This window comes from Lynx rufus, unplaced genomic scaffold (assembly GCF_022079265.1).
Source record: "Lynx rufus isolate CCGP_SWC_20201006 ecotype Redwood Valley unplaced genomic scaffold, mLynRuf1.p SCAF_1, whole genome shotgun sequence".
NCBI lineage: Eukaryota > Metazoa > Chordata > Mammalia > Carnivora > Felidae > Lynx > Lynx rufus.
The window spans coordinates 93,725,342-93,869,520 of NW_025814823.1; the positions used below are offsets into that span (position 1 = coordinate 93,725,342).

The 144,179-nt window shown below is 41.6% G+C and overlaps 2 protein-coding genes across 3 annotated transcripts; both read right to left on the reverse strand.

Annotated features, from left to right (window-relative positions):
- Nucleotides 1–15,856: 15,856 nt before the first annotated feature.
- Nucleotides 15,857–78,504, reverse strand: PGGT1B (protein geranylgeranyltransferase type I subunit beta). Of its 2 annotated transcripts, XM_047083497.1 has the most exons (10): nt 78,346–78,504; nt 69,576–69,694; nt 51,746–51,813; nt 50,271–50,540; nt 47,386–47,537; nt 45,406–45,538; nt 39,056–39,101; nt 29,829–30,013; nt 23,390–23,498; nt 15,857–17,292 (listed from the first exon to the last, which is right to left on the reverse strand). In XM_047083497.1, the coding sequence occupies exons 1-10, from the start codon at nt 78,483–78,485 to the stop codon at nt 17,111–17,113; spliced, it is 1,404 nt and encodes a 467-aa protein (XP_046939453.1). In that variant the 5' UTR covers nt 78,486–78,504; the 3' UTR covers nt 15,857–17,110. The 2 variants fall into 2 exon arrangements, with proteins under 2 accessions (XP_046939453.1, XP_046939460.1); XM_047083504.1 differs by lacking the exon at nt 50,271–50,540.
- Nucleotides 78,505–82,263: 3,759 nt separating this feature from the next.
- On the reverse strand, nt 82,264–112,762 carry CCDC112 (coiled-coil domain containing 112). The gene is made up of 10 exons (XM_047083516.1): nt 112,546–112,762; nt 101,878–101,999; nt 97,434–97,555; nt 93,735–93,824; nt 91,247–91,322; nt 90,438–90,828; nt 85,459–85,872; nt 84,639–84,734; nt 83,050–83,168; nt 82,264–82,837 (listed from the first exon to the last, which is right to left on the reverse strand). Exons 1-10 carry the CDS (start codon nt 112,660–112,662, stop codon nt 82,795–82,797), a joined length of 1,590 nt encoding a protein of 529 aa, XP_046939472.1. The 5' UTR covers nt 112,663–112,762; the 3' UTR covers nt 82,264–82,794.
- Between the last annotated feature and the right edge of the window lie 31,417 nt (nt 112,763–144,179).

Here is a 144,179-nt window from a genome sequence, read left to right on the forward strand (position 1 = left end):
GTATGCAGGGCAAGATTTATTTATTTATTTATTTTTATTTTTTTAACATTTATTTATTTTTGAGACAGAGAGAGACAGAGCATGAACAGGGGAGGGGCAGAGAGAGAGGGAAACACAGAATCCGAAACAGGCTCCAGGCTCTGAGCTGTCAGCACAGAGCCCGACACGGGGCTCGAACTCATGGACCGTGAGATCATGACCTGAGCCGAAGTCGGCCGCTTAACCGACCAAGCCACCCAGGCGCCCCGATTTATTTATTTTTTAATGTTTGTTTATCTTTGAGAGAGAGAGAGAGTGGGGGAGGGACACAGAGAGACAAGGAGACACAGAATTCGAAGCAGGCTCTAGGCTCTGAGCTGTCAGGACAGAACTTGACATGGAGCTTGAACCCATGAACCGCGAGATCATGACCTGAGCTGAAATCAGATGCTTAACCGACTGAGCCACTCAGGCACCCCCATATGAAAATTTAAAAACTACTGTGTGGAGATGGTCAGCTGAGTATGTGTGTGGAGGTAAGTTTATAATTATTGAGGAAGAAAAAGGACATACTATGAGTACATGATTTTTTTTTTTTTTTGAGAATGTGACTTGTAAAATGGATACAGATCAGCTAGAATAAGGATGTCTTAGTACCTTGAAGAAAGGAGAAACAGTGATCAATATTTAGGCTTACATTTTTAAAAAATAAGCCCTGAACAGTGATTTAGACAGCGGTCATGTCCAAAGATGTTTTTCTCCTATAATTTATTTACATGTGATTTCTTTCTGCAATAATTTAATTACAGTCAAAATGTATTACATCTTGCAAAGATAGACCATAATTTTACATCCAGCTTGAGGGGTAAGAAATGAGTTGACATGTTATTTTGCACCTTATGATAAACTGGCTACAAATCAGAGGAATACACACAGAATTATTTTTAAATGATTTGTACATATCATACACACCATTGCTTTTAGAGGAAATAGGTTTGTGGAAGAAATGGCCCACAAGATTCTCTGATTGATGTATCTAATAAGCATGACTTTCATACCTACCGTGTGCTGCATTGCCACTTAGGGATTCAAAGACGAGTGAATCCGAGCTGCTGACACCAAGAGCTCACAGTCTGCTCAACAAAACATATAGTAAACATTAGAGAGCACAGAGTGCATTCAGGAGTTATGGACACTTAGCTGTGGCTGGGTTGGGGAGGAGGAAGGACCAAAGATGAAGCCGGGAAGGCCGGTAGGGCCTAGCTCTCCCAGGGCCTTAAATAGCACGCAAGGCAGGCAGACATTCGACATTACCCTGTAGACCAACACTTCTCAAACTTCAATATCCACAAGACACCCTTGGGGAGCTCGCTTAAAATGACACTCAAGGGGTCTGGGCATCTGGGTAGCTCAGTGGGTTGAGCGTCCGACTCTTGATTTCTGCTCAGGTCATGATCTCAGCCTTCTCTCCTCAAGCATTAAGGCTTTGGAGATTGAAATCTCAACACCAGTTCGCCTCTGCCGGGGGGACTGAGTTCATCCCAGCCCGTGGTGGCTTCTGTCGCAGCCCTGCTCTGGGTCTCAAAGTGACAAGACTCTGTTATGTGGTGGCAGGAAAGGAATGGTGGACTGAAAACACAGAATGAGTTGTTTGTTCTTTGTGTTTCATTATTATTTTTGTGGGGTTTTTTTAGTTATTTTAAGTCATTTCTTAGTCCATCCTTCAAAACTGAACCAAGGTGATTAAGCTGGCCATTTCTCCTGCCAGTGATAGACATCCAGCATAGGAAAATGCCAGCCTACAGCAATGAACACCGATGTGAATTTCCTCTGAGGCCGTCAGTCTTTGGGTCACTGTTGTATGAAAGTGTATGAATATAAACATATTCAGGGGCACCTGGATGTCTCAGTCGGTTAAGCGTCTGACTCCGGCTCAGGTCATGATCTCTTGGTTTGTGAGTTCGAGCCCCGTGTTGGGCTCTCTGTTATCAGCACGGAGCCTGCTTTGGATTCTCTGTCCTCCTCTCTCTGCCCCTACTCCACTCATCTGTGCACACATTCTCTCTCTCTCTCTGAAAAATAAACATTAAAAAATTATGGGTCGCCTGAGTGGCCCAGTTGAGCATCCGACTTCAGCTCAGGTCATGATCTCGCATTCATTAGTTCGAGCCCCACACCGGGCTCTGCACTGACAGCTTAGAGCCTGGAGCCTGCTTCAGACTCTGTGTCTCCCTCTCTCTCTCTGCCTCTCCCCCACTCCCACTCTGTCTCTCTCTCTCTCTCTCAGAAATAATCATTAAAAAAAAAATTGAAAACACTTACGAACAGTGCTTCCTGAAATTCCTTTGTCTATTTACATAGCAAATAGACTTTACATTTGGACGTTTTTCCTAGTTTTGCATGTTTCATCAATGAGGTATGTAGAAATAGAATACACATGTTTTCTGTCCACAAGTAACATCAAGCCAACACCCATGTTGAAATGTGTTCAATAAAAGCATCTTCCTTTCCCAGGGTTGGACATAACCTAGACCAGCAAGGCCTGAAGTGGAAAATCGAAAGCTGCTGGGCTTCTGACTTTTTTTTTTAAATCTTTAGCCTTTTTACTACCGAGTCCACTTCCAGGAAAGGGATACTTTTGCTAGAAACTTAACAGCCTCCTACGGGCACTGGGGCGGCTCAGTGGGTTGAGCATCTGACTTGGTTTCAGCTCAGGTCATGATCTCACGGTTCATGAATTCAAGCCCTGTATCAGGCTCTGCACTGGCAGTGTGGAGCCTGCTTGGGATTCTCTCTCTCCTTCTCTCTCTCTCTGCCCCTCCCCTACTCATTCTGTCTCTGTCTCTCTCAAGTAAATGAAAGAAAGAAAGAAAGAAAGAAAGAAAGAAAGAAAGAAAAACTTAACAGCTTCCTAAAGCCACTGTTCCCAAACACTATGCAAGAGACGGTGCATTTATCAGCTTGAAGTTACCTTAAGATAATATATACTCCCTGTTAGAAGGGACCTTTTGAATTATTTAACACAGTGATTCCTAAACCTGGCTTCTAATCAAAATGGCCCACACAGCTTTAAAAAAAAAAAATTCTTGTCTTTACCATAGTCTTCTGAACTGAGTAAAAAGCTTTGGAAGTGAGTCCCACTATAGCCTTTTACTTTTTTTTAATTATTTTATTTTTAAGTAATTTCCTTACCCACTGGGGGGATTTAAACTCACACAACCCAGAGATTGAGAGTGGCAGGCTCAACTGAGCCAGCCAGGTGCCCCCCAACTGTGGTCTTTTTAAAGCTTTTTAAAGTTCTGAATTTGTCAATCCAAATTCAATATATATCTCTAAAATGAGAGAGATTATAAAACACAAGCCATTGTCATAGCTAATGAAATTAAAAATAATTCTTTTAGGGCCATGTGGGTGGCTCAGTCGCTTGGGCATCCGACTTTGGCTTAGGTCATAATCTCATGGTTCATGAGTTCGAGCCCCGCATCGGGCTCTGTACTGACAGCTCAGAGCCTGGAGCCTGCTTTAGATTCTGTGTCGCCCTCTCTCTCTGCTTCTTCCCTGCTAATGTTCTGTCACTCAAAAATGAATAAATGTTAAAAAAAAATTTTTTTAAATAATTCTTTTAATATCCTCTAATATCTAGTTCACAACCAAATTTCCCTAACCATCATTTGTTAGTTTTACAAGTTAGATCTAGCACACTAATTAGATTCAACCTCAGCTATTTTGGGCAGTGGTACTTTAGAGATAATACTCTGTATCTCACAGAGCATTTTATCGGGAGGCACGTGATGTCTGCTTGTTCTGTGGAATTGATGGTGGAATTGATTAGTGGATTCAGGGGATGGCACCTGGCCTTCCACTGTCAAGTTCTCCACCAACTTTTTTTTCCTAATGGTTTCGGTATCCACTGATGATCGCTGCCTAGAATTCATTAGTGTTTGCAAAATAGTTTTTATCCCCATCATTCTTCCTACATTTTTTTTTTAATTTTTAAAATGTTTATTTATTTTGAGATAGGCAGAGAGAGCACAAGCAGGGGAGGGGCAGAGAGAGAGGGAGAGTAGGGGGCAGGGGAGCAGGCTGAGATAGGGAGAGAGAGAATCTTAATTCCAAACAGGATCTGCACCACCAGCACAGAGCCTGACCCGGGGCTTGAACTCATGAACCGTGAGATCATGACCTAAGCCAAAATCAAGAGTCGGATGCTTAACCAACAGAGCCACCCAGGCGCCCCTCACTCTTCCTACATGTACGCGCTGAGCATTTTTCTGCAAAAGGGAACTTAACCTCACCAAGCAGGATGGTCGGTTTACTGTGAAAATGCAGTTTGTTCAGAGCAGCTGATCAAAATGCTTACTTTTTAAGAGAAACGGGTTAAATCAAGCAGCGTGTGTTTGTTTCCGCGTTCAACACCGCCCTGGCCAAACCGAATGCCATCTGCGAGCGGGTCTGGCTGTGCGCGGGCAGCCTGCAGGACTGTCTGTGCTCCGCTCCTGCTTTCCAGCTGAGCCTCCCCTTCTCCGGCACCGGGGAACTGACCTGGGCTACCTGGTCCAGCTTCACACAGCCCTGATGTCCCAAAGTTCTCCAGGTGTCTCTCACAGCGATTCGTGTATTAGTGCCATCACTCAACCAGCGTTATTTGTCGTGCGTGCGTGCTTCAAGCTTACAGCAGCCAGTTACTGGTGGAGCCACAGTGCGGCTAAGGAGGGGTATGCGGTTAAGCCGGACCTAAATCTTCACCTGCTCCCTCTACAGCTACCTGACACAAAGGCTCGGCAAACACAAAAAGTGCAAGCGATTCACAAAGCACCTTCCAGGCAAGTCCTCCAGGCCTCACCTGCTTACTGATGCCCCCCCATCCCCCAGGAGAAATTCTGGAGTCGCCACTCAATCTACTCACCTCTTTCCACAGAACAGCCCTTTAGAGATCCGAACATGACAACTAGCCATTTTTTCCCTTGCCTCTTTTCCCGCCCTTCCCACCTCTGACCTTCTGCACGTGTGGCACCTTGAATGCACTCTGGTGTCCTGACAGTACAGATCACACTCGGGTCACCACCTCCCCCTCGATCTAGCGACTCGGCCCTCAGCAGCGGGGGAACCGACTTTGGAAAATTTTAATGCGTTGGCCTTGGCGTTTCCTGCTCCTCCGGGGGCACTCATTTGCCTGGAAGGGTTTAGACTGTTTCAGCACGGAGAAAGGGAAAAAAAGAGGAAGCTTTTGAGTGTGCAGCAAAACGAGAAGCAGAAAGTCAGCTTTTGTCACGTGGGACAGGGTTTTACAGATTTCTTAAAAGTGCAATGGAAATGTCAGGTCAGTGGTGGAGAGAACTTGGAAGTGAAGAAAGGAAAGGACCCGCCACCAATGAAGGGGGGGTAATTCTGTGGCCCCCAGCCCTGGGGGAGTATGGAAAGGATGAAAGGCACAGGCAGAGGAAGGGAGGTGTGTGGACACCCAGTAGCATGGTCCAGACAGGCATGAACACGGGCTGACCGCCTGCCAGTATTGCCCTTAGATCAAACCCCTGCACTTTAGGGGACCCCAGTCCAAGACACCCCATAAAATGAGGAATTGGTGGGGGCCCCTTCTAGACAATGCTCCTGGTACCAGAGATCCAGGCCCTGCGTGGGCTTCTTCCCTGGGTCCTTTTTGGACTGTGCTGTTCGGGTGTGAACCCCCCAGGTCCAAGATGTGATGGAAGGAAGCTTCTCAAGGTGTGGGAAGGGCCCTAGAAGGGGGAGATGAGGGCTGGTCATGGCCCAGGAACCCGGAGGAGGCCAAGATTTCTGAATCTGAGCCTGGAAGGCCAGGCTCATGTTCCACCGAGGCAGGTGAGAGGGTGAGGGGGGTGAGGTAGGAGGCTGGGGGCACGTTGTGAGCAAAGAATGCCTGACTCGGACCATGTGCCATATCAGATGGAGAGGGTACAGGTGGGCAGAGAGCCGTCCCCACACTCCCTGTTAGAAGAGGAGAAAGCTGGGACACCTGGCTGGCTTAGTCTGTAGAGATGCGACTCTTGAACTTGAGACTGTGAGTTCAAGCCTCATGTTAGTCATAAAACCCACTTAAAATGAATGGAGGGATGGATAAATAAGGAGAAAGCTATGCTTATTCTGTGAATCAATGATTCACAATCATTCCCAATGATTGTAGGAAGCCACGGCTGGCCAACCAGCACACCAGGGAGAAAGCTTTGGATTTCTGTTCTCAAGACCAGCACTGCCACTGCCCAATCATGGCCCAGGGGTGGAAAATGAAGTTAACTATTGATGTGTGTTATTCACAGTTACTTGGTATGACCTGCTATTTTTCCAAATCTGGCATTATATATGTGTGTCAACCAGGAAGATCATATTTCTCTAGTTTGATTTGTAACTCTTTAATATTTAGACGTGGTAATGGGGTGACCTTGTGCCCTGCTTCTTTGGGCACAGCCTAGACTAAGAGGCTGTAGTCCTAGGAGTAACACACCTAGTTTACCTCCACATCTGGCACCAAAATGGGAGGGGAGGGAGTTGGATAATACAAAATGGAGACAGAGATTTGGGCATAAAGATCTAGGACCAGCCTGACAGCCAAGAGGCCGCGTGGTGGGACTCTGCCATCAGAAAGGCCACCCTAGACCGGCAGGCACCTCAGGAGACGCCAGCAGAGGGACCCGATCAGAGCAGCAACCTGCAAAAAAGGCCCCATCAACCACCAGGAGGCACATATATCCAAGATGACAAGGAGCCAGGAGCCAGAGAGAACAACCACCGACCTGAGCAAAGACTGAAACTAGTTGTTGCCAAATTTAAATGGCCCCACCCCAGGGCCTGCCCTACCCAAAGCGATTGGCAAATGAAGAGTGGGTCCATTTGAGAAACTGAAGGTTTTCTTTGCATATCTGAGCATTAACATTGGCAACCCTGTTACCGGAGACAGAGACAGTATTACCTTGTTTTGGGGTGGGCAGGAAGATCACATTGTTGAAACAGACTGCGCTTATTATGGACTAAAACCCCTACGTTTTTAATATTTAAATCTGCAAATACTTGTGGGGTTCTCATTTGCGTCTCCTGCCCAAGCTGTTTTTTCTACATCCGTGACTGGCTCTCAAATTTGACCTTGCATCACAGCCACTGAGAGGGCTTGTTGAAACACAGGTGGCTGGTCCTCCCCACACCCTCACCTCCATTTCTGACTCAGTAGGTAGGTCTCAAGTGGGGCCAGAGAATTTGCATTTCTAAAAGTTCCCAGATGATGTCAATGCTCCAGTCTGCAGACCACACATTTTGAAAAAGACTGTCGTAAGCCTAGTAAGCCTACGTTAATGGAGAGACATTATTCTGATTTCACCCTTTGAGACATGAACTGATTAGCATTGACTCATACAGCACCAATCAACAGCCCCACCCTACCCCCAAACCTAGCAAATCTTGTTTTCTACACATGTTGTTTATCAACAAGGAAACACCAAAATTTTTTTGTATGCAGAATGGAAAAACTTAAAGGTTGAAAATATCCAGTGCTGCAGAAGAGAAAGAGGTGCTCCAATACTCTGTTAGCAAGTTTATGAATGGCTACCCTGTTTCTGGATGGCAATTTAACAGTAACTACCAATACTTTTTCCTTTTTTTTTTTTTTTTTTTTTTGGTTGTGATACCAATACTTTTTAAGTATACATCCTTTAATCCAGAAATATCTTGCTAGGAACCCCACAGACATACATATGATGTACAAAGAAGTGCTTGTAAGTTGGAAGTAACCAAATGTCCCTTAATGAGAAATAGTAAAATCAGTACCAAGAGTCATAAAAGCAAAAGGTATTACCTGAACGATTCTTCTTCTCTGCCCATTTCTAGAATTTAACCACTGAATGTTTTTCTACATCATGTTCTGTAGCAGAAAAGAAGGTACTCTGTAGCAGAATATCGCTTGTGGATATTCTAGTGTGAAAGTTGCTGAAATCCAAACGCAAGATGAAAACCCATTAGCATTTGAGTAAGCTACTTCTGTGCTTTATCAAATTGATTCTTTCAGCGATTATTTTCTTCCAGTCCTCAGGGACTTCACAAAGCTCTACCCAACTCCCTGACTTCCTCATCTAGGATTACATCAGAGGAAAAGTGGCTTGGACTTCCTCCAGTGAATTTTACATGCCTTTCATGTTCCCACAGACACTTTGTAAAAACTTTTTGAAATGTTTAGAGACTCCTAATAGGTTGTGGGCTAAGTATGATGAGGCCCTGTGCACCCATAATGCACGGTCTATGTCAATGACATAGACCTGTGGGGCATTATCGGTTAACTCAAGAAATCCCACATACACTTTTAGTGGCGACCCTTAATTTAGTCAAAGCCTTCAGAGCCTCAGTGAAAAATTATTAGAACTGAAGATCCAGGGGGGCGCTTGGGTGGCTCAATTGGTTAAGTGTCCAACTTCAGCTCAGATCATGATCTCATGGTTTGTGGGTTCGAGCCCCGTGTCGGGCTCTGTGCTAACAGCTTGGAGCCTGGAGCCTGCTTCAGATTCTGTGCCTCCCTCTCTCTCTCTCTCTTCCCCTCTCTGGCTCACTCTCTGTCTCCCTCGCTCTCAAAAATAAAATAAATGTTAAAAAAAAATGCAAGAAAAAAAAAAACAGAACTGAAGATCTAGAAAAAAGTGAAAAGGGGCAAAAAGATGAATACGTTAAAGAAGTGCTATGATCAAAGAAAAGCCCTATCCTGGGGACAGAAAGTGTGCACTGTATTCTGGATACAGAAAGACCACAGACTTTTATATTAGAAAACACATTACATCTATCTCTGTCTTGCGTATCTGTATTAATATATACACATGCACGATGTGTTCTAGAGATATGTTCTTATCTAAGAATATAGTACGGGGGGCGGGCACTGGGTGGCTCAGTCGGTTGGGCATCTGACTCTTGGTTTTGGCTTAAGTCACAATCTCACGGATCGTGAGTTTGAGCCTCGTTATCAGGCTCCTCGCGGATATCACGGAGCCTGCCTGGGATTCTCTCTCACTCTCTGCCCCTCCTCTGCACTCTCAAAATAAATAAAACTTAAAAAAAAAAAAAAAGAATACGGCACATACATGACCTTGCGTGAGTTCCTCTGTCTTTGGGCCTCAGATTTGTAATTTGTAAAATGAGGGTGAGGGACTAAGCTTCTATGATCTTTTCTAATGCCGCAATTCTGAGTTACAAGATGGTTATTTTATTGTCAGAAGATAATTTTCTGATACTTAAAATCTCAGCTTCGGGGCGCCTGGGTGGCGCAGTCGGTTAAGCGTCCGACTTCAGCCAGGTCACGATCTCGCGGTCCGTGAGTTCGAGCCCCGAGTCGGGCTCTGGGCTGATGGCTCGGAGCCCGGAGCCTGTTTCCGATTCTGTGTCTCCCTCTCTCTCTGCCCCTCCCCCGTTCATGCTCTGTCTCTCTCTGTCCCAAAAATAAACGTTGAAAAAAAAAAAAAAAATCTCAGCTTCAAGGTACGAGTGTGCACCAATATGGTCTTCGAAGACGATGTCTTTTTTACAAAAGCCATCAGAATTTAAAATGTGCAGGGGCGCCTGGGTGGCGCAGTCGGTTAAGCGTCCGACTTCAGCCAGGTCACGATCTCGCGGTCCGCGAGTTCGAGCCCCGCGTCGGGCTCTGGGCTGATGGCTCAGAGCCTGGAGCCTGTTTCCGATTCTGTGTCTCCCTCTCTCTCTGCCCCTCCCCCGTTCATGCTCTGTCTCTCTCTGTCCCAAAAATAAATAAACGTTGAAAAAAAAAAATTAAAAAAAAAAGAATTTAAAATGTGCATAGTCTTTGCCCCAGCCATTCCACATCTTTAAGCTTAAAGAGTCACCCCAGGAGAGGGCACCTGGGTGGTCAGTCAGTTAAGGGTCCCACTCTGGATTTTGGCTCAGGTGATGATCTTGTGGTTCGTGGGTTTGAGCCCCATGTTGGGCTCTGAGCCTGGAGCCTGCTTTGGATTCCACGCCGCCCTCTCTCCTGGCCCCTCTCCCACTCGCACTCTCTCTCTCAAAAATAAACATTAAAAAAAATTCAAAAATTAAAATTAAAATTAATCTTCTCTCTGGGGGGCCTGTCTGGCTCAGTCTGTAGAGGGTGCAACCTCTTGACCCTGGGGTTGTGAGTTCAAGCCCCACATTAGGTGTGAAGATTAAACATAAAATTTTTAAAAAATAAAAATTAAAAAAAATTAAAATTCATCTTCTCACGGATTTCAGATGCTGCTTTTATTGTATTGCTACCATTGGGTCTATTCTTGGAATTTCTCTTCTGTCCCACTGGACCTCCAATTCCTGGGCTGATACCAAACTTTTAATAAGGGAGGATTTAAAAGTGTGTTTTAATGTCTGGTAGGGCTAGTTCCCTCTCGTTCTTCTTTGTAGTTTCCATAGCTTTTCTTGTATGCTCTCTCAAATAGAAGCAAACATAATTTTCCTTGGGAGAAAAGCATGTTTTTATGTTGAGTCTTCCTATCTAAGGATAGGATACATCTTTTCAACTGTTAAAGTCTAATTTTCTATCAAGAGTTTATTTTTTAAAAGTTTCCCTTAATGCGGCACCTGGTTGGCTTGGTCGGGAGAGCATGCGATCTCAGGGTCGTGAGTTTGAGCCCCATGTTGGGCTTAGAGAGTCCAAAAAAATAAAAAAATAAAAATAAAGTTTACACGGTTTTCTTTTTGTAATTACAAAAGAGATCTTCAAGTACACCTCCTAACTAGTTCAGGTTTGTATATATATGAAATCTTTTATCCTTTTTAGTAAACATTTTTATTGAACTGTAATTATACATACAGAAAAGTGCACAAACCATAAGTGTACGTATCATAAAGCAAATGCACTTATGTAACTAGCACCTGAACGAAACAGAACGTTACCAGCACCATAGAAGCGGCCTCATACTCTTCTAGGCCTCGTTGAGCTGAAGAAGCCAGGTGAAAAATAATGTATACGATTCCACTTCCATAAAGCTTAAAAACAGACAAAACTAATTGATGGTGATTTAAGTCATGATAGTGCTTACCTTTGGAGGGGGAGGTGGTGACTGAAAGGGGGTGCTGATTTTTGACACCCATAAGTTTTGCCTGTTTTGAACTTCATTTAAATGGATCCAGAGTGGAGAGTGTGATGCTAAGTGAAATAAGCCATACAGAGAAAGACAGATACCATATGGTTTCACTCTTATGTGGATCCTGAGAAACTTAACAGGAACCCATGGGGGAGGGGAAGGAAAAAAAAAAAAAAAAGAGAGGTTAGAGTGGGAGAGAGCCAAAGCATAAGAGACTGTTAAAAACTGAGAACAAACTGAGGGTTGATGGGGGGTGGGAGGGAGGGGCGGGTGGGTGATGGGTATTGAGGAGGGCACGTTTTGGGATGAGCACTGGGTGTTGTATGGAAACCAATTTGTCAATAAATTTCATATATATATAAAAAAAAAAGAAACTGTGGTTTATATACACAATGGAGTACTACGTGGCAATGAGAAAGAATGAAATATGGCCCTTTGTAGCAACATGGATGGAACTGGAGAGTGTAATGCTAAGTGAAATAAGCCATACAGAGAAAGACAGATACCATATGTTTTCACTCTTATGTGGATCCTGAGAAACTTAACAGGAACCCATGGGGGAGGGGAAGGAAAAAAAAAAAAAAAAAGAGAGTTTAGAGTGGGAGAGAGCCAAAGCATAAGAGACTGTTAAAAACTGAGAACAAACTGAGGGTTGATGGGGGGTGGGAGGGAGGGGCGGGTGGGTGATGGGTATTGAGGAGGGCACGTTTTGGGATGAGCACTGGGTGTTGTATGGAAACCAATTTGTCAATAAATTTCATATATATATAAAAAAAAAAAGAAACTGTGGTTTATATACACAATGGAGTACTACGTGGCAATGAGAAAGAATGAAATATGGCCCTTTGTAGCAACATGGATGGAACTGGAGAGTGTAATGCTAAGTGAAATAAGCCATACAGAGAAAGACAGATACCATATGTTTTCACTCTTATGTGGATCCTGAGAAACTTAACAGGAACCCATGGGGGAGGGGAAGGAAAAAAAAAAAAAAGAGGTTAGAGTGGGAAGAGCCAAAACATAAGAGACTGTTAAAAACTGAGAACTGAGGGTTGATGGGGGGTGGGAGGGAGGGGAGGGTGGGTGATGGGTATTGAGGAGGGCACGTTTTGGGATGAGCACTGGGTGTTGTATGGAAACCAATTTGTCAATAAATTTCATATATATAAAAAATAATAATAATAAAACCAGGAAAAAAAAATAAATGGATCCAGAGTTAGATACTCTTTTGAGTCTGGTGAGCACTTATATACATGCATGAGTTTTGAATGTATATTTGTACGTAATTGCTACTTTACTAGGTTCTCTTAGAGCATTTCAACAAACTTCAGTTTTCCAGATATAAATGTGTATCTGCAATTCTTTTCCATGAAATTCACATGGCTTTGTCAAACTGCACTGGCTAAAATCAACACAATGTTAAGTGGCAGAGAGAGAGAGGGGCACGTCTTGTTCTCGACTTTAAGTGGAAAGCTTCTTTTGTTTTGAGGTTAAGGTGCTGTCTTTTGGGCAGAGGTACAATGTTAATGAATTACTCATCGATTTCTGTTTATTGAGTACATTCAGCATGAATCGAATGCTCAATTCTATCAAATGCCTTTCCTGAAAAATGGAGAAAAAATGATTTTCTTCTTAACTCTTTTAATACAATGAATAGTAACAGTCTACTATTGAATTACCCTTGCATTCCTGTAATAAACCCAACTTTGTTATGATGTATTATTTCTTGAAAGTGCTTTGGGGTTGTTGGCTAATACACTGTTAAAGTTTTTGCATTGATATTTGTGAGTGGTCTATAATTTTCTCTTTGGTCTTTGTCAAGTTTTGGAAACAATGCTATTATATTTGCTTTACAAAATGAATTTACAAGTCTTTAAATTTTTTTTTTTTTGGCACTTTGAGGCTCAAGATTCTTTTTCTAGCTTCTGGAATTGTATAAATGCCAGGATTATTTCATCTTAAGGTTTGGTAGAAATCCCTTGAAATAATCAAGACCCAACACTTTTTTTGGTAAGGAGTCCTCTATTAGTTTCTTCTATGATAATTGATTTAAATTTCTGTATCTACAAGGTAAACCCTGGCAATTTCAATTTGCGTTTTTCTAAGAAAAGTTAGTCTTCTGATTGTATAAAATTATTTAAAGTAGTCTTAGAATTTTGAAATTTCTCCTGTTTTATGGTTATTTCTCCCATGTCATTTCAACCTTTTGTTCTTGAATAGGTTAGGTGGTGGTAATTTTCCTCTCTCCCTTTTACAAATTCCTTTCTTCTGTTTTCTTTTGGTTTGCTTTTCTGCTCCAAGTTTTTAAGATTTAATTTTCAGCTTCTTCCATTTTTAATGCTACAGTTCTAACTAGTATAAATTTCCTGTCCTAACTGCTTTTTAAAAGAAATATATTGAAGTGTTCATCAGCCCTGTGGTCATGTCTTTCTGGTGTGCTTGCCCTGTTTATTCTTATTTTGTCTTTGGAGGAGATTTGATTGTAATCCTTCTCACAGTTTTTGTTGTTTGAAGTTTTCCTGTACTTTTTAGGAGAGAGGAGTGCTCTAGGGTTTTTCTTAGCTCCTGTCCTAAAGCTTCTTGTTCATTCTGAGAAAGTAATCGACAGGACATCACCAGTGACATTCCTTCTCAACGTTGACCTGGACTTTCTCTTTTCCTTGTCCTCTCTTACCTGTCCTGTCCAGCTGAAATCCTACTTTCAGCAGTTTCTCCCTGTGCCAGGCTTTGTGTCATCAGTTCTGAGACATATACAGCCCCGGGGCCCAGCTCACTACGTTGCTGGCACACCCACCGGCGGAGGGAACCTGTAGGAGCCTGGCCAGTCTCTGCTTCTGGTGACAGGCCCCCTGCCAGGCTGCCAAGAAACCGTGCTGTCAGCGAATAGCTGCCTGCTTTCCCCTTCCCCACAGGCAGACGCTGAAACTATCTGTCGGTCAGTGGTCTGTCCTTCCTTGCTTGCCTCACTCTTGAGGGTCATGGGGACAACTGTCATCTAGTTTTGTAGAACGGGGTCTGGGGCTATCCTGGTTACCCTGTATTCTTATGCTAAGGCTCAGAAAGTACACTATTGCTGTCATCTTCCTGGAGCTTAACCCTGTGAAAGCTCTATTACAGAAGAGATTTCAGTAACAATCATTTTATGATGGTTGTGACAGAAATTATACTTAGAAATTTACTGGATTTCAGGTGCTATGCCAAATGCTTTATATGCATTATCTCATTTAATCCTTGAATAACCTCAGGAATTAGTCCCCCCCACTCCCAGGTCCAAGATCATACTGCTGAACTGGCAGATCTGGGATTTAAACCCAACTCATCACACTCCAGAGCACCTCCTTACTAAACTGACTCTCAAATATTATCAGGTGCGACCATTTCCAAACTATCTACCACTGTAATCAAAACCTCTATGTGAACTGAAATTAAAGAATAGCTATTTCAAGATCTAATACACACACACACACACACACACAGTATAGGTCAAATCTAAAGACACTGCAGATGATGAATAGGTTGAACTGTGTTGTGTGACCTGATGAATCTTGTTCTCCTGCAGATGCTCTAAACAAAGCTTCTACCAACATCTGAAAAATACCATACTCAGGGTAGGGGCAGAACACAGGGAACAGAGTTCTTGTGGACTTCCTCTTTCCCTGCTCATTGTAATAGCACTGCTAAAGAACAAAGCATATACGTGAAATATTACTTATCGCTTAGTTTATACTCTTCTTGTAAATAACTATTTAGAAACAGGAGTAGTTTCTCTGTAGGTTCACTGGGTTGTTTCGGTCGGCACGCTGCTATGGAAGGTAAACACCTACTGGGCCACAAGGTTTCATAAAAAGGCCCCATTCAGAATCATAATGTAATTTATAATCTCATGCTATTAAATTATACAAGGAGCTAGGAGATACTCCTTAATAGTTTTATGAAATACTTTTAAACTTGGACTTCCCTCGCATTTACAAATACAGTTACCATTATTACTAACTTTCTTACCTTCTAACCACTGATGGCAATTCAGAAAAAGCAATCAGGGCTTTTTGTAACAGATCTAAAGCTGTATCATATATGCTATTTTAACTTCTAATGTTTAGGAAGTGACTTAGTTTGGGGATGTTTTAATTTGCCAGGATTTAAATAGTAGCAACTGAAATAACTCATCGAAAGATAACATCTCTTGTTAAGCTTATATTTTCCCCACAATCAGAAAATGGACTTTATTTCTAATTAAAAACACAATAAAGTTGACTTTGGCAAGGTGAGGTTTAAGACTAAACATGCCAACTACAAATGAATCATTTCTCCAAGCATATACCAGATTTCCCTTTGGAAGGACCATTATTTAAGAGTATTTCTCGGGGCGCCTGGGTGGCGCAGTCGGTTGGGCGTCCGACTTCAGCCAGGTCACGATCTCGTGGTCCATGAGTTCGAGCCCCGCGTCGGGCTCTGGGCTGATGGCTCAGAGCCTGGAGCCTGTTTCCGATTCTGTGTCTCCCTCTCTCTCTGCCCCTCGCCCGTTCATGCTCTGTCTCCCTCTGTCCCAAATAAATAAACGTTGAAAAAAAAAAAAAATTTTTTTTAAATAAAAAAAAAGAGTATTTCTCCCTCCAATTTAGGAAATAAATTAAAATTTAAATATTTTAATTCCTAAACAGTAATGCTAGTAATTTAGTTTTTGTACTGATAGTTGCAGAATAACTCAAGATTTATAATCCCCAAGACTTTAACTTAAACCCAGCTTCTTTAGTGAAGAGATCTTCTCCATTTCGGTACTCGTCTCACATCTTTGAACGTCATTCAACAACAGTGATGGAAGTGATTTATTGATAAACTGGTCACGAATGAAGATGAGTTATTATGCCATTTCCTTTACAATTAGGTAGTTCAAAGAATTAAGAAAATAAAACTGAAAGAACAAAAGCGAAATCCCAGTCCTTAACCCCTAAAGAGAACGTTTCCCTTCCACTTACCTGAAAATATAAAAATATAAATGACCATGTATGGAGCTGCACCATTAAATCTACTTTAGTGGTTCTGTTTTTTTACTGAGATTTTTACTTATTTGCTTTGAAAAAATTAGAAAATTGTCAGTGTGAAATCAGAACCACTAACACACTAGAGGCAACAAACTAAAAAAAAAAAAAATCTAAATGGCTAAAAATAACTCTGTTATAAAAGTACAAGTATAATTTACAATATCACATATTTCAGAAACATAAACAAAACCACTAGATGTCTTTCCTTCTAGATGACTGTTTTCTCCCCAGAAAGGAAAAGCAACTAATAATGAACTTAAAATCAAACCTGTTATTCACTCCAGCAACATCTAAATAAGTGACCCACATAGCACAAAACCTTCTCATTCACAATCACATACAGTTAAATTATTTTTTCCTTAGTTACATAATAGTCTTCTTAAATCAATGTCCACTTAGAAAATTACTATATTAGTTAAGCCTATTCATCCTTGCTATGAAGTTAATTTCATTTATATAGGCCACGTACGTTTACTGGCACACTTTACTTAATAAGACAAAATAAGTCATTCTTCTTTTTAAAAATTATGGAATCATCTGTTTTCAAAGAATCCTAAATACTTCATTCATTAAAGCAATTTTTTACCATCAGCTGGCAAGCTTTTCAAATGATCACTAAGTGTTCACCCACAGATTATCAACGCTCTGTGAACTGTAAACTTGTTCTGAAGATTTGTGTCCATTTTACAGTATGATACAATTCGCACTGAAGAGTTTTTTTAAAAAGATAACCTACATACATACAGTTAATTTGCCCAAAGAACTTCTTAGAAATACAGTATAAACATTTAAGAACCACAACAGAGTCCGCTGTGGTTCAAACTTCAACAAAGATTTTCTTGAAACCCAGTCCAAAGGTTACTGGCTCAAGACCATATTCCAAAGTGACATCAGCACGCAATCTGACTGTGAGACTCTACCTCTTAAGAAAAGAGCACACTTGGTTATACATGGCTTTGAACCTTGAGCTACAGTTATGCTACAAACTCCCCCCCACCCCCCAAAGGAAGTCAGTCACGTGGAGATGTGCACATTCTCGGAACACTGTTTAGAGTCCTTGGTTTTCCAGCTCTGATGGAGATCTCGAAGGCGTTCAGAAGTCCGTGTGCTTACATTCAGGGCAGGATGAACTTTGCAAATTCCGCTTTCTTCCATTAGTGACAGGCCACAGATCCCAAAGTATGCATGTAAAGCATCTGAAAACAAAGCATTTTTTTTTTGTTTTAATCACAACAGGCATTCTTATTTGTATATGTTGCAAAGTATTACAGCGACACATCTATGAGCCCATAACAATTAAATTTAGAAAAATGTTAAATGCAGTTCTTGAAACATTTGCTTTCTCAATCTCTGAAAACACCAATTAAAAAAAAGGTGACCAAAATCAGATATTTTATTCAAGAAAATACCACTAACAAAGGTAAAGAGTTCTCAAATGAGGAGGTGACACTCCCAACATCCTCTGTGATGAAAACACCAAGGAGAGGAGCCGTGCTACAAGACTTCTCACTTAGTGGGTTTTCCCTTTCACTTACTACAGAAAACAGAAACAAGGGGCTTTAACTGTGTATCATAAAAGGAAAAAAATTCCTTAAAAATGAAAATAACCCTGTGACTGTAAGTAGCAATACTCCTCCCTACTACGTTGTACCTCTGACATTTCCTAAACCAGTAAGTACTATCCCAATACTGTGTTCAGTGAAAGAAGCCTAAACAAAATAATCCGTTCTGGAATGCTGTACCATATTTAGTTTTCCTATTTAGGGGAATGTCAGTCATTCAAAAAATGTCTGACCTGACAGTAAAAACAAACTCACATTCTATGTGGTTATAAATACCATAACCTTTCTTTTATACTGGCCTCACTACTGGTGCCCATCTTTCAGGGGGCACTGGCCCTCTTCCATTCACGTGGCCACTGAAATCACATGGCTGTTGCCTGCTGGACAGCCTTATATGGACCCTGAAGAGCTCAGAGCTCTGCAGTTATGGGAATACTACAAAAAACAGACTTTGTAGCTGTCAAGCCATCATTTATGGCCTCAAGAGCTACGGATGTTCAAAAACACCTTCCCGACTCAAACTTTTGTCAAAAGAATTAAAGAGAATGTTTTACTAACATATCATTTACTTTTCAAAACAGGAATGACAGCTGTGCTCACTCAAAGTTATCAGTGAAAAAGTTATTCTACTAACAGAGGCCCATATCAATCCTCTTTAATGTCTTTTCACAGACTGCTTAGGTTTCTTCTGGCTCGCTTTTCTCTAGTTTTCAGACCACAAAAAAATAAATCTGATTTCCCCGGTTCTATTTAATTTTCCTTATAGTTACTCTAAAAACTTGTCTAGAAAGGAGGAAACTTTTATGGTCTAAAAATGAGGGAACTTTTCTAGGGAAAAATGCAACTGAAAGAGAAACAAAATCCATCCAGAGTAACATAAAATAGGATCTTCTACTTTCCACGTAATATAAAAATAAAACATTTTTTTCTCAAAAAGATTTTTGTAAAAGCCAATGAATCAGCCCTTAATTGTTTCAAACCTCAAAGAGAAAAATTTTTTTAAACTTCCTGATCTGTATGTGTATTAAAGCATGTCAGATGCTGAAGTATATAGTTTCTTCATAATAAAAGTTCATCCTTTTCTTCTGTAAATGTATATAAAATTGTTTCGTGTCAAATCTCCTACTAAATCTACTAGAACCAAGAATAAGCTAATTTTAAAGACTTGTTAAAAAGGATTTTCCTAAAGGCTCTGTGAATAGGTCTTCCAGATAAATTCAATTTATTATACAAAGACTTTCTATGCTTTGCAGTGTACAAGTTCTGGAGACATTTTACCACATCTGTACAAAGTATTAAATTTAAGTATTTACACAAATGTTAAAGTTAGCAACTGATTGCTAGGAAAAAGCTTCAAGAATTTTCTTCTAAAAATTTATTGTAAATACTCAAAATGTATTTCAAATAGGTTTATGTGTGAAATGCTTTCCAGGGGCACCTGGGTGGCTCAGCCAGCTAAGCATCTGATTCTTGATTTCAACTCAGGTCATGATCTCAAGGTTCGTGGGATGGGGTCCCGCACTGGGCTCTGCGCTGACAGTGCAGAGTCTGCTTGGGATTCTCTCTCCCTCGCTCTCTGCCCCTCTCCTGCATGCGCGTGCTCTCTCAAAATAAACAAACATTTAATAGGAAAAAAAAAAAAGAAATGCTTTCTAAGATACTGTCATTTCCCTATTCCTACTTGTTAAAATAGTACATTATTTGTCAAAATAGTTCAAGTCCTGATGAAAAATAATGGCATCAATTCTGTTTTCTTAAGGTAATACTGTAACATATTTATAGCTATAGTTAGATACTAAATTATTTAAAGCTTGTTTATTTTGAGAGAGTGAGCATGCACAAACAAGCAGGGGAGGGGCAGGGAGAGAGAGAATCCCAAGAAGGATCCACTCAGTGCAGAGCCCACAACCATGAGATCTTGACCTGAGCCAATATCAAGAGTTGGACACTTAACCAAATAAGCCACACAGGTGCCCCTACAGATACCAAATTTAAAAATATTATTTCCCTTTATAAAAACAAATAAAGAACTCATACAACCCAGCAGAAAAAAAGCCCCAAGCAACTCAACTGAAAAATGGGCAAAGGATTTGAATAGTTATTTCTCCAAAGAAGAAACACAAAAGGCCAACCAATGCTCGACATCAGTGGACACAGTGACCGTTAGGGAAATACAAATTAAAACCACAGTGCCATGTGACTCCCGTTAGAACAGCCATCATCAAAGAGAGAAAAGATAACAAATGCTGGTGTGCATGTGGAGAAAGGGGAGCCCTCCTGCGCTGCTGGTGGGAGTGTAAATCAGTGCAGCCACGAAACAGTGTATGGAGGATGCTCAAAGGATTAAAAACAGAACTACCACACCACCCAGTAAGTCCACTCATGAGGGTGTACACACAGGAAATGAAAACAATAACTTAATGTTGACACCCTGATGTACACGGCTGAATTATTTATAGGAGCCAAGATATGGAAACAGCCTAACACTCCATTGACAGATGGACAAAGAACTTGCAGTATATACACAATGAAACCTGATTCAGCCATAAAGAACCAGGGGGAATCCTACTACTTGCGACAACATTAGTGGACCCTGAAGGTGTAATGCTAAGTGAAATAAGTCAGAAAAAGACAAATACTGTATGACCTCACTTCTATGTGGACTCTAAGAAAAAAAAAGACACCAAACTCTTAGAAAAAAAAAAGACATCAGACCCGTGCTTACCAGAGGTGGGGGCTGGGGCGGGGCATTGGAGGAAGGTGGTCAAAAGGCACAAACATCCAGTAATAAGTAAGTACTGGGGATGTAACGTACAACATGAGGACTACAGCCAAGGCTGCTGTACGATGTACAGGAAATGTGTTAGGGTAGTTAATCCTAACAGTTCTCATCACAAAATAAACTGTTTGCCCTTTATTATTTTCTTCTTTTTTTCTGGCATCTACATGAGAAGCTGGGTGCTACCCGAACCTATTCTGGTAATCATTTCACATAAATGTAAATCAAACCATAATGCTGTATGCCTTAAACTCACAAAGTGATGCATGTCAATTATTTCTCAATAAAACTGGAAAAAAATATTCTTTTGCTTTAGAAATTAAAAGCACTGTACATTTTTAAAAAAGAAAGCATATTTTGGGGGTGCCTGGGTGGCTCAGTCAGTTGAATGTCTGACTCTTGATTATGGCTCAGGTCACGATCGCAGAGTTCATGAGTTTGGGTCCTGCATCAGTGGGCTCTGCTTAGGATTTCTTTCTCTCTCTGCCCCTCCCCAGTTCTCTCTCACTCTCTCAAAAACAAACTTAAAAAAAAACATATTTTGCATGAAAATACAGGTAAGTGAGAATGTGAGGAAATATTTCTGCTTGCTTCAGGTACAAAAGTCTGATTTGATGAGCCCCATATTTATTATTTTCATTCAAGTACATATTCCGACTATAGCAGTTTTATTAATGGAGATGACCTGAAGAGATTCTAAACTAATAATAAAAACCATGGTTCTACTGCAATGCTATAAAAACAATCATTCCTTGTATCTAGTTTCATATATTTATAGCTAATATTTTATTAACTTGCTCATCCATAATGCTCTGAATTATTTATAGCAAACTTTCAAACTGACTTTTGGGAAGGCTGTCAATAGAGTAATTTTGCTACAGGTGAAAACATAATGGGGAGGGGCAGGCAGGCCTGGAGAATAACACTAGAGGTGGGAGAGGAGCCAGATCTCAGGAGGGCCCTTGTGGGCCATGCGGAAGAACCCACTCAGGGAGTTAAGAGTCTCTGGATGATTTTAATGGCTTTAAGAGTTCAGATTAGACGTTCTCAACCTTTTTTTAAAAAATATATTTACTGATGTCTACATTTTTTTTAATGTTTATTTTTGAGCGAGAGAGACAGAGCATGGGTGGGGGAGGGGCAGAGAGAGAGAGAGAGAGAGAGAGAGAAAGAGAGGGAGGGAGGGAGGGAGGGAGGGAGAGAAAGAGAGAAAGAGAGAGAGACGGAGAGAGACACAGGATCCAAGCTGTCAGCAGAGTCTGGTGCGGGGTGAGATCATGACCTGAGCCGGAAGTTGGACGCTTAACTGACTGAGCCACTGAGCCACCCAGGCACCCTGTTCTTAACCTTTTTTGCATGAGAGATCCTTTGAGAGTCTGAGGAAAGCTGTGGCCTTTCCCCTGTCATTTAAGCACGTGCACACGCACACACGCATGCACAGTGTCAACGTGAGGAGGACTAGACCAGAAGCAGGAAGACTATGATACTAAGACTGTTGCAGAACTGTAGGCCTGAACCTGGCCTGGGGCCACTCAAGCTTTGAGGTGGGGTGGGGCACAGAGACCAGGCTCAGTTGGCAGGCTGGGTCTGAGGGGCCTGTAGGTGGCATCTGAGGAGTAACGGAGCAGGCTGTTTTATATCAGAGTATGCAGCTTAGAATGAAATCTGTCTAGGTTTGGGAAATGGCAGAATTATCTACATTTTTTAAAAAATGTCATTATTAATAAAGATTATCCGTTATTTCTAAAGAACCCATTTGAAAGTACAATCGACCCTTGAACAATGTAGCAGTTATGGCCACTGACACCCTGTGCGGTCAAAACTCTACATAGAAGTTGGACTCTCATAAAAGTTAGCTACTGGCAGCCTACTGTTGACAGGAAAGCCTCATAGGTAACACAGTCAGTGAACACATACTCTGTATGTCCTACATATTATGTATTATATTCTTCTAATCAAGGAAGCTCAAGAAAAGGAAATGTTATTAAGAAAATAACAAAAAGGGGAGCACCTAGGTGGCTCAGTTGGTTAAGCATCCAGCTCAGGTCAGGATCTTGCGGTCATGCGATCAAGCCCCGACTTGGGCTTCTCACTGAGTGGAACCCACTTGAGATTCCCTCCCTCCCTCCCTCTTTCTCTCTGTCTCCCCCACCTCCCCTGCTTGCTCTCGCACATGCACACTCTCTCAAAATAAACAAGAGTAAAAAAAAGAAAATACGTTTACAATACTGTGCAATATTTATTGAAAAATTCCATTTATAAGTGGACAGGTGCACTTCAAACCCGTGTGGTTCAAGGATCAACTGTACTTACTAAATACAAGAATCTTTTTGTTTGTTACTTCGTCATTCCTGAGTTTGGAAAACGATAAATATCACATCGTCTGAATCTATGTGGCTCTTGAGTTTTAGACAATGAATGGTAAGAGTTTGAATAGCAAAATATTCTTCTAAAAACAATAACCTGAATCTGCTAAAATTCAGAAAATAGTTTGGACAGTGAGGGACACCTAACTTCAGGATTAGAAATTTTTGATTTAGTGCCTTCTGAACAGAAATAAGAACCGGTTCCCTTATGGATTTAGGCATTTATTCTACTTAGCTCTAGTGACAGCTAGATTCTGGACGGACCAAATGATCCTCTATTACGGACAGGGCCAATTCAGACCATCTGCCTTACTGCCTCAAACGAAAGAAAAGTTTGGTAAATGAAATGGAAAAAAAGACAAACGATACCAACACATCTTGATAACCCAAACTTTCCTTTATGCCCCTCAACATGATACATTTTCACCCAAACTTAAACAATTTACCTTTTTAAAAACTATTATTTAAGTTTACAACTGTGGCTAAATTTTCTATCTTATGCCCTTTCTGACAAAGATGCCTGAAGATCTATCTACTCAAGAAACAAACAAAAGTAAAATTGTTCTAGAGCCCTATACACAATTACCTGGATGACTATCTGGCCACTTGGCAAATCCTCCCACGAGCCGATCTTGAGTGGACAAGATGTAATTTCTATTTTTCTCAAAGTTAGTGTACTGAAAAATTTTCAGAAGCTGAAATGACAGGAAAAACATACATTTACTGCATGCAACTTCCATATTGACCTTTGGCTCAATTTTCAGATACACATCAATTAAATACACTTTTGTTTAACTAAGGCTCTTAAAGCAGGCCTCTGGAGACTTGAGCACTTAGAATCAGTTAACCACATTATCATTTTTATCATCTGATCACTACTCTCCTTTCCTTGACCTACTCACGATTTACATTTTCTGAATCACACCCAACTAATCTCTTTGCATCACATTCAGCTAGGTTCAAATCACAACTTTCCCAATCTGCTCAACTTAATCAGTCATAAAAAAATATTTTTTTCATGTTTGAGAGACGGAGGGAGGGAAACGGAGAGAGAGGAAGGGGCAGAGAGACCGGCAGGGCGGGAGTGGGGGTGGGGGTGCGGTGAGGGTAGAGGATCCCAAGCAGGCTCCAGGCTGAGAGCAGCAAGCTAGATGCGGAGCTTGAACCTATGAACCACGAGATTAGGATCCCCACCAAAGGTAGATGCTCAACTGACTGAGCCACCCAGGTGCCCCTTAATCAGTCATCTTAAAAGTGCAATTTTATGTACCCATATTTTAATTCTTATGATAGGCTTTTACAATTCTTATGGTAGGCTCTTTGTTATATGCTGGTAGTAACTTAAACCAAAAATATTTCAAAAAAGAGCAACAGAAATTATTAACCCGGTGCTATGGACAATTTTGAGAGTAGTAAAAAATTAAAGCTCTATAATCAGGAAGTGTAATTTTAGCATCAAAAAAACTATGTCGCTTGGGGCACCTGGGTGGCTCAGTCGGTTAAGTGTCCGACTTCGGCTCGGGTCATGATCTCGCGGTTCGCAGGTTTGAGTCCCATGTCGGGCTCTGCTGACAGCTCAGAGCCTGGAGCCTGCTTCAGATTCTGTGTCTCCGTCTCTCTCTGCCCCTCGCTTCCTCACACCATCTGTCTGTCTCTCTCTCTCTCAAAAATAAGTAAACGTTAAAAAAAACAAAACAAAACTATGTAGCTTTAAGTTTTAGGACATGTATTTGTGATCTCTCTCAAGATCCCATTAAATAGAAAAAAAAGAATAAATCAAACCATGAATAGGGGTGGGGGTGGAGTAGTAGCAAGGGAGTTCAAAAAACTTCTGTAAGACACAAAGCAGCTGAAAGTATGTTAATAAATCAGAGAGCCATACAAGATATTAGTGATTAAAGAAGCATTTCTCAAAAAAAGAAAAACAAAGCCTAGAACAATTATGATACAAATAAGAAACATACTTATTCACTCTTTTAACTTAGTTAATACAATGTAAGGAAAGAGACTCTATACAATCCACCAACTAGGGCTGGGTGGTTCAGCTGGCTGAGCGTCACACTTCAATTCAGCTTATGATCTCATGGTTCTTGAGTTCAAGCTCCACATTGGGCTTGGCTCACTGCTTGCTGTCAGCACAGAGCCACTTCGGATCCTCTGTCCTCCCCCCGCCACGTTTTCCCCACTTGCGCTTGTATGCGCTCATGCACACGCTCTCTCTCAAAAGTAAACATTAAAAAAGAAATCCACCAGCTAGAAAGATTTTCCATCAAGTGGCATATAGGTCATTACATAAAAAGAAGAAACTATATAATCTTAACATTGTACTTGGTTCAGCAATAAACAATATTTACATGGTCACAGTAAGTGATGATTCTTGGTATTCTAATTTTATTTTATTTAAGTTTATTTATTTTGAGAGAGAGAGAGAGAGAGAGAGAGAGAGGGAGGGAGGGAGGGTCGGTCAGAGAGAGAGAATCCCAAGCAGGCTCCATGCTGTCAAGTGCAAGAGCCCCACATGGGGGCTTGAACCCATGAACCATGAGATCATGAACTGAGCTGAAATCAAAAGTTGGGGACACTGAACAGACTGGGCCATCCCTTTAGTTTTCAAATTTTGTAATCAACCTACAGGCAAAACATAAAATATGTGATTATTGTTGCTGAAAAAAATATGTAACTTGACATTATAAAAATAAAGGTACTATGACAGAATTAAAAGGTGTAAAGAGGAAAAGGTTCAGAACTAAAAAATAAATAACCAGTAACAATTTGTTTTAAAAAAGGAAGGCTAAATCTTCATTTTTCATGTGAGGAATCAAAGATAATGTCTAAAGACAAGTCAAGAAATCAGTTAAAGTCAAAGCTGGGGCACCTGGGTGGCTCAGTCGGTTAAGTGTCTGACTTCGGCTCAGGTCATGATCTCTCAGTTTGGGGGTTCAAGCCCCGCGTCGGGCTCTGTGCTGACAGCTTGGAGCCTGGAGCCTGCTTCAGATTCTGTGTCTCCCTCTCTCTGACCCTCCCCTATCCATGTTCTGTCTCTGTCTCAAAAATAAACAATAAAAAAATTAAAAAAAAAAATCAGTTAAAGCTATGGTGATATCCGTAAGAATTAAAAAATTTAAAGATGCTTAAAAATGGTTGTTTTCAGAAAGTTGTCATAGACGGTACCAAGGTCATATCCAAAAGAGTCAAGAGCCAACATGAAGGAGCTTCAACTGGCTAAAAATGGTACAATCTGAGCGTCAAAAAGAACAATGTATTAGATTAAAACATAAAATATGTTGGGGGGCATGGGTGGCTCAGTTGGTTGAGCATCCTATTCTTGATTTCGGCTCAGGTCATCATCCCAGGGTTGTGGGATCGAGCACCGCATCAGGAATTGTGCTGAGCGTTGAGCCTACTTGGGATTCATATTCATTCTCTCTCTCTCTCTCTCTCTCTCTCTCTCTCTCTCTCTCTCTCTCTCCCCCTCCATCTTTTCCTCTCTCTCCCCCTCCCTCCCTCTCTTTGCCCCTCTCCCCCACTTGCGCTCTTGTTAAACATTAACAACATAAAATATGTTAACCCCAATGGCTGTTAAAATGATTCTGTAAAAAAAAAAAAAAAAAAACTAGGGGCGCCTGGGTGGCTCAGTCGGTTAAGTGTCCAACTTCAGTTCAGTCGTGATCTCACGGCTCGTGGGTTCGAGCCCTACATCAGGATCTGTGCTGACAGCTTGGAGCCTGGAGCCCGCTTCATGTTCTATGTCTCCCTCTCTCTCTGCCCCTCCCCTGCTCATGCTGTCTATGTCTCTCAAAAATAAATAAACATTAAAAAAAGAAAATTAAAAAAAAATGGTGAGGTTTTTTTATACACCAGCAACAAACAATCCAAAAAGAAATTATGAAATCAATTCTATTTACAATGACATATAAAGTAATTCAATATTTGGGAATAAACTGATCAAGGACTACAAAATACTGCTGAAAGAAATGAAAGATCTAAGTAAATGGATGCTCATTAAAGGAGGATTTAACACTGTTAAAAGTCAATACTACCAAAAATGATCTTCAGATTCAATGCAATATTTATCAAAATGTCAATAGCCTTTTTGGTAAGAAACGGAAAAGCCAGTTCTCAAATTCATTACGAGATTGCAAGGTGCCCTGTATTCAGGGCCCAAACAATACTGAAAAAGAATAAAGTTGAAGGACTCATACTTTCTGGCTCTGAATTTTACTACAAAGCTGCAATAATTAAAACAGGAGGAGACTGGAGTAGGGACACACAGACCAAAGGAACAGAGAACCCACAAAAAAACCAAAAACAAAGCAAAACCAAAAAAACCACATGCATATGCTCAGCTTATTTTCAACAAGGGTCCTAAGGCCATTTAATGGGACAAAGAACAGTCTTTTCAACAAATAGTCCTGGAAAAGCTGGATATCCACCTGTAAAATAATGAAGTTGAGCTCTCATTTTTATACCATATACAAAAATTAACTCAAAATGCATCAGACCTAAAACTCAAGGCTAAAACTATAAAACTCTTGGAAGAAAATACTGGGGAAAATCTTTATGACATTGGCTTTGGCAGTGACTTCATAGATAGGACAACCAAAACCACAGGCAACACAAGAAAAAAACAGATAAACTGGACTTCATCAAAATTAGAAACTTTTATACATCAAAGAACATCAACAAAGTTACAAGCAACCACAGAATGGGAAAAAAATAGGTGTATATCACAGAACTTGATAAGGCATTAATATCCAGAATGCCTGAAGAACCCCTACAACCCATCAACAAAAAACCTAACAACATGATTAAAAAATGGACAAAGTCCCTGAATAAAAATTTTGCCAAAGACACACAAATGGCCCATAAGCACATCAAAAGAGGCTCAGTATCACTAATCATTAGGGAAATGCAAATCAAAACCGCAATGAGATGCCACTTCACACCCACTGGCGTGGCCATTAAAAAACCAAAACCAAACAGAAAAATCAAGCGTTATTGATCATATAGAGAAACTGGAACCCTCATATACCGCTAGCAGGAATGTAACATGGTGCACACCCTCACTGTGGGAAACAGTATGGCAGTTTCTCAAAAAGTTAAACATAGAACTATCATAAGATCCAGCAATTCCATTCCTAATATCCAAAAGAAATGAAAGAAGTCAGTTATTTGTACACCAATGTCCAGAGCTGCCTTATTCACAAGAGCTAAAATGTGGAAATAAACCATGTCCATCAACAGATGAATAAACTGTGGTATAAACGTACAACAGCATATTAATCAGCCGTAAAAAGAATTAAATTTTGATATATGCTACAACATGGATGGATCCTGAGAGCATTATGCTAAGTGAAATAAGCCAGACACAGAAGGACACATATTGTGTGATGCCACTTATACAATGTCCCAAGAATAGGCAAATTCATAGAAAGTAGAACAGAGGTCACCAGGGGCTAGGGGAAGGAGCGAGTACAGAGTTTATACTGAGGATAACCAAAGTTTTGGGTATAGACAGTGGTGAGGGTTCCATAACACTGTGAATGTATACCTAATACCACCAGATTGTATTCTTACAAATAGTTAAACTGATAAATACTATATTATGTATAGTACGCCACCATAAAAGAAAAAAAAAACGCTGATGGGGAACTTTACGGTAGATAAATCAGGTTTGACGATTCTGGAGCACTTTGATCACAGGGAGATAAACAGAAATTATGTGCCTCTTGACGTGATGCAATAGGAAATATACATAATCACTGACTAGATAGTTAATGATTTCATGGAATTGTGGTTGATTTTTCAGATGTGATAATGACACCATAGTTTTGTTTCTTAGAAAGTTATTTCTAGTCAGGAATTACACTGAAAATTTTCCAGATAATATGAAAAATGGTATCTGGAATCTGCCCTAAAATAATACAGTGATGGGGAGGGAAGGGAGCTGGAATATGGATAAGACTGGCTGGCTTTGTGACAAAAGCTGATGAGTCTAGCTGTGGACACACAGGGGTTCATTACACTGTTCTACTTTTGAATATGTTTGAGATTTTCCCTAATTAAAATCAAAGGGGTACACTTGAGGAATGGCAATAGAAGTGAGGAGAGGGAGATATACTCAGTTTTATATCATTCTGTTTTCAGAATTTCAGAATTTTAGAAAATGGGATATTACATAAAAGATGAATGGACTTTTGTTAGATTTCAGAGTATCAGAATTAAACTATGTATTTTAAAAGCGAAAAGGCAACTTCAAGATAGAGAAAACTTGTGGGTACTTAGTGGCTCATAACCTTATGGCATTAGGTATGACAAAAGGTAAGAGATGGAGAAAAATGTCAATCCGTTGGGGTTAGGCAAATAAACTGATAAACTAAAAATCACAAATAGTTTTTAAAGAAATGACCCATGGTTTATCCTTTCAGATTAATAACTTCCCATAAAGCCTTTTTTGGGATCACGTTCAGACAGAGCCCTACTCTAGAGAGACCACTGGTCATTTATGGTAACCAGTTTCTTACGACCTTATACCTTGTACCTTACGCTTTTTTACTACGTTCTAGGCCACTTAAGTTTTATAAGAATGGAAATTTTCAAGAAGCACAACAGGTAATGAACTCTATGGAAAAAGCCATACATAGAGTAGCTTTGCCTGAGCAGCAGAAAAAATGAAGCGGCCTGAATGTAGCAGTATGTAAAATTTTTTTTTTTTTTAACATTTATTTATTTTTGAGACAGAGCGAGACAGAGCGTGAACGGGGGAGGGTCACAGAGAGAGGGAGACACAGAATCTGGAACAGGCTCCAGGCTCTGAGCTGTCAGCACAGAGCCTGACACGACTCTCGAACTCACGGACCGCGAGATCATGACCTCAGTCAAAGTCGGACACTTAACCGACTGAGCCACCCAGGCGTCCCAGAATGTAGCAGTATTTAATGAACATGACAAAGACCAAACCTTCTAGAGCGCAGTTTACATCAACACATAGCACAGGTTTCTCAATTTGACTTTTTTTCTCTTACCTTTAGAGTTGCTCCTACCCAAAAAGAGTAACAGGTGTCTACGGGCTTATTAGGTCTTCCATGATAACCATTTTGTTGCCTCATTATACACCACCTCTTTATCCGGTTCAATTCTTTTTCTGAAAAAACTTCTTCTAGTTTACCCATCAGACACAGTGATGCAATGCCACAAAAAGTCGATCCTCCTGTTAATTGAAACCAGACAATACTTCAAACTTCAAACTAGATACCCAGGAAAACAGTATAAAATGGCCGGAGGAAAAAAAAAATAGTGGTTACAGAATTCTAGAAGACAGTCAGATACTAGTAAATTCAGAAGACAATTAATTACACCTTTAAAATAACCACAAAGCACTGAAGTCTTCAATATTAATTTGAAGAAACAGAAAATGACTGAAAATAATAAGTAGCTGTAAGAAATACTCTACTTATGAAAAACAAAAGACTTGGGAGGAACATGTTCAAAATTACACGGTTTAATGGAAGGGCTGAAACTCAAACCTAGGACAACTCCTCCCTGTCCAGGTCTCTGTCACCCAAGTCTGATTTAATTCCTCTGAAGATGGCCCAATGCTCATGAACCGTGGTGCCACTTGCCTGAGACTACAGACTAATTATGACATGTAGCACAGACAAGCTAGAAGCGGATATGCAGAAAGACCTACTCAGCTTAAAAAATTTAAGGAAGGAAAGTCTGAGCGAGGGTGCTGGGGGCGGGGTGAGGAGAAAAGCCTATCAGGAAAGACATGCACAGTGAGTCCCATTCACTGTGGTAGATTGAAGGACGCACCCCAAAGAGAGACACGTCCAGGCCCTAATGCCTGGACCACGTCAATGTTACCTCCTATGGCAAGAAGGACTTTGCAAATGTGATCACAGATCTCTCGTTGGAGGGATTGTCTTGGACTATCTAGGAGGGCCCTAAATGCAACCACAGTGTCCTTATGAAGTGGGGCAGAGGGAGATTAAACTACAGAGGAGGTTCAGACTTGTCTTCCAGAACTGCAAGAGAATACATTTGTGTTGTTTTATACCCCTAAGTTTGAAGCAAAAATGTTACAGCAGCAAGAGGAAACCAATACACTTGGAAAGGTGATTGCTTTCCTTTGGAATTGAAAAGTCAGTCTTTTTCCACAAAGGAAAAGAAACAACTTTGCACCGGCACTATCTGCTGTCAAGTCCAAACAATATGAAAATACTTATATTTCCAATTTATCACGACTTCAGCTAGTGATGAATTTCAGCAATGTAGATGGATGGTTTCTAATATGCTTCATCCTTTCCTTTCCTTTCCTTTCCTCCTTCAACTTCCTTTTGCTGTTACAATGCTTGCATGCATTTTCTGGCAAAGGAAAGTGCGCATTCCGTCTAGAAAACTCAGGGCAGCCATCACATTAAAAAAAGTCACTGTCAGGGTGCCTGGGTGGCTCAGTCGTTAAGCATCTGACTTCAGCTCAGGTCATGATCTCACGGTTTGTAAGATCAAGCCCCGCTTTGGGTGAACTCGAGCCCCACTTCGGGTGAAGCCCATTTCTCTCTCTCTCTCTCTCTCTCTCTCACTCTTTCTCTCTCAACACCGCCCCCCCCCCACCTCGGCCCCTCGCTCACCTGTGCGCTCTCTCTCAATAAAATAAAACAATAATACTATTTAATCTTCAGAATTTTTTCCAGTGACTTGAGAGATCTATGTTAGTCATGAATGAATTAGAAAAATAAAACAAATTTATAATAACCTTTTAGAATAATTCCTATTAAGCAACTAATTTTATTGCCTCTTTAGTAACCCACCAATTTCACTTTCTCTTTCATGACAACCTGGCCACGGCTTCAGGTGTCATTACATCATTAAAAATAAAGTCTCCAAAAGATAACAAATATTCATTAACTACAAAAAAGTAAGGGGGCCTGGCTGGCTCAGTCAGAGGAGCATGTGACTCTTCATCTCAGGGTCCTGAGTTCAAGCCCCACAGTGGGTGGAGAGATTACTTAAATAAAATTTTAAAAACAAAGTCAAAAGAAAACAAAACAAAAAACTACCAAAAGTAAAAAGAGGCACTTAACTGTTACTCTCCAAATTACTTGTTAGGATTCTTTAAAAGCAAACTGGCACAATTCAAAGTAAAAATACTCTTTACTTGTTGCCCAATCACCAGTTTTGCACAATGATAGTTTCTTAAGTAAGTCTGAGCTCTGAGTAGCCAAAAACACTTACTGCAAAGTCTATGCTTTAAGCTAAAATTCATTTACCAACATTTACCCCTGAGAGGTTCTTGTTTTACACAAAATTCTAAAAAAGTATTTCTAAAACCCGGATTAAAAGTATTATGTTAGAAGAGTATTAGAGGCAGATATAAACACAGCAAGAAAAGCCAGATAACATCTCAGTAAGTCAATTAAGAAACACCATAAAAAAGTAGGCACAGGAACTCCTATTTTTTTTAAGTTTATTTATTTATTTTGGGGGGGACGAGAGAAAGAAGGAGGGAGAGAGACAGAGAGACAGAATCCCACGCAGGCTCTGTGCTGTCAGCACAGAGCCTGACACAGGGCTCGAACCCATAAATTGTGAGATCATGACCTGAGCAGAAACCAAGAGTCAGACACTTAACCAAATGAGCTACCCAGATGCCCCAGAAACTCTTTTTTCTCTCAGGATTCATGATATAAAAGTAATAGGCCAGAAAAGCTAATATGATTCCATGAGTCTTCCAAAATATTTCTACTCCTTAATACAGAAGAGAAATAGTCAACTCTTTGACATAATTTCCTAAATTACTTATATATTTATTTATATATTCTATATATTCATATATTTGTTTATATAATAATTATTATTTATTTAGCCCCTAAAGAGCTAAATAAGGTTATGTCAATGACCCTACAAGCTTCAAAAAATTTCAAGAATATTACATCGTTAAAGTATAACACAAAATTGCTTTTCATAATAATTATCTGAATTCAAGAAAAGGTTAAGTTGTGTTCATTATACCTTGGTAAAATACCCTTCTTTACCAAAGGCTATTATGGCAAGAGATATTAACACACACACAAAGAGAAATCAAAACCGCTGAGTTTGCCACCTGAAGCGCGACACTTCAGCCACATGGATAGTTACCATGTGCAGAATGCCGCAGTCACAAGACATCACAGATGGAAGGGACCACCGAGGTCGGGTCTCTCTAACAATCTACCTCAGTTCTCCCAGGGGCAGGGTGAAGGAGGTATTCCTGACTCTAGTCCTGGATGCTAGGACTTACCTACAGCTTAACAGGTGTAAGTTAACTAAATGCTCCCATAAGGTGTTAAAACCCAATTTTAAGCATTCTCTTAGTATTTATGTGCATGTACCAAATTATCTGAAGGAATCCACGTACTCTGAAATACATAATTTAAGATGGTTAACAATCACACAGCTAGGAATAAAATGGTACATAAATAACAGTAACTATACCATTTTATACTTAAACACCTGGAAAAGGTAAAGTGAGGAAAACTCAAGGGAACTGAATGCTTAGGTGAAATTAGGCCCAAAAGTTGAGTATTTCTCTTTTGGATTAAGGAGTAGAGATGTTCTGGAAGACTCATGGAATCACATTAACTTATCTGACCTATTACTTTTATATTATGAATCCTGAGAGAAAAAACAGCTTTAATCCTAGCAAAGCAGGAAAACCCAATTCTTCCAGACACAAGAGCATTTTACCCTACAACTGTACTAGCGCGTAAGCCACTCACTCACTAGGATAAGAAGGGATCGTCATATCTGATGGTCACAGCCTAGAAGGATATCATGTGCCTGTGTTGTCTGCAGGACGAACGGGCTCTCGCAGCAGCGGGAGAAAAGCAGATGAACCATGGCACAGGTACGCAGCCCAGACTCAGCCTCCCCAGCTTCAGGACGCAGAGAGGGACGAAGCACAACCAATTCAAATACTTACTGGACAACCACAACGTACAAGGGCAAGCGGAGTCAGACACGAATGAGACATCTGGCACAGAAGACAAGGCACATGCGAAAATGGTATGAGCCAGGTGTTACAAGGAACACAGAAAAGGGAGCAGCTGCTCGGGGCTGGGCAATGAGATACCACGGACAGCCTTACACAGGGAATGGAACAAGGCACAGGAAGACAGGCAAAACTCTGGAGGTTTCAGGGGAAGGGAAAAGAGGAGCAGCAGGTGGAGGAAAACACTTCAGGCAAACGACGGACAGTATTCGCCAAGCCCGGAGGTGAAAGGGCATGTGAGGACATTTGGGGAATATGTGTTCTCTGCAGCCTGGAATGCACGGCAGGGGTCACTCACGAGCGGTCTACAAAGCTAGGCTGGAAAGGGGCATGGAGAACTAAAATGAGGGCACAAAGTCACTGCTGAGAAGCACCTGGGTGACTCAGTCGGTTGGGCAGCGAACTCTTGGGACTCCTGATTTCGGCTCAGCTCATGGTCTCCAGATTGATGGGATCAAGCCCCACATCAGGCTCTGCGCTGACAGTGTGGAGCCTGCTTGAGATTCTCTCTCTCCCTGACTCTCTGACCCTCCCGTTTGTGCTCTATCAAAATAAATTAAAAAACAGAAAGAAAGAAAGAAAGAAAGAAAGAAAGAAAGAAAGAAAGAAAGAAAGAAAGAAAGAAAGAAAAGAAAAGAAAGAAAAATGAAAGAAAGAAAGAATAATGAAAGAAAAAAAAGAAAGGAAAGGAAAGGAAAGGAAAAGAGAAAAGAAAAGAAAAGAAAAGAAAAGAAAAGAAAAGAAAAGAAAAGAAAAAAAAAAGAAAGAAAGGGAAAGAAAGAAAAAGAAAAAGAAAAAGAAAAAGAAAAAGAAAAAGAAAAAGAAAAAGACACTGCAGAGCAAGCACAGGGTTTCATCGGGCTGACACGTACCAGATACATGAGCCTACTAGGTTAAGTCACACTGAGTAAAATGACAATGGCTACTGCGGTGGTTTGGTATCATGTCAACTTGGCTAAGCCAGGATTCTGCTTCCCAGAATCCCCTTCCCTATCCAGTCTGGAGTCTGAGAAATCTGGGTAAGATGTGTGAGAAGGAAGAGAAGCAGCAGCCACTATCCTGGCTGGGGGTTCAGGGAGGCGGGGGACAAAGGCAGAGGTGCTGGGAGGTTTCAACTCGGTCCCCCGCCCCTGCCCCCCCCATCCCCCAAATATTCAGAATGTGAGTCCGCTTTACTCCCTGCCCTGGGGACCCAAGGCCCATAGCCAGATGCCGGAGCAGCAGCCCCCACCGGAGTCCACTACCACAGTCCTGTTCGGGCAGCTCCATGTGGCTTTCCAGATTCTCCAGCCAGGTTTCATGGTCCACCTGGGCCAGGGCTTCACGAGGGCTTGTCAGTGACTTTTCTCCGACGAATCAACTTCCCCTTTTAGGCCTTACTTCTCCATCCTCTTCCAAAACTGTGTGTAACCTTATTCCTACAATAAATCCCTATTCTCTACTACTCATGGTGGTTTTGCTTCTCTGATCGCATACAAAGATTCCCACTCTCAGACGGCTGGCTGGTGTGAGGATTAAAGAGACTAAATGGTAGCTGGCACAGAGCAGCTGCTCAATAATAACTTCCTGTCCTTCCACTCTGTAGATCAAGGATTATAAACTATGGGGGAAAACTGGTATAAATGCAAATAAAAAAACAGAACAGCAAAATAAAATAGAACATGAGATCATATGTCCCAAATTCTGGATATCTGGCTCATACGGACAGAAAAACCAGCAGATCTGGTAGTAGCTGTTCTGCATTCCTGAATAGCAAACACACGCTTGGGTGAAAGAAGAAAACGATGGTTTTAAAAGTGTGCTACTTGAGATGAAGTGCTCTGAAGGGAGAGGTGCCCGGCAGGCAGGTGGAAGGGCGCTTTTACGTCTGAAGCAACAGTACAGATCTGGAGAGAGAGTGCTGGGAGCCGTAGCACAGGGATGATTAATAAAGAACCAACCATTAGTTCATCCAAGTGTGTGCCACACTTATACGTGTGGGGGATAAGGAGTGACTAAAAGAGGCAAAGATCTCTGTTCTCAGGTGGGGACAGAGAGACAATGAACAAACCGATAAAATATAATTCACAGAAAAACAGACAAGGGGATAGGGAGCAGAGCATGTGTATGCGATGTGGGTGATTTGCAATCTCAAAAATGATCATTAAAAGCAAGTCATCTGAGCCAAGACTTGAGGGATATGAAACAAAGCCAAATGTAAGCTCGAGGTGAGGGTGGAGAACACAGAACAGCAAGTACAAGAAAGAACAACCTGGAGATTCAGAAAGATGAATGGCTCAAAGGGAAGAAGAAAGGTGGGTCGAGGTACGGGTGAGAGAGGAAGACACAAACACAGTGAAGGAGCCAGAGACAGCCTGTGAGGAAGCCAGGCACTTGGAGTGTATGCTTCCAGAAAGGAGGGGAGAGGCTGACAGCTCCCAGGGCTTCAACAAACAAGGTGAGGAGTGAGAAGGCGACAACGGTTTGAAATGTCAACCAGTCAAGACTTTAAATGAGAAACTTCCAAAGTTGCTGAAGGCTTACACAGAAGGTTGAAGAACAAGCCACTCGTGTAGAAAGGTGAATAGTGTATTTGGACTGCTAGTCTAAAAAGATTAACAGAAAGAAGAAGGGAGAAGATAAAGACGAGAAGGGTGGCCAAACTGGCTGACTTCTGAGGAAGAGTTTTTGCAGCGCAGAGAAGGAACAGAAAGCAGGGAAGGAAAGCCACAGCCACCATCTGACCTCACAGCACACCAAGAACACGGTAATACCTGACCTGTGTAGGCGCGCTGTGTAGGCTCACTATACAGGTTCATTGTATAGGATCACTGTGGTAGACACACTGTGTAGACGCACGGTGGTGGACTATGTAGGCACACTGTGTAGGTTCACTGCATAGACACACTGTGCAGACACATTGTAGACGCATTATGGTAGACTGCAGGTGCACTGCATAGACACGGTGTAGTCTCACTGTTTAGACACACTGTGTAGATGCACTGTGTAAACTCACTGTGGTAGACCGTGTGGGCACACTGTATAGACACATGGTGTAGGCGCACCGCGTAGACACACCGTGTAGACACAATGTGGTAGGCTCACTGCGTAGACATACTGTGTAGGTGCACTATGTAGACACACTGTTGTAGGCTCACTGTGGTGCCCTAAGAGGGGCTCCTGGCCAAAGGCCATCTTGCTGGAGATTCCAGACACACAGCTCTGCTCAGCGGTCCCAAAGGTGGAGGGAGCAGCATCCCGGCATACCTGGAGCCCACTCACAGGACACCAACACACTGTGGCACTCTGAGTGGGACGCCCTCCTCCAGGGCTTTGGGTCTCCAACCCAAAACTTTAGAGAGAAAAGAAAGATGTAAGCTTTCTGGCTGGAACCACGGTCCATGACTGATGATCTTGATGGGTGTAATCCTATTCAAGTCACACAGACTTAAAATCACACCTAGCGTGACTCGGCAAGATTTTTTCCTGACAGGATCTGTCAAAGAGTATCATGTCTGAGCGGCCCTCGGTTTCCTGTCCCGGCGAATGCAATCCCAATTGCCCGGGAACAACAGCGTCTGTTCCACAGTCTCCCCTACTGGTAACGTCTCCCCTCAGCCAGAGTGCCCGTTAACACCCTCTATAACAGCGAGGACGAGACCTTCTCTTCTGGGAAATTCGCAGACAGCAGACTTCCCCTTTGCACAAGTACGGGTACACATCCCTCCTCACCAAGTGGTGGTGACCAGTGACAGAAAGACTATGGCGGCTTGCCGCAGCCCCGATCTCACACAGACTCAGGCACACATGGAATCATGGCGTCCCAACTACAGGATGGCTTCAGAGGAAACGCTGACACAGTCCGCTACATACCCCTTAGCGATACACACTTTACAAATACCTACATCGAAGGAGGGAGTGAAGATGCGTGACAGGGAGGAGAGACCTGAGAGGACAAGGTCACCGGGGAAATCCAAAGATACGGGGCCAGAGAGTGTATGTAAAAAGTGTCCTTTTATAAAACGTGTTTTATAGTTTACAAACCACTTTCCCCCTTATCTCTCAGAATCCTAACAACAATCTTAACGTTAAAGAAAGATCCAATTATTTCCAGTCTGTCAGAGAGACTGAGGAGCCAGGTTCCATTGTGGGTACTGGGGCTGAGACCCATTCTCACTGCTCTGCCATGCTGCAGGCACAGACAGGTTGCTGTAATAAAGAGGAAACCTAAGGAGTTCACTCAGAGAGCCTCCTTGATCTAGGCTCTCTCTCTCTCTCTCTCTCTTTTTTTTTCCCCCATGTTTATTTATTTTTGAGAGAGACAGAGACAGAATGCGAGTGGGTTGGGGCAGAGAGAGAGGGAGGCACAAAATCCGAGGCAGGCTCCAGGCTCAGAGTTGTCAGCACAGAACCTGACGCGGGGCCCGAACCCACGAAGTGCGAGATCATGACCTGAGTTGAAGTCGGATGCTCAACCAACTGAGCCACCCAGGCGCCCCTAGGCTCTCTCTTTTTTTAAAAAAAAAAAAGCATGGCTGGGGCGCCTGGCTGCTCCCATAGTGGAGTGTGCGACTTTGATCTCGGGGTTGTGAGTTCGAGCCCCACACTTGGGGGTAGAGATTACCCAAAAATAAATCTTTTAAAAAAAAAGAAATTTAAAGAGCATGGCAGTTTATTTACTCCTACATGCGAATAGTCAATTTGAAAGACATCAGGCTACTGATGTGCTGACAAATGAAGTGCATTATCTCCCTGTATTCTGGTTCCGCCCAAAGTGGGGAAAATGGGGAAAGGAGAAATTGTATCAATGCACATACTCTATGCAGCAAAACGTTTTCTGACTATGACTAAAGACTATTAGATTAAAAATGTTCCTTTCTTCACAAATTCATGCCTAACAATTCTGCATCGAGCCCTTTAGCGTTATGCCAAACAAGAAAACTTGGTGTTTTCTAGTGCTAGCTTGAGAAATCACCCCAGGATATTTTCATGCAGCTAACACTCAAATAGGTAAATAGAAAACATTACTAGAAAAGTATGAATATCCCGTCTGAATAAGATTACTGACCAAGGAGCGGTTCAAACTGGCACAAGTTGTCAAAAGAAAGGAGTAGGAAAGAAGACAGCCAGGCCGTGCCACAGGCTGACACAAACTTCTGGGGGCCTCCATGTCGAAGACACTATGATGTTATTTAAAGGGACAAAAGAAACTACACGTTCATTTATGTTAAGATGTCTTACCATGAGATTCAAGTCCAGCTCCCTGTGCCAGCCCATTGTCATAGGACTGAAAAAGAAAAACATCGTTCAGTTTAATAGGGAAAGGATAAAAATAAGTCCTCATGCTAATTTTTTGTTTCTTGATCCACTTTTATTTCTCCCTTATATCTTCTAAAATACTCACTCTTTCCTACAAAGGGGTAGTTCGAGCATTTTCAAGTACCTGATCTTATCTTATCCACCAAGTGAAATCACTAAACGCATACAGTTTGCACATTCTGAGATAGATTGTTCAGATAGCATCTATAGATCTGGTTTCTACCAATAAAAAGACCCAAGCCTTACTCTTTTCCTATTGCAAGAATATACAAGTTTAAGGAAAATGGAGACTCTATACTCATAAAATATTATAAACATGAAACAAGTCTATTTTGAGACTTTTGGGCAGCCAAGGATCACAGTGCCTGCCTACCTTTGGATCTCCCCACACATCCTGCAAAATCAAAACAGAACAACAATGCAACTATATAAAACTGAAACCTTAGAGAAGCTGGAAGACACACGAAGCTATAAATTACCTGCCTGTAGAAAAAGAAACGTCAAATCCCAGCAAGCTGCCTCTCACATCCCGCCACCTTTCTGCAGAGAGTGAGGGAAGTGTACGGAAAATCGTGAGGAAGGGAGTGGCAGGGAGCCAATGGGAGGCCTGAGACTCATCTAAAATTACTGCCAAAAGGAGAAGGTCCACCCTAGGCTGGCGAAGGACAGGCAGTCTTTGCTTTGTGCAGATCTGATATTACGAAGTCTGGGTACCATAACTTAAACAACACGATACGGATTCAAATGTCAGTCCCCACGGTGTATTAACTGTGGGCAACTGCGTGGAGTACAAACTTGATGCTAGCACCTCAGCTCACAAATCGCTACGTGAATAACAGATGTGCATCACAATCAGTAACCAATCCAGTCCTCTTTTTCAAAGTCTGTTAGTCACGGGTCACTGCGCTTATTATTCAGTTCATGCACGGACAGCAAAGCGTAGGGGTGCGTTGTCTCTTTGTCTTAGTAATAAACCCACATGACGTTTTCCAAAAACAGAACCAGAAGAATAGACTGGCCACCAAAGATAAAAGTGCAGTAAAGAAACGAAAAGCAGTACCACTAGAAGTGAAAATGAGATCAAACACGGAGTTTAGAAATAGCTGATCATAAGAATATGGACAGCACCACTGTCTGAGACCAGATACGACATCAGAAGAGTAAGTGAAGGCAGAGCATCTAAGTGGGGACAATGGCCATGATGACAAGGATGGAGACATTCTAGAGAAGGGATGCTGGCAAAAAACTTCACAGGAAAGGAATCCTTCAAGTTATTTCACAACAATGACACCACAAAGGATAAAAGGTTGGATGCTGCTACAAACCTAGGAAGGAGTCCAATCATTTACCATGACAGAAAAGATGTTTAACCCGTATCGTAAGTTACACAACAAAACCAAGGCAAACACCGTTCAAACTACTCCCTCTCCCTCCTCTCTCCCTCTATACATATACTTTTTTTTCCCCAAACACTTTAACTCTCACTGTTTCTAATGTTTTAAATTACAATGTACTAAAACTGGTTTCACCACTTAAAAAAATTCTCTGTACATCTGTAACTGCTAGAGAGTTTGACATTGTGGCAACAAGTTGGTACGGGTCACAGAGCAGTGCTGATTCCTTCCTGCCCCCCATGACTCAGATCACTGTCCTCACTTCAGCTGAAGTGACAGTGACAGTCTCTGTCACAGTCTGGCTCCACCATGCAAAGCGAGCGCTGCCTGGACGGCCTAAGTTCTGGCAGAACAGAGCCCTGACTGCTGGAAAGGACCTCAGAGTCTACAGCACTCACAGGGCATGACTTTGGTAAATCAAGTTAACAAGGAAGGGAGACAGGCCCTCTGCAGATCAGGTAATAAAGGATGCTCAAAGGAGCAACATTAAGAGACCCTGAGAAACAAGAGAAACAACCTCTCTCCTACCAGAAAATCATGAACACACAACACTTTCCCCAGCATGAAAAACACAAACACAAAACAACCACAAAATCAAACTCCACAAAAACTCATGAAAGAAGTCACACTTGGTTGATTGAAAAGAGTGCACTCTGGGTTTTTTAAGAATATTTATTTTTTGAGAGAGAGAGAGAGAGAGAGAGCAAGCGAGCGAGAGAGCCAGCAAGGGGTAGAGAGAGAGGGAGAAAGAAATTCCAAGCAGGCTCGGCACTGTCAGCACAGAGCCTGGTGTGGGGCTCAATCTCACCCAACTGTGAGTTCATGACCTGAGCCCAAACCGAGTTGGAAACTTTACCAACTGAACCACTCAGGCACCCCAAGAGTACACGCAAATAGGGGCCTGTGTAAGAAAAAGAATATCCATGAAATGACTAAACAGACAAATCTTTATGAAGTAACTCTGGAAAGAAAACACAGCAAATGAATGAAAACATCTCGGTGTATGCAAATCTGCCCCCATTTCCCCAAAATGGCCATAAAACAGAAGAAAATTGTAATACAGCACCCCAAACTCAGGTGCTTACTATCAAGCAAGCAGCTGGGGGTATGAAAATGAAACTGAAAATTAAGAACAGAAAGGACAAACAGTAGGAAGAAATGAAGTTCAATGACTGCAGGGAAGAAACAGAAGGAAATAAGGAATAATAAGACCAAGGAATAGTAGTCTCAAAAGAAAAGACAATAAGGGACACTGAAGAAAAGGCAGAAAACAGCCAAGAGACTAAAACTGGGATACAGAAGTCAAAAAGGTCAGAGAGAAAATGACTGAAATGAAAGACAAGCAAAGAAGAAAGAACATACACAAAATTGGAGTACCTAGAGAACAAAGCAAAAAACGGACTGGAACTTGGGGTTAGCTAACTATGGGCTACAGGCTAAATGTGGCCTGTGGCCTGCTTCTGTAGATTCCTGGGAGTGCAGAAAATGGTCAAGCTCACTCGAAATGCAAATTAAAATACACCGAGAGAGCATTTCTCACCCACACAAGACGGATAAAAATTAAAGAGGACGACAACTCATTCCACTGAGAGGCAGTGTGGAAAAGGCACTCTCCTACAGTGCTGGGAATATAAACTGGTCCACCCCTTTTTTGGAGAGAAAATGGCAATATCTGATAAAACTAAATATGTATTTTCCTTTAGATCAAAAAACCGCACTATTAGGAATTCATTCTGAAAATCTGTCTCCAACACATAAATGCATATGAAGATGGTTATTAGCTTCAACACTGTTTACATTCGGAAAATATGTACTCCACCTATGGAAGAATTCAAAAAAGTCATTTATGGAATGGAATAGTACAAAACTAAGTATCTTAGTTTTTTTGATAAGAATGAACAATAAAAACGTACACATCTGGGGGTGCCTGCGTGGCTTAGTCAGTTAAGCATTCGACTCTTGATTTTGGCTCAGGTCGTGCTCTCACGGTCCCTGAGTTCAAGCCCCATACTGGACTCTGTGCTGACAGTATGGAGCCTGCTTGGGATTCTCTCTCTCCTCTCTTTCTCTCCCCCTCCCCCCCATGCTCTCCCTCGTTCTCAAAATAAATAAATAAACTTTTAAAAAAATGTACATATCTGCTCATCAAGAAGAAATACAGGAAGGCCAAACCAAACACTAATGAGATTGGTTCCCTACAGAGTGGTGGTAAAAACAAATGTTAGGAAAGGGGGAGTTAGGAAGGGAGCAAAGACAAAAGGGACAGGAGACAGGGAGTTACACATCTTGGAACATCTCTTTTTGTACAGCTCTCACTTTCAGAACCAAGTCAGTATTTCAAATATTAAGTAAGTTTAAAAAAATTTTTTTTAATATTTATTTTAGAGACAGAGCACAAGCAAGGGAGGGGCAGAGAGAGCCAGAGACAGAATCTGAAGCATGCTGCAGGCTCTGAGCAGTCAGCACAGAGCCCGACATGGGGCTTGAACCCACGAACCATGAGATCATGACCTGAGCCAAAGTCGGATACTTAACTGACTGAGCCACCCAGGTGCCCCCAAATATTAAGTTTTTAAAAAAATCAACAAAATTGGGGCAAACTCTAAAATGGAACCCAAACAGAAACAAACTCAACTATATTAAAAAAAAAAAATAACATAACCATAGTAAAGGGGGGAATAAAAGAAGTAACTCAAGTATTTCTTAAACATGGTATTTTGATTTACATACCCTCAGGTTCAAAACAAAGAGACAATGTATTCTGGATAACGGTAACCAGGTTGGTCACCATCAGAGAAGGGAGTTACAAAGAAACAAAAAAAGGAGGATGATTAAAAAGGAACTCTGTGGAGGGCGCCTGGGTGGCTCAGTAGGCTAAGTATCTAACTCTTGGTTTTGGCTCAGGTCATGATCTCATGGGTCAGGACGTCGAGCCCCGCACTGAGCTCTAACTGACAGCACAGAGCCTGCTTGGGATTCTCTCTCTCCCTCTCTCTGCCCCTCCCTTCCTCCCCACCCTCTCAAAAATAAATAAATATTAAACAGAAAGGAACTCTGTGGTGTTGGACTAAAATCCGAGGCATCAACAGGACTCACAGTTTTTAATACATATGTAAAGTAACAGAGAGGTATGTGTAAGGGAGGGTGTGTTTGTGTATAGATGCATGCATGTACACATTTCCTAGCTTGGCTTGCTGAGAGAGGGGCTAGAAGCAATGCTACCCAGGACCATGATCATAGCCAGGGCCCAAATCCTCATTTCTACACACCATCCTCCGATAAGAACCAGGGTTCCTTGAAAAAATGATCGATTCCTGGGCTATGGCTAGGAAAGTAAAAGATGAACCCGGAATATCTTGTGGCAGAAAGCAAAGGGCTGCTCAAAGCATACAGGGGGAGAGACAAAAAAAGGCACAAGCATCTGCTTGAAGGGGTTCTCACCGGCTGAATCTGGGACAATCTGACCATTAAAATATATAATGATAGTAACAGGTAATAGCCCACTGGATTAAATAAGAATCTGGAGTTCAAGGTGATATGGATAGACAGAGGTAAAGAGAAAGCTTTTTCTAAAAGCAGAATTTCAACTGAAAATTACAGAAGAAATGACACAGCTGGAAAATCAATTGCATACCAACACTAGCAGACAAAGAACCTGTTAGCCCAGACAATCTTATTATAGTTGGATAAAGTCTGATGAAGGACAGATTATTTGACAGTCTCCAAAACATCTCGCCACAAGATACTGAATCCTTCTAGGTGGAAAAATTCTAACTCTACAGAGAAAAATATGGCATACACCACCTTAATCGAGTGATCAAAAGTTACTATCACTGGTAACAGGGCAAGTCAGTATGCAACACTCCCAAAGACAACACGCTGAGGAGTGACACAGGGTCATTTCCTCAGTGTTCATGCCAAACCACATCATCACCTATCCTTCTACAGCACATAAATCTCTGTTTCTTTTAAAACTCCTTTCAGGCTCTGTTCTTTTGGACTCCACAGGCTTTTAAAAATGCCTGATCCACATTCTATAAAATCTGATCCACATTCACACATTCAATTAAAAACAATTTCATTCCTCTAAGAAATTAATTTTCATTTTGAAACACTAAGTGAAAGTTGAATTAACAGCCGAAAATAGTCTAATCTTTAAAACTAAAAACTCAGTATTCGGGGAAGTAATAAACTGGGGAAGCAACACTTCTACGTCTCCAGTTTCATATAAGAGACGAAAAAGTAAAGCAAAAGATAATTCTGGCTGAGACTGAGCTTTCCTTACTACTGCCAATGAGAAGATTAAATTGTACTGTGAAAGAATAACATTTCCATTTGATATTCTCCTTAAAAATAAACCTTAGATTGAAAAAAAAAGCACACGTCAAAGTATTAACAAAAATGATCCAAAAATCTATTGCTAGCCCAGTCAATCTTGTTATATTTGGTCTCTGCTAGTCAAATGACTTATGGAACTCCCACCTCACACCAAATATAGAAACAGTCTCCTCAAAGACACCATAAATCTCTACTATGCTTGGCCAGGGCTCTCTACTGACCCCTGCGAGGACAGTTTATCAAACATGTGCCTTTGAGATTTTGCTTCTTTTTTCTTCTAGGGCTGACCAATCTCTTTCTAATAAAGACATTTGTTTCTTCAGACATAAATTACATTTAAATTTTAATGGCCAATGAATCAATCTGCCCTTCACAATTATTTCTATATGGCTGTTCTGATTATATAAAGTATCTAAAAAGCAATGCTACTAACCTGATTTCCAGATTCTTGGTGGAAGAAAGAGGAGACGTGCATTTTACTGCAGCTCCCATATAGCAGCAAGAATGATCTAAAATAGTCGATTTATCAACGTAACTCACCATACTTCTTCTAATGTAATTGATGGCTTTTTTCATATCCATGCCAGACCAGTTGTTGAGCATATAGCAAATGCAGGAAGCACAGTATACAAATCGCATGTCATTTTCACTGCCTTCAGGGACTGCGCAGAAACTGGAAGTAATAACAGTATGACACACGATTACATGGCAGCAGAATTTATTTTTTTTATTTTCTTGCAGGGTGGGTGAGAAACACGGGCTTCATGTCTTTTGTCACAGAAAAACCTATTATTAAATACAGATTTAAAAACCATATACTACTTGTATTAAGTCAACAAATACAACTAGTACTCGAAAAATATAAAATGATCTCTAAATCACCCTCTGCTCCCAAGTTCTGATTTCTGGGTAGCTTTCCACACTACCAGTTACTCCTTACCAGATGCTACCACTCAGAGTAAGTTTATTTGCTCCCTACCACAGTTGTGGCACGCTAGCGTGAGAATGAGGGGGAATGGAGCAGGTAAAACACAGGACCTACTGAATAGTAAGAAATTCCCAAACCCAAGTTTTGATGTGTGAAATTTCTTCCAAATGTATATGTAGATAACCACTAACTGATCATATTGTGCTGTAATTCAATTTTTACCTATTCCATTAGTTTCAAGAGAAGTAACAGTCTGTGCCTGGTATCTATTTATTTATAAACAGGGATACAGTGGCAATAATCAAAGACTACACTGAAACTTGGAGGTATCAGTCACATATGCTGACTGAGGTCAAGATTCAGTTTTGCAGTATTTCCAATTAATGATAAAATATCTTATGTGTCTACATTAGTCTTCCCCTCACCGAGAGGGGTGGTTTTTTTTTTCTTTAATTGTATTTATCATCATTTGCTTTGACAATAACCTTTATCTTTCAGTTAATGACACCAGTGTTTCAAGATTTTAAGTAAACTCTACACCAAATGTGGGGCCTGAACTCACAACTGGGAGGTCAAGAGTCACATGCTCCACTGACTGAGCCAGCCACATGCCTGAGGGAAGGTTTTTTGTTTTTTTTTTTTAAGTCTAGAGAGAGAGAGAGAGAGAGAGAGACAGAGAGAGAGAGAGAGAGAGAGAGAGAGAGAGAGAGAGAGAGAGCGTGCACGAGCAGGGGAAGGGCAGAAAGAGGGAGAGAGAGAATCCCTAGCAAGCTCCTCTGTGCTGCCAGTGCAGAGCCTGATGTGGGGTTCAGCCTCACGAACGTGAGATCACGACCTGAGCTGAAACTAAGAGTCAGACGCTTAACCAACTGAGCCACCCAGGTGCTCCCCGAGAGCAGTGTTTTTAAACCTTGACAGGAAAATAGAGCTATTAATAGATGGAGCACTGACTTAACAATATAGCGGAATTTGTTTACAAAATCTCTTCGCTAAACAGGATCACTACTGCTTTGTCATTTCCTAGATTTGAAAACAATTTTCCCCTTAAAACTCTAGATATACCATACAAACCACCAAATATTAATAAATACACTAAGTTCTTTTTCTATCTTTTATAAATGTCATTGAAACCACTTACACTAGCATCTAATATTCAGCGTTCATCCCTTTCTCCCCCCAATCACTATGTCTTAAGTAATAAAAGTTCAGACTAAATGTATGCTTACTTCAAAATATCCATTTTTTTCACCGAGAAGGTAAATTAAAATCCATCTTACAAATGAAACCATTCAACCACTTATTTATGAATCTATTTACTGTGTCACTTAAAGAGAGAGAGGAAGAAAGGAGTTCTGCTAGTGTGATTTCTCTTTACTCACATAAAAATCTTGGATCTTTTTTTTCTTTTTTTGATTAGGCATTTAACTTTATGTATATACAGTGAACTTCAGGTGGTTCTAATAAGGGTTTATGATAAACCCTAAAGTTCTAGTACAGTACTGTACCCATTTTTTACTTGTATAAAATTTTTCCAAGAAAGAAAGAGAGACAGAAAGAAAAGGGAAAAAAAAAAATCAAAGAGTGACCCATACCTCCCATCTTCCAGCTGAAGAGCTCTCAAGCCCGCTAAGCAAGCTTCCTTATTTACTCGGCTTAGGTCATCTCCAAGAATAACTAAGCACGAAAGGCCAGTGTAGGTCATTGCTATGTGGCCACTATCATAAGGATGAGCTGTTCCAGGATTCTAAATTCAAAATAAACATAATGTTAATGAACTAGTAAACTGAAAACTTACTTCATTAAGCAATCTAATGCAAGGTTTCAGGAACTAGGAAAATGCATGTTTATACTGATTTGTACTGACACCTGATTGAAAAAGCAAACCTCCATTTTACATGACTCAATGTAAGTATAATCACATACTTTGCAGGCTACACAATTCTTAAACTTATCCTGCAAATCTAAAGCTTCAGGGAAGTAGTGCTTTTACACAAATAAACCAAATTATTTGAACTTCAAATGTCATCAACCATATCACTGATAACTTAAGTCTCAAGAAGTTAGAAAAGCATAGAGCTTTTCAAACAGAAACAATTTATGAAAGAAATAAAAATCCTTTTACTGTACAAATCCAAATTAAAAACCATAGTGACCACCATATAAAAATATTACAAAACAACACAGTTGAAAAACCTCATTCTGCTCCCATATACAATTTAATGAGTCTTCAAAACATATTAGCACTTAGAATAACAAAAAGCAAAGAGCTCTGTTACCAAAACTGAAAAAAATCTCTAGAAATAAAACAGTGTAACTTTTAAAATTTAGAGCCCAACGCACCCTGCTGGCAAAAAGTGTTCTGGAAGACTATCAGACCAGCAAATTGCTGAGGCGGAGCAGAGAAGTCTTACCAGGAAGCATTACCACGTTGTGTCGGATTTGTTTTACCACTCTGACTGTTTCAACAAAAGATAACCACAGTTATCAAAGAACTCTTAAGATACAAAATATGTGACTCATATAGGAAATCCTGTAAAGACCCTAGGCACTGGCACTGGCATTGATAAAATCTGGATTTAAAAGAAGTGTTTACTATGCCAAGTAACTTGATGTCCCACAATATACAAAGCATTCAGAGTTTTAGGGGGACCTGGGTGGCACACATGATTAAGTGTCCAACTCTTGAGCTCGGCTCAGGTCACAATCTCACAGTTTGTGAGTTTGAGCCCCACGTCGGGCTCTGCACTGATGGTGCAGAAGCTGCTTGGGATTCTGTCTCTCCCTCTCTCTGCCTCCCTCCAGCTTGTGCTCTCTGTCAAAATAAATAAATAAACTTAAAAAAAAAACAAAAAAAAGCATTCAGAGTTTTGCAATTAATTTCAAATAATCAGCTGATCCTATGAATCAGTCACTAAAAAAAAAAATATTTCACCTGAAAAATGTAAGATTTCACAATGTACTAATTTATATAAGTTTAAGAATGTCTTAAGCGCTTTTTTTTTTAATTGAAGTGTAGTTGACACACAATGAAGAACATTTTAATTTTGAAAGAATAAGAGTGTATTTTAAAATTCATCTCTCTCACTGGTTTCCCTTCTATCTCGGTTTAGGTTCATCAACAATTGCTCCAAATTCTAGGGTAACTGCTCAGCATACTGGAAAGCTAAAGTGAAGCTTGTACCAAGGTTCTGGTTCAAGCAGACTCCTCACCTACTATAATAAACGTTAACTTCGGGGCACCTGGATGGCTCAGTCAGTTAAACCTCTGACTTTGCTCAGGTCATGATCTCATGGTTCATGAGTTCAAGCCCTGAGTCGGACTCTGTGCTGACAGCTCGGAGCCCGGAGCCTGCTTCAGATTCTGTGTCTACCTCTCTCTCTGTCCCTCCCCCACTGATGCTCTATCTCTCTCTCTTTCTCTCAGAAATAAAAACATTAAAAACAAAATTTTAAAAAATTATAATAAATGTTAACTTCTACAACCGGTGAAATGCATCAAATCTTGGCTATACTACTCACTGGCCTGCTTCATTCCTCCTACTAGAATGTGGATATTAGTACCTCCCTCATGGGGTTATTGTGAGGGTTAAATAAAGTTACTGTCATAAAGATGCTGGTTATCTTGGTGACAATGCAAGCACAAGGCAGATACCCAAAGGGCCAGTACTTCTTGGGAGTCATGAACTAGGGTCCCGGAACCACCAGGCAGGAAATCACATTATTTTTCTGCTCACTGACCTTCTGTGGTTCCTCACAGAACAAGTTTGCACAGTGTTCAAGACCTTCTATAATCTGACACCACCCTACCCATCCGGCCTTATGTCTACAATTCCTTATATGGTCTCACAAACAGGCCAAACAAATTTTCATCTTGCTAACACTTAGAATTCATTCTGAGTTCCTCCCTTCAACTGAAACTCTGGTACTCCCAGCTATTCTATTCCACATTTGTAACAGCCTTCTTACAACTCCCACAGCCCATTTCATTTCTTGGTACTTAAACACATTTCATTTCTTGGTACTAGGTTAAAAGTACCAGGGAGAATCCAAACACAAATCAAATGTGGAGCTTAACCTTAAGGGCAGATCAAGTAATTACAATACGAAGTAGGACATAAAAGCGTCATGAGGGAGACAAAGTAACACAAAGCTTTAAATAAAGGATTCTTGTCTGTGCCAGAAGAGGAACTTGGAGGGTGGAGAGGAGAGGAGAGGCGAGGCGAGGAGAGGCGAGGAGAGGAGAGGCGAGAGGAGAGGCGAGGAGAGGAAAGGAGAGGCGGCTTCATAGGTAGAAGAAAAAGTAAAAGCAATGCAGAGAAAGAAAATTCTGGGTATTTAGCATGTACTGGGGACAACACATAATTTAAGAGACAATACAGAATTTGTGAAGGAAAACAGTGAGAAGAGTAGGCGGAAAGGCTCCATCAGTGTTTCTCGAAAAGTTCTCTATGGCCCTGGAAGGTCCTGGGGCATTTACCAGACAGGGTGGTTTGGTGAATTCGGAAGAAAAATTGCTGACACTACTGTATTTATGTACTGTGTCGGGAAATCCCATGTGCCTCTTCAGATTCTCGCCGACTCTGAGCCAACTGCTCCTGGGGGGCCTACATGAGTCCACTGGAGTCTCCTGCTCCTTCCACCACTCAAATTCAGACGAACACAACGTGGCATGGAGTGGGAACCAACCTCCCCCAGAAGATGCCAGGGGTCTAGGTGAATTAGAGCCAAAAAGAGGTTTCGGGAGACTCTGTAAACCAAAGCAAAAATGTTTTTGTGTTTTTAAATTTTATTCTTGTTATTTAAAAAAACGTGTTGGGGGTGGCACCTGGGTGGCTTAGTTGGTTGAGCATCGGACTTCACCTCAGGTCACGATCTCGCAGTCTGTGAGTTCTAGCCCTGCACTGGGCTCTCTGCTGTCAGCGCAGAGCCCACCTCGGATCCTCCTCCCTTCCCCCTCTGCCACTCCCCCACTTGCTTTCTCTTTCTCTCTCAAAAATAAATAAGCATTTAAAAATAAATAAATAAAATTGTCTTCAGAAGGGGGTACAGAAGGGGATTGTCTTTTACAAGTAATGTTATCAAAGTCCAGCTTTATTTCAATGAGGGCAGGTAAGCGTCTGAATAAGGTACGGCACTATAAAGCAGTTGTCATGACCACATGGCACGGCACCCAGAGAGCCTGTCCAATATGAGTAACGGGACAGCCATCTTCCTGAGGACCAGCATCAGCGGGAAAATATTACATGCACAGCAAAAAGGGAACAGATTTTGTGAATTCTTTGTTTTTAGATTCCTTGCTAAAAGCAGCGGGCACACGTGATTAGACACATCTTGGCAAATTCACATGACCTTGACACAGGCAAGGTGATCTACAGCCTAAGGCAGAGGAAGAAAGTTGAACCAGTGCCTCTATGAAAACATGCTGCCTTCTCCCAAATTACTGCTATTTATTCTAAAACTAGGAAGAGAGTATGAAAAAACAGGCAAAAGACAACCTGCCTATTGCCTCAAATTCGTTGCTCTTCACGTGTCTTCAATCACTGCCTTGGCAAGAGCTTTTTGTTTTATTCTTTAGAAACATGAGCCAAATGTAAAGTCCTTCACTAACACAGAAGTTCACTGGCTTCCTCGAGAGCAAGCACCAAGCACAGGAGAGCTGTATTTCCAATTCTCCAGGAAATCACCAGTAATTTTGACACACAAACAATAGGAGGAGAGACATAATACTTGTGACGGTAGCAAATTCTGCGTGCACACATACTGTGCATAGTTCCAGGAAGTAGGGTGGGTATCACTTTCCTTTAAGTAAAGGTCATAATACACATTATTAGCAGACAATATTTAGCTATAATGAAACACAGAAGCCTGGCTTCTGTGTCATTTCTTAGTTTTCTTTCTCACTAAAATCCATCCATCTCCCTCCTCCCTCCTCCCCACCCAGAAAGAACTCACCTTTGATGGGTTGAATGGAATACCCAGGTATGAAGAGCCTCGGAAACCACAGCGATTTAGATTGGATCCTAGAAAATAAAACCATGTACTTATTTAAAGTATATTTTATTTTTGAACAGACTCTAAAGCAGATCAATTATATATTCTTTCAGAAACTGAGTATTTTAGTACCAAAGCTTTGTCACTGTCTCCATTTTCATTCTAGCATGTGCCAGGTGTGTTCTCACTTTATGGGAATCTCACTTAATTTTCCAACCAGTCAGAGACAAAATAATGATTTCCTACCACATACCTTTAGTTTATAGCCTACCTCACTGCAGGTGAAATGCTTTCAAACCTTTTCTATACGATTATTTTTCATGTGATCAACATAATCAACCCCGTGTTAAAGAGCAGAAAACAGAAGCCCAGAGGTTAAGTGACATGTTCAAAGTAACAATCAGTTAATTACACATCTGGATCTAGAATCCTAACTTCCCTTACACTGCCTTTTTAACTTACTGCTTCTTTATATGTGAGCAAACTAAACACCTAAGATGCCCTAGTCACAAAAAAATGTAGGTACTTTGTATTTTAAATTTAAAAAACTTTTTTTTTTTTATTAATTTTTGAGAGAGACAGAGAGAGCGAGCAGGGGAGGGGCAGAGAGAAAGGGAGAGAGAAAATCCCAAGCAGGCTCCACACCGTCATCACGGAGCCTGATGTAGGATTCAAACTCACAAACCACGAGATCATGACCTGCACAGAAACCAAGAGTCGGGTGCTTAACCGAATGAGCCACCCAGGCACCCCCCGCCCCATGCTTTGTATTTTAGTACGGACAAACCTTTGTTCTGAGTCCAATGATCCACTCTACTTTGTTTTTATTTTTTATTTTAGAGAGCGCGCACACATGCAAGCAGGTAAAGGGCGGGGTGGGGGGTAGGGAGAGAGAATGTGAAGCAGGCTCCATGCTCAGCTCAGAGCCCAACGTGGGGCTTGATCCCTGGGATTATGACCTGAGCTGAAATCGGGTCAACTGAACCACCAAGGCACCCCATCCACTCTGCTTTGAAGTACTAGGAACTTGAGAAAGAAAATAAGCTGGGAACGAAGTCACATCCATGAAAAGGGAGCCCTGTGCATTGGTGGTGGGAATATAAATTGGTACAGCCATTATGGAATACAGTATGGAGGTTCTTCAAAAAATTATACACAGAACTACTATATGATTCAGCAATGCCACCACTGGGTAGACAGCCAAAGGAAACAAAATCACCATTTCAAAGACATATGTGCACCCCCATGATCGCTGCAACATAATTTGTAACAGCCAAGACATGGAAACAACCTAAGTGTCTATCAACAGAGGAGTGAAAAAATCTCTCTCTCACACACACGCACGCACGCACACACACACACACACACACACACACACACACACGCATATCCAGAATGTTCATCAGCCATGAAAGAGCAAATTCTGCCTTTTGTGACATTATGGATGCCACATGCAGTAAGTCAGAGAGAAACAAATATTGTATGTTCTCACTTACATGTGGAATTTAAAAAGGCTGAACCATGGAAACAGAGCAGAATGGTAGTTGACAGGAGCTGGGAGAAATGGTGAGATGTTAGTCAAAAGTACAAATGTCTACCTATAAGATGAGTAAGTTCTGGGGAGCTAATGCACAGGATGATGACTATAATTAATAGGACTGTGTTATACACTTGAAAGTTATTAGGAGAGATCTTAAATGTTGTCACCACACACTCACACAGGGTAATTATGTAAGGGGACTGTGGTAATCATTCTGCAATATATTCATGTATCAAACATCATGTTGTATACTTTACACTTACACGTGTTATATGCCAACAATACCTTTATGAAGCTGCAAAAAAAAAAAACTATAAATGAATAATTAGTTATACCCACAACAAGAAAATGGTTATGGGTTTGATTGCCATTAGAAAATCAGCATGATAGACACAGAAGATAGAAATGTAGTATCAGCAGACTGTACTGTATCATTAATAAAAAAAAAACCCGTAGATTTATAAATACGTTCTGACGTGAGAAACCAGTTTCGTATCTCTTAGGACTGGAACATGACTAAATCATAGTAACTGTTTTTCACTCTATTTTTTCAACACAGGTACTCTATTCAGCTTTCTATCTCTCATAAACTTACAACAGTAACTTAAACATTAATTTCTTATACAATTTAGGGAACTTTATCCACTAAATTTAAAATTCTCCACTAACCACCTTACACCATTAACAAAAAAATCTGAAAAAGGGTATTACCAAATGGTGATGATATTAATGAACATAGTTCTCTTATCTCTGCTAAAGACTTTTAAATGACTAAGCCACTTAAGACTCGCCATTATATAATAAGAGTCATAAAAAGGCTCAGACTCTGAATGGATAATGCTACATCTGAGAATTGACTCCAGGAACTTCCCATATGAGAAAGCTCGTATGCACAGAAACACCCAGGGCAGTATTACACTGGTGAAAATTTAGAAGCAACACAGAAGTCCAAGAGGTTAAATATAATACTATATCTCATCAAAGGAACATGATACTGCTAATAATTAGGGAAAACTATGTAGCAACATGGAGAAATGATCAAGTTAAGAGAAAAGGTAGGATGCGAACATTTATGTGATTATGTTTACAATTAACCAAAGGATGCTTCTCAACAAAGCCCAGAAAGGAATAAACAAAATAATATTGTGTGGAATGACAGGAGAGTGAATTCTGTTCTTTGTATCAGTGTTGCCATAACAAATTATCACAGAACTTATTAACTTGAAACCACACCCATTTGTTATCCGGCAGTTCTGTAAGTTCCAAAGTCCAAGATCAGCCTCACCAGGCTGGAATGGAGAGCCACCAGGGGCTGCGCTCCCTACTGGAGGCTCTGGGGGACAGTTGGCCCCAAGTTCCTTCCACTCGTCCAGTGTGTGGGACTGAGTCTCCACATCTTTGATCACCGCCAGCTGGGGCCCTTGCCACTGCTCACACCTGGGCCCCTGGACCCAAGCGTCTGCAATGGGGCTGAAATCTTTCTCCTGTCCTAGGGCCTCCCCTGTACATGGAACACCTACAGATCATCTCCCTATTTTGAGGTCAGCTGACCAGTAACCTTAACTTCATCTTCAAAGTCCATGGTGCTTAGTGTTTGAATAAGTACGGTACAGGAACTTAGGGGAGAGAGAGGGCGAGGGGGAACATCTTAATTCTAACACAGCTTCCAAACTCCAAACTGGGTGTAATGTTATACTTTTCTAAAAATAAATTGTCTTCACCAAGTCACAGATGTCTTTATCCCTTTATCACCACTTGTTTTAATCCCTCCTAATTGGGGGAGCGGCATGTCAAAGGTGTATTTTCCCTAGGCTTAATATTTCATCGGATGCTGAAATTATCTTCCTTAATTCCTGACATTTTTTTTTAATTTTTTTTTTTAACATTTATTTAGTTTTGAGACAGAGAGAGACAGAGCATGAACAGGGGAGGGGCAGAGAGAGAGGGAGACACAGAATCTGAAACAGGCTCCAGGCTCTGAGCTGTCAGCACAGAGCCCGACGCGGGGCTCGAACTCACAGACCGAGAGATCATGACCTGAGCCGAAATCGGATGCTTACTGACATATTTTTTAATGTTTTTTTTCTCTCTTATTTCCCCTTAGGAATGCCCTTTTAAAGATTATCCTTTTTTTTTTTTTTACATGTTTATTTATTGGGGCGCCTGGGTGGCTCAGTCAGTTAAACATCTCTTAGTTTCGGCTCAGGTTACGATTGCATGGTTCCTGAGTTCGAGCCCCACATGGGGGTCCATGCTGTCAGTGCAGAGCCTGCTTGGGATTTTCTCTCTCTCTTCTCCTCTTCCTCTCTCCCTGCCCCTCCCCTGCTTGTGCCCGTGCATGTGCACTCTCTCTCTCAAAATAAAAACTTAAAAAATGTTTTTAAATGTTTATTTACTGGGGGTGGGGCAGAGAGAGAGGGAGAGAATCTCAAGCAGGCTCAGCAGAGTCAGTGCAGAGCTGGAGGCGGGGCTCAATCTCACAAAAAATAAGCCTTAAAAAAAAACGGGGGTTGGGGGAGAAAGTTGTGCATCCCTGTTTCAGGTCTGAGTATATACTTCACTTAGGAAGCCTACCTTGAGCCCCCTTCTAAAAGGGTCCTGCCTCAATGTTGATGGCTGCTGAATGCTGCTGAATGAAGGCTAGGGTGGCTGTGTCAATTTCTTAAAATAAAACAATGTCTCCTGAATGCCTGACTCTTCCTATCAGGCTCTGCAGCATTTTACCCATAGAACTGCTTTCAAAATTCAATCTTCTCTAAGAGACTAGAAATCAATTATATATAAATCTTCAGGTACCTCTGAATTATAAGGCAAAGGTTTACATTCAAACTTAACAAAAAAATTTTTTAAATGTTTATTTATTTTTGAGAGAGAGAAAAAGAGCACACACGCATGGGAAAGGGCGGAGAGAGAGGGGACAGAGGATCCAAAGCAGCGTGGACGCTGATAGCAGCAAGCCCGATGTGGGGCTTGAACTCACCAACCATGACATCATCCATGACCTGAGCCCAAGTCAGAGGCTTAATCAACTGAGGCAACCAGGTGCTCCTACATTCAAACTTGTTAAAAGTTCTGCAGTGAAGTCATAATCAAAAACCAAAACAAAACAAAACAAAAAAAACCCAAAAAACAAAAATTCAATCCTCTCAATTCCTGCCACCACTTTATCACCTAGGTTCATGTAATATTCTAAATCCTGTGTTTTTGAGGTGCCTGGCTGGCTCAGTCAGTAGAGCATGTGACTCTTGATCTTGGGGTTGTGAGTTCAAGCCCCATGTTGGGTGTAGAGACTACTCAAAAATAAAATCTTTAAAAAATAGTAATAGATCCTGTGCTGCCATTTCAACAATCTTCATAGCACTTTCACCAGGGGTAGGTTCCATCTCAAGAAACCACTTTTTTTGCTCATCCATAAGGAGCAACTCCTCATCCGTTCAAGTTTTACCATGAGATTGCAGGAATTCGGTCACATCTTCAGGCTCCACTTCTAGCTCTCCTGATGTTTCCACTACATCTGCAGGGACTTCCTCCACTGAAGTCTAGGACCCCTCCAGGTCATCCATGAGAGTTGGAATTAACTTCTTCCAAACTCCTGTGAATGTATTTTGACCTCTTCCCATGAAACACAGATGTTCTTCGTGGCATCTAGACTGGGGAATCATTTCCAGAAGGTTTTTATTTTATTGTACCTAGATCCATCAGGGAAATCCCTACTTACGGCAGCTACAGCCTTACAATGCATTTCAATAAGACCTGAAAGTCAAAATGACTCCTTGACCCCTGAGCTGCAGAATGGATGCTGTGTTAGCAGGCATGAAAACAACATTCATCTCATTGTACATCTTCATCTGAGCTCTTGGGTGACCAAGTACACTGTCAATGAGCAATAATATTTTGAAGGAAATCTTTTCTGAGCAGGTCTCAACAGCGGGCCTAACATATTCAGTAAGCCATGTTGTAAACAGATGTGCTGTCACCCAGTTTTTGTTGTTCCATTTATAGAGCACAGGCAGAGTAGAGTTAGCAGAACTGAGGGCCCTAGGATTTTCAGAAATGGTAAATGAGGGGCACCTGCATGGCTCAGGGGGGCTAAGTGTCCGACTCGTGCTTTTGGCTCAAGTCATGATCTCACAGTTAGTGAGTTCAAGCTTCACACTGGGCTTTGAGTTGACAGCAGAGATTCTGCTCGGGATTCTCGGTCTCCCTCTCTCTCTCAAACATAAATAAACATTTAAAAAAGAGAGAGAGAAATGGTAAATGAGCACTGGCTTCTACTGAAAGTCACCAACTGCCTTAGCTCCTAGAAAGCTAGGCACTGACTTTTCTCTAGCTGGGAAAGTCATAGATGGTATTTTCTTCCAGAAGAAGGCTGTTTTGTCTACACTGAACGTTTTTTTAGTGTAGCCACCTTCATGAATTATCTTAGTGAGATCTTCTGGATAACTTGCTGCAGTATCTGTATCAGCACCTGCTGCTGCACCTGGTACTTTTATGTTACAAAAATGGCTTCTTTCCTTAAACCTCACGAACCAACGTCTGCTGGCTTCAAACTTCTCTTCTGCAGCTTCCTCACCTCCCAGACTTCATAGAAATGAAGGGAGTCTTGCTCTGGATTAGGTTTTGACTTAAGGAAATGTTGTGGCTGAGAACTTTCACCACCAGCAATAAAGTCGTTGTGCTCTCCATTTATGTGTTCAGTGGAGTAGCACTTTTTAAGTTTTATTTTTACTCAATTAATCTCTAGACCCAACATGAAGCTCAAACTCATGACCCTGATACCAAGAGTGGCATGCTCTTCCGACTGAGCCAGCCAGGTACCCCCGGAGTAGCACTTTTAATTTCCTTCAAGAACTCTTCCTCTGCACTCACAACTTGACTGACTGGCACAAGAGATCTAGCTTTTGGCCCGCTAGGCTTTTGACATGCCTTCCTCACCAAGCTTAATCATTTCTAGCTTATGATTTAAAGTGACAGATGTGCAAGCTCTTTCCTTTCATTTGAAGGCTGAGAGGCCATTGTAGGGTTCCTAACTGGCCTAATTTCAATATTGTTGTGTCTCAGGGACTCAGGAGAGGGATGAGGAGGAACGGCCGGTCAGTGGAGCAGTCACAACACACACATTTAGCAGTTAAGTGCGCCATCTTATATGGGCACAGTTTGTCGCGCCCCAAAACAATCTGAATAGTAATGTCAAAGATCACTGATCACGCACCACCATAATACATGTAACAAAAAAGTCTGAAACACTGCGAAAATTACCCAAATGTGGAACAGAGACACAAAATAAGCAAATGCTGTTGGAAAAATAGAACCAATAGACTTGAATGACACAGGGATGCCACAAACTTTCAATCCGTAAAAAATGCGGTATCTGCAAAACACAGTAAACTGAAGTGCAATAAAATGAGGAACGCCTGTTAGGGTTTAAAAAAATGTTTCTGAATGAAATATCATTTCTTTACCGGTAAATAACTAAATGGCATTTTTATTTCCTCATTTCTTTTTTTTTTTTTTTTCAGCGTTTATTTATTTTTGGGACAGAGAGAGACAGAGCATGAATGGGGGAGGGGCAGAGAGAGAGGGAGACACAGAATCGGAAACAGGCTCCAGGCTCTGAGCCATCAGCCCAGAGCCCGACGCGGGGCTCGAACTCACGGACCGCGAGATCGTGACCTGGCTGAAGTCGGACGCTTAACCGACTGCGCCACCCAGGCGCCCCTATTTCCTCATTTCTATGTTGTTAGCTTATTTACATCAATAACTTTTCTGAAAAGGCAGCAAAAATACTGATGTTCAAAAATATCACCTAAGGTTAGGAGATGATGGCATGGACGCGTGGAATCAAACTCAAGATCCTATTCTGACTAGTCCTGTGTTCCATAGGCAAGTAACAATCTCTCTGAGCTAGTTCTATTTCTGAGAGAGGAACAGTAATGTACTGCAAGCAGTATTTTGCAGGGTTCTTATGAGGGTTAAAGGACACGTTCTGATTATGCATACCACAGTGACCAAGGCACAAGAAACAGTAACCACTTCAAGTCAATTCATTAGATTTAAACAAAAGTGAAGAGGAAAGTAACAGAAGATTTCCTCTGAAACTGATTTTCTTTAAAATAAAAACACCTGCCTCCCCTCCATTTTCAAAAGAGTGCACACTGAAGAGAAGGCATTGGGCAATCCTAATCCTTTCTGGTTCTTGTCAAGATGTGCTTGCTATTGTGCTTTCGTTTATAATTCTAGTAAGCTTACCTATTCATGATAATTATTAAGTATAAACACGCAATTAATTCCAAATTTACAACTGGATGCATATTTAGGATAGTTTAAGCTTCCTTGGAGGTTATTAGACAGCGCCATCTAGTGCTCCTATTCAGTAGTAGCAGAATAAACTGGAAGTGTGGTTCAGGTCCCAGAAGAATCAAATGCATAATTTGAAAAAACACAGTACATGCCTCTTGGTCCTAACTCAGGTCCACATCAGAACCATCTGAGTGGGGCATGGACACTCATGTATATTAAAAGAAAAACAATCCCTGTTTGATATACAATTAGAATTGAGAACCACTGATGTGGTGAATGTATCCTCCACTATCACAGAGCCACAAAGTCAAACTAGTTTACTTTGTTACGTGGAAGCTGGTTTAGACAGCAATACATCATAAAAATCCAGGTTACTGCAGAAAAATGAAATTGGGTACATGGGAAGAAAAAGAGAATCAGCAAAAATGGGAGTATGTACAGGGATATAATATGCATGTGTGTTTATTTGGGAGCATGTAGAGGGATGTGCTTATTAGAGAATGTGTTTAGCTGTCTATGGCAAGGGAAAACAATCCTTTTGTCTTTATTTTTTGTGTCTGCACGTGAAAGACAATCATTAAGCTACAAAGCTGACTTCTTGATGATTGGAGCATCTCTCAGTTTAAAACTTAGGGTTTTAGGGGTGCCTGGGTAGCTCAGGTGGTTAAATGTCCGACTCTTGATTTCAGCCCAGGTCATGATCTCACATAGAGCCTGCTTAAGATCTTAAGATTCTCTCCCTCTGTCCCTCCTCCACTCGCACTCTCCCTTAAAAGAAAATAAAAAAACTTTTTTCATGTTTGTTTATTTTTTTTTTTAATTTTTTTTTCAACGTTTATTTATTTTTTGGGGGACAGAGAGAGACAGAGCATGAACGGGGGAGGGGCAGAGAGAGAGGGAGACACAGAATCGGAAACAGGCTCCAGGCTCTGAGCCATCAGCCCAGAGCCCGACGCGGGGCTCGAACTCACGGACCGCGAGATCGTGACCTGGCTGAAGTCCATTGCTTAACCGACTGCGCCACCCAGGCGCCCCTATGTTTGTTTATTTTTGAGAGAGATAAAGAGCAAGGAGGGGAGGGGCAGAGAGAGAAGAGACAGATCTGAAGCAGGCTCCAGGCTCTGAGCTGTCAGCACAGAGCCCAATGTGGGACTCAAACTCACGAACGGTGAGATCATGACCTGAGCCGACATGGAAAGCTTAACCAACTGAGCTACCCAGGCGCCCCCCCCAAATATTTTAATTACTTTTTTAATGTTTATTTGGGGGGGGATAGAGAGAGAGAGGGAGACGCAGAATCTGAAGCAGGCCCCAGGCTCTAGGCTGTCAGCACAGAACCCACAAGCCTTGAGGTCATGATCTGAGCTGAAATCAGAAGCTTAACCAACTAAGCCACCCAGGCGCCCCCAAAAATAAAATCTTTAAATCTTAGGGTTTTACTATTAAGCTCGTAATAAACACCAACTATATGTCAAACATTATAAAGGCAATATGTTTGGGTATTCTTTAAACAAAACAGTTATAAACCTATAAAATGTAAAACCTCAATGGCAGTTTAAAAAGATTTTAGTCACTGAAGCTGCTTTTCATAAGAAAGCAGCATATTACCCACTCTTCTAAGAGAAAATTTTATTGTGACATAAAAATACATTAAAAATTATATTTAGGTACTTCTAATAAAGAACAGCTCTTGGGTTACAATATCTCCATGCTATTAATAGTGGCCATGCTAGTTAAATATAATTTAAAACCTGATTTGGTCATGTTCTCAGTTTTCTCGTCCCCATTTTTTTTAAATATATTTTTAAAGTTTATTCATTTATTTTTAGAGACAGAGCGAGCGGGGGAGGGACAGAGAGAGGGAGACAGAGAAACCCATGCAGGCTCTGCACCCTGAGCAAAGAGCCTGATGTTGGGCACGAACTCAGGAACCATGAGATCATGATCTGGGCCAAGGGTGGATGCTTAACCGAGCCACCCAGGCACCCCTCTAATTCCCATTTTAACCACTAGGTTTTTGCACTAAGCAAACAACTCAAGTGAGGAACGTGGCAATTTTTTTATGTACAAATGGATGTGTACATTTTATTAGCACAGAAATAATTCCTCAGAGGTCTCAAGAAACACGTGCAAGGTGAACAAAACATTCTAGAGCCTACCAAATTGGTTTGTAGATCTATTCTCTAAATTTCACAGGTAAGTTTCATAGTCAGACCTAGGCCAACTACAGAAAAGGCATCCAACAAATGGATGTTTCATCCAACCAAACAGTAAATGGAGAATTCAGACTTGCAGCTGGATTGTGAACAGATGTGTGGTGTGGCCTACCAGACACACAGTGAGGGACACTGGACATTTGGGCACATCACCACTGCAGGGCTATCTTTGCAAAAAATATACTTTTTTTAAGGTTTATGTATTTTGATAGAGACAGAGAGATAAACAGACAGAGACAGAACACCAGCAGGGAAGTGGCAGAGAGAGAAGGACACAGATAATCCGAAGCAGGCTCTGCACTGGCAGCGTGGAGCCCAATGCAGGGCTCCAACTCGCAAACCATGAGATCATGAGATGAGTTAAAACCAGGTAGACACTTAACTTATTGAGCCACCCAGGTGTCCCAATCTTTGCAAAAAATTCTTGACCTACAATGCTTCCAAAACAGACATTCTATATAATTTTTTCAATGTACAATATGCTCAGTTGAGCCACATGAGAACTATACTTACACTTGTGAGCATGTTATCAAACAAAGGCAGCAATGGATTGAAAAATCTAAACAAAATTCTCAACAGAAAAACACACACACGATACACAGAGCATCTATTGTACGGAATCAGTACTGGAAATATACAGTAATGGGAATATCAAAGGACTGCAAAACAGAAAACTGTGCTCTAAATCTTCCTCTAGCATTAACTAGTTATACATTATTGTGGACAAATTATTAATCCCTTTGGATCTTAACATCCTCATTTGTAAAATGACAGACTATAATATTCTTTGCTTTGTTCTAGCTGTGCCCTTAATGAGAAAAGGGAATACACAACAGCCAGACTAATCCTTTTTTAAATTAAAAAAATAATTTACTTATTTTGGGGAGAGCGCAAGTTGGGGAGGGGCAGACAGAGGGGGACAGAGGATCCAAAGTAAGCTCTGTGTTGACAGGCTGACACCAGTGTGCCCAATGTGGGGCTCAAACTCACAAACCACGAGATCATGACCTGAGCTGAAGTCAGATGCTCAAGCAACTGAGCTACCCAGGTGCCCCTTTAATTTTTTTTTTATTGTTTATTTATTTTAGAGAGAGAATGAGAGAGAGAGAGAGAGAGACAGAGAGAGAGAGAGACAGAAATAGACAGAATCCAAAGCAGGCTACAGGCTCTGAGCTGTAAGCACAGAGCCCGACCCAGGGTTTGAACTTACAAACTGTAAGATCATGACCTGAGCCCAAGTTGGATGCTTAACTGACTGAGCCAGCGAGACACCCCTCCCTTGTGTTTCTTAAACACTTCTGGAGGTTGATGAGAAGGGCTCCAAATCTCCAATGGTGTGACCACACACTTAGACTGACATACCATTAGGGTCTTTACAACCCCAGAGTTAAGTGGAAAACCAGGGTTAATTCTGATTAAATATTCACAATGCACTTAAGGGCCACACATGATGGTCTCCACTAGGGACCTACATACTTCACTAGCAGAGCAGCATGGGGACTTGGGAGTCAGAAGTCTGGGATTTCAGTCTGACTCTATCACTTAATATCTCTGTGTGGCCTCGGGCAGGTCTCCTCATCACTCTGCTTCTCATTTTCCATTATAAAATTTTAATTAACATATAGCATTATTTCTGCAATAGCAAAATATCAATATCCATACATAACCATACAACCTTAAGTTTAGTTTTTTATTTTTGTTGTGTTTTGAAGAGGTTAAAGCTTTTCCTAACTTGAATTTTTAAATATAGAAACATGGTAAACACTTAAACAGTGCAGATATATAGAATAAAATGAAAGTACTACCTAATCCTGCCATCCTCCCACGTCTGTTTCCATCTACCTCCCCCTCTACAAAGATTTTCTATATACCCTTACAGAGTTCTTCCTATACATTTTTAATCAAAGACTTTTATTAAAACATCTGAGTACATGTTGGCATATATAATTTAACCACAGAAGAACATTTTCAAATCAGTATGTATATACCTAGATCTACCTCAATCACTTGGCTACTGTGTACTATTCTTGGTAGACCATAGTTGATTTAACTGTTCCACTTTTTTTTTTTTTTAATGTTTTTGTATTTAGTTTGAAGATCGAGCATGAGTGGGGGAAGGGCAGAGAGAAAGGGAGACAACAGAATGCTAGGCAGGCTTCAGGGTCTGAGCTGTCAGCACAGAGCCCGACACGGGGCTCAAGCTCGTGAACTGCCACCATCAGTGACCTGAGCCAAAGTCGAACACTTAACCAACTAAGCCACCCAGGCACCCCTTAACTGATTCACTTTTGTGAACACTGATTCCCCTTCTAATTTGTCAGTGAGATGAACAAGGCCGAAAAATATTCCACAGAGGTTTTTGCGCACACATATTAGTTTTCTGAGGTTAGTAACAACAAATTGCCACCAATCTAGAGGCTTTCAACAACAAAAAGTATTCTCTCACAGCTCTGGAACCCAGAAGTCCAAAATCAAGGTGTTGGTAGGGCTGGTTCCTTCTGGAGGCTCTGAGGGAAAGTCCATTCTGGCTTCTCTCTTAGCTTCTGGCAGCTCTGGGCAATCCCAGCAGTCCCGCGTACTAACCAGCACTCTAATCTCCGCCTCCACCCTGGCACCACCTTCCCCCTGCGTCTTCAATCTCCCTCTTCCCTTTTCCTATAAGGATACCACTCACCAATCTGGAGATCTTTACCTTAATTACACCTGTGAAGGCCCCTATTCCAACTAAGGTCATATTCTGAGGTTCTGATCGCACATAACTTTTGGGGCCATTAATCAACCCAGGACCACACACACGAGAATATGTCAGTTGTATAAAAAATTATACTGCTAAAATACCTCTCAAAAGGTTACAATGATTTTCGTTTCCACCAAAATGATACTAAAGTGCTCTTTCCCCTGATTCTTGCCAACTTTTAAAACTTCGGGCTAAATCTATGTGTTAGATAAAAAAAATAATGCAATACTGTTTCTACTGCATCTCCCTGACTTTTCTAGTAAGGTTAATCCTGTATTTACTGTCTTCTTTTGAGAACCTCCTATTCTTAAATTTTGTCATTTTCTACGCGCTGATGTGTCATTTTCTTCTCAATCTTTTAAGAATTCTTCACAGCCTGGATATTAATATTTTATAATATATGTTGCCACAATTTCCAAGCCTGTCACTTATTCAACCTTATCTTTTACTGCATAACATTTAAAAGTATTTATTTAATCAAATTTACCAAGTTATTCTTTTATGGTCCTGGGCTTTTAACATTTTTAGATTTTTAAGCAGGACAAATATAGACAGATGAGTAACGGACAGCACATTCTACTCTGTCTGCAAATAAATGCCTTATGAATGAGAAAATATTTGAGGAGCCAGAGGAGGCTTAAATTAGGTGTTCTAAGACGCAATTTCCAACAAGCAATTCTCAGAACGCCAGCCATTCATTCAACGCAACTGAATATAGCTCAATATAATCAACTCTGACACTACTCAGACACAGCATCAGATTCCACAGGCTGAGGGCTCAGTCCTACTGGACTGCAAACCGCCCCAAACCCACCCCCAACTTCAGACATCGTCAGCCCAGTTAGCTGTGCTTCTGACCCACTGGTTATGCACTGGAGGTTCCCACGAGCCCCTCTCCTTAGGTACAATTATTGTGCCAGCTCACAGAACTCAAACGAAACACGTTATTAACAGTAAAAGGATGTAACTCACAAAGAGCCAAATGGAAGAGGTGCAGAGGGCAAGGTATGGGGATGGGCTGCAGAGTTTCCCTGCCTCTGCCCTCTCTAGGAGCGCCACCCTCCCAGCATCTCCACGTGTTCAACAACCAGGAAGCTCTCTGAACCCCGTCCTTTTGAGTTTTTATGTAGGCTACGTTTTTTGGACAAGAACTATTAAATTGAAGCTGGCAATTGCTTCAACCTCCCTGGAGGTCAGGGGTGGGACTGAAAGTGCCAACCCTCTAATCACTGCTTAGAGGCCAGCAGCCCCCATCCTTAGGTGCTTTCCAGAATCTCATTAACATAACAAAAGACAACTTTATCCCCCTCCAAAGGCTTAAGAAATGCTAAGGGTTTTGGAAGCGGTGAGAGGGGGGCTGTGGATGAAGACAAAACATACACGTCTCATAAATCACAATATCACAATGCTGTAGACCCAACGTGAAAATACGGAGAAGAGGAACAGCAAAGTTGGAGGAGGTATGGGTGATTTAATTAATAGTCCAACAACTCCTGATGCACAACAATGCCTTAGGCACTGAAAGAGAAGAAATGTAAGACAGACACATTCTCTGCCCTCCAGAAGTTTACAATTTGGACACAAGCAAAAACCTTTTAAGCAGTGGTTAAGCAACTACAAATGAAAAAAAAAATTAGCAAACCAATGAAATCCGTGTAGTTGACAATACGAAGGGAAATAAGAATTCTGATGGGTCTCAGATGGTGAGTACCAATCAGGATTCAAAAAAAATTTTTTAAACCTTTACCAAACTAAAATAAACATAAGAAAAGTGCACTATCATAATCAAACAACTCAATCAGCTGTGGCAAGTAAAGTCATCCACATAACCAGCACTCATAAGTCCGCTCCTACTTCGCTCCTACTTTCCCTTCGCATTTCCTTCCTTCACTCCCCAAAAGGTCAGACTGGTTTTGTCTAATTTTGTACTTTGTGTAAAGAGAGTAAGACACTAGGTACTTTTTTCCCCCCAAAAAAACCTGTCTGTGACATTCATCAAAAGTTTTGCATATAGTTAGAGACTGTTCTTTTCCGTTACCATACGGTATTCCATTGTGTGAATATTTTAATACACCACTTATCGATTATACCAGTGATGGGTAGTTTCTGTGGTGCCTACATCTGGACTCTTGTGAAACACTACTATGAACATTCTCATGTGCATCCTGTGGTGAACACGTTTTCACTTCTGTGGGCTGTGTACTAGGGAACACAAGCCCCGTGTCAGGGACCACACAGATGTGCAGCGCTATTAAGTACCACCCAACAGTTTCCAAAGGATGGGCACAACCCCTCCAGCACTGTGTGGGAGCTCCAGGTGCGCTGCACTTTCCCGACAACTGCTATTCGCCGCCTCTTCCACGTTAGCCATTCTAGTGAATCTGCAGCAAATGCAATTATTACGAATGATATGAGAGTTCAGATAATAGCAAATCCCTCACAACAGAGCAGACTTTAGAAAGAATGCAGGTTTTAATTAAACTAACTGCACACAAAAAAAGAGTTCACTGACTTGCTTAGTCACATACCCAAGGGATAACAAAATGATACATGTAAAGTCCACGTTTAAGAGTGTAAAAGTGGGGCACCTGGGTCGCTCAGTCGGTTAAGTGTCCGACTTCAGCTGAGTTCATGATCTTGCAGTTTGTGAATTCAAGCCCCATGTCGGGCTCTGTGCCGAGCCTGCTTCAGATTCTGTGTCTGCCTCCCTTCTCTACCCCTCCTTGGCTCACGATCTTTCTCAAAATAAACAGATGTTAAAAAAAAAAAAAAAACATAAAAGCAGCAGTCAATTATTCTATGGCCACTGCTCTTCCACTGGGAGAAGAATTAACCAGTTATTTTAACCACTCTCTAAAGTGCATTAAAAAAAGAAAAGAATATGTGTATTAATGGGTATTAGGCTGTTGTAAAAAAACTTACAACAAAATGGTAGAAGACAGTACACGTATTTTAAGAGAAGACAATCACGGAGCCAGCAAAGAGTGCTCAAGAGTGGGGAGAAATATGAAGACAAGACAGAAAGTAGAAGACAAGGTGAATAAACGTTCTGGTGACTAAAACCTGTCCAAAAGAGTTCTCTCACTAAAATCTTAAGATCCATACTTTTCTATAGTATAGAAGCAATGGCTATTTTATTTCAGGAAAATGAATATCAGTAAATGTTTTATAAAAATAATATAAAATGTTCAGCAAAAATGTACAGAACAGCTTTTCTGTGACTCACTCTGTACAATTTCACATGTGCACTATGTGAGATACATCCCCTTAAGAAACTACAGCATAAAATTTAATCAGGACAGGTATTTTCAGTAAACAATAAAACATCAGAATCTATAATAATACTACATCTAATATTTATTTTTATTAAAACAATTTTTTTAAGTTTATTTACTTTGAGAGAGACTGAACATGAGCAGGGGTGAGGTAGAGAGAGAGAGAGGTGAGAGAGAATCCCAAGCAGGCTCCGTGCTGTCAGTGTGGAGTCTGAAATGGAGCTCGATCCCACAAACCAGGAGATCATGACCCAAGCCGAAATCGAGTCAGATGCTGAACTGAGCCACCCAGACGTCCCTAATACTTAACTTTAAAGGTTTTTTAAAAAAATCCCAGACTCAAACTAGTAAAAAAACCAAAACAAATTACTTCAATTTTTCAGGTGTCTAGCACCGTGCCTCACGTCAGTCCCCAAACTCCTAGAGGGTGAGCAGCACATCCTGTAATTTATCACAGCCTCTGTCCACAGGCTCAGCAAGACATTCAATAAATCCTACTCACCAACATGCTTGAATGTGTAACCACTGACCAGTATAGCATATATGCTGCTTCATGCAGCTGGTGAAAAGTGATCGGGTGTTTCCATAAGACAGACCTAGTTCAAAACGCTTAATCATTTTTAAACAACAATCTGTAAACAGGCACAGATTTTAGAAATTATATAAACACAAGCACTACAAAATTCAAGAACAATAAAGTAGAAAGACATAAACTATGCCTAAGAGCATCTGCTAACAGACCAAACCTCTTTCTAAACAAACTTTCAGTTTATTATTTCCTTCGAGTTTATCTAGGTTGGGACCTTCGTACACATTTACTCCAACCAATGAAACACATGGTTAATTTATAAATGTTGACTCTTAAGAGCCAACTGAGTGATGACCGTGCTAAAAAAAAAAACAACTGTGTCATTTCCTGGGAGTTTATCTGCTTCTCTTTTCAAGGTTCGAATCTCTAACATTTATAACTTATATCAATGTTAGGTATGAACAGAGTAAGCAATAGGGTATATAAAACTTGTGTGCATTTAGTTGATCGGGTAATATATAAATTTTGAAAATTAATGTAACTGGCCAGAATTGATCAAGCTTAAGAAGCATCATAAAAAGGACTGGAGTGCTAGTAAGAGGTCTAAGAAACCGTTAAGGAAAGGCTCATGAAACATGAAACGTTAAGAGGGAAAACCACAGGAAGACTGAAATGAAACTTTGTGACGGAAGAGAGTTCACTGAGAAGAAAAAAAGAAATGGCTGGGAATGAAAAATAGAGCAAACGCTACCAAACTAACCAAACATAAACACCACATACAAAGCATCCACAGGCAGTCATCAACGTGGAGGCGCAGAACACAATATGCAGCTATAACTGCCAATCTCTAATCCCAGACAACCGCCAACTGTTCTCTCGAGAGATTAATGATCAGGCTACTTTTTATTTCATTTTTTTTAAGTAATCTCTACCCCCACCATGGGGCTCAAACTCACGACCCCAAGGATCCAGAGTCGCACGATCCACCTACTGCCAGCCAGGCGCCCCCATGACTAGACCTCTCAAGTTCTGTGCTGGAACAGAATAGGAGGGCAGCACTGCAAGCAAAAACATGGCTGAACAAAACGTGGTAAGAGTTTACGAATAAATACTGCGATTTGCTAGTCCAACACATGTTATGCCGAGTACAACTAGCTAGTCATACTAAAAATAAAATGCTAAAAACTCACTCACTGTCTTCTGTGGGAAGGACCTGCAGGGAGTAAATCCACTCTATTATATCATCTTTGTTCACCACATCTAAGGAGTCCAACATATCCAGCCCGGAGAGAGCAAAAAATGCAATTGTCAACCTAAAAGAAAAAAAAACAAAGAAACAAACGTAAAATTACATCATAACTGTCTAAACACTGAAGTTTTTCCTGTTCAGAAAAATAAAGTCTTTCTAATTTTAAAATTAATTCAAACAGTTCTCTCATTTTGCAAAAGCCAAAAAGTCATATTTATTCTTATAATTTAAAAATATCAATCAAATCTTTGTTTCATTTGTAAAAAGGAGCGTTTGGGGGTAAAAAAAAAAAAAAACAGTCATACACATTTGAAACTCATCAGCAACCTGAAGGCTAATGTAGGTTAAAAAAGGAATTCCCTGCACACAATTAGTACAAGTAAGTCCAAAAGGCTGGAAAACATAGAGAATACCAATTTCCACTTACTTGCCAAGAACAGCTACACTTATAGTGGGTGCTTAATTCTTAAGGAAGGTTAGAATAAACCCATCTGTATTCAAATTTGTTTACAAATAATGTAACTGGACAAAACTTAAACTGAATTTTGGGAAATAAGGAACACTTTAAAAAATACATATGCATTTCAACTTCATTTTCCCAGAGAGGATTCTTCAATGGAATGAAAAACTGTAAGGCAACACATTCCCTTCCAAGATTGCATCCTAAATGAGAAATGTAAACTCTGTGTTTTCATTTAAAACTAGTACTTAAGTGATTACTTTTTACATAAAGAGTTTGTTATATATAATTCTTTTCAGGCTGAGATACATTCTATACTGTTTTCTGAACATGGTTATCTTTTTTTTAAATTTAAGTAATCTCTACACCCCACATGGGGCTTGAACTCACAGCCCTGGGATCAAGAGTTGCATGCTCTATATTGACTGAGCCAGCCAGGCACCCCTGAACATGGTTATCACATTTCTATATTCTAACAGTTCCTATGACTAATACTAAACAATTAATACTTTAAATCATCTGGTCCAAAATCTTACAGCAAAGCCACTTGACACATTCTGCAACCTTTTCAAAAAAGATTCCAAAAGAGAAATAAGCCCTAATGCCCTCATTGTGTATAATAAATTAACTTCTTTCTCATGCATCTAGAAAAATATTACCAACTTAAGAAAAATGAGAAAACAGTCACTCTTTCTTTACATTTTTTTTTAACCATGTAATTCTCTCTCTGACCCCTGGTTGAAAAAGGCTAGCATACATTAGATAACAGGAGGAAACACACCAAAGAGTAATTCCAACCAACGCTTAAGGGCAAAACCTAAAACTGATAAGATATTGTTACACTTAAGAACAAAGATTTGGGGAAAGTTACATTATTGAGAGACTATTACTGTGTATTAGACAGGGAGCTAGAAAATTTCTCATATGCTGTATCTCAATTTAATTCTAACAAACCACCGAGAGCCATCAGAATTACGCAGGTGATTTACCTGAGCAAGATCAGGATTAAATTAAGGACGGTGGAACCCCTTTATGTGGGAGGCTACAGTTCAGAGTTCAGATTCTGCTGTCAAATGAGCTGGTTCAAATCATATGTTGGCTGATTTACAGCCATTCATAACCTGGGCAGGATCTTTTCTGCCTTTTCTAAGTCTGCTTATCTATAAATCCTCATCACACCTCACACAGGTATTCACTACCTGCCCACACGCAAGCACTCACCCAAGGAGGCTATCACTACTGGTATTTTCCCTGATTTGACATGAGTTAGTGACCTCAGAATCTAATCACACTGTTACACTATAGGCCTTATCTCCAGGTCCCTGGTTGGCAACCTTCCTCGCCACAGAGAGCCCTGCCCTTCCCCAAAACAAAATGATACTTTAGATATGGGAAAGACCTCAAGCTAACAGCAGCCAAGTTTGAGAATCACTGTTCATGATAATTATGTCTCATGAGATAAGGTCTGCCTTGTGCAGGATATGTACTCACTTATTGAATTAACAAATGAAAGACCTGTAATATTTCATCTAACCAACCTGGAGCGCTCTCCCAGGGGTTTTCAGTGTTGGTGTAAATGATCACAGTCAGATACAATGAAATTATCTAATAATCTAGTTTATTAAGGTATTATAGAAAAAAAAAGGAGGACAGAGGTGGAAATGGGGGACAACATGAGGTTGTTGATAACACAGCCTACTAAGGCTGGATAAATCAAAAATATTCCTGTTAATGAAAAGTATGTAATGAGAAAACATCTAGGGGCGCCTGCGTGGCTCAATCGGTTAAGCGTCCAACTCTTGATCTCGACTCAGGTCTTGATCTCAGGGTCATGAGTTCAAGTCCCAAGATGGGCTCCACACTAGGCATGAAGGTTGCTTAAAAAAAAAAAATAAAAGAAGAAAACAACTAAAAGTCTATAAAAATAAACTGGTATTCTTTTCTAAGTTAAGTACTCTCTTAAATTTTTTAGCTCAAGATCATGAAGTCCAAAGAAGTCAAGTAATTTGCTTCAGATTTCACTGCTAGATAACCAATTAAACTATTTAGGAACACTGAGTCACACGGTGGTATTCTCCTCAGGGGTGTTTCTCAAACCTGCCTGCACATTCAAATCAGCTTAAAAAACAAAACTAGGGGCACCTGGGTGGCTCAGTTAAGCGTCTGGCTCTAGGTTTCAGCTCAGGTCATGATCCATGGCTTTGTGGGTTTGACCCTGCATAGGGCTCTGCGCTGGCAGTGTGGAGCCTGCTTAGGATATTCTCTATCTGCCCCTCCCCTATTCACACTATCTCCCTCAAGATAAATAAACTTAAAAACAAAACAAAAAACTAAAACACTGATATAACAGAGAGGTCTAGGCCTTATTCCACGACAATGAAACTGAAATTCCGGGTGGAAAGTGGGGTCTGGGTAACTTGAATTTGGGGGCCAGGGGCACAGGTGTGGGGAACTTCCCAGGTGAGTGTAATATGCAGCCAGGATCAGGAGCCCAGCTCTAGAGCAGTAAACCCCACTGGGGCAATAATGCCCCCAGGGGACACTGTAAAGATATTTTGGGTTGTCATAGGAGGAGGGTACCACTGGCATCTAGCTGGTAAACGCCAGGAATGCCGCTAAACATCCCTTCTATGACGCGCAGGACAGTGCCATTCAACAAAATGTCAACAGTGCTGAGGTTAAGAAACCCTGCTCCAAAGTCACACTGTTCCTGTGTTATCTGATCTGCTTTTCATTTTACTTGCTTCTGAAGACGGATGCGAACACTGAAAATTAGTCAGCTGCTGGTAAACTACTTTACTTCAGAGAGTCCAGTATTTGCAACTCCCAGCAGTTGAGACTAAGGTTTATAGGATTAACACAGCCACAGTGAAAAGCTTATGTTGATAGAGAGGCACCCAGCAGCGGCTGGCAGAACCAAGAAGTCCACTGGGAGCAATGTCTGGCCTCCCTCTGAGACAGGCTAGGAAGATACTCCTTTCTGACCACACCTGAGTTCTCAAGCAGTCCTACAACTGTGAGACAAAGAGAATAAGCAGCCATAATAAAAAACGATTTGGGGATGTGGGCCTCTGAGAGAACTAAGGGGGGGGTCTTAAGGTGCCCCAGTGAGTCCTACTTGGGGTATGTATGGACTGTTGGGCAACCTACCTTGGGCACGTGGCTGGGGCGGGGGGCGGGGGGAATCATGCCAAGACATGTGCCTAAAATCAGGCTAGTGTAGGTATTAGAACGTTGTTACTTGGGACAGCATTTGTGTTCTTTCTTTCTTCTTTCCCTAGAATTGAACTCTGAAACTATATGCTGAAAAAGCAAAGTAGGCCAGCTGCACCTTCCTGCCCTTTGTTCCCTCTGAACAATACTTGTGCAAAGGGTATCTTGCATGGATGAAGAAGTAACATTCGTCCCCTCTAAATCAAGCTGCTGCACCAGGGGATCGATTCACAGCTGGGAGGCATCAACTGAATGAGATCTCCAAAAGATGCCAAATTTTTCAGGCTTAACAACAAAATTTTCAGGTCTTAAAAAAACAGCCCAAAAAATGCCCCATGGATTAAACAGGAAAAAATAAATAAAAACAATCTGAGTGTGGGGGAAAAAAAAACAACCACAGTAATACGATTTTCTTGTGCCACTAAATGAGAATGAGGAGTGTACTGTTAGGCTGGAGCACATTACGTGACCATTTGGGAATATACTGGAAACACTGATTCATGGGCATTGACTAGATTCCTAAACTTTGGATCACCTACTCTGCCCCCTTTCTAATACAGTCTCTTTCCTGGCATCTCCAAGTGTCTTTAACAAGTGACTGCATTCCTGCCTAGATCTCAGGTGGGGCTATAACTAAATCATACTGCAAAGAGTTCTAAAATTATAAACAAGCAGCTATATTTAGAAATAGGAACACAGTTGCTTGATAAAATTGCTAACAGTGGAAATGAGAGCCTTAGAGAACACGTGAAAATTAATCATAAAGTTAAATACACAGCACACAGAGGTCCCAATAAATACTCTGGAATGACCTACTGCAACACTGCAGAAATGCCACAATTTTAAGCCTTACTCTTGATCTGTAATATTCTTAAATAGCTGGCCCGACTGGTAAATATTTTTAAGTATAACTGCTCATCTCTGGAATTCTTTTACATGCAAAATAATTTTTCAAGAAGAAATGTTTACTAAACATCTACTACATGCTGGATTTCATGACAAAAACAAATAAAACAAGCCTCCTAACCTGAACCAGGTTAAATTATGAGGGGAAACAACTCAGTACCTATAGGAAAAGTGCTGTCACAGAAATCATCTTCTTCCTCTCTAAACCTGCTCCTTTGGCCTCATGCTCCCGAGACCAGATGGCAGTTCCAGTCCCAGAATCCTGGAACTCCTTTTTCCTCCACCCCTCCTTTCTATCCCTCCTTCCACTGCCCCAGCATCTGGCCTCCGGACTACTGCGACAGCTAACTGGTCTTTCTGGCTCTGATCTTGTCCCACTGACTACAACAACCAATTTCAAACTCAACGACGACTCTAAAACGCATATCTAATCAGGAAGATGCACTGCTTGCAATTTCACATCACTTATGTGACATCAAATTCAGCTTTCCTGACCTGGCACACAAAGCCCTCTGTGATCTGGCCCCTGTCTACCCCCCAGGCTAAATTCCTACCACACCTGCCTTACACTATTAGACAAATGATTGAAGTTTCTCTGCTCGACACTCACTTATCCGCCTTTATTGTCCACTTGCCTATAACCGATCCCAGACTTCCCCCAAACTGAATATTTATTTAGCTCCACGGTTACTTCTTCCAAGAAGCCATCTCTGAGATGTGTGTCTCTTCAGGTTGGGCTAAGGGGCTTCTGTAACACCCTGCACATACCACAATCACTGGCCACGAAACTCAAGCGCGGTGAGGCGATCAGCAAGATCAGCATCATCTGGGATCTTGTCAGAACACAGTAACTTAGACCCTTCCCACACCTCCGCAATCAGAATCTGCATTTTAACAAGATCCCCAGGTGATCTATATGCACAAAAGGGTTGGGAGGCACTGTTACAAGAATCCGTTTGTAGATCTGTTTCTCCCATCAAGTGAACAGTCTCCAACTTTAGCGTGCAGGGGTACCCCCTGGGATGCTTGTCTTAATGCACACTCTCGGGCCCACACAGAGTTCCATGCAGAACTGGGGAGGGACCCAGGTATGTGTATTTTTATAAGCATTTTATTTTATTTAAAAAAAATTTTTTTTTATAATGTTTTTATTTATTTTTGAGACAGAGAGAGACAGAGCATGAGCAGGGGAGGGGCAGAGAGAGAGGGAGACACAGAATCTGAAGCAGGCTCCAGGCTCTGAGCTGTCAGCACAGAGCCTGATGCGGGGCTCGAACCCACAGACTGTGAGATCGTGACCTGAGCTGAAGTCGGACGCTTAACCGACTGAGCCACCCAGGCGCCCCTATGAGCATTTTATGATGTCACTAATGCAGAGCCTCCTGCCACGGTCATCACACTGAGAGATACACTGCTGGACTGTGATGTATTTCAGATAAGGGAGGGAAGGAGAGGGCAGAGTGGTTGCTACATGGTAGTCAGCTACATCACAGGCTACGTAGGGGAATATGGAAGGACCCGTGAACAAAAAGACTAGGTTGACTGTGGGGTCTTCTAAAATAAAAACCAAATGACTAAACCCTTCCTGGAGAGCAGCTGGGTCCATAAAAACAACATACACAAAAAATGGTCAGTATTTAGTCCTTTGATTAAAAAAAAACAAAACAAAACAAACCTACCCTACCCTAACTTCCGTTACCCAAATACAATTGGCAACAGCAACTCCCAACCAAACAACTTTCTAAACCACTTACAAAAAAGAAACCTGTTAATGCACAAAGCTCACCATCCAAGGTTAAATATTCAGCTGAGTTAACTAATAACTACCACCTTTCAGAAATTCGTATGAAAAAAAGCCACAGGTAAAACTACAAGTACTTTATTTTCATAAAGGCACAGCTATTAGAAAAATTAAAATGTAGTCCTATTTCTAAGACTAAAAGAAACAGGGAAATGGAGGAATTTTGCCAAAATGGTGGGTCAGAAAATAAGTGTCTAAATGTCTAGCCTGTTCGGAGCCTTCCAAAGAGTCCCGTTTCATACCTATCAGTAAGAAGGAATACAGGACCACCACAAGCACTGGTTTCGGACTGTATGCTTGTACCCAGACACACAGCAGGCACTCAATAATTGTTTGTACAATAGCAATACTGAGTAAGAATTGTGACCTAGCCAACACATTGTTTTACCTGAAAACTCTGGTATCAGTAGAAATTTTGTGACCAGTCACCTTTGCTTAAGAGGTCAGAGACCCTTCACAAGCATCTTCAAGTCAATCATGAATCACACACACCTACCACAGAAGAACTTAATGCTAAACTAGGAGTGTGAATCAGCAAAGAGAAAAACTGAAAAACTGTTAAAAAATCAACACAAAAACTTCTACGTACAGATGATCTTCAATGTGGCTACTAAGTGTGCTGTAACAAAACAAGAAATGATACTCTACTCAAATGATAAACATTAGACATATTAACTAATGCACCAGGACGTTATACATGATTATCTAATATATGTTGCCTGGCGTAGATTCTAAGATTGTATTAAAGTTGTTAAATCAGTTCAGTTTTTGCAGTTTTACTTATTCTATGAGCACCATTACACAGTTTACCAACATGCACTAGTATATATATATGGTTTTGTCCATGCTGGAATTTTAAATAGAGCAATCAAACACTGGCATTTAGAAAATGCAACCACAGACCTAAAATGATAGCTACAACTTTAACAGTCACAATACAGGTTTTTTATCCAAATGCTTCAAATTCACATAAAAAAATTTTTTTCACTTTTTTAACGTTTGTTTATTTTTGAGAGACAGAGCGGTACTGGGGGAGGGGCAGAGAAAGGAGACACAGAATCAGAAGCAGGCTCCAGGCTCTCGACTGTCAGCATAGAGCCCAACGTGGTGTTTGAACCCATGAATCGTGAGATTATGACCTGAACCGAAGTCGGACACTTAACGGACTGAGCCAGGCAGGCGACCCCCAATTTCACGTAAAATTAATCCCCCTAAAATGTGATTTATTAATATCATTTGTTTCATCCCATATCATTCAGTCAATGGAATCAGTTCTGAAAACCTTAATTTAGGTCCAGGGATGTGCTCTGCTAGCCAATCAACACCTATGTATGGATAAAGGAATATACGTAAGGCTTCACTCTTTCTTTAGCAAGAATGTGTTCGTCCTTCAGGGCTCATCTCACACAACTCAACAAATACTTAGTGCCTCTTATACGAAACTGTATGTCTTGCTCAGCTGTACTCCAGTATCTATCATAATAAATTTGTAGACCACGTAGGCAGAAGGAATCTGTAAACCTTCCAAAACTGACCCAGTCATGCAGAGTTCAAAATACACCAGGGAATCAGAATTCAGAACATATGGAGAGATGAGAGCAGAACCAATCTGCTCTCGTCTTAGCCCGTCCCAGGCAGCTTTGGAGGCTCGCTTCAAAACCCAGCAGTGCAGAGCAAAACCGCCTCCTTCTCCTCGTCCCCAGACTTTTACTCTGAATGACTAATTCACAGCTTCTTAGCCGCAGCCAAATCACACTCCTCAGCCAACTCCAACTCACAAGGCTACAGCAGATACACTTTTCACAGCCTGCTTTACGGAACACTGCACCTCTTCCGCCAACCTTCTCCTATCTTTCTATTTACAATTCCTGGAAAGTTCATTTCTCCTCAAACCTTTACAGGCTTTGCGCCGCTCCTACACCTCAAACACCATACAGATGTTCAGTGCAGAGTTAATAACGTTTTGCAGGAAAGGGGAGCACAGGACAGGCTATCTAAAATACGGAGACAAAATGGTTTGTCTTTTCCCTTTTACACTCGGAAGTAATGAGGCCAAGCGATTCACAGCCTACGAGAGGAAGTAAAAAAGGAAGCTCAGAGTTGACCGGAAAAATGGTTGGGAAGTGAAAAAAGGCGGAAAATGGAGATCCCACAAGGCCTGGCCTTACGGCTCCCCCAGTCCCCCCGCCGTAGCTCGCGGGAGGAGAGCCACGGCACACCCGCCCGAGAGGAGAGGCACCGGGCAGTGCCGGGTGGGCGGCGGCGCAGGCTCCGCGGCGCCTTTCCGCTGCGGCCGGGCTCCGTCCCCACCCCGATGACCACGGCCACCAATCACCTGCTGGTCTCGAGCGAAGAATAACGCTCAGGCAAGACCTGGAGGCAGCGCTGGAAAAACCGCACGTGCCGGTCTCGCAGGAAATCCAGCCGCTCTCCCTCACCGCTCCCCGCCGGACGCTCGTCCTCCGTGGCCGCCATGCTGCTGCGGAAGCGACGTCCGCCGCGACCCGGAAGCAGTTGGCGAGCGCCGTGAAGGAAGCCCGAGGGGCGACTCGCGGCTGGAGCGTGGGGATGGGGCGAGCGCCGGGGGCGGGGAGCTGACCCGGTCTGTGGTTGAACTTCCTCGCTGTTGACGGTCTTTCTCAGCACTTTAATCCCTCAGATTTCTCTCTAGACTCAACCTTTTCTCTTCCGAGCCCTACAGGATTGGGGACCCCTCTTAAGCCTTGTAAAATTCAGCCCACAAATCCTTCCAGAACTTGTATCCTCGATAATTGGGAGGAAGTGCAAGATCCAAAGCTCCTAGTTTGCTTTGAGAAAATCACGGCCCTAAAGGGTGGTATATATGAAAACGGATGGATCAGAATAAATTTGCCAACACACCTTTTTGGAAGGTCACAGTTTTAAGCTGAATGGGTAGGGAAACTAAGCCTTCAAATCCATCTGTGGAGATGAATGTGTTTTAAATAATTATAGACGCTTCAAAGGTTCAGAGACGTTCCTAGTCCTCTCTAGAATACCAGGAATCACTTTAAAATATATATGTGTATATGTATATATATATACACACACACACACACAAATGCAATATACACAGAAGATACATATTCCTAAGTGTGTGCTTCAAGTCTTTTTTTTTTTTTAATGTTTATTTTTGAGAAAGAAAGGGAGAGCACAAGGAAGGGAGGGGCAGAGAGAGAGGGAGACACAGAATCTGAAGCAGGCTCCAGGCTCTGAGCTGTCAGCACTGAGCCCCCAGGCAGAGCTCAAACTCACAAATGGTGAGATCATGACTTGAACCAAAGTCTGAGGCTTAACGGACTGAGCCATCCAGATGCCTCTCTTTTGCAAGTCTTAAAAAGATTTTACTCTTCATGCTTGAGTCAGTGTGTCATCTAGTAGCAATGTTGCGTCCATTTGCCATAGCACAAAATGTTCAACTACCCGTATGTTACAAAATGAAATAAGATGCTATTTTTTTTTTTTAAAGAGGATCTTAATTTGCTTCTATCATATATTATTCCCTTTAAAAGTTCATGAGGCAAGGGGCGCCTGGGTGGCTTAGTCGGTTGAGCTTCCGACTTCGGCTCTGGTCATGATCTCATGCTCTGTGAATTCTAGACCCGCGTCTCGCGGTCGGTGAGTTCCAGCGAGTTCCAGCCCCGTCTCAGGCTCTGTGCTGACAGCTCAGAGCCTGGAGCCTGCTTCAGATTCTGTGTCTCCTTCTCTCTGACCCTCCCCCGTTCATGCTCTCTCTCTCTGTCTCAAAAATAAATATTAAAAAATAAAAATTAAAAAAAAAGTTCATGAGGCAGTCTTTGGGGGAAAAAAAATCCACCGAAAGGACAGGCCTGAACCCAGGTTCTTTACAGTCAACTAAGCAAGAGAAGTTTGAATATAATTTTGATTGTTCACTTTCTTAGAAAATCTACTACTTAAAATAAGTACTGCGTGGGCAGGAATTGTCTTCTACTTACTCAATAACCCAAAGCACCTAATTTTAGGCCCTAGTAATTACTTATTCACTGACAAACTACATTAACAAAGGGCTGGGTATGGGCAGAGGGCTGTTCTGGGTGCCTCCTTACAAATAGGCCCCGTTGCTTGGTTTCCAGGTATGCCCAGCAGAGAGGAGTTTTCATTTGGTGATTACAGTTGAGATCTTTTTCTCACGCTTACAAACATGTCTGAAGATGTTCAAAATGGAGTCATATCACACACATTTAACTAGAACGAACAATGCAGTCTATAAATGCTCTGAAAGATGATCCTACTCAACCGGGCCCTTAATGGGAACCCAAATATTTCATTTGATTCTCAGCTCAAGAACCAGCAATCTCATCCAATGCAGAGAGGGCGGACTCACTGAGAATATCATATGCCTACTAGGTACGGAAAGGGCTTTTGAGGGGGTGATTTTGACCACACAAGTTGCTGATGCATGCATCACAGAATCTAACCCCCATGTAAAATGCCACTCTACATGATTAGGTAAGAAGTATAATTAGCTCAAGTTTTCAAAGTATAGGAATGATACAACATCTATATAATGGAACATTGTTCAGCCATTAAATAATAATGTTGGAAATATATAGAAACAGAAAAGTATGTGTAACATAATGTTAAGTAATTTAGTATAGTAAATAAAATGTACTCTACATAGTTATTTTATTTTAGGGTTTATTTTGAGAGAGAGAGAAAGAGTGCACACAGCAGAAAGGCAGAGAGAGAGGGAGAGAGAGAATCCCAAGCAGGCTCCATGCTGCCAGCGCAGACCCTGATGCGGGGCTCAAGCTCAGAAAGTGTGAGATCACGACCTGAGCCCAAATCAAGAGTCAGACACTTAATTGACTGAACCACCCAGGTGCCCCTCTTTGTAGCTACTTTAAGATATGCAGGTATATTTTTGGAAAAAGTTACCCTGGAGTGGTAGAATTATGGGTGCTTTATTAATATTTTCCCTTTAGGGTTTTTTCTAAATTTCTTATTCCTATCTTTTTTAAACCAGTATAAGAAATGTTTATTTTGCCCTTCTATGAGCCTGTAACTGAGATATTATGTTTATGCTACATCCTTTATATAAAGGAACCATATAATAAATCCCTCACTTATTTTAGACTCAGAAGGACTGGTTTTGTCAAAGAAAATCCCATATTTTTATTAAGAAACCAAAAAACAGACAAAAAGCCATAAGAATCACAGGACCTGGTATGCTTCCCTTAGATGCAGGAAATGGAGAGCTGCCTTTGTGTGCAACAAAAAGCAACATGTTCAAAAACCATACATCAGAAACCTTCCTTTTGGGTATCTTGTAGTAGTTCCATTCTGTTTTTAAAATCTGTTGTCCACGTCTATATTTTATTTCTAAACTGCCTCCAATCATTTAATAAAAAGAGTTCTAGAGAACAAAGACTACAAATAAAACAGGCATTCCTGATTAAGGATATTTTATGTTATTTCTCTCATTTTGCAGCAATAATTGTGTAATCAGAATTCAGTCTCCAAAATTTGGATGTCATCTACTTTGACTATTAACTGTGAGATAAGACAAGGTTTTGGCCACTACTAATAGTAAATTTCTAGGTCAAATGACCTAGATATGTCAAATTACAATTAAAGATATTCTAAGAGGAGTGCCTGGGTGGCTCAGTCGGTTGAGTGGCTGACTCTTGATTTCAGCTCAGGTCATGATCTCTCGGTTTCATGGGTTCGAGCCCAGCATTGGGCTCTGCACAGTACAGTGCAGAGCCTACTTGAGATTCTCTATCCCCCTCTCTCTGCTCCTCCCCTACTCATGCTCTGTCTCCCTCAAAATAAATAAATAAACTTTAAAAAAAAAAAGATATTTGAAGAGAAAAATTAAAAGCAATGAGTTTCCTACATTTACCATGGACATGGTACCATTCCTATATGATAGGAACTGATTAAAAGTAGGAACTAAGATTTTATAATATGAAAAGTTGAGTCAAACTAAGTTGTGTTTTCATGCACATAAATTTGGAAATGTTAAAATTCAATCTTTTCACCAAATATTTTGAGCCAAACAGAAGCAGTAAAAAAAACTGCACCAGCCAGGAAGATGTGAAAGACACAAAGGTTTTATAAATGTGTGAAGTCCAGAAAGGCTTTTTTCCCCTTTAGGCAAATTTGGAATAGCTAAAGGAAACCAAAAAGATATTGAGAATACAAATAACAGGTTATATATGAGGGGAGGCATATTTTTTTTAATAAATATTCTCTATAAAACAAAGCATGCTTCAAACAAATACAAAATGTTTATTACACAGAAATGTAGTAACTGAACAAACGGCCAATTTGTTAAACTTAGAAAAGTACCAACTTATTTCCAAAAAAAAAAAAAAAAAAAAGGAAAACCTTTACATTTTTCTTACTTAAGCTGATTCATCTCCAAGTTATAAATGTTACAAAATTTTTATTTAAAAAAAAATGTTCCCCTATGATTGTCCCAGTTTATTTTGCTATGCCATGATGAAAACAAAGAATCTTTGAAATGTTCCGAGTATTAAAATGAAGCAATGTTTGTAACATCAACTTATTCGGGGAAACTTTTACATCAGTAACAGGCCAGCATACCCATGAAATACCCTCTTAGTATAAACAGGAAATACGACAACGCCGCATGAAAGTCAATACCTATCGGTTCACATACAACACAATTATCACTCTGACTGAGTTTAGGGCTATTGAAAGAACATGGTTAGTGACTCTCTCCTGGTATGACTGAGTATGTTGACATTCTCATCAACTGAGTATCAACTTCATTATCTCATATTCTTTTCTCAATTCCTTGTCTCCAGGTTGGGATGGCCCTAAAAAGAAGAAGGGCAATTATAAATACAAAGGAAATTAAAAAAAAAAAATCCTAACTAATTAAATACTAACTTAAAAAAAGTATAAGGATTTACTTGATCAACTTTTTGCTGTAAAATGTAGCATACATACATACAGAAATTGCATAAAATATAAACATGTAGTTATTAAATTATTATAAAGGGGACAGCCACTCTCACTCCTTTTTTACCTGTGTGGAATCTGCAGAAGCGGCCCAGAGCCTGTGGGTCCTGTCTTTTTGGTCCTTTCCTCCCAACCTTTGGTAGGTCTGTAAAGCCTAGAGGGATCTCTACTAACGTTGTTTTCAACCTATAATCAAATAAAATGAATGCCAGTTGATTTATATAAACTATTTATACAAACTAGTTTGGACTAGTGGGTGAGATCCCTAGTAACAGCAAGCAGTTTTAAGAAGCATCCTCAATATTAGCCAAACAGAAATAAAACTGTTAGTAACCTTTTCACCATAAACTTGTTTTTAAAATTTTATTTATTTATTTTTTTAAAAGCTTATTTATTTATTTGTGAGACAGAAACAGGATGGGGGGTGCAGAGTGAGAGAGAGAGAGACAGAGAGAGAGAAAGAGAATCATAAGCAGGCTCCGAGCTGTCAGCACAAGCCCAATGCGGGACTTGAATTCATGAAACCGTGAGATCATGACCCTGAGCCGAAATCAAGAGTCGGAAGCTTAACAAACCAAGCCACCCAGGCACCCCCTTTTCAGTAAACTTCTCATTGTGCTTCTAGAGCTAACACAAAATCTGGACTACATCAATCTATTAATAAACTTAATTTAGTTTATTTTTTTCTAATTCAATGATTTTATTCTGTTTCCATTGTTGTTCTAGTTTTTCTGTTTGTAACCTGAGGGAAATGTAAGGTAGCCAAGTGTGATAGTGGGATAGGCAGACAATAACTTTAGGACAAATAACCACCAGAAGTTCTTGATTTTACCCATGAGAGTCACCAACATCTGTGGTTCTGAGTCCTACCAGGGAGATTAAGCCATGTGCCTAGCTCACTTGGTCTAAAATAGAGGCATATACAGAAAATAAGAAAAACAGAATGAAGAGTAGGAAGAGAGAACTAATTCAGGGTAAAGAAAATAACATGCTTCTGGGGTGCCTGGGTGGCTCAGTCAGCTGAGCATCCGACTTCAGCTCAGGTCATGATCTCATGGTTCGTGAGTTCGAGCCCCATGTCGGGCTCTGTGCTGACAGCTCAGAGCCTGGAGCCTGCTTTGGATTCTGTGCCCTCTCTCTCTGCTCCTCCCCTGCTCACACTTTGTCTCCCTCTGTCTAAAACATAAATAAAATTTTTTTTTAAAAATTAAAAAAAAATAAAAGAAGGTGCTTATAATGTGAAATGGCAGAATTCAAACAACAGTTGCCTAAGTTGTGCTAAGCTGTGCTTTGTAACATGTAAATACATAAGTATGAAATTTAGAGGAAATGATACAGAAATGGAGCACTGAATATAAAGAAAATGGATTTTAGGGTCACTGGGTGGCTCAGTCGGTTGAGCATCTGACTCTCGATTCGGCTCAGGTCAGAATGTTACAGTTCGTGGGATTGAGCCCCATGTCAGGCTCTGCGCTGACAGCGCAGAACCTGCTTGGGATTCTCTCTCCCCCTGCCCCTCCCCCACTCACACTCTATCTCTTTTTCTCTCAAAATAAATAATTGTTTTTAAAGAAAATAGATTTTATGCTTGTATCCTTACCAATCAAGGAATCAGGACAGTAACGATAAAAATAAAGAAATCTCAGCAGGCAGTACCTTTTCTTTTAATTTTGCCAGTCTTCTTTGTTTTTCTGCCTTTTCCTCTTCCTTTGACTGTCTGTCTAGAATTTTCAGTTCAAGTTTATGTAAATCCTAAAAAATACACACCAACAAAAGAAGGATAACATTAAGAAAACAAAGTTGATCGGAATTTGTTTCAAAGCAGCATAGATGCTGTTCCCTCTGCCAGGAAGGATCCCCCCTTTCTTCTCTTTCAAGACTCCACTGCAGCATCACCTTCGGTCTCACACAGCTACGAATGCTTCCGTTGCTGCCTATCTAATGCCTCAAGTGCCCAGGCCACACCTCCAGCACCGCACTCTGCTCTCTCCTAATAAACCCCACGTATTGGAATTAACCCCCTTCTGCTGCAGCCTCCCACTTGAACGTCTCCCTTTCCCACGAGACTACAATTGGTACAAATTAGGGAGCACGGCTTTCTCATTTGGCTTATGTGAATGCTGGGTACGGGCCTGGCACGTGAGAAGCACTCAATATTCGCTGACCTCAATCTGGAAGTAAACCTCTATGTGCAGCATCAAAGATCCGGGGGGCCACCTGGGTGGCTCAGTCGGTTGATCGTCCGACTCTTGATTTCGGCTCAGGTCGTGATCCCACGGTTTGTGGGATCGAGCCCTGTGTAGAGCTCCGTGCGGGGCATGGAGCCTGCTTAGGATTCTCTCTCCTCCTCTCTCTGCCACTCCCCTGCTCTCACGCATGTGTTCTCTCTCCCTCTCCCTCTGCCCCTCAAAATAAATAAATACACTTAAAAAAAAAAAAAAGAAAGAAACCGGATTCAGGACCCCTATTTACTCACTCTCTCTTGAAACCTGGAAATCTCCTCAGCAGCCATTTTCCTTTTTTCTGCCTTTTCCGTCTTTTCCCTAATCTCCTTTTCCAGTCTCAGAAATTCTTCCTGTTCCTTCTTCTGCTGGGTGTAACTTTCCAGTAGTAATTTTAGTTTAAACTGGCGCTGGTGCTCTTTCTGTCGCTTCTTCTCTTTCTCTTCCTCTTCTTCTTTCACCTGGGAGGCACGTCTCACTGACATTTCTATACTTTTCTGCTTTTTCCAAGCTTCGACTGCCAATTTCTGCTTCTTTCTTTGTTCCTCTTTTCGCTTTTGATTATCTTTTTTATTGTGAAAGAGCAGAGATATGTTCTCTGCCTTTTCCTTTAACTTAAAAATTTCCTCCTTCTTTTGCTGCTTTTTGGTTTTCCAGTTCTGAATAGACTAAGTGATATAAAAAAGATAGCAAGAGAAAAACTTTAATAACCAAGAGCACTCTTTAAAAAAAAATTTTTTTAACATTTATTTATTTTTGAGAGAGCAGGAGCAAAGAGAGAGAGAAAGAGAGAGAGAGAGAGAGAGAGGTAGATTCCAGAGCAGGCTCCAGGATTCGAGCTGTCAGCACAGAGCCTGATGTGGGTCTCAAGCTCACCAACTGCGAGATCATGACCTGAGCCGAAGTCGGATGTTTAACCGACTGAGCCACCCAGGCACCTCTAACCAAGAGCACTTTAAAATGCAACCTCAGAGAGCCTGGGTGGCTCAGTCGGTTAAGCATCCAACTCTTGATTTGAACTCAGGTCATGATCTCACCGTTGTGAGATTGAGCCCCACATCGGGCTCTGTGCTGACACAGCGGAGCCTGCTTGGCATTCTCTCTTTCCCTCTCTCTCTGCCCCTTCCCTGCTCATGCTGGCATGCTCTCTCTCTCAAAATAAATAAACTTTAAAAAAATGCAATGTCAAATCCATCTTTCTAGAAAGAATATTGATTGCAGAATGCCATTTCCTTAGGTTTTAAAGCTTTTTTTTTCCCCTGTGCAAATGCAATTTTCTACTTATGTTTTATAAAAAATGAATGTATATTTTGAACAGTGAATAGTGGTTTATCCTTTTGGCCTTCCTCCTCCTGTCTGAATCCCCAGGTTCACATGGACTGTACCTCATCAGGTATCCTTCTCCCCTTTACCTCCTTTGCTTGTGTGTTCATGGGGAACATCTGTTTCCTCCAATTATCTTGCTCTGTTTCCAAATCCTCTTTCTAGGCTTGGAATACTTTCTGAGTGACCTTTCTCTGGTCAAATATCAGAAGAGGAATTAAAAAAGGGCTGGTTGAGGGGCACCTGGTGGCTCAGTTGGTTGAACATCTGACTTCGGCTTGGGTCATGATTTCATGGTTCATGGGTTCGAACCCTGCATCAGGCTCTGTGCTGACACCTCAGAGCCTGGAGCCTGCTTTGGATTCTGTGTCTCCCTGTCTCTCTCTGTCTCTCACAAGTAATAAATTAATAAACTTTATAAAAAAATAAAAATAAAAATGGGCTGGTTGAGAGCATGAGGTCTGAAGCCAGGCTATTTGGGACCAAACCCTGCTTCTGCCATTTAGTAGGTGTGAACTTGGATGAGTCACTAAACTTCTCTGTCCTCGTGTTGCTCCTGTTGTAAATAGGGTTGTCATGAAGATGAAGTGAGTCAGTGCCTGGCACATAATGATTCAGAGGTGTGAAGAAAAAAAGTAAAATCGCTTCACTGCATTACATATGGGTACATAAATATTATTGAAAATTCTAGCGGCCTTCTGGCAGCCATAAAAGATACATCTACTGAATTTTTTGCCTTCAAATCAGGAAACCATTTCTTCATCTTTTCTCATGGTGTATCACTCATTCATTAAATAAATCTCTGTGGTATATGTACCATACACGAGGCAAAGTGATCGGAGCCATGGACGATTAAAACAATAGCAAATGCCACTTTGTACATAGTTACTCAAAGTGCAGGCCCACAAACGTATCGGGAATTCATGCCAGAATGTAGATCAATGCATTGCTTTCTTCAACAAGAAAGTTTTCTTTGGAAAAAAAGGGAACTGAGCCAAACAGTATGCTTACTGAGTAGACGGTTCTAGTGCAATCGCTTTATCCTACTGGAAACCAGTTAACACTTTACAAACCCAGCCAGTCCCTGGATCAAGCACTGCTCTAGATGAGGTAGGTGCAAACACACCAGAACACAGAACGTGCCCTTGCACATCATAAAAGAGGTATACACGAGGTGTCTGTGGATCCTGAGGGGGCCTCCTGTGTGTGAGTGGGCAAGTGGGAAGTAACACCTGATCTGGGCGGGTTTTGAGAGGCTGGCGGTGAAGGGGAAAACAAAGAAGGGAGGGTCTAGAAAGAGAGAATAGGACAAACAAGGGTACTCAGGCCAGAAGGTTCAGGGCACGTCTGAAAGTAAGTATCTTCATTGGGGCAAAACACGGGACATGTGAAGGAACGTGGGAGAAACAAATGGAAAATTTCCCACGTATCATCTTAAACTCAGTAGAGTTTAAACTACATTCCTGACGCTCTCCCCCAAGCTTCTCTCTTCTCCTCCACCATGTCCTGCTTCAGTAAATGGCCCCTCAACTTGCATACTCCACCCGTCTCACTCCTGCATTCAGGCTGTCACCAAACACCAGGATACAGAGCGGCTGGGAAGAAGAGCCAGCTAGAATCCCAGTGGTTTACCTTTATGACAAGAAGCACTGTGTCTGCTCCCTTCCCTGGAGAGATGGCTCTCAAACGTTAGCTCGTAACAGCACAGCCAAGTGGCCTTGTGACAACACAGACTGCTGGTCCCACACCCCGAGTTCAGATTAGGTCTGGGGTTGGGGCCCTATGAGTTCTAACAAGTCCCCAGGTAACGCTGACTTTGCTGGTCCATGGACCATTTTGCTGGTCCAGGGACCCCATGTTTTCAGTATCTTGGGAAAAAGGCCCAAATAATTTTTAATAGCTTGTTATTTTGAGGTTTTTAAAATGGCTTGTTTCAGGGGCGCCTGGGTGGCTCAGTCGGTTAAGAGTCTCCTGATCTCGGTTTAGGTCAGGATCTCAGTTTGTGAGATTGAGCCCTTCATTGGGCTCTGTGTTGACAGCACAGAGCCTGCTTGGGGATTCTCTCTCTCCCTCTTTGCTCCTCTCCCATGTTTGCACATGTGCTCTCTCTCTTAAAACAAATTTTTAAAAAAGACTTGTTTCAAAAAAATTTTCTTAAAGTCCCAAATATCAACTTTCCTACATTCAACTTATTTTGAAGGAAAAAAACACAACAATGAACCCCAGTTATTTTCCCTAAGGTTTTATTTTTAAAAGATATTTTTTATGTTTATTTTTGAGAGAGAGAGAGAAAGACAGGAAGAACGGGAGGAGCAGAGAGAGGGGGACAGAGGATCTGAAGAGAGCTCCATGCTGACAGCAGAGAGCTCAACGCAGGGCTCGAACTCATAAACCGTGAGATCATGACCTGTGCCGAAGTCAGATGCTTAACCGAATGAGCCACCCAAGCCCCTTTTAAGATTTTAAATTAAAAGCATGTAGGGGCGCCTGGGTGGCTAAGTCCATTAAGCGAATCTGACTTAGGCTCAGGTCATGATCTCCCAGTTCCTGGGTTCGACCCCAAAGGCCCCACGTCGGGCTCTGTGCGGACAGCTGGGAGCCTGGAACCTGCTTCAGATTCTGTGTCTCCCTCTCTCTCTCTGCCCCTCCCCTGCTCTCACTCTCTCTCTCTTTCTCTCAAGAATAAACATTAAAAAAAACAACTTTAAACATGGAATCAACATTTCTTTAATGCTCCTTAGGTATGTCATCTGTTGAACAGTCATACCTTTGCTGTCCAACCAACCTAGATGACGTTTATTATAGCTGAAGTCCACAAAAAAGTGACTCAGACCTCGACCATCAACCAGGGGCAATCTTTGCCCTCCAGTGGGCATTTGGCAATGTCTGGAGACATTTTTGATGATCACAACTAAGGGAGTGTTAATGGCACCTTGAGGGTGGAGGCCACGGATTCTGCCAACCATCTACAACACACAGGACAACAAAGAATTCTCCAGCCCAAATAGTAACAGTGCCAAGATTGAGAAGTCCTGATTTAAACCAAAGCCAAAATAATATTATTGTGAAAATGCAACTTGTCAGGTATTTGCTACCATTAAGAGTTACCCTTTCCTCTGGGTAGCCAAACTTTTGAGTCTTTTAAAATAAGCCATGAGGGGGCGCCTGGGTGGCTCGTCCAACTCTTGATTTCAGCTCAGGTCATGATTTCATGGTTTACGAGATTGAGCCCCACGTTGGGCCCTGCACTGAGCGTGGAAGGCAGCTTAGGATTCTCTCTCTCTCTTTCCCTCTCTCTGCCCCTCTCCCCTGCTCACATTCTCTATCTAAAACAATAAAATAAAATAAAATAAAATAAAATAAAATAAAATAAAATAAAATAAAATAAAATAAAATAAAGTAAAGTAAAGTAAAGTAAAGTAAAGTAAAGTAAAGTAAAGTAAAGTAAAATAAAATAGGCAATGAGGCTTAAGCTCCAAAACTCAAAGAAACTTTTAAGAATCAAAGACACTTTTTTTTCCTACTGCCTCTTTATTTTCTATTGACAACAATCTGGCCTTGGTGGTAAGATGACTTCTACCAAAAGCCTAAAACAGCTCTGGATTTCCCACATTTCAGGTGCACACAGAGGGTTCTGCCCACAGTCCGAAGTTTTCTGGACCGCTGTTTTATTTCTTGGGGTAGAAGTGTCTGGCCTTGAGGAAATACAACTGTACTTCACTGGCTGGGTAAAACGTTTACCTTCTTGCGGCCTCCGTTTCTCTTTGAAAAGAGTGGGGGGAGGGGACTCTAAACACACTTCCCGGAAAGGCTGTAACATTAACGACTAGACAGTGTCAAGAGTTTACGTAGCACAGTGCCTAGAAGACAGCAACATACAACAGATGACAGCTCTTGTAATGATTCTTACCTCTTTTTTTCTTTCTTCCAGGGCCAGAAAGGTTTGATACCATTTCTCATGCTGCTGAACTTCATCCTGTGTTCTTGCAGGAAGGTTTTCGAGAACCTCTCCCATAAACGCCGGCTTCCCTTTATGTTTGTTTCTCACCTTTACAAAGTTCTGGTGGTCATAGTCGTCCCAGCCCCCCTGTCGCCCTCCTGTCTGCTGAAGGAAGTTTTCAAAATCTACCACTTCTTCCGGAAGGGTGCCTGGCGTCATTTTGTCTACAGGAACCTTGCCTGACGCTGCCCTGCAAGCACGTTCTGCTCCTGAATGACCCAAAGCCCAGGTGTCGATTTTTCTTGATATGGCACTCAGCTCATTATTGGTTGTTTTCTCTTCTTTAATAAGCTCTTCATACCTACAATTTTAAAGGTAAATTGTCAATAATAAGATACAAACCAATCCATATGAACCTTTCCTTTTCCGCCCTCAAATTTCATTATTCCTGACTCTTTCCGTGTCATCGTCTCCACTTAGAATTATTAACATTATAAGCCTCAAAAGAGTTTCCTCAGAGTAAAAAAAAAAAAAACAAAAAACAAAAAACATAATTCAAATTCTTATTTGGGACATTATCTTGTCCGAATATAAATGAAAATTCAGTTTAAACATAAAAAGCAGTCTGAAACCTAAAACAAAAGAAGAGAGGTGTTATACTGCTTTTGTGTAAGACCAGTATTAAATACAGAACAATAAAATGATTTGTGAACAACCTATTGAGAGGCAGTGAAACATAAACGTCAATCATTTTATATTAAAATGAGTTTGAAACATACATCAATCTCTGCTCTTCCTTGAAAGTATTAATTGCATTCTCAATTTCTTCCATCATTTCTCTGAGCTTTTCAACAACTGTAAAAAAACAAAAAAACATGAAAAAACTGTTATGTCATATCTTAAAAAAAATTTTTTTTAATGTTTATTTATTTTGAAGGAGACAGAGACAGAGCTCAAGCAGGGGAGGGGCAGAGAGACAGGGAGACACAGAATCCGAAGCAGGCTCTAGGCTCCAAGCTGTCAGCACAGAGCCTGACGCGGGGCTCGAACCCACAAGCCGTGAGAACATGACCTGAGCCAAAGTCGGATGCTTAACCGACTGAGCCACCCAGGCACTCCTGTTATGTCATATTTTAATATGACTAATAATTAAATGTTGGCAGAAAAGGGAATGTCACACCTTAACTTAAAAATGCTTTGTAACCTAAAGGATAAGACAATTGAGCTTTTATGAAGCTAATGTTTATGGCTGCAATTTTTTTCCGACTATAAATTTATTCCTATACACACATATTATTAAACCTTAATATCATTATTTTTCCCATAGAAATGTTTTACACTACACATGCTGTCTTGTGACAACCGGTTTTTATTTAACAAAATGTGCTTAAACACATGTGGCTAACTTTCCATATCAGTATATATATATATATGTCCCCCTCATTCTTTTCATGGCTACATAGTCTTTCATTGTCTACATCTATCCTAATTCATTTAATTAATTCTCCAAGCGATGAACCTTTCGATAGATGCAATGCCATGCTAAATATTTTTTTGTGTACTGATTTTGCATACTTGGATGTTTTCAGATGATAACAGAGAAATCTGAAATGCCAATAAAACAGCATACGCACCTCACGGTGTGGAGGACGCTGGCGCACTGTCCTCCTGGGAGGCTCTACCGACTTACTGTTCCTGAGTGCCCCCTCCTGCGCACCTCGAACCGTTTCCAAAACGGGAGGCCAAACCGATCGTGACTGATTTCAGTGACATTGTTGTGATTATTAATGAGCCTGAGCAGTATTTTCACATGTGTTTTGTATTTCTCTTGTTATAAACGAGCACCTGATAATCTTTACCCCCTACTCTATTAGGTTATTTACCTTTGTTGCTCCAATTTGTGGGCACTCTTTTTTTTTTTCTTTGAAAGAGAGAGAGAGCTCAAGGAGGGGAGAGGGGCAGAGGGAGGAGAGAGAACCTTCAGCAGTCTCCATGCTCAATGTGGAGCCAGACACAAGGCTCGATAGCACAACTGTGAGATCATGACCTGAGCCAAAATCAAGAGTTGGATACTTAACCGATTGAGCCACCAAGGTGCCCCTGTCGGCACTCTTTATATGTTATGGATATTAGTTTTTTTATAAGTTACATATGTATTGCTGATACTTTCCTAATTTGTTTTTCAACTTTATGGTTTGGGCTTTTTTGTAAAGTAGTCAGGTATGTCCACTCTTGTCTTTATGGCTTCTCATCGTCATTCTTATAAACTAGAATACAATGATAAAAATATTAACTCATATTCTCCTCTAGGAATTTTATGGCTTCATGTATGAATTTAATAAATAATAATTAGGATAGTCACAGCTACTTTTTTTTTTATTAGTGCTTCCTAGATTATAAACACTGAACAAATGTTTTACATTCACTGTCTCTCTATCTCCCAAAGACTCCTGAGTCAGGTCCTATGACTATCTCCGCTTTACAGCTAAGGAAATAAAAGCTCAGAGAGATCAAGCAATCTGCCCAAAATCACATAATGAATAAGGGATTTGATCCTTCAGGAATGAATGTCAGTGTATGCAGGGAGGTAAAGACGCTGTTTCATTTTTTCCAAATGGCTGACATTTGCCCCAATACTACTTAACCTCTTCCTTATATATTGTAAATGCAATTATTTGAAAGGTAATTATTTCAAAAAGTAAATGATGGGAAAAGCACTGGGTTTAGGAATCAGGAAATTAGTCTTTTTCCTCTTTGTCAGCTGAATCTGAACTCCTCCAAACCAAAAGTTTCATGCTATAGGTGACATTACCTGTTCTATCTGCTTCACAATTTTTAAGGATATGATAGCATTTTTAAAATGTTTATTTATTTATTTTGAGACACACAGACAGAAAGCAGGAGGGGGCAGAGAGAGAGGGAGAGAGAATTTCAAGTAGGCTCCACACTTTCAGCACAGAGCCCGATGTGGGGTTCAATCCCGCAAGTATGAGATCGTGACCTAAGCCGAAATCAAGAGTCCAGTGCTTAACCAAGTGAGCCACCCAGGCGCCCCAGGGTGTGATAGCATTTTAAAGCAATTACATCAGCACCAGATATTAGAAGTAATTACCTAATACATCTTTATTAATCCCTAACCAATAAAGTAGGGCTGAGTTCCATTAAGGCCAAACAGAAAACCTGCTTATTAGGAGAGTATAAACAATTCTAACAAGCATCAGGCAATACTAATACAAAAGACAGAACATAAAATCTAAATTTACTTACAGTCAGGTGTAGGCTTCACATCTTTTAACTGATGCTGAAGTTTCTTTACATTGTTATGTATTTTGGCCAATTGTTGCTGGATTTTTGCTCCTATAAGGAAGAAGTATGTACTTTACCGACAGAGGTGGTTGTAAGACTGATCACCATCACTTAGTAAAAGACAGCCAAGAGCAATTACATAATGGACAAAAGAAGGTTATTTGTGTCAAAACAGCCTGAACATTTTAAGTACTCTAAACAAATAAATAAATAAACAAACAAATAAATAAAGTATCCCCAATTTCCTCCAGTATTTAAAAGCACCATGGGTTAAATCTTACCATAAAAGGAAATGTTCCTTCTCTCTCTTTTTTTAACTCTTTGGGGATTGAGTGATTGGACACTGCTCTGAACACATGAACACAGAGAACAGTAGCTTAGATGTGGTCGTGTTTTGTTTTTAAAAAGTTTTTTCTGGGGCGCCTGGGTGGCGCAGTCGGTTAAGCGTCCGACTTCAGCCAGGTCACGATCTCGCGGTCCGTGAGTTCGAGCCCCGCGTCGGGCTCTGGGCTGATGGCTCAGAGCCTGGAGCCTGTTTCCGATTCTGTGTCTCCCTCTCTCTCTGCCCCTCCCCCGTTCATGCTCTGTCTCTCTCTGTCCCAAAAATAAATAAACGTTGAAAAAAAAAAAAAATTAAAAAAAAAAAAAAAAAAAAAAAGTTTTTTCTTTCTTTTTGAATTTGTTATTATTTACGGAAATAGAATTTGATCTCAACTCTATCGTTGGCATATTAAAACTGCCTAACCAGTATTAATTCTACGAACACTGACAAACTTACTAATGGGAATTAATTTCATCTAATCACATCCTCCAAGACAGGGGCTGATAAGACATGTGATGTAACAGTGACACCAGCCATGACCTTGAGGAGATGCCCAGCAGCCAAGGAGTGGTACTTACGCTACCGTTTGCCCACCTCAACCACGGGACTAGCCTGGAGTCACTCACTAGGCCCACAAAAAAAGCCTGGAAAGCAGATGAAGGTCTCACAGACATTTTTAGATGTTCTGTAGCAGCAGCAGAAAGACTGGATTCATCTTTTGTATTTTCACTCTGAAGTAATAACCTTACTTTAATGTTTATTTAAATTATTAGGCTAATATATATTCACAGACATATGTTCATATAATTAATATTATTATTCATTGTTTATCATCTTTGGGTATTTTATGTGCTTCCCCTTTACTTTCTTGCAACTTTCCCACAAATGAGCATGAACCATCAAACAGCTCTGTCCAAAAGTCCTCAGAACCAATTAGGTTTTATGTATTTATTTACTTATACTTTATTTATTTTGAGAGAAAGCACAAGTTGGGGAGGGGCACAGAGAGAGGGAGAGAGAGAATCACAAGCAGGCTCCACTCAGTCAGCACAAAGCCCAACACGGGGCTTGAACTCACAAACCGTGAGACATGACCTGAGCCGAAAGCGGCTGCTTAACCGACTGAGCCATCCAGGTGCCCCCCAATTAGTTTTTTAAAAGTTTACCCATAGGCCCAGAGCCAGTGCTAACGTTCAAAACAAACCATGTGTATATGTGACTTTGGTTTCTTCTACTTTTTACTAAAATCCAAGAGTTCCATAAAACCAGAAACTTAGCCAGTGTATTTTATGGGGTCTCATTCATTCACGGTTGCAGCTCTAGGTCGGGTAACTTTTCCATCAAAGTGTAGGTACTAGGAAAGCATTCAGTTGTTTTGTTTTTGCCATAGTCGGATCAACTACAATGACACTGCCACAGGGCAAATGATCTTTTAATTATTCACTATGGAATTGACACTATGTATGGGCAAACCATTAATTACAATAGTACATAAATGCAGGCCAAAATTGTGGTGTGATATCTCAGGCAAGGAAAAGGTATTTTAAGTTGTAATATTGGAAGAAGAAACTTCTACATGCTTATACTGAAGTAATGCATTCCTTCCTCTCTTAGATAAGCCCAAAGTGCAAATAAAGAAGGGAAAAATGGTATAACAATGGGAAATGAAAAGATACAAATAAAGTTGCCTTAAAAATAGGAATGCACATAGGGGTGCCTGGGTGGCTTAGTCAGTTAAGCGTCTGACTCTTGATATCAGGTCAGGTCTTAATCTCAGGGCTGTGAGTTCAAGCCCCACATTGGGCTCCACGTGTGAAACCTACCCCCCCCCCCAAAAAAGGAAACACACAGTATGGAGACACTCTAGTAATGGTATGATTAAGAGACAGAAATATCAGGGGCGCCTGGGTGGCTCAGTCAGTTAAGTATCCGACTTCAGCTCAAATCATGATCTCCCAGTTTGTGAGTTTGAGCCCCCGCATCGGGCTCTGTGCTGACAGCTTAGAGCCTGCTCCAGATTCTGTGTCTCCCTCTCTCTCTGCCCCTAACCCACTCGCATTCTGTCTCTGTCTCTCTCAAAAATAAATAAACATTAAAAAAAATTGAAAAAAAAAAGACACAAAAATATCAGTCTCTCAGTCTATAAAAGAACTGAGAGAGAAAGTAAGAAATATTAAATTAAGGATGCTTAGATTTCTCCATGAATCAAAGAGGAGAACTGAACATTTGGTAATTATCTTAGGTTCTGCCGTCATTCCAACAGAGGAGGAAGAATGATTTTTGCTACTACCTGATAGAAGATGACTTTTTACAACACTGCAATATTATATTCTGCAAGAAAAAATTTATTAAGAATTTCTTTTAATTGACTGTAAAGGAATACCATAAGCAGTCTACTCTTCATATAAGTGTTAATATTTTATAAAGCTTAGTCGATAACCATTTTTTCCTTTATGCAATGCTAAGCAGTTTTTTTTATTAGAACGTAAGGATTTTGCAACATATAAAGTCTACAACAAAAGATATTTTTGTAGAATTCCTTTTTTTTTTTAATGTTTTATTTATTTTTGGGAGAGACAGAGACAGAGTAAGAGCAGGGGAGGGGTAAAGAGAGAGGGAGACACAGAATCCTAAGCAGGCTCCAGGCTCTGAGCTGTCAGCACAGAGCCCGACGTGGGGCTCAAACTCACAAACCGTGAGATCATGACCTGAGCTGAAGTCGGACACTTAACCAACTGAAGCACCCAGGCGCCCCTGTAAAATCTTTTAAGGGGGACACTTAGTACACAGTTAACAATGATTAATATTCATAACAAACAGCAGAATATATTTACCGTGCACTTTCTCATATATTGTCTTATTGGACGCACAGGCAGCTCCCTGAGGCCAAAATGGTAGGTTTTCTGCCACAGACAAGTAAACTCAGGTTTAAGCAACTGTGTAACTTGGCCACTGCACACCGCTGCTACAAACAGCTTCTGCGGCTGCTGCTGTTTACTTACTCAGTTGACAGTATCAGAGCGATGAGCAAAGATCAGAGCCGAGGAACCCATTTCCCTTCATTTAAGATACTTTAATGGCGTTTAACTGGTTTGGCCACCCAAAACCAAAACCCTCTTTTTCCTATTACATAGAAAGAAACGCACACAGAAAACAATCTAGTTCGAATGACCAAATAGTGACCTGAGAAAATAAATACACATCCCTAAAAGACAGACATTACCAGCTAGAAAGTACTTTCGTAGAGAATGTAACACAGTCGATGCACAAAGGCAAAGTAAAACAACTACAGCTTGATGTTACTCAACAGGTTGTAGTTCATCATGAGCTCAACTTACTTTCTGTTTTCCTGCTGTTGATCAGTTTATTTTCCAATTCTTCCAGCATATTCTGCTCACTTCTGAAGTCACATTTTTGGTTGTAGAAATGACTGCGTTTATCTTTTTCTATGTTAATAACTCTTTAAGAAAAGAAACGAATGGCATAAATATGATTGAAATATCTTTTAAATTGTTTAAGATATGAAGACACTCATTATAATCAGTACTTACAGACAGATTAATTCGTCTACAGAGTCAAAATATAATTACTAGAATTAATAAGGCTAAGGAGTCAAAATAATAGTTAGAAAAGGGTCAAGTTCAATTATAATCATAAGTAATCTGAATTGTTATTTAAATTATAAAATGTGAGTTTAAGAAAAGGCAGTCATGGACTTGTTTTAAAGATACAATAGCAGGGCATCGCTTTTCGGCCTTTTGGCTAAGATCAAGTATAAAAACGCAGTAGCAGGGCGCCTGGGTGGCTCAGTCGGTTGAGCGTCCCACTGTGGCTCAGGTCATGATCTCACGGTTCGTGAGCTCGAGCCAAATGTTGGGCTCTGTGCTGACAGATCAGAGCCTGGAGCCTGCCTCAGATTCTGTGTCCCTCTTTCTCTCTCTTTCCCTCCTCCACTCGCTCTCTCAAAAATGAATAAACATTTTAAAAAATAAGTAAATAAATAAATTAAATAAATAAATAAATAAAAATATAATAGCTATTTGGCTCTTGATTCCAACTCAATCTCATTGTAACCTGAAAATGACCACCATTGCTGATGGCTGCTTTCAATACAGTTAGCTTTTGTAAACTGAATCAATACCTTTAACCTCACCTGAGGTGAACCTCCTTATCACTAAAATGTGAATCATGACAGCTCTCTACTACCTAAATAGGGCTGTGATTATATTACATGAGGGCAGGCAGTAGAAATATAACATGGAAATGGAAGACATTAATATAATTAATAAAAATAAAATTTCAGGAGGCAAACCATCTACATAGATAGGAATTTTAGTATATTTAGGGATATTGTCTACATTGACTTCAAAGGTTCTTCTGTGTCATCTTTGGTCCTTGGATTTAGCCCATCTACCAGTAAGTAAGCAATTCTAGTACTAGTTTGAACCCCGGGGTAAGACAAAACAAATACTAGCAAGATTTTCTGGTTAGACAAAGACACTTATTTTCTCAACACCTGTTTTCTTTCTCCCAGAAATTAACACAAACTCTTCTTCAGTAATCCTGTATCGAATGAATGGTGGAAGGTCTCTGGCCGTTGACTTAATTTCATACAACGTGAGGGGCAACTATTTAAGGGAGAGCTTCCTAAGATTCTCCATTTTGCCATCCATTAAAAAAAAAGTTAAATATTTACAAGGTGCAGCGGGGTAAACAGAGAGACTGCCCTGGGCCCTACCCGGCTGCCCCCACGGCTGAGAAGATCACACCATAGTATGTGGGTATGGGAGAGGAAGTAACAGGTAGAAGAGAGATGTCAGATGGATCTCGGTCTACACATGAACTCTAAAGGACTGAGGGTGGTTACTGGAGTCTTGTGCTGAGAAGCCCACCTCGGCTCCGGTTGCAGGTGGGGGAAATTATACGATCATCTAGAAATGTCTGCATGGACACAGGATACGCTATGATAGTAAGTTATGTTTTGCCATTCCTGGATTAGAAATATTCACCTACAAAGACATTCAAAATGTACTAATGGAGACAAATAGCTAGACACATGAAAAGATGCTCAACCTCACTCACAGAAGGAGAAACACAAACTTAAACTATAACACGGTAACAGTGTACACCTATCAGATTGGCAAAAAATCACGGGTGTAAGTAATATACTCTGTTGCTAAAACTGTGGGGAAATAGGTCCTCTCACACATTATTGGTGGAATTGCAAATTGCTACGGAGGGCAATTTAGCAGTATTTATTACATCTGCAAACCCATGTGCCTTTGACTCAGCATTTCTACCTCTAGGACTTTTTCCTAAAGATACACTCACTCATATGCAAAACAGCATGGACCCATGCAGCTACGGTGATTGGTTATGACGAAGGAAGACTGAATATAACCTAAATGTCCACTGCTATGGGGCAAGTTAAATCAATTATGGGGCGGGGTGGGGGGGGGGACCTTGTGCCCGGGAATACCACGAAGCAGTACTGTGTTCTGTATGCTGATAGGGAAAGAACTCCAAGATCCACTCTTCTTCCGTCAAAGGTTTTTACAGCCAAATGTTAGACATGTCCCAAAGTAGAGAGGCTGGAATGTCTCCCTTTGCATTCCCTCATATCACTCTGATTGGACGATGTTACCTTTCTTGGTTCACCTGGCTCTTTTTCCTTGCAATCTCTCTCTCTCTCCCTCCCCGCTCCTCTCTCTTTTTTTTACTTAAGCCTTCTGAAGTAAATCCACTACATTATGTAATCTCACCCCAGCATACTTCAGTGTGCCTCTCGGGAGATTGTGAATATTAGACTTCACTATAACGCCATTATCATGTCTGATACAAATCAACAATTCCTAGGTATCTTAGATGCAGTCTTAAAAAAAAAAAAAAGCAAAACAAGATGCAGACTAGTGTGTGCATTATGCTACCATTTACATAAAAAAGGAAACATCTGAATATGTATTTTTATTTCCTTCTAGCATATAAAACTTCTGTGGAAGGATACACAAGAAACTAAAACTAGTGGCTGTCTGAAGGAAGAAGTAGGTGGCTGGGGTCCAGGGTGAAATGGAGACTTTCCACTGTGTACCCTTTGATATACGTTCATTTGTGAACCATGTGAATGCATTACCTGTGCCAAAAACAGAACAGATCTGTATTATGATAAACTGTCTTTGTTTTTTTTGTATTCAGTGAAAATTGTTGGCTAGAGACACTCTACCAATGGATTTTTCTAATACCCTTTCCGTGACTTTTTCTAAAACCATACAACAAAATGAAGAAAGCCGAAGTGGAGCTGTAAAACCAACACATACTCATAAACGAGGTATCTACACTGGCATTTATCTACACTGGTTTGCTATAGATAGGGCCCTTAACCACTTGATGGTTTATCCTGTACCTAGAGGGAAACATAAGCCAGACTCCTATCCTAGAGTCCGGTTGTATCTAAATTCATGCATTTTAGGGGTACCTGGGTGGTTCAGTCGGTTAAGCATCCAACTCTTGGTTTTAGCTCAGGTCATGATCTTACAGTTCGTGAGATCGAACCCGCATCGGGCTCTGCACTGTCAGCTTGGAGCCTGCTTGGGATCCCCACCCCCTTCTCAAAATAAAGTAAAAAAATAAAATAAAATAAAGTCATGCATTTTAGAAATAAAATAAAAAATAAAATGAAATTGTATTTTCTCAAATTCTGAGTATTAAAAATAGAAGTACTACATAAACGCAGGGTGAATTCAAACTTCCAAAGCTACATATGGTATAACGTTTCAAAATTCAAACAGTATACTTTTTTGTTGGCAGAATTTCTAAACAGAGAACTGCCACTAATTCTGGTCCAAAGACCATTCTGTACAATAGGCTCTATATCTCCTGATTCCTTACCAAATCGATACTATACAAATTCAAAGCAGGGTTTATATAAAGCTCTCAACTGCAGGGTAGAGCCGGGCATTATGAGTTCTAATTCTTTTGATCATTCTTCGCAATATTTAGCATATCATGGAGCCGCTGACAATGTTGACCATTCAACATATGTCACTGGCCATTTAAAGAAATACTATACATACACTAAAAATTAAAATAAATGGCAACTTGTCAAGGACCCTACTCATGATGTGCAGGACGGATCTGAAAGGGGAGACTGAAGGAGAGAGACCAATTAAAAGGCCATTTCCAGAAAAGTAACTCCAGGGTATAGACTCTTCATTAAAATTATTGATTCCCTCCAAGTTATTTAACAAGTGCTTACATTGGTAAATGAAAATGCATTGATATATGCAATCTAAAATTTTTGTTAATGTTTATTTTTGAGAGAGAGAGAGACAGAGTGTAAGCAGGCAAGGGGAGGGAGAGGTGGAGACACAGAATCTGAAGCAGGCTCCAGCCTCCAAGCTGTCAGCACAGAGCCTGACATGGGGCTCAAACTCATGAACTGCGAGATCATGACCTGAGCAGAAGTCAGATGCTTAACCGACTGAGTCACCCAGGTGCCCCCGATATGTGCAATCTAAAGAAATAAATGTTTTTTTCCCTTGAAATACACATATTCAAAATAGTAGATGAAATTGAAATAGCTCTACTTAAACTTTATATTAAGCAGTCTGTAACAATTTGTGTACTTCATACCTCCTGCCTTTTTCTTGTTCACCTTTGAAAAAGCTGGTGCCTCGAATTTTGTAATTTAATGTGGGATGGGATTGGGTGGAGTAGAATTAACTTTAGACTGTCCACAATAAAATGGCTTGTTATGTTAACTGAAGATAACATTCTCATACTTACTGATTTTTTAGTTTTTCTGCTGTGCGTATAAACTCCGCTTTTTTTGTCCGATTAACTTTCTGCTTCCAGTTTTGAAGCTGAAAAGGACGAATCCCACCTGAAGTACCAAGAGAGCTATCGTTCTACGTGGAAAACAAAACCAAATTTAGGGTAAGAGGTGAAGGCAGAGTTTCTTTCAGAGACATAAAGTCAATAATGAAGTTTCTCTCAGGGGATAACTTGGGGGCTGATCTTATTTAATTTTTAGAAATATATTTTGTGGAAGAAGGAATATCTTACCTTAAAATGCTGAATTACTGAGTAGGAAATGTTAAGTCTCCAGGGATTCCTACAGAAAGATCTAATTCTTCCATTCAGCCATTTAGCAATATATATTGAACACTTAACGATGTGACCTGTGGTGCACGAGACACCAGGGAAACAATGATGACCCACATGAATATGGCCCCAGCCTTAAAGTCTAGTGATGGAAACAAATTTAAAAAGAAAAGAGTAAACAAGCCATAAAAAAAAAAAATCACCAATTGCAATAAGTGCTACTAAGGAAATAAAAAGTACTGAGATAGAGATAATGGGTCAAAAGGTTGTTTTTTCATTTAGAATTAGAATGGCCACAGAAGTTCTATTTGGGGGGATGACATTGAAGACTGGAACCAGCCAGTAGGGAAAGAGGTCCCAGGGTGAGGCCCAGATGTGAAAAAGCCCCAGGGCAAGAAAAGACCTCGGCTGGTTTCAGGAGAGAAAGGGCAACATGATATCAGAAAAGATGGAGAGCTTGGTACAAGATGAAGGTAGACGGGCAGGTATATCACATTGGCATTTTAAGTGACTTGGTGGGGGTGGGGGGGGATTCTGGAGTTTACTGGAGGGTTTTGAGCAGGAGAATACCATGATACATTTAATTTTTTAAGAAACTCTTTCTGGCCATTTTTGGAGAATAAACTGGTGGGAGGTGGGGGTGGAGGTAAAGCAAGACTGGAAGCAGAAGAATCGAGGTGGTAGCTGGTGCAGCAATACAGATGAGGAACCGCGGTGTCTAGGACCACTGGGGTGGCGGATATAAAAGGAAGAAAACTAAATACATTTTGGGTCTATAAACAAGAGGAACTGCTGACAGATTGATGTAGGAGACGAGAGAGAAAGGAAACAAGCCTTTACATTTCTAGCAGCAGACAAAACAAAAGCAAAGAATTTAGGAAATATTTTTTTCGTGGAGATATAGTTCAAATTACCATACAGTGTACCGATCTAAAGTGTACAATTCAGGGTTTTTAGTATATTCACAAATGTGTGCAAACATCACTACTATCTAAGTGCAGAAAATTTCCATCATACCAAAAAGAAACCCCATACCTGTTAGGAGTCACTGCCCACCTGTCTTCCCCACAAGCCCCTGGCCACCATTCAATCTATTTTTGACTCCATGGATTTGTCTGTTCTGGACAATTAATATAAATGGGATCATACAATGTGCAACCTCTTGTGTCTGGCTTCTTTCACACAGCATCTTTTCAAATTTTACCCACACTGTACCATATATCTGTACTGTATTCCTTTTTATGGCTGAATAATATTCTATTATATGGATCTACCATATTTTGTTTATCTACTCATCAGTTGATGGGTAACGGGCTACTTCCACTATTTAGCCAACATGAATAATGCTACTATGAACATTTGTATACAAGTTTTAGTATGAATATGTTTTCTAACTCTCCTGGGCATACACCTTGCAAGGGAATTTTTGGATCATATGGTAACTCTATGTTTTACTTTCTCATTTTAAAAATTGGATTGTCTTTTCATTGTTGAGTTGGAAACATTCTTTATATATTCTGGATATATCCTTATCAGATAAAAGACTTGCACATTTTCCCCCCATTTTCTTGATAACATCCCTCAAAGCACAAATGCTGTCAATTTTGATAATGTATTTGCTTGTGTATTCAATATCATATAGAAGAAACAATCAAAGGTCATGAAGACTCACACCTACACCTTTTTAAAGAGTTGTATAGTTTTATCTCTTAACATTTCAGTCTCCATCTATTTTGAGTTAATTTTTGCATATGGTGTATATGGATATCCAGTTGTCCCAACACCACCTGCTGAAAAACATCTTCTTTCCTTATTGAATTATCTTCACATCCTTGTTGAAAATCAATTGCCCATGAACATAGAGTTTACCTCTTAACTCTTTTTGATCTGTATGTCTTCTCTTTAATGCCAGTACCACACTGTTGATTACTGAAGCTTCATAATAAGTTTTGAAATCAAAAGTAGGGAGTCCTCCAAATTTGTTCTTCAAGACTACCTTGGCTATTTTGCATCCCTTGCATTTCCCATATGAATTTTAGGATCAGTTTATCAACTTATGCATAAAAAGGCAACAGAGATTTTCATAGGAATTGCACTCACTGTGTAAATCAAATGGGGAGTATTGCCATTTTAACAATATTGAGTCTTCATATTCATGAACCTGAAATGGCCAATGATGTAGGTCTTCCTTACTTTCTTTCAACAATGTTTTTCAGTTTTCAGAGTATAAGTTTTGCACTTCTTTTGTTAAATTCATTCCTATGTATATTCTTCTTGTGATACTACTGTAAATGGAATTATTTTCTTACTTGCATTTGTGAACTGTCCATTGCTAGCATATAGAATTACAACTGATTTTTGTTGACTGCTTTTTAATCCTTCAATCTTGCTGAATTTGTTTATTTGCTCTAGTAGTCTTTACATGAATTCTTTAAAAATTTTTTATATACAAAATCATGTCACCTGCAAATACAAATAGTTTCACATCTTCCTTTCCAGTTTGTTTTTCTTGCCTAATTGCCCTTGCTAGAATCTCCAGTGAATTAGTGGTGAGAATGTACATTCTTGTTTGTTCCTGATCTTATGGGGGAAGCTTTTAATCCTTTGTCATTAAGTATTATGTGAGCTGTGGGCATTTTATAGATGCCTTACCAGATTGAGGAGTTCCCTTTTATTGCTAGTCTGTTGAACATTTTTTATCATGAAAAAGTGTCAGATCTTGTCAGTTGCTCTTTCTAAATCTACTGAAATGATCATGTGGCTTGTCCTTTATTCTATTAATATACTCTATCACACTGATTGATTTTTATATGTTGAACCAACCTTGCATGTCTGGAACAAATCTCATTTGACCATGGTGCATAATCCTTTTTGTATGTTGTTAGATTTACGTCGATAATATTTTGTTGGGGAATTCACATCTGTATTAAGAAATACTAGTCTGTTATTTTCTTCCTTGTAATGTCTTTGCCTGATTGTGTATCAGGGTAATCATAATGGTCCCACACAATGAGTTGAAAAATGCTCTCTCCTGTATTTTCTGAAAAAAGTTTGTTACAAACAAAAAAATGTTTATATTGATTTCTATATTTACCTCACTTACTTCACCAGTACTCTTTATTCATAATCTTCCTCAAGTAGATTTGAATTTCTATGTAGTCTTTTTATTTCAGTCTGAAAGACTTCCTTTAATTTTTCTTGTAAGGCATATATGCTGGAAATGAAGTCTGTTAGTTTGTTTATCTGGGAATGTCTCAATTTCTCCATTTTAGAGAATACTTTTGGTGGACATAGAATTCTTGACTGATAGTCCTTTTCTTTCAGCACTTTGCATCATGCTACTGCCTTCTGGAATCCAAGGTTTCTGATGAGAAGTCAGCTGTTAATCTTATTGAAGATTCCTTGTATGTGTTCAGTTGCTTCTCCTTTAGTGCTTTCAAGATTTTTTTCTTTTTGTCTGTGTTTTTCAACAGTTTGATTATGATGTGTCTAGGTATGATCTCTTTGATTATTTCATTATGTACTCAGAGTTCATCAAGCTCTAAAATATGTAGAATATTTTTCATCAAATTTGGGGAGTTTTCAGCCATTATTTCTTCAAATATTCTGCCCCTCCCCATTTCTCTCTTCTCCTTCTGAGACTCTCAGTCCAACCTTCATGGTGTTTCATGGGGCTCTGAAGCTCTTTCACTTTTCTTCTTTTTTCCTTCTGTTCCTTAGTCTGGATAATCTGAATTGACCTATCTTCACATTTCCTCTTTCTTCTGTCAGTTCAAATCTGATGTTCAGCCCCTTCGGTGAACTTTTCATTTGAGTTCTTATACTTTTTAACTCCAGAATTTCTATTTAATTTTTTTAAACAATTTAAATCTCTTTATAGGTATTTTTAATTTGGTGAGATATCATCCTCATACTTTCTTTTAGTTCTATAGCCATGGTTTCCTTTAGTTTTTTGAACAATTTAAAACTGCTTATTTAATTAACAGAAAACCATGGGGAAAGGGAAGAGGGAAAAAAGTTACAAACAGAGAGGGAGGAAGGCAAACCATAAGAAACTCTTAAATACAGAGAAAAAACTAAGGGTTGATGGGGGGTGGGGGAGAGGGGAAAGTGGGTGATGGGCATTGAGGAGGGCACTTGTTAGGATGAGCACTAGGTGTTGTATGGAAGCCAATTTGACAATAAATTATACTTAAAAATAAAAAAGAAATAAATGAAACTGCTTATTTAAAAGTCTTTGTCTATTATTTTATCTAGTTTTCCTTTGCATGTCTCATAATTTTTTTTGTTAAAAACTTGACGTTTAGGGGTACCTGGGTGGCTCAGTCAGCTGAGCATCCCAACTCTTGATATGGGCTCGGGTGGTGATCTCACAGTCAAGAGATGGAGCCCTGCCATGGGCTCCTCACTGAACTGGATCCTGCTTAGGATTCTCTCTCTCCCTCTCTCATTGCCCCCCCCCCCCCACTTGCATACATTCTCTCTCTCTCTCAAAATAAATAAACATTAAAAAAAAACCTTGACTTTCCATTTGCAACTATGTGGATGGAACTAGAGGGTATCATGCTAGGTGAAATTAGTCAAAGAAAGACAAATATCATATGACTTCACTCATATGAGGACTTTATGACACAGAACAGATGAACACAGGGAAAGGGAAGCAAAAAATATATAAAAACAGGGAGAGGGACAAAAACATAAGAGACTCTTAAATATGGAGAACAAACAGAGGGTTAATGGAGGGGTTGTGGGAGAGGGATGGGCTAAATGGGTAAGAGGCATTAAGGAATCTGCTCCTGAAATCATTGTTGCACCATATGCTAACTAACTTGGATGTATTTTTTTTAAATAAATAAATAAATAAATGAAAAAGAGAAAAAAGAAAAGAGTAACTTTGGAGAGAATGGGATATAAATATCCTATTAACAGCAAGAACAAAACATTGGGAATTAACTTAATAAAAATATATAAAATCTATATGAAGAAAACTATAAAAGGATGTTAAAATATACTTAAAATTAAAAGTAGATTTTTTTTTTAGGAAATGAAAAAAAAGCTACCATATTTATGAATGAGAAGCCTAAATATTTTTAAACGTGCTTTCTTCATGAAATATTTGTCAATTTCTTCTCATTCCAAATATTTGTCAATTTCTTTTCATTCCACTAAAAAATGTCATTTTGGTAAAACAAAACAAAACAAAACACAAAACCCCTTGACTTTTAAAAAATGTATTATTTGGTAGCTCTGAATACGAGATTTTCTTCCATGCCCAACATGTGTTGTTGTTGCCCTTTGTTTAGTCACCTTCCTGAACTAATCCTGTGAAGTCTGTACTCTGTGAGGCAGTTAGCTGTCACCTGATGGTTGGCTGGTCAGAATGTTTCCTAGATGCCATGAACCAGTTTGCCTCCCAGCCTTTGCTGACGTGGTCTGTGTGCGTGGCAGGACATACTGTCACCCCTCAGGCGGAGAGTTTACAAGTCAACCTTAGTCTTCACTCGTCACCTGCACGGAGCTTCAAGGTTGGCCAACCATGAAAGCGTAGGGCCTTCTCACGCCCTTCCCTGGTGTATTAGTTTCCTACTGCTACTGTAACAGCTCACCACGAATCACTTTCACACAACCTCCCTGGCTTAACACAAATTTATTCTCCTCCAGTTCTGGAGGCCAAGTGTATATTAAGGTGTGGACAAGTTTGTGTTCCTCCTGGAAGGCTTCAGAGGAAAATCTACTTCCATACTTCCTTTAGGTCCTTAAAAGCTACCTTCAGCCTTGGCTCATACCACTTTCTCACGTCACTTCTTCCTCTTGCTTCCACTGTCACATCTCCCACTGCTGGCTCTGGTCCTTCTACATTCCTGTTATGAGGACCCTGGTGAACACATTAGGCTCAACCATTTAATCCAGGATAATCTCCCCATTTTAAGATCAGTAATTCAATCACATCTGCCAAGTCCCTTTTACCACGTAAGGTCACATAGTCACAAGTACTGGGGATTAGAATGTGAATGTCCTTGGAGAGCCAAGATTTAGCCTACCACACCTGAACACGGACATAACCCTATGCATGTGTGTGATTTTCTCTTCTTTCTTTTTTTTTTTTTAAGATTTTTTTTAACGTTTATTGAGAGAAAGAGAAAAAGACAGAAGGCGAGCAAGGGGAGGGGTAAAGAGAGAGGGAGACACAGAATCCTAAGCAGGATCCAGGCTCTGAGCTGTCAGCACAGAGCCCGATGTGGGGCTCAAACTCATAAACCACAAGATCATGACCTAAGCTGAAGTCAGACGCTTAACCAACTGAGCCACTCAGGTGCTCCTTTTTAAGGTTTTTTTTTTTTAAAGTTTATTTATTTAGGGCACCTGGGTGGCTCAGTCGGTTAAGCGTCTGACTTCAGCTCAGGTCATGATCTCGTGTTCCGTGAGTTAGAGCCCCATGTTGGGCTCTGTGCTGACAGCTCAGAGCCTGGAGCCTGCTTTGGATTCTGTGTCTCCCTCTCTCCCTCCCTGACTCATCTCTCTCTCTGTCTCTCTCAAAAGTAAATAAATATTAAAAAATTAAAAAAAGTTTATTTATTTATTTTGAGAAACAGAGTGTGCAAATGCGAACAGGGGAGGGCAGAAACAGAAGGAGAATCTCAAGCAGGCTCAGCACTGCCAGCACAGAACCCAATGGAGTCGGGGGGGGGGGCGGGCTTCATTCCACAAACAGTAAGATCATGACTTGAGCCGAGATCAAGAGTCAGAAGCTCAACAGACTGAGCTACCCAGGTGCCCAGCATGTGTGTGATTGTCTAGAGGAAATCCCTTTTGAGTAATCATTTAAAGTCAGAGAAGGAATGTGCTTCTTACCAAAGGACTACTCCAAGCAGCCAAAGGCCATAATGTTTAGGCCATCAGAGGGAAGTTCACTGAAGAAACAAAACAAAACAGAAGACACAGCCCTTTCCTGGTAAAAGCAGAGACATACGCTAGTGTGATACTGTTACAGATACCTTTAAAAACTCATCATTCGTCTATTAAACTGATTAAGAGGGAAACGGCATTTGAGAGGAGGGTAGACAGATTTGTGGTATTCAGTGCTGAAAGGCATCGGTGAGGATTATCAAGAAATAATATACAGATATTAGAAAGGATAGACAGGTGACATTATTACTTTTTGTTACGGGTAAGAAATTTATAGGGTTCCACACCCTAAGGAGGTTGTAGAATAAAGTACGATACAAACTGTTTCTAAAACTTCAAAGAGAATTTCTCCAAAATAACATAAAGGAACCGTTATGGACTGACTTATGTCCCTCCTAAATTCATATAGTAGAGCCCTAACCCCCTTTGTGACTGTATTTGGAGATAAGGCCTTTGAGGAGGTAATTAAAGTTAAATGAGATCATGAGGGTGGGGTCCTATTCCAAAAGGACTAGTGTCCTTATAAGAAGAGGAAGAGACTGGGAGCCTGGGTGTCTTGGTTGAGTGTTTGACTTCAGCTCAGGTCATGATCTTGCGGTTCGTGGGTTCGAGCATTGCATCAGGCTCTGTGCTGACAGTTCAGAGCCTGGAGCCTGCTTCAGATTCCGTGTCTCTCTCACTCTCTCTCTGCCCCTACCCCCGCTCATGCTCTGTGTCTCAAAAATAAACATTTAAAAATATTAAAAAAAAAAAAAAGAAAGAGGAAGAGACATTGGTGATCTCTCTCTGTCACTGCATGTGCACAGAGGAAAGGCCATGTAAGGACACCTGAGAAGGCAGCTGTCTACAAGCCAAGAAAAGAGCTCACACCAGAAACCAATACTGGTGGTACCTTGATCTTGGACTTCTGGCCTCCACAATTGTGAGGAAAGTAATTTCTGTTGTTGAAACCACGCAGTCTGTGGTATTTTGCCACGGCAGCCCTAACGGACCCAGAGAGGAATTTTAGATACTTAAGTGAACCTCTCCTACATGATGAGGTTGTCATTAGGAAAATTATGTCTCTTCAAGAAAGCATTAGTTGGTTTTACTATTAGAGTCACTAGAAATATTCACTTAATCATATGACAAATATTCAAGTTCAGTGTTAGGCTGAGAATCTGCGTGCATAGGTACGTGTGTGGTACACTGAGGCAATTACAAAGATGGATAACACATAATTAAAATCCTCCAAAACCTCACAATTTGGTACGGCAGTGACCGTAATTCCTTTTTAAAAGTCCAAACACCCTTGGATTCTACTCTATCAGTGCTGTCATCATCAACTGTGAGGCTCTACCCTTCCCCCAAGTGATGAGAGCATATAAAGCAGGGTGTCTCAACCTCAACACTCTGACATTTTGGACTAGATAATTTTTCGTTTGGGCGGGGGGGGGGGAGCTGTCCTTTGGCCTCTGCCCACTAGTAGTACACACAGCACCCACCCCGGTGTGACAACCAAAAATGTCTTAAGACATCGCTAAATGTCGGGAACAGATAAAACACCTGAAACAGCTCCACAGGTGACTCTGATCCAACCCCTGGAAAGGCAAATCTCTGGGGATCATCATGATGGGTGATAAAAAGGCTCATCAATTAACAGTATTAGGCAACTTGTGAAAAATGCAAATCAGGAGGCAAAACATGGTTATAAGAATTTAGAGAACAAATCACTTTGAACTAGAATGAGCCAGAAAGATTTCATGGAAAAAGCCAGCAAGATGGCTACACTACTAGGATCATGCATGAAACAAATTTTTAAAAATTATTCAATAAATATTTTCTGTGTTATGCATTTTTATAAATTTTACATCCCCCCCTCCCCCCGAGATCTCTGGGCCAGAGTTAGAATAATAAACAGAATTGCTGTGTGAAAACATTTGCCTGAGGTGGAATTTCCTGAGCTTATACAAGTAAAGACAGATAATCGCTGTATTTCCTTAGAGGAAGAAAATGATGGTACCTGTCCTCAGCTCACAACAGCCTTCCCTCAGTTTTGGAACGATCCTCAAATATTTAGGGAGTGCCTACTATGTTCCAGGACTACACACGATAGTGGACCTGGGAACACAATAGTGAATAAAACTTCCAAAAGTTTCTGCCCTCATACAGCTTACGTTCCCACGGTGGGGGCGGACGTGTGGAGAAAAATGAAAATATGTAAGGTAGCATACAGTAATACGGGCTATGGAGCAAAATAAAACCAGGAAAGGGAATAGGGCATATGCTAACTAAAGAGATTCGGTTTCGGGAGGTTATGAAAAGAATCACTGAGCTGATGGCATCTGAACAGAGTTACCTGGAAGGAACACAGTTAGCCATAGAACAGACCGGGAACAGCATTCCAAACAGAGGGAATAGCAATTACAAAGGTTATAAAGTAGGAGAGTGCTAGGAATGTCTGAGGGACAACCAGGAGGCCAGGATGGCTGCAGCCAACTCACAGCAGGGGACTGGAGAAGAAGTCCAGAGAAGAAGAAGAGAAGAAGGGGGATGGTGGAGGTAACTCATGGGCCCTGTAGACAATGATAAGGACCTTGGCTTTTACTATGAGGGTTCTGGGCAGAAGAATGTCATTATTGGACTGAATCGCCCTGGCTGTTGAAAATACTTTAGGAAGGCAAGGCTGTTAGAACACAAACCAATTAGGAAAGTATTTCAGCCAGGGAGAAATGATGGTGGGGACAAGGGCAGTGGCACTGGAGGTGTTAAGAGTGGGATTCTGGATTTATTCCGCAGCTAGAACATGGAGGAACTGCCCATGCTTTTGGGTGTGGGCTGTGAGAGAACGAGCGCAGTTAAGGGCTTTGGCTTAAGCAATTGGATCCAATAATTCCCGAGGACCCTCTGGTCCTCACTGCAGAGAAAGAGGTCCTATATGCAGATCTCTGGAAACACATCTGCCTCGGACCACCCCATATTTATTCCTCTTTGTATTCCCGGCGCAGGTACAATAACAAAGCAGCCACCAATTACTTGGCACCTAATCTCTCTCCAACCAAGCACTGGGCGAGGGCCTTCCCACACATAAGGACCACTGCTCGGTAAGATGCAATGACCAGATCCAGTTTTTCGAGAAGGCACTGAGTCGAGGAGAGAATAGGTTCCCCTCACGGGGCTAAGAAGAGGCAGAGCCAGGGCTTCCACCCAGATCTTCCCTCGACTCCGAAACCACATGGAGGTAGCTCTGTAAAAGCAGATAAACGCACACGCCAAAAGCGCACAACGCCCGGCGTGGGCCAGACCGCGAGCAAAGGGAGGCTAACATCGCGCCTCCCGCCTCGGGGACCGTGCCGCCTAGGACACCTGTTCGGCGAGGGCCGGGTCCCCGTCCCGCCCCCGGCACCCACATCCCCTCGGGCCCACGCTCGCCGCCAGAGAGGCTTCCGGCCCTCCTCGATTTACCTGTTGCGGCACCGCCGCTGCTCCCATGCCGCTCCCGGTGGCCGCGCCCGCCCCCGCCACAGCCCCGGCTACCGCGGTGGCCGCCGCGGCCACCACGACCGTCGTCAGGGCGGCCATCTTTCCTCGCCAAGCTGTTCGGGCCGCAGCGGCCACCCGGGCCAGAGGGTTCGGGCCACGGGAGCTCCTGGTCCTGCAGACCGTTCCCCGTGCAACGGAGCTCTTCTGGAAGCAGAGCAAGACCTAGCCGGGACGCAGGGAGGGGCCGAGATGTGGGGCGGGGCCGGGGATCAGGGCGGAGGCGGAGCACGGGGTTGGCAGGGGGTGGGTACTGAGGGCAGGGCGGGACCGAGGGCAGGGCGGGGCTGGGGCATGGGGCGGGGCCGAGGTGCGGGCGGTGCCGAGGAGCAGGGTGGGGAAGGGAAGCATGGGGCGGGGCCAAGGGCTGGGCCGGGATGCAAGGAAGGGCCGAGCTGGGCGGGGCTGGATCACAGGGTGGGGTAGGAGCTCTGGCCTGGCGGGAGCGCAGACGGGGTTGAGAGATGGGTTAGGGCCAGTGCGCAGGGTGGGTCAGGCAGGGGCCGGGTCAAGGTGTGGGGCGGGGCCAGAGCGCGGGACCGAGGCGCCCCTAGCAGCCGTGTGGGGCAGGGTGGAGGTGGAGACTGGGCGGGATGCGGGGCGGGGCCGGACCGGAATGCGGACTGAGCTGGGCCAGAGTGCAGGCAGGGAGGGACCTGGGTATCTTCAGGGCGCGGCCGGATTACAGGTGTGGGCGGAGCAAGGGGCGGGGTGGAGGGCAGGGGCGGGGCCTGAGTGCGGGGCGGGGCTACAGGCCAGAGCCTCACTATGCCACTGCGGGTTTGTGTAAACTTTGACCCAGCACTTGTCTACACTCGTTCAGCAAAATCTTGCTAATCCCCTTATTCACCTCCGATTCCGGACCCCCCTTTTACTGTCAAATCTATTCGTGTCATATATAGATACAGCTCCACCTATAGATGTACAGAGATATTTTACATAATAGAACTTCCTTCTAGGTTTCTACAAAGCACTGGTAAAACTGAGTGAAAATGAAAAAGCCCTTATTTATGGGCTTGAACAATAAACTCTATTTCACACTTTAAAAGAAACGAAACAGGGCATTCTTCACACTGTCAGATACCAGAGGCAAAAATGCCACACTTGGTCAATAAGAAAAGAGATTCCAAAGATACTGTGTCAGGGAGGTGGAAAAAGGCCACAGATGATCCCTCCAGTCAAAGCATAGTGGAATGCACCGCCTGTTTGAAGAAATGGATTCATTCATTCATCCCTTCACTTAATCAACATCCAGCTCCTTCTAGATGCCAAGGGCTGTTCTACGCCTTTGGAATTCATCGTAGACTTAGACAGTGTAGACTTAGACACACACACAAACACACACACACACACACACACACACACACACACACACACTCACAAGGTTCCTTCTAACTTTTAGTCGGCAATTTAAACAAGTACTTTTTTGAGTACTTACTTTGTGTCCGCACTGTTCTAAGTAACCCAGTTAAGTATTATCATCTCCATTTCACAGATAAGGATACAAACCTAGGCATCCTGACCAGAGACGATCCTGATAGAGAAATTACACGGGTAGGTGGATAAATGCTTCTGGACCCCAAGAGACAGACTGGAGCTAAAGATGTGACTTTGGCCTTCATCTGCATGTAGAAAATATTTTTTTTAAATTTTTTTTTCAACGTTTATTTATTTTTAAGACAGAGAGAGACAGCATGAACAGGGGAGGGGCAGAGAGAGAGGGAGACACAGAATCGGAAGCAGGCTCCAGGCTCTGAGCCATCAGCCCAGAGCCTGACGCGGGGCTCAAACTCACCGACCGCGAGATCGTGACCTGGCTGAAGTCGGACGCTTAACTGACTGCACCACCCAGGCGTCCCTAGAAAATATTTTAAATAACTCTGAATGAGCTCACACAGGGAATGTATAGATTGAAGTCTGACAACTGAGTCCTAGGGCCCTCCAACATAGGTGACCACGGACAGGAGGAGAAGGGAGACTCAGAAGGAGAGAAGGGAGAAAAACCACAAGTCTTTGGAAGAAAAACATGTTTTGAGGAGGAGAGAATGATCAACTGTGCGGTTTGCTCCCCGGGAGGTGAGTGAGATGAAAACAGGGAATGATGGTTGGATTTGGCAACGGGGAGGCCATGGCCACTGGACAAGAGCACCACTAGCGGGATGGTGAGGACCAAAGCCTCGCTGAGAGGGATGAGGAGATATCGAAGGCGAGGAATAGAAATGACAGGTATTTCACAGATTGTGTGATGCAGGTGACCAGATAAATGAGGTGCTAGCTGGAAAATGTGTGACCAGAGAAGATGTGTGATCCTTGCTGTGTTGTGTTCCCAGGGTGAGGACTCGTAGAGGGTGTTTGTGCCCTGGAGCCCAGGGCACAAGTGAAAAGGCCGGTGTTTGACCTTTTTTTATTTAAAAACAAAACAAAACAAAACAAAACATTTTTTTAATGTTTATTTTTGAGAGAGACAGACAGAGTATGAGCAGGGGAGGGGCAGAGAGAGAAGGAGACACAGAATCTGAAGCAGGCTCCAGGCCCTGAGCTGTCAGCACAGAGCTCAACCCAGGGCTGGAACCCACGGACCATGAGATCATGACCTAGGCCAAAGTCACACAGTTAACCAACTGAGCCACCCAGGTGCCCTGGGGTGTGTACTCTTCCTGACTGGAGTGTTTCAGCACAAGGTGGTTGGTAGATGTGGGGAGACCAGAGGATCTGCTCTCCTTTCCCTGTTAAGTATATAAATTATGTGTCATTTATATACTTACATTTTGTCCCAAATGAGGTCTGTTGCTATAGCACCGCCTGAGCTCTTGTTGCTGTTAGTCTAGAAAAATCTGGCAGCCTCAGGGGAAAAACAGTCAATCAACAATTTCAATTCAGTGGTCTCTGCAAGGGGCAACACAGGAATGGGTGAACACTCTAAGGGAATATACGTGCAACAATTAAGATGCCGGCTATGTTGAAGGCTTTCAGTGGTTTGTCAGGACGGAGAATTCCAAGAAATGATTAAGAATCTCATAAACAGAAAACCAGAGCAGGCTTTTGCAGTGAGATTAGGCAGCTGCCTGGGTCCTCACTTCCAGGCCCCTTTCAGTGATCAGAGCTACAAAATATATTGTTATTACACGGTGTCATTGTCTTGCATTTTGCACTAATTCTAATTTAACATCAGAGGTTTGTCTTTCCTTAACCTCTTTTGGATTTGCCTTTCTCGCATACCGAAAATCTTGGTTCCTTAGGCCATGAACATATTACTTAATTGCTTTTTCTCGCAAAAATTGCATACTCTCAAATTACAGTTCCACTATCTCCACTAATAGTCAACCCACTGAGTGAAATTTTTGCAGTTCTTTTGTCCTTAGACTATGTCCTGCACTGGCTATCCCATCAGAGTATTTATTTTTTTAATGTTTATTTATTTTCGAGAGACCAGAGAGACAGAGCACAAGTGGGGAAGGGGCAGAGAGAGAGAGACACAGAATTGGAAGCAGGCTCCAGGCTCTGAGCTGTCTGCACAGAGACGGTTTACTGAAATCTGTCTTTTCTCTCTATGGTTATGGCATCAATTTGTTTATAGCTGGGTTCTTTCGATTGTATTTGTGTTCAGTTTCAGTGCTTCCTCTTTTTTATTTTCTCTCTGGTTTACTTTTTTAAAGAGATGTAAAACATATGTGACATATGTAAAGCCAAAATGATCTGACAAGGTCTATTTAAAGAAGTCTTGCTAACACATCCTCTCCGTGCCATTTCAAATGATCCTCGACATGTAAACATTTTTATTAATTTCTGGCTTGCCTTTCACATTTCTTTCTGCAAAAATGAGTGTATACACACACACACACACACACACTTATACCTATGCCTACATATATAACATATATATTATGTGCTATATATCTTACATGTGTCATATGTGTGTCATATATAACATATATGTGTTACTTATGTAGGCATATGTATAATCATATATATATATATATATATATATATATATTTCCTTTCTCTTACAAAAACATGTAGCATATTGTATTGTCTTAGAGCTGCCGTGACAAAGTATCGCAAACTCAGTGGTTTATAACAATAGAAACTTATTCTCGGGGCGCCTGGGTGGCTCAGTCGGTTGAGCATCCAACTTCGGCTCAGGCCACGATCTCGCAGTCCGTGAGTTCGAGCCCCGCGTCCGGCTCTGGGCTAATGGCTCAGAGCCTGGAGCCTACTTCCAATTCTGCGTCTCCCTCTCTCTCTGCCCCTCCCCCGTTCATGCTCTGTCTCTCTCTGTCTCAAAAATAAATAAATGTAAAAAAAAATTTTTTTTTAATAAAAAAAAAAAAGAAAGAAACTTATTCTCTCACAGTTCAAGAAGCTAGAAGTCCCTTCTTGGGGCTCAGAGGGGATATCTGTCCGATGGCGCTCTCCAACTTCTGACGGTCACTGGCAAGCCGCGGTGCTCCCTGGCTTGTGGAAGCATTACTCCAGTGTCTGCTCCCATCTTTCCATGGGCTCTCCCAGCATGATGGCTCTCTGTGTCCAAATTTTCCTCTTCTTATAAGGGCACCAGTCATTGGATTAGGGTCCATCCTAATCCAGTATAACCTTATCTTAAGTTGACTACAGCTGCAAAGAGCCCGTCTCCAACTAAGTTCACAGGTACTGGGCGTTCGGACTTCAGCATCTCTTGGGAAGACACAATTCAACTCACAACAAATACTGTATATAATCCTCTACATGTTACGTTTTTCACCTAATAATATCTCTGGGAACTCACTTGGTATCACTTCACAGAAATCTTCCTCTTTTTTTTTTTTTTAAGTTTGTTTATTTTGAGAGAGAGAGAGAGAGAGAACAGGAGGGGTGAGAGAAGGAGGGAGAGAAAGAGAATCCCAAGCAAGCCCCACCCTATCAGCACAGAGCCCCATGTGGGGCTCAAACTCATGAACTGTGAGATCATGACCTGAGCTGAAACCAAGAGTCAGATGCTCAACCGAGCCACCCAGGTGCCCCTACGTTTGCATCTTTGAAGAGTGAAGATTTTCCTTTAAATTTATTCCAAAGCTTTTTAAAGAAAAATTTATTTATTTTTGAGAGACAGAGAGAGAGCACAAGCAGGGGAAGGGCAGAGAGAAAAGGAGATACAGAATCCAAAGCAGTATCCGGGCTCTGTGCTGTCAGCTCAGCTGACATGAGGCTCAAACCCACAATCTGTGAGATCATGACCTGAGCTGAAGTCAAATGCTTAACCTACTGAGCCACCCAGGAGCCCCTATTCCTGTGTTTTTTATTGCAACGATGAGTGTGATTTTCCTTTCTTTCATATCATCTCACTAGTTATTCTTTGAATTTGAATATGTGAAGATAATAGATTTTTGTTAAATTTTTATATTGCTGCTTGAATCAATTCTCTTAATTTTGGTCTTATTTTTAGAGTGATTCTTTTAGGGTTTCCATTTATGCTACGATATTATCTGCCATCAGAGATCATGTCAGAGCTTCCCTTCCAATTCTCATATTTATATTCCAACTAGAAAGAAGGAAAAGGACGGCAAGTTTGAGTTTCCCTGAAATCAGATCATGAGTCAAGGACGTGAGCAAAGGGAGGGACCTTATTTGGGCTGTGGTCCCAGGAAGCCAAGTGAAGGAAGGGAGAAAACCCTAAAAAGAGGCTTTATTAGTTATTGCTGTGGACAGTTGGACTAACTGTACCTAGATCTCCTAAGGAAGGTCACAGAACAATCCTTAGAATAGCTCCACCAAGGGATGGAGAAGCTGAGGTATCCAATTAAGATATGCCTGTTAAGGGGCACCTGGATGGCTCAGTCGGTTGAGCGTCTGACTTTGGCTCAGGATATGATCTCGCTGTCTTGTGAGTTCGAGCCCCACATTGGGCTCTGTGCTGATAGCTCAGAGCCTGGAGCCTGCTTCCGATTCTGTGTCTCCCTCTCTCTCTGCCCCTCCCCTGTTCTCTCTCTCTCTCTCTCTCTCTCTCTCAAAAATAATAAACATTAAAAAAAAAAGATATAGCTGTTAAGGAAGAGTGAGGGCAGGTCTGGATAAAAGAAAAAAGTGTGAGCATGTATTAGAAAATAATAATCCTTACATTTGATTGCCTGTTGTGTACCAAACACTCTCATTAATCTCATAAATACCCCTTGGTGTAAATAAAGTTGGAGTGGGTGGCTCAGTCAAGCGTTTGACTTCAGCTCAAGTCATGATCTCACAGTTTGTGAGTTCAAGCCCTGTGTAGGGCTCTGTGCTGACAGCTCAGAGACTGGAGCCTGCTTTGGATTCTGTGTCTCCCTCTCTCTCTGCCTCTCCCCTGCTTGTGCTCTGTCTATCTCTCTCTCTCATAAATAATAAATCAATAAACTTTAAAAAAAATACATTTATTTCTTTATTTTGAGAGTGACAGAGAGCACAAGTGGGGAGGGGCAGAGAGAGAGGCAGGGAGAGAACCCCAAGCAGGCTTGGATTGCACTGACGGTGCAATCTCATGTGCAAACTCATGAACTGTGAGATCATGACCTGAGCCAGAATCAAAAAATCAGACGCTTAACTGACTGAGCCACCCAAGGCGCCCCTAACAAACTTTTATAGATAATATGGCTTGAATATGACAGAGCCAACTACAGAGCCTGGATCTGACTTAATAATTAATACTTACTTTCCTAAACCGCAATAACCTCCAGGTCTGTTTTGCAGACTATTTTTTTCTAAAGGCCAGTGGAAAATAAAGAAGATAATTGTGTTTGAATGGGTGTTTTTTTTTTTTTAATTTTTAATGCTTATGTATTTTTGAGAGAGAGAGGGATACAGAGTGTGAGTGGGAGAGAGGCAGAGAGAGAGAGGGAGACCCAGAATCCGAAGCAGGCTCCAGGCTCTGGGCTGTCAGCGTAGGGCCCGACGCGGGGCTTGAACCCACAAACCGCGAGATCATGCTCTGAGCTGAAGCCAGACGTTTAACCAACTGAACCACCCAGGCACCCCTGAATGGGTGTTTTTTATTCTTTTGCAGGCAGTCCTAGGTTGGCAACCCTCACATCAACCTCAGGGAAATGAAAAATCTCCATTTGGTAGTTTTATGACTACACCACTTAGTCCCCAAAGAACACTTTTCCCTGCGAATTTCAACCTATGTGATGAGCATAAATCCATCATTTCTGAAAAAATGAATTTCAGAAAAAGTTATTGTAGGGTCATTCTTTTGCAGGTCGATAGAAAATTAAACTCATATGTCATCTCTGTATTTCCTTGGGTTTCTAGGAAAGTTTTCAGAAACTTCTAGCTCATAGGAATGAAATAACTTTTCGATAAGTATTTACTCTTGCTTGAGAATTTTCAACAAAAAGCATAGCCCTAGACGTAAGTGTGGAAGTTAAACAATTGTACATCAAGAAAATAAAAAAGAAAATACCAAGTAATGTTTGGGACTTCCATAATGTTGGAAATTTTTAATAATTATCATGTATTAATTTGAACAGATATGCTGGCTCTCTCTGCGCTCTTTCTTTCTTTCTTCTTTTTAATATGGAATTTATTGTCAAATTCGTTTCCATACAACACCCAGTGCTTATCCCAACAGGTGCCCTCCTGCGCTTCTTTTTATGTGAGAAAAATAATCGTCTATTTTTAAAACCACTCCTTTTTTTGGATTTTTATTACACATAGGCAGAGATAATCCTGATAATGCCAGTTTAACATTTCCTGGTGCCTGTAAAACATAACACAAAATAAATGTCTAGTGACGTGCACAGAAACATTTTACGGCTTGCTCACACTGGAAGGAAGATCTATAAACGTTAGGGCTATGGTGAAGGAAAGACTGTAGATACCAAGCCAAGGTGCCAAGGACGGGGATATATGCAGAAGTGGATGTCCCACCCCAATCTGGGCATGAGAGTAGGCGGTATCGAGAGGCTGCTCCCAGGCTGTTATAGATTACTATGCGCGAAGTACCTGGTGGCAATCGTGGTAGAATCAAGGATAAAATAAGGGAAAACAGAAAGGTTTTGGTTTTGTACAAATATGTATGTCCAAGCGTGTGCTTGACCTGGCTGCTGGTCAGTATAAGTGAATGACTGCTTGTGTAGGTCTGTTTCCTCCGCCTATCAATATTTCTGTAAGGACTGGTTTTTAGCTTGGGAGGCAGGATGTTCACTCTCTTAGGATCATAGCTGTCAGACTCCTATAGCAAAACCACTCTTTTCATTTAAGGCTGCCAAGCCATGGGGAGACAACCTGGAGCCTGGAGCCTTCAGTACAGAGTAGACTAAATGATCTATTTTATAAGCTAGATCTGACACATATTGAACTCTGTTCACTGAAAAGAAATAATACTTCTTTTTTTAACACTCATGGAACATTCACAAAAATTGACCATATATGTAGGCCACAAAAACCTCAATAAATACCAGAAAGCAGAAATAACACAGACCTGGGGCGCCGGGGTGGCTCAGTTGGTTAAGCATCCAGCTCTTGATTTCAGCTCAGATCATGATCTCATGGTTCAAGCCCCACGTTAGGCTCTGCCCTGACAGTGGAGAACCTGTTTAGAACTCCTTTTCCTCTCCCTGCCCTTCCCCCTGCTTGCATGCACACTCTCTCTCTCAAATAAATAAATAAACATCGAAAAAAAAATAAATAACACAAATATAATTCTCTGATCAGAAAGCAAATCAACTGAGAAGACAAAAAGACCCTGTGACCTGAAACTTTAAAACTTTAAAAGAAGTCCAGGGCTGCCTGGCTGGCTCAGTCCGTAGAGCATGCTGGCTCAGTCAGGGTCATGAGCTCAAGCCCCATGTTGGGCATGGAACCTACTTAAAAAAAAAATTAAAAAATAATTTAAAAAACTCTCAGAAAAGTCTAGAGTCAACAAAGATATCAAAACTAAATTTGCCATTTAATTCCAAAAAAACACTGGTAATGCTACATATTAGTACCCAGGGATTACAGCTAAAGCAATCCTCAGAAGCAAATTTGTGGAGCTAAACATTATATTAGTAAATAAGAAAGAATAAAAGTAAATTAATTAACCACCTGACTCAGGAAGACAGAGGCAAGATCAACAACCAAAAGGAAAGAAGGAAAAATGAACTGAGAAATGTGAAAGCAGAAAACAATAAAATTAAAATCAGAGAAATGATCTCAATGAATAAATTTATCAATTAAGAAGGGTAGGGGCACCCGATGGCTCAGTCAGTTAAGTGTCCAACTCTTGATGGTTCGTGAGATCAAGCCCCGAGTTGGGCTCTGTGCTGGCAATGCAGAATGAAAGAAGGAATGAATGAATGAATGAATGAATGAACTTTAAAAAAAACGGGTAAACTAAACTACTAGCTAACCTGATTTAAAAAAGCACAAATATACATACTATAAAATGCAAAGGAAAATTTAAAAAAAAAATCATAGATGACTATTTTGCTTAATTGTCTGCAAATAAATTTGAAAATCCAGATGAAATGAATAATTTTTCTAAGAAAATACAATTGATAGGGGCACCTGGGTGGCTTAGTTGGTTAAGCGTCTGACTTCAGCTCAGGTCATGATCTCACAGTTCATGAGTTCAAGCCCCGTGTTGGGCTCTGTGCTGACAGCTCAGAAGTCTAGAGCCTGCTTCGGATTCTGTGTCTCCCTCTCTCTCTGTCCCTCCCCCGCTCACGCTCTCTCTCCCTCTCTCAAAAATAAACATTTAAAAAATTAAGAAAATACAATTTAATAAAATTGGTAAAGTAAAAATCTAAAAATTACCTATTAAAAACCTAAGAAAAAGGATAAAAATTGTTACAATGGTAGACTCCCAAAGAACACCAGGCCCAGAGGACTTCACAGGCTCATCTTAACCAAATCTTAGGAACTAAATAGGCTCTAATGCTTTTCAAATTATTCCAGAACAGAGACAAAAGAGAAAAGCTTCACAATTCTGGTAGTAAAAGTGACATATACTTACCAAAAACTGACAGGTAGCATAAAGAAAATTACTGACAAAAATCAATTATGAACATTGAATGCAAAAAACGTTCAGCAGTTTCAGAAACTGAATCCAGGGGCACCTTAGAAGAATTAAAGGGAAAACAGCTTCCCCCTCCCCCCCCCCCGGGATTGCAAGAATGATTCAGGATCACTCACTATGTTAGGAAGCAGCTGGGTTTATTTGGTTGGCTCACTCAACATCTATTTTAGTCTCTTTTTGGCATGCCATCCCATACTGCGGAGACTGGTAAGCTCGGGAATCCTCATTTCCCAGAGTCCCTTGCAGCTAGGGTCCTCAATGTATGTTATGTTCGCCCATCAGAGGCACTTGTGTGAAACTCGATTTCAGAACTCAATTAAATAGGGAAAGAGGTGGTGGCTGACACACCCGTTTTGCTGGAGTTGATTGTAGCAGACGTGGTGAAACAGTGGAGCTAACGGTCCAGCATCAGTTCATCAGTTTTGAGATCCAGAGGCGACAGATAATTCTGGCGGCAACGCCTCATTCCCAGATCACATTAAGACAGTGTGCTCCTGGGGGCGCCTGGATGGCTCAGTTGGTTAAGTGTCCAACTTCAGCTCAGGTCATGATCTCACAGTTTGTGAGTTCGAGCCCCGCGTCGGGCTCTGTGCTGACAGCTCAGAGCCTGGAGCCTGCTTTGGAATCTGTCTCCTCTCTCTGCCCCTCCCCACTTGTGCTCTCTGTCTCTCGAATAAATAAATAAATAAATAAATAAATAAATAAATAAATGAAAAAAAATTTTTTTTAATTATATTAAAAAAAAAAGACGGTGTGCTCCTGGAGCTAATGGATGGGAGCATGGCTTCCTGACCATGGTGGAGGGAGCCCATCTCTTGGCATGGCTTTGGGAATTATTCTTAGAACCTGCTCCCCCCACCCTCCCAATTTGTGAGCACTTGATTCCCTGTATTAAATCCCTTTCTATTTCCTGCAACTGAACTCAGGCTGATAAAATAGATGAAAAGAGAAAAAAGAACTGTATGATTTTCTGCAAAGATGATGCAGTTGATAGATTTCACCATCCACATTTGATTTTTAAAAATCTTCCCGGGCACCCGGGTGGCTCAGTTAGCATACAACTCTTGATTTGGGCTCCGTTCATGATCTCACTGTTTGTGAGTTCAAAGCCCACATTGGGCTCTGTGCTGGCAGTGCGGAGCCTGCTTGGAATTCCCTTGCTCTCCCTGTCTCCCTTCCCCTCCCACGCACACGTGTTCTCTCTCTCTCAAAATAATTAAATAAACTTAAAAAAAACTTCTTAAAACAGGAGAGATGAATCTTTTTAAAAGCCAGCAATATGTCTAATAAGGAAACACTGAAGCATTCCTGTGAAAATCAACAGCGAGGGGCATCTTGCTGGCTCAGTTGGTAGAGCGTGTAACTCTTGTTCCTGGGGTCGTGAGTTCAAGCCCCACGTGGGGCATGGAGCCTACTTAGAAAAACAAAATAAAGTGGAAAAGATGTTTAATGTTAAAAAAAGAAAACAGCAAGACAATTATGTCTACAGTCTCCATTATTATTTAGCATAGTTCTGGACATTTAACCAACATAATCAGACAAGACAAAGGCACAGGGGGTATAACCATTAGAAGAGAGATACATTTATTACTACTTAGAGATAACTGTATACCTAGAAAACTCAAGAAACTCAATTATAAATCTATTATAAACCATATGAGAACTTATGACCTGCAAGGGTATAAAATTCATGTATGAAAATCAACTGATTTCACCTATACAAACAGTAACGACCAGTTAGCAAACATAAGGGATACATATCAGTTATACCTCAGTGAAGAAAGAAGAAAAAAAGAATGAAAGGAAGGAAGGAAATAAAAACCAAATAAAGACCCAGTGGAAATAAAGACCCAAATTACAAAAGCAAAAAATAAAATCCCTAAAAACAAACTGATAAAGACGATATTTTAAATGCTTTTGTTTTGGGGCGCCTGGGTGGCCCAGTCAGTTAAGCGTCCGACTTCAGCCAGGTCACGATCCCGCGGTCCGTGAGTTCGAGCCCCGCATGGGGCTCTGGGCTGATGGCTCGGAGCCTGGAGCCTGTTTCCGATTCTGTGTCTCCCTCTCTCTCTGCCCCTCCCCCGTTCATGCTCTGTCTCTCTCTGTCCCAAAAATAAATAAACGTTGAAAAAAAAAAAAGTAAAGTTCCCTCAGAATGCTGAAGAAACTATTCTGTTGTCTCTTCTATCCAGTACTGCCACTGCGGAGCCCAATATTAATCTGATTCTTGTCTGCCTGCAGCTGATCTGCTCCTTCAGTTTGGAAGTGGTTTTGTGTTGTTGTTGCTGTTGTTTTTTGTTTGTTTGTTTGTTTGTTTTGTTTTCCCCCAGGATTTTATTTTCAAGTAATCTCTGTACCCAGCATGGGGCTGGAACTCACAACCCCCAAATCAAGAGTCATTTGCTCCACCCACTGAGCCAACCAGGCACCCCAGGAAGCTCTTTTGAAAAGCAAACACAAAAGCAAATCTTCTAGCTATTAATTGCCAGAGGGTTGAGCAGGGCTGAAAGCCTGCCACATCCAGTAGAACATTACCGTTCTCTCCACCACATCTCCTACCACAACGCCTACTTGCTGTGGCTCACACAATGCCAAAAATCTAAGCAAAATCAGTCTTCAACCAATTCAGCTCAAATTCTTCAATGATTTCCTACTCAAAGAATTTGACCACCTCACCTTTCCAACTACATAAAACTGCATTTCAGTTTTTAACCACCAGATGTCACCTGAGAAACAGTAAGCAAGAGTCTATATTTGAATCTTCGCAGAAGAAAAATATCCTTATCTTTTATGCATGAAAATTAGAATGTTCTTGGTAGGATATATCAGCAAGAGGGGTAGGAAGGTGCATACTAGTTGAAATGTGGCAGATAAATAAAAACATTTACGTGTATTTAGATTCTCAAATAGAGTCAACTGACGATATCAGTTTTCCAAATGTTATACTAACACTAAGAGCTCTTTTTAGCGGAAGTCATTGGAATAGTTTTTAATGCTACCAATTTCTAATATCTATTGGTATGAAAAAAAAAACCCAAAACTTACTTACTTACACCAGAAGGTAAACCAAAATAACAGAGATGAGTAACTTTGAAGTTCATGAACTAATTTTTATCAACAACCCCATTCCCTCTTCTGTAATCTATTATTTTCTTATGTGTGTGACCAGACTCCTACAATGACCTATAAAACCCTGCATGATCTGGCCCCGACCACCTTTCCTGCTTCCCTCTCCTTCCTTCCTGGCTCTCCCCAGCTGCCCTGGGCTTCTTACAAATCCAGGAATGTGGCAGTGTCCCTTTGCATATGTTAGGGGTTCTGTCTGGAATGAGCCTCCAACCCTCTTTTATCTTATGAGTCATGAGCCTCCAGGACATAGTTTGAATGCCAGCTCCCAAGGAAGCCTTTCTTGGCCACGGTCAGTGCTGTCTAGATTTGGATTCCTTCCAATCTGCTTTTCCTTCATAATAGTTGACACCATCTGTTATTATCTACTTGTGTGGTGATTTGATCTAGATGAGAACCACCTCCATGGGGCACCCTTGTATCTCTGCCATCTAGGCCACAGTAGAGTTTCAATTTTTTTTCTAGTTTATTTATTTTGAGAGAGAGCATGTAAGCCTGAGTGGGGGAAGGGGAGAGAAAGAGGGAGAGAGAGAAAATCCCAAGTAGGTCCTGTGCTGTCAGTGCAGAGTCCGACTCAGGGCTCGACCTCACAAACCTCCAGATCATGACCTGAGAGGAAACCAGGAGTTGGACGCTCGACCAACTGAGCCACTGAGACACCTCAAGTTTTTTTGTAAAGGGTGTTTTTTTTAGTTTATCTAGGCCACAGTAGAGTTTACTCAATAGCACTTAATAAATATTTGTTGAAAGAATTATTGAATACAGGTTACAATGTTTGTGCACATCTCCCATTAGAATGCAATCTTCATGGAGGATGATCTTTGTTCTGTCCACTCTTGCAACCCTATGCCTAGAAGAGGCCCACTGTAGGCATTAATGTTGTTAAATGGATCCTTGAACAAATGAATGAGTATACATGGTTGATAAACAGTCTGGCCAGCTATGAGGCAAATTTGTTTTTAATTCTTTTGGAGAGAGAGAGAGAGAGAGAGAGTAAGAGTGTGTGCACGAGTGGGCAAAGGGCGGAGAGAGAGAGAGGGAGAGAGAGAGAATCCCAAGCAGGGCCAGCTGCCAGCACAGAGCCTGACTTCGCACTTGACTTGATCTCACAAACTGCAAGATCGTGACCTGAGCCGAAGTCAAGAGTCGGCTGCTTAACCGACTGAGCCACCCAGGTGCCCCATCTATGAGGCAAATCTTAAGTGAAATAACATTTTTTTTTTAAGTAGAAATTTAGTTTCTTATCACCTTCATTTGCTGACTCAAAAACCAACCAAACATGGACGCTAAACCCTTTCCTAGGGTTTTCTTCCTTCCTAGGGAGATCACAGGGATTTTTCACTAGGACCATGCAGTGCAGTTATGACTGATTCACAGCTGGGTGGAAGGCTGGAGAAGCTCTTCCACATGATGAAGGGCTTGCAAAGGGGATTTTTCTGGGTGCTGCCACAAGCTAGCTCAGAGACTCTGATTGGAAATACTCAATTATTCCGCAAATATTATTCATTCATTCAGTAGCGTTTTACAGAATAACCATTATGTGTCTGTGACACTGCTTGAAGCTTGGGCTATAAAGCCAAATGAGACATGGTCCTGGCCCTCAAGAAGCTTGTCATCTTTTAGGGAAGACAGACCAATAGACTCATCGCTAAGTCCAGTGTGGCCCACATAAATATTCTGCACAGTGTATCAGTAGAATACACAGCTCAAATTAATTTGAATTGTGGTCAGGGGTCTTCGGGAGAGCTTCCTTAAGGAGGAGACACCCAAGCTTAGTTTTCAAGGATAAGAAGCCTTCAGTTACAGAAAGAAGAGCAGGGCCCCCAGATGGCTCAGTTGGTTAAGCATCTCACTTCAGGTCAGGTCATGATCTTGCAGTTCATGAGTTCGAGCCCTGTATCAGGCTCTGTGCTATCAGCATGGAGCCCGCTTCAGATCCTCTGTTCCCCTTTGTCTCTGCCCCTCCCTTGCTTTTGCACTCTCTTCCTCTCAAAAATAAACGTGAAAGAAAGAAAGAAAGAAAGAAAGAAAGAAAGAAAGAAAGAAGAGAAAGAAGCACCACTTTCTAGAAAACAACTTGCAGAAGGGCACAGAGCACTGGGGCACAATGGCTGGTTTAGAGGACCTAAAAAAAGTCAGCATGGCTCTAACAAAGCATGGGGCTGTTTCAACCAGAAGCTAGGAGACTCTCAGTGACCCTGAAAGAGTTGGCAAGCTGATTCCTCCACCCCCACTCTCCCAGCCCAATCTCCCAATGAATAATAATTCTCTTTTTGTACATAAGGCAACGATAAATCAGAGACAGAAGTCTTCAGCATGAGTGACAGCTGAAGCAAATACAGGTTGATAAATCAGCATGAGTGTCTATTACTGGTCTTCTAGGGAAAATCACTGAAGCTGGTTATGGGAACCCGGCAAAGACGAGTGAGAAGACAGACGTTGCACCTGTAGTAAGCTGTGCTTACAGCGTGGGTTCCCTGAGAAACCAGAGCCTGAGGGAAAAGCCTGTGAGCTGCCCCCCTTGTAGGGAGGTGCAATCCCAGGGAAGCAAGGGTGAGGGAGAAGGGGGAATGAATCAGGGGCGAATGTGAGAGAGGCTGGAGTCAGCCTGTTATTGGTTGCAAGTAGTTACGACTCCATCTCATGGGACGTGTTCAGTAAGACCAAACAAACTGCGGCATCTCAAGGCAGCCCCGCAGGAGAGAGGAAGGAAATCGATCTACCGGCTCGTTCCCATTCCCCACGTCCTGCTAGTAGAGAGCCTACCCTGTGGGTCATTAACTTCCCTGGAAAGACGTGCTTCAGCCTCTCCAGGCCCCTAGGGGAAGCCGAAGTGGGCATCCATCATGGTTTTTGGCCACCTGTTACTTTTGAGCCCTTTTTATATATGGAGGATGTCCCAGTTTCGGAGAGTTTGCTCTCCAAAGAAGTCAGAACGTCTCTTGACGTCTTAGATTTGAGGATGGGGGTGCTCCAGGTTCTGCCAGTTAGATCCACACCAGGGAGACCTCCATGCAGAAGGAAGTGAGGCACCTCACAGATGCCATCCTGACAGGGGAGGGGAGAGGAGGCCGCGTCCAGGGACCACTGCCAGAGATTCTAGCGGTGGCCTCTAGAGTCCACCCCCGGGGGTGAGTGCTGGGCTGTCCAGGCCCTGGGAAAGTGGGGTACTTGGGGGAGCCATCCTGCTGTGTAACTTGCATGTGGCTCCCGGGCTCAGAGCATCCATGGTTGATTCAATGGCCCCCACCAAGAGTCTGACAACTACTTTAAACTTTTAATAAAATTCTTTTTCTGCTTAAGCGAGTCAGAGTGGGTTTTGTTTCTGAAATCAAGAACCTTAAAAGATTCATGTCACCTAAAAATAAACTTGAGGTTGTCTTCAAGTCATGACATATTTTAGTTTAATGTTTATTCCATTTTTGAGAGACAGAGAGAGAAAGGGAATCAGTCAGGGAGGGACATAGAGAGGGGGACAAAGTCTGAAGCAGGCTCATGTGCGGACAGCAGCCAGCCTGAGGCAAGGTTCGAACTCACAAACCGTGAGAATGTGACCTAAGCTGAAGTCAAACGCTCAACCAACTGAGCCACCCAGGCACCCCAGGTTGTGACATACTTCTACTCCTAGATCTGCTTGTTTGTGTGGAGCATATCTCATTAATTTCCATTCTATACCCTATAATCATAGAATTCTGTGGTCCTAGAGACCATTGTATTTGATCACTCACCTTTGGCTTTGAGCAGATTTTCTTACCACACCCACTGAGAGAACCGAATTTCTCCTGGAACAAACAAGATAATTTATTCTAGCTGAAATGACTGTGCCCGTCATCCAATGCGTAGGGCTGAAAGGGCATTCTTGGGAAATTTTATTTATATGAGAGACAGGTGACAGGGCTGCAGGCCATAATCTAATTGAGTAAGACACTGCTGGTAGGAAAAAAACCACAAAAACAAAAAAACAGTGACCTATAAATCTGTAATTTTCCTGCTATATCTAGCGAAACCAGGTCACTGTTTCCAGCCCTAACTTTGTTCCCTGGTCTCTTAAGCATTGAGCTGTGTCACAAATTTCCTTTGGATAAGGTTGATGAGTAAACTGTGGGGAAAAAGAAAAATGTAAGGCAAAACCCACAGGGATCTTTGGAAAGCCTAACTCCTTAAAGTAACCACTTGTGTCCCAGCAGTATAGTACGAGGATCACAAATTATTAAAAGGGTTATGGTAATGTTTTTCCTTCTAGCTCATTAAGAAGAATGTGGTGACATTTTCTTTTGATTTGGTGTAACTTCCCTCTTGAGAGGAAAGATTATCGTGGCCAGTGGGCACCAGCGTGATCTTATATTTAGAGCTATTTACTCCCCAAGGATGACTGAGTGAGTATGGGTGTTAATTGGGACACGTATCAGAATCAACGAAGGACGCTATCACCACTCTCCTTCCCCGTGATTGTCCTATGCTAGGCTTTAGCTTAGAATGGCAAAGAAACAGAATGTTCTACTGGGTATAGGTCACACTACTCAGAAATATTTTATTTTTTTTTTAATGTTTTATTTATTTGTGAGAGAGTGCAAGTGGGGTTAGGGGCAGAGAGAAAAGGGGACAGAGGATCCAAAGCAGGCTCCATGCTGACAGCCGCGAGCCTGATGTGGGGTTCAAACCCACGAACCGTGCGATCATGACCTGAGCCAAAGTTGGACGCACAACTGACTGAACCATCCAAAGCACCCTCTCAGAAACACTTAAATACATTAGCTGCCAAAATGGCCCTGTGCAGTCCAGAGAACTCTGCCCCAAACAGAACACACAGACATATTTTTTCAATGTTTGTTTGTTTGTTTGTTTGAAGAGAGAGGGCGAGCAGAGGAGGGGCAGGGAGAGACAGAGAGAGAACCCCAAGCAGGCTCCACACTGTCAGTGCAGAGCCCGACTCAGGGCTCAAACTCACAAACCGTGAGATCATGACCTGAGCCAAAATCAAGAGTCAGATGCTTAACTGAGCCACCCAGGTGCCCCAACGCACAGACATATTTAAAACAAATAAACTAACCTGGTCGCATCAGGGGATGCAAACCAATTATTCTTACAGAAGTATGTTTAATAGTTTGATAAGGAGGTACTTCTCTAAAGGAAACCATTCTGTGATCACATTTCTGGGAATATTTCAGAATACTCTGGGTGGGCAAGCAAGGCAGCAAGGGTCAACCCTCAGCACGAGTAGTTCCCGTTCTCAAACCTGCCAGTGAGGACACATCCTCCACCTCCACTGAGCCAGAGTAACTGAGGCATCAGCAGGAGACCAGGAGTGTACCAGTAACTCAGCATCCTTCGCAGACAAGGAAATCTTCAGAGTGGATAAGAATGCACCCCATCCACGGGGCGCCTGGGTGGCTCAGTCGGTTAAGTGTCCGACTTTGGCTCTGGTCATGATCCCGCAGGTTGTGAGTTCGAGCCCCGCGTTGGGCTCTGTGCTGACAGCTCAGAGCCTGGAGCCTGCTTTGGGTTCTGTGTCTCCTTCTCTCTGCTCCTCCCCAACTTGTGCTCTGTTTCTCTTTCTCTCAAAATTAAATAAACATTCAAAATATAATAATAAAACAGAGAAACAGCCAAATGAACCATAACACTCTCCTGATTCAGATTCAAGTTTATTGGACATTTCTCAACAGAGAGAGGCCCCAGGAAAGTGGTTGAGTGCTCGTGGACCCCAGAGTCAGGCCTGAACTTGCTGACCCATTAGCCACGGCAACCTTGGGCAAATGGTTTAACTCTGTATCCCTAACTGTCTGGTCAGGTTGTTTGAAAGGTGTATTGTATTTATTTATTAAAAGATTTCTTACTGAAGTGTAACTGACACACAATAGCATATTAATTGCAGGCATGCATCATAATGATTCAGTAATTTCATACATTACAAAATGATCCCCGTGACAAGCGTGGTCACCATCTGTCACCATACAAAGTTATTACATTATTGACTATATTCCTGAGGCTGTACTTTTTATCCCCGTGATTTATTTATTTTATAACTGGAAGTTTGAACCTCTTAATCCCCTTCACTTACTTTGCCTGCTCCCCAAGCCCTCTCCATCTGGTAACCACTCGTTTGTTTACTGTATCTATGGTTTAAGGGAGGTCACAGCTGTAAAGCCCATAGAGGGCCCGGCACCCAGCAGAGACCGAATGATCTGCAAACAAGGCCTCTGAGTTTTCCTATACAGGTTGGGGCCCCTCTTCAGAGACCCATCAGGATGTGCTCTCTGTGGAGAAGAGCAAAATGCACCACTCCATGAAAGACTAATCTTTCTAATCCACCAAATACATAGAAAGCTATTTTATTTGATAAACTCCATTTAGACGATACTTTTTGTTACGTGACGAGAACAAATGTCCCATATTTAATTTGCTCCAGTAAAATCTGAGTCCAATCCTCATTCAGTGCAATAAAAATGTAATCCTCCTGGAAGACACGCTTCTCGTCTGCCCCACTTTGAAATTCTCGTTCAAATCTGCCATTTATGTGAAATTCAGAATTCTCACTAGAATGAATATCCCCTAGGTCTGTCCAGATAGATGTTAAATAATTTATGTGAAGAGTTTAAAAATTTTTTTTAGTGTTTATTTCTTTTTGAGAGATAGAGACAGAGAGCGATGGGGTGGGGGGGGGGGTGGGCAGAGAGAGAGAGGGAGACACAGAAACCAAAACAGGCTCCAGGCTCTGAGCTGTCAGCACAGAGCCCAACGCGGGGCTCAGAACTCACAAACTGAGATCATGACCTGAGCCAAAACCGAGAGTCGGATACTTAACCGACTGAGCCACCCAGGGGCCCCGATTTTCTTTCTTTCTTTCTTTCTTTCTTTCTTTCTTTCTTTCTTTCTTTCTTTCTTTCTTTCTTTCTTTCTTATGTTTATTTACTTTTGAGAGAGAATGTGAGCAGGGGAGGGGCAAAGGGAGGGAGACAAAGGATTCCAAGCAGGCTCTGAGCAGAGAGCCCAATATGGGGTTCACACTCACAAACTGTGAGATCATGACCTGAGCTGGAACTGGATGCTTAACCAACCAAATAACTCAGGTGCCCTAAATCCATTTTCAATAAGACATCCATGTGCTGTTATCCAATGACCTGGACATGCTTGGTCCTCGGAGTGGACTCTGAAGGACACGATGCCTGCTTTCATGGCATCCCTAGTTCACCGGTATAGGTAATTAAAGGGGCTGCTTAGATCTTTCATTCTGTGTGGAATGTCTGTCTAATTTTAGTACTAGAAAAAAGAACTCTGGGGCGCCTGGCTGGCTCAGTCAGAACAGCGTGCAATTCCTGATCTCAGGGTCGTGAGTTTGAGCTGCATGACGGGTATAGAGATTACTTAAATAAATAAAACTTAAAAAAAAAAAAAAGACTCTAATAGAGGGATAATGATGTCATGTCTTTCCTATGCCAAGCCTAGTTTTACTTTTTGGGAAAATATTGAAGATCTAGTCTCAGGTACACAGTTATTTTCATTAATGGGCTTTTATATGTTAATAACTTTTCATACATATATATATGTTTTGTTTGTTTGTTTATGGAGCCATAAACAAAAAGTGATTGTGTTCTCTTCTGAAAACAGAACTAGACTTTTGACCATGATCCCAGAGACACTGAAGGGAAAGATTACCTTGCAAGCATTGAAGGGGACTCAGTGCTCAGGGGAGTTGCATCTGTCTGCTGGTTTTACAGGCAGCTTGATGAAGATTAACAAGGTGGAGTGTAATTGCTGGTTAAAACACATTTCCACAGGCTTTCCAAGTCCGTTGCCTAAATGGCAGAAGAGAGGATGTGTGTATCAGAGGAATGCATTTTGAAAGCACATTACAAATAGTTCTGTTCCACACAGTCTTTCTGTCCCCCTATGCCCTCCAACTACATACTGCTCCTGACCTAGATGAATGTTGCCTGAAGAGTTATTGTCTATGTCAGCCTTTTTTTTTTTTTTAAGTTGTGGGGCTAAAAACCTTGCCAGTTCATTCATTCATTCATTGAACTTTTTTTTTCTTTTTTTTTTTTTTTTTCAGTAGGCACCATACCCAGCTTGGAGCCTCACACAGGGCTTGAACCAACGACCCTGAGATCAAGACCTGAGCTGAGATCTAGAGTCCAATGCTTAACTCACTGAGCCACCCAGACACTCCCCCTACCAAAGGAAACAATTTATTAAGTGCCTAAGAAAACAGGCCATGGTAAAGAACTTCATCAAAGAAATTATTTTTGCATCAGTGCTTAAAATGTCTCTTCTCCACAGGAGCAGGAACCAGGGAGAAGACAGAGCAAAGCGAGGCAGGAGCAGGCTGGACAAGCCCTTGCAACCACAGAAGGCCTTTGTGGTCAGCCCAAGTGAGCAAGGGGGAGAGAGAGGGCAGACCGAGGTCAGAGGAGTAGACGGAACAGGATCATGGAACCTGGACCGGGTGCTAAGATGAGAAGTCGAGGGATGATGTTGGTCAAGGGAGGGACATAACCTGACAGGTGTTTTCACAGATCACTCCGCGTGCCGTGTGACGAGTGGATCTTGTGACTGGGGCCGATACAAACTAATCCAGGAGTTCTACCTGGGCCAGTGGCAGGATTATTATTTTCGTCTTCCACTTGTTGCAAATCCAGATTAGTGTATGATCCCTCCCCTTGGTTCTACCTCAGCTGTTTCCTCCAGAAACAGCAGGCCCTTTTAGGTAATGACACTTCCCCTCCCCAGAGAACATGACCATAATGACCTAGCATGGGAGGGGAGGGGGGTGAAGCGGCCCATCCTCTCATGATCTCTTAGCGAACGCATGGGTTGGCATGACCCGGAAAAGTCATGCAGCAACTATGCCCCAAACCAAGATTTTTTGACCAAAAAAATAAACAAAAAAACCCCAAAAAACCCAACCCAAAAATTAAAGTGACTATAGTTTTTTCTCTGTAAGGAGAAGCCTGTTTTACCAGGTTACTGCCTTCATAACACAGGCCTAAGTTACGGCCAACTGTATGGGTTTTCTAGGTGAATTATGATTGGGGCACCTTGGTAGCCCAGTCGGTTGAGTGTCCGACTTCAGCTCAGGTCATGATCTCACAGTTTGTGGGTTTGAGCCCCGTGTCAGGCTCTGTGCTGACAGCTCAGAGCCTGGAGCCTGCTTCCGATTCTGTGTCTCCCTCTCTCTCTGCCCCTCCCCTGCTCGTGCTCTGTCTCTCTCTCTCAGAAACAAACATTAGGGGCGCCTGGGTGGCTCAGTCAGTTAAGCGTCTGACTTCGGCTCAGGTCGTGATCTCACGGTTTGTGGGTTTGAGCCCCACATCAGGCTCTGTGCTGACAGCTCAGAGCCTGGAGCCTGCTTCAGATTCTGTGTCTCCCTCTCTCTCTGGCCCTCCCCTGCTTGGGCTCTGTCTCTCTCTTTCTCTCAAAAATAAATAAGTAAATTATGATTAAAGCACACGTGACTTGAAGTATGAACTGTGCCAGGCCCTCCATGGAGGGGGCAGCCTGTTCTCCAAGGCTTCAGTGTGAACTTTAACAGCAACAGGGATGACAGGAGCCAACACTTCCTGAACACTTAGCTTTTGCCACGTATTCAACTAGATCAGGTGTCGGCAAACTTTTTCTGGAAGGGACCAGATAGCAAATGTTTTGGGACTCTCTGGGCCCTGATCTCTGTCACAACTACTCAATTTTGCCGTCGTAGTGAGAAAGCAGCCACAGATAACATGGGAGGGGCGAACGTGGTTCTGTTCCAATAAAACTTAATTTTCCAAAACGGGCAGCAGGCTGGGCGGGGGCCCACAGGACATAGCTTGAGGGCTCCCGACTGAATGATTTACAGATTTACATGTATCAAGTTATTTGATCCTCAAAACATAGCCACTAATTTACAGATAAGGAATCTGAGGCACAGAGAGGTCACGTAACCAGCCTGGCACAGCACAGCTCACACATGGTAAAGCTGAGATTCACACCCATGCAGCTCGGCTCCAGAAGGTGAAAGCCAAGTCACCGTGAGTGTGGCTGGGCCAGGACGAGCCCCAGGCTCGGTCATGTATACGTTTCTTCTGCAAATTGGTGAGTTATGTGGTTTCTTTACCTATAAGACGCCTACCTCACACAGTAATAAGGAGAATAAAATGTCGGAAAATGGAATGAACCGAACATTGTTTCCATCGGCACAGTGCTTTGGAAGAGTGGTCAAGTCACTCCACATATTTGGGTCCTCTTGGTAGACTAGGTGAGGGTGGTGGTGGTGGGGTGTCTCTGGGGTACTGGGGACACCTGCGTCTGCCTATGTGTGATCATCTTGGCAGTTTATACAAGAATGGTTGCGTTAGCAGCCTATGATTTTTCCACTGCTGTTCTTTCCTCTACATACTTCCTGCAATTATTGTGAGAATCAAAGGGAAGGGAAAGAAATAGAGCCACTTATGGAGAATAAGGAATGTTAACAGAAATTCTGTAGTATGCATGCAGGGAGAAACTTTATGCTTCATGTTCTTTCTCCAAAAATATAGATAAGTATGCGTGTTCTTTAACAGCTATGCTGGAGCTTTCTTGGATTTTTTTTTTTTAATAATGTTTATTTTTGAGACAGAGAGAGAGAGAGAGAGAGACAGAGTGCAAGTTGGGGAGGAGCAGAGGGGAAGAGAGAGAGAGGGAGAGAGAGGAGAGAGACACAGAATCCGAAGCAGGCTTAAGGCTCTGAGCTGTCGGCCCAGAGCCCCATGTGGGGCTCGAACCCATGAACCGTGAGATCATGACCTGAGCTGAAGTCGGACGCCTAACCAACTGAGCCACCAGGGTGCCCCTGGAGCTCTCTTGGATTTTTAAGAGATGAATAAAAATGTTTGGAGTTCAAGTTTAATTATTATTTTGGAGAGCCAAATTTTTATGATTCAATCGACTCCATCTGTGTTCACAAGCTAAGTCAAAAGGAAAGTTTGCTGGGTTACATTTTCTAGTTCCCTTTCTGTGTATCATTTGTAATACCACGTGGCTCCCTTTTTAGATAAGTCTACTGAAAAAAAACTAATGTCTGCAATGGAAATTTATTTTGTGTAGAACTTCTATTTTTTCTTTTCTGTATTTTTGTTTCAAAGTTTTACTTACTTTTAAAAAAAAATTTTTTTTAGATTTATTTATTTTTGAGAAACAGAGTGAGACAAAGTGTGAGCAGGGGAGGGGCAGAGAGAGAAGGAGACACAGAATCTGAAGCAGGCTCCAGGCTCTGAGCAAGAGGTCAGCACAGAGCCTGACGCAGGACTCGAACCCACAAACTATGAGATCATGACCTGAGCCAAAGTCAGACGCTCAACCGACTGAGCCACCCAGGTGCCCCAAGTTTTACTTTAAAAAATTTTTTAATGTTGGGGCGCCTGGGTGGCTCAGTCGGTTAAGCAGCCGACTTCGGCTCAGGTCATGATCTCGTGGTCTGTGGGTTCGAGCCCCGCGTCAGGCTCTGTGCTGACAGCTCAGAGCCTGGAGCCTGTTTCGGATTCTGTGTCTCCCTCTCTCTGACCCTCCCCCATTCATGCTCTGTCTCTCTCTGTCTCAAAAATAAATAAACGTTAAAAAAAATTTTTTTAACGTTTATTTATTTTGAGGGAGAGAGAGAGTAGGAGAGGGGCAGAGAGAGAGAGAGAGAGAGAGAGAGAGAGAGAGAATCCTAAGCAGGCTCCATGCTCAGCATGGAGCTGGACACGGGGCTAGATCTCACGACAGTCTGCTACGATCTGCTCATGATCTGAGCAGAAATCAAGGGTTGGATGCTTAACCAACTGAGCCACCCAGTTGCCCCTAAATTTTCATTTTATTAAAAAAATTTTTAATGTTTGTTTATTTTTGAGAAAGAGACAGAGACAGAGTACGAGGGTGGGGAGGAGCAGAGAGAGAGGGAGACACAGAATCCGAACCAGGCTCCAGGATCTAAGCTGTCAGCACAGAGCCCGACACGGGGCTTGAACTCATGAACGGTGAGATCAGACCTGAGCTGAAGTCTGATGCTTAACGGACTGAGCCACTCAGGCGCCACAATAAACATTTTTTTTTTTTTTAAAAGAATGCTACATAAAGTTACATGGTATATAACCTTCTGAGATTGACTGTTTTCTTCCGCATAATTCCTGATGCGTATATCTGGAATTCATCCTTTTTATTGCTGATTAATGATCCATAGTACAGATGCACAACAATTTCTTCAACCGTTCACCATGGAAGGACATTTGGTTTATCTCCAGTTTGGGATATTATGAGTAGAGTTGTCATGATTATCCATGGACAAGTGTTTGTATGAACATAAATTTTCATTTCTCTGGAATAAATACCCAGAAGTATCATTGCTAGATTATACAAAGTGCATGATTAGTTTTCAGGAAACTGCCAAACTGTATTCTCAAGTGACTATGCTATTTCATCATTATTTATCTTTCAAGTATATGTTAAACAGGAAAACTCCTTTGTGAGTTCAACATTAACTGTAATATCAAGTATGCATATTTTTAAAGATTTAACTCAATGATATCTTTTGTCATCTGAGAAATTACACAATTCACCTTACATAAGATCTATTGTTAAATTATTTTATTTTATTTTTAAGTACTTTATTTTCAAGTAATCTCTACACCCAATATGGGCCTTGAACTCACAACCATAAGATCAAGAGTCACGTGCTCTTCTGACTGAGCCAGCCAGCCACCTCATATTTTTAAAAAAATTTTTTAATGTTTTTATTTATTTATTTTTGAGACAGAGAGAGACAGAGCATGAGCAGGGGAGGGGCAGAGAGAGAGGGAGACACAGAATCTGAAACAGGCTCCAGGCTCTGAGCTGTCAGCACAGAGCCCGATGCAGGGCTCGAACTCACGGACTGTGAGATCATGACCTGAGATGAAGTGGGAAGCTCAACCTACCGAGCCACCCAGGCTCCCCAAGGCACCCCATATTTTTAACTCAAAATCCACCCAATGGTGGAGGAGAATTTAAACCTCTTCATGTTCCTACTATTGAATATACTTCATGTAGGGGATTTTACTGATATTTAACCTTTCTCATCTTTCAAAAACAAGACAGTCTCCGCTGCATTCAAAAATGTGTTATCCTCAACAAAGGTCAAAATGAATAAAAATCAAATTGCTAATGTGCTGAGGGAGCCTGGGGGGGTTTAGTTGGCTAAGCGTCTAACTTCAGCTCAGATCATGATCTCGCAGTTTGTGGGTTCGAGCCCCGCATCGGGCTCTGTGCTGACAACTCAGAGTCTGGAGCCTGCTTCGGATTCTGTGTCTCCTTCTCTCTTTGTTCCTCCCCCAGTGGCGCTCTGTCTCTCTCTCGCTCAAAGATAAAATAAAACATTAAAAAAATTTTAAATTGTTAAGGCACTGAAAGAAAATGTGCTTTTCTCCTCTGTTTTTACAAGTGGAGAATACAAAGCACAGTGAAATCAAAACTTTCCCCCCAATATCCTATAGTTTAAGAGCAGAAAATACAAGCTCTTAATTGGGTTGACTCCAAAGGTGCACTTAAAAAAACCCACAAAAGAATGCGATTTTTATCCTTCCTTTTCTTTTACCTCATGTAGGTAGACCAGAAGATCAAACCACAGAAACTTTTTTTTCTAAACAAAACAAAAAAAAAAAATCAAAAAGTGCTTGGAAGTCAAGGTGGTATTCTCTATAAAGGAGCAAACAGATACAAGGGTGACTGGGGAGCACGATCTCATGGACCGCGAAAGAAAAGATAGCGCGTGAGCTCAGCTACACTATTTATGACTCAGCTGACAAATGTCTGTGGAGAACTGACTGTATGCCAGACACTGGGCTGGGTGTTGTGGGGAGATGAGAGGCCACAGGCTATAGGAGGAGAAGTATAATGCCATCCAAGCACTTTCTGCCCAGCTGTGCCGCACGTGGCTCCCCCGTGAAGAGGCTGGAGAGAGGGGCGCCTGGGTGGCTGAGTCAGTTAAATGTCTAACTTCAGCTCAGGTCATGATCTCACGGTTCATGAGTTCAAGCCCCGCGTCGGGCTCTGTGCTGACGGATCAGAGCCTTGAACCTGCTTTGGATTCTGTGTGACCCTCTCTCTGCCCCTCCCCCACTGCTTGTGCTCTGTCTCTCTCTCTTTCAGAAATAAACATTAAAAAATTTAAAATAAGGGGCGCCTGGGTGGCTCAGTCGGTTGACTGTCCGACTTCGGCTCAGGTCATGATCTCACGGTTCGTGGGTTCGAGCCCTGCGTTGGGCTCTGTGCTGACAGCTCAGAGCTTGGAGCCTGCTTTGGATTCTGTGTGTCTCTCTCTCTCTCTCTCTGCCCTTCTCCTACTCACACTCCGTCTCTCTCCATCTCAAAATTAAATAAACATTAAAAAAAAAAAAGAGGCTGGAGAGTGACACAGGACAGCATATACCTAGGTGACAATAGCCCACATTTGCACTGACCTCAGGACAAATGCTGGGCAGACAGCTTTATACATATTACTTGTTCAGTCCTGTGAGGTCACTGTCATCACTCCATTTTACAGATGAGGACACTGAGACTTGGAGAGTTAGTAAAATATAACATGTCATGGGGCGCCTGGGTGGCTCAGTCGGTTGTGTCTGACTCTTGATTTCAGCGATGCGTGAGTTCGGGCCCCACATCGGGCTCTGTCCTGACAGAGCAGAGCCTGCTTGGGATTCCCTCTCTGTCTGCCCCTCCCCGACTCTCTCTTTCTCAAAATAAATAAACGTTAACAAATAAAATATAACACATCATTTACAACTGTCTGGTTTTCCATGTGCACTGAAAATGTCTCCCATCCACATGATCTTTCCTGCCCTGAGGATGGCATGCCCTGTCCACAGAGGTGCAGCCTGACCTGGGAGGCAGCTGTGGGCTACAGTCTCCTTTGACCCCATGTGACTTTGGGCCAACGTCATCTTTGACCAAGACTTGTATACATTAGTCGCTGCAAACCGAACTCACCCGAGCTCCAGGAAGCAGGAATCAGAGCGTTCTTCCGTTCTAGAGAACACAATCTCCTTCACTCTTGGTTTCCAGCTTTATTTAGACACAGGACTCCCCTTTCCAACATTTTATCCTGAGGGGGAAAAAAAAAAAGGAAAAACAAGGAATTGTTTTGGTTGAAGAAGGTAGGGGAGTGGCCAAGGTCTCACCGGTTCTCACCACTTTCCTCCCCTGGAGGCTGCCGAGGGGCTGAGCAGTTACTGCTGGAAGCCTGGCTGACCCTTGGCTCCTCTCTGAACCTGAGACGCATGAAAGTGTCATCCTGTTGGCTGCAACCACATGAAAGTCTGGTGAGAAGCTGGAAGTGGCACCCAGGTGTGCAGACGAAGGAGGCCACCCCTCACCTACTAGGGCACGGGGGAGTCCCTGGTGCCCACACAGTCTGGCTGCACCTGCTCGCTAACCCCCGGCTTCCATAATTACATGCACCCATGTTAACATGCAGGTATTTCCCAAGCAGTAAAAAGTTTAATGGGCGCCTGGGTGGCTCAGTCGGTTGAGCATCTGACTCTTGATTTCTTTTTTTTTTTTTACCTTTTTTTTTTTAATTTTTTATTTTTTTTCAATACATGAAGTTTATTGTCAAATTGGTTTCCATACAACACCCAGTGCTCATCCCAAAAGGTGCCCTCCTCAATACCCATCACCCACCCTCCCCTCCCTCCCACCCCCCATCAACCCTCAGTTTGTTCTCAGTTTTTAACAGTCTCTTATGCTTTGGCTCTCTCCCACTCTAACCTCTTTTTCTTTTTTTTTTCCTTCCCCTCCCCCATGGGTTTCTGTTAAGTTTCTCAAGATCCACATAAGAGTGAAAGCATATGGTATCTGTCTTTCTCTGTATGGCTTATTTCACTCAGCATCACACTCTCCAGTTCCATCCACGTTGCTATAAAGGGCCATATTTCATTCTTTCTCATTGCCACGTAGTACTCCATTGTGTATATAAACCACAATTTCTTTATCCATTCATCAGTTGATGGACATTTAGGCTCTTTCCATAATTTGGCTATTGTTGAGAGTGCTGCTATAAACATTGGGGTACAAGTGCCCCTATGCATCAGTACTCCTGTATCCCTTGGGTAAATTCCTAGCAGTGCTACTGCTGGGTCATAGGGTAGGTCTATTTTTAATTTTCTAGGAACCTCCACACTGTTTTCCAGACTGGCTGCACCAGTTTGCATTCCCACCAACAGTGCAAGAGGGTTCCCATTTCTCCACATCCTCTCCAGCATCTATAGTCTCCTGATTTGTTCATTTTGGCCACTCTGACTGGCGTGAGGTGATATTTGAGTGTGGTTTTGATTTGTATTTCCCTGATGAGGAGCGACGTTGAGCATCTTTTCATGTGCCTGTTGGCCATCCGGATGTCTTCTTCAGAGAAGTGTCTATTCATGTTTTCTCCCCATTTCTTCACTGGGTTATTTGTTTTCGGGTGTGGAGTTTGGTGAGCTCTTTATAGATTTTGGATACTAGCCCTTTGTCCGATATGCCATTTGCAAATATCTTTTCCCATTCCGTTGGTTGCCTTTTAGTTTTGTTGGTTGTTTCCTTAGCTGTGCAGAAACTTTTTATCTTCATAAGGTCCCAGTAGTTCATTTTTGCTTTTAATTCCCTTGCCTTTGGGGATGTGTCAAGTAAGAAATTGCTACGGCTGAGGTCAGAGAAGTCTTTTCCTGCTTTCTCCTCTAGGGTTTTGATGGTTTCCTGTCTCACATTCAGGTCCTTTATCCATTTTGAGTTTATTTTTGTGAATGGTGTGAGAAAGTGGTCTAGTTTCAATCTTCTGCATGTTGTTGTCCAGTTCTCCCAGCACCATCTGTTAAAGAGACCGTCTTTTTTCCATTGGATGTTCTTTCCTGCTTTGTCAAAGATTAGTTGGCCATACGTTTGTGGGTCTAGTTCTGGGGTTTCTATTCTATTCCATTGGTCTGTGTGTCTGTTTTTGTGCCAATACCATGCTGTCTTGATGATGACAGCTTTGTAGTAGAGGCTAAAGTCTGGGATTGTGATGCCTCCTGCTTTGGTCTTCTTCTTCAAAATTACTTTGGCTATTCGGGGCCTTTTGTGGTTCCATATGAATTTTAGGATTGCTTGTTCTAGTTTCGAGAAGAATGCCGGTGCAATTTTGATTGGGATTGCATTGAATGTGTAGATAGCTTTGGGTACTATTGACATTTTGACAATATTTATTCTTTCAATCCATGAACACGGAATGTTTTTCCATTTTCTTTATACCTTCTTCAATTTCGTTCATAAGCTTTCTATAGTTTTCTGCATACAGATCTTTTACATCTTTGGTTAGATTTATTCCTAGGTATTTTATGCTTCTTGGTGCAATTGTGAATGGGACCAGTTTCTTTATTTGTCTTTCTGTTGCTTCATTATTAGTGTATAAGAATGCAACTGATTTCTGGACATTGATTTTGTATCCTGCAACTTTGCTAAATTCATGTATCAGTTCTAGCAGACTTCTGGTGCAGTCTATCGGATTTTCCATGTATAATATCATGTCATCTGCAAAAAGTGAAAGCTTAACTTCATCCTTGCCAATTTTGATGTCTTTGATTTCCTTTTGTTGTCCGATTGCTGATGCTAGAACTTCCAACACTATGTTAAACAACAGCGGTGAGAGTGGGCATCCCTGTCGTGTTCCTGATCTCAGGGAAAAAGCTCTCAGTTTTTCCCCGTTGAGGATGATGTTAGCTGTGGGCTTTCATAAATGGCTTTTATGATCTTTAAGCATATTCCTTCTATCCCGACTTTCTTGAGGGTTTTTATTAAGAAAGTTTGCTGAATTTTGTCAAAGGCCTTTTCTGCATCGATTGACAGGATCCTATGGTTCTTTTCTTTTATTAATGTGATGTATCACGTTGATTGATTTGCGAATGTTGAAGCAGCCCTGCATCCCAGGAATGAATCCCACTTGATCATGGTGAATAATTCTTTTTATATGTTGTTGAATTCGATTTGCTAGTATCTTATTGAGAATTTTTGCATCCATATTCATCAGGGATATTGGCCTGTAGTTCTCTTTTTTTACTGGGTCTCTGTCTGGTTTAGGAATCAAAGTAATACTGGCTTCATAGAATGAGTCTGCAAGTTTTCCTTCCCTTTCTATTTTTTGGAATAGCTTGAGAAGGATAGGTATTATCTCTGCTTTAAACGTCTGGTAGAACTCCCCTGGGAAGCCATCTGGTCCTGGATTCTTCTTTGTTGGGAGATTTTTGATAACCGATTCAATTTCTTCGCTGGTTATGGGTCTGTTCAAGCTTTCTATTTCCTCCTGATTGAGTTTTGGAAGAGTGTGGGTGTTTAGGAATTTGTCCATTTCTTCCAGGTTGTCCAGTTTGTTGGCATATAATTTTTCATAGTATTCCCTGATAATTGCTTGTATCTCTGAGGGATTGGTTGTAATAATTCCATTTTCATT

Bases quoted from the DNA above. Each gene is read 5' to 3' on its own strand.
- CCDC112 (XM_047083516.1), bottom strand. From the start codon at position 112,662: ATGGCCGCCCTGACGACGGTCGTGGTGGCCGCGGCGGCCACCGCGGTA. The intron at 91,323-93,734 runs GTAAGTAAATTT...GTTTTTTTACAG, and splicing joins TGTGAAGCCTACACCTGACT to TTGTTGAAAAGCTCAGAGAA. The intron at 90,829-91,246 runs GTATGTTTCAAA...TTAAAATTGTAG, and splicing joins AAGGAAGAGCAGAGATTGAT to GTATGAAGAGCTTATTAAAG.
- PGGT1B (XM_047083497.1), bottom strand. From the start codon at position 78,485: ATGGCGGCCACGGAGGACGAGCGTCCGGCGGGGAGCGGTGAGGGAGAG. The intron at 45,539-47,385 runs GTATGGGTCACT...TATTACTTCCAG, and splicing joins CTTCAGCTGGAAGATGGGAG to TTTCTGCGCAGTCCCTGAAG. The intron at 30,014-39,055 runs GTAAGACATCTT...TTCAATTAACAG, and splicing joins AGCTGGACTTGAATCTCATG to GAGGATCGACTTTTTGTGGC.